This window comes from Podarcis vaucheri, assembly GCF_965113315.1.
Source record: "Podarcis vaucheri genome assembly, chromosome: 1".
Classification (NCBI taxonomy): Eukaryota; Metazoa; Chordata; class Lepidosauria; order Squamata; family Lacertidae; genus Podarcis; species Podarcis vaucheri.
Window position 1 is genome coordinate 110,131,643 of NC_138759.1, and position 138,777 is coordinate 110,270,419.

The 138,777-nt window shown below is 43.2% G+C and overlaps 2 protein-coding genes and 1 long non-coding RNA gene across 8 annotated transcripts; all 3 read left to right on the plus strand.

Moving 5' to 3' along the window:
- The first annotated feature begins 25,964 nt into the window (after positions 1-25,964).
- PSMD14 (proteasome 26S subunit, non-ATPase 14) lies at positions 25,965-87,159 on the plus strand. 6 transcript variants are annotated; one of them, XM_082199395.1, is made up of 13 exons: positions 25,965-26,280; positions 26,501-26,612; positions 30,545-30,639; positions 33,432-33,484; positions 50,182-50,253; positions 50,852-50,971; positions 53,819-53,889; positions 54,796-54,946; positions 75,087-75,194; positions 77,963-78,037; positions 80,379-80,504; positions 81,280-81,342; positions 85,466-87,159. In XM_082199395.1, exons 4-13 carry the CDS (start codon positions 33,437-33,439, stop codon positions 85,562-85,564), a joined length of 933 nt encoding a protein of 310 aa, XP_082055521.1. In that variant the 5' UTR covers positions 25,965-26,280; positions 26,501-26,612; positions 30,545-30,639; positions 33,432-33,436; the 3' UTR covers positions 85,565-87,159. The 6 variants fall into 6 exon arrangements, with proteins under 6 accessions (XP_082055521.1, XP_082055520.1, XP_082055522.1 ...); XM_082199394.1 differs by having other exon boundaries at positions 26,501-26,596; XM_082199392.1 differs by having other exon boundaries at positions 25,966-26,280; positions 30,545-30,628.
- A 7,395-nt stretch (positions 87,160-94,554) lies between these two features.
- TBR1 (T-box brain transcription factor 1) lies at positions 94,555-110,116 on the plus strand. The gene is made up of 6 exons (XM_082198182.1): positions 94,555-95,828; positions 97,085-97,239; positions 97,739-97,860; positions 98,523-98,681; positions 99,849-99,910; positions 105,167-110,116. Exons 1-6 carry the CDS (start codon positions 94,924-94,926, stop codon positions 106,122-106,124), a joined length of 2,361 nt encoding a protein of 786 aa, XP_082054308.1. The 5' UTR covers positions 94,555-94,923; the 3' UTR covers positions 106,125-110,116.
- Positions 103,071-104,198, plus strand: LOC309519210. The gene is made up of 3 exons (XR_014213755.1): positions 103,071-103,379; positions 103,451-103,594; positions 103,640-104,198. It is a non-coding gene; the product is annotated as an uncharacterized lncRNA (long non-coding RNA).
- Positions 110,117-138,777: the final 28,661 nt, after the last annotated feature.

The window sequence follows — 138,777 nt, forward strand, 5'->3', positions numbered from 1 at the left end:
ATTACATAACTTGATAGTTGAGTAATTTCCACCCTTTTTGGTTTCATTATAAGTGTTAACAGTCATATAATTTGTAGTAATTGCATTACATCTCCTTATTTATAATAGCATAAGCCATTTATGTAGAAACAACGTGGTGTCCTCAGGAATATTATCTTTTCAGGTAAGAAGTAAGCTATTAAATCACACTGAAAATGATCATTGTTGCAAACACTGTTAAGTGTCAACCCATTATGAAGGAGAATTATTCAACCCACCTGGTATATTGAAGTCAATCACATGGATAATTTGTACCTGTGTCTCTCTCCTTGGAGATACATCAACTTTATTTTCAAGGCAAGGAAGACCCTACTTACAGCTTCAAGAGCACCAACACTTAAGGAATACATATTGCAAGTCGTCAGTGTCAAAATATTTCCCAAAGATCTTTGTGATCTTTGCCCATATATGACTTGTTTATATAAATACATGGAAGGGATAACATTATCTCAGTGAGATATATTTAGCTCATGAGATACAACTTGCTCATTACTTCTTTGTTCCTTAATGATGTTTTCTGCTAGTGGGCTACAGTAGACTGTTCTTGATCATTTTGTGACTGAAATGATGTAATTCTATTAAAAGATTATCTAAATGAAGAAAGCTATTTTGGGAACTTCTCACAGACATCTAACCAGGGCCGTCATAGCTCAGTTAGCTTAGCTCTCCATTTTTCAGGATCAAATGTTTTATATTGTTTTATTTAGATTTACAGGAGCTCAACGCAAATCTTCAAGATTTAAATAGCTTCCACAGAGTTAATTTGGTAGCTTCTTTTTTCTCCAAATGACTTATTTTTAAGCTGTGCTCAGATATCTCCAATTGAATAGTATAAAAAGAAAGTCTTTCACAGGAAGTAGGGGGAAGAAGATGGCCTGCAATCGAGAGAGCTCCTTTAGAGGTCCTATTCCCACCTGGTGGGACATTTGACACACACATTGGAAGCTGCCTTTTGTACTCACCCGATTTCAAAAATGGTTTCCCATGTGGTGAAAGGGTATGTGGCCTTTTTTCTTTCTTTTGTAAGTCTTCATAATCAGTTTGTTCAGCCATTCTCTGACTTGTGACCAAGACTTTTAAGGCCGCCTAGTCCAACCCATAATGTGTTGCTTTTTTTTTTTAATCCTCATCTCAGATCCAGTCTTGCTTGACATATTTTCAATAACGTTCCTATCAGTTGCCTTAGGAGATTCTTCTCCTGTTGCCTTAAAAGAAACCATGCTAACTAGGCCTTGTTGCTTTATAACAGCTGAGTGTCTCCTATTTGGATGAGAGTGAAAAATAACAGCTACTACACAAGCAGCATCACTCAGCCTGAAAAAAGCAAGGAATTTCTGAACCTATCATTGACCTTTCACTCCTGACCCTCCCAGCCGCCATATTAGTGCGCTCCCACCAAAATACCAGCTTGTGTTTACAGTCTGATTTCTCCTGATGGTAAATGGGCGCATACTCACGAGCACTCGCTCTATGTGCACTCAATGGGATCGTGATCTGGAGAGCTGAAAACGTAAACACAAGCTGGTATTATGGTGTAACTAGCGGTTTATGGAGCTTTGTTTGAATATTTAAAAATGGGCACAGTGGGCAGAACAAAAGGAGGCGAAAAGCTGTGCTGCTACGCAGCGGAAACTTGGAAAGCTCCTGACATTCCTTCACAATTCAAGTCTGGAACTGGAGGATGGGGGGGGGTGAGGAGAGAAAGAGAGAGACGACTCAAATGTGCCTCCACGCTCCCTATTGTCAGTTGCATTGATAGCACCATCTTCTTATGAAACACAGAGTGCTCTTCCTAACACTTGGCTTTCAGTTTTGCATTTTCCCAGCCATCTTACTAGTCTGAAGTTCGCAAGTTGCAAGCATGGAGCGAGATCGTCGCCACCATCTCGTAGAACTCGTTTCTGAACATGACATGGATCTGGCAGCAACATTAGACCACTATGCGCACTTCATCAGCATAAGCCCTTGTGAAATAACAATGGTAGTTGGTGCTGGTAAAGTATTCCAACAATTGGAAGCCAAGGAGAAGTCTTGTTATTTGTAACTACCATGGCTCGGAACCTAGACTTGGACACTTCTGCATCAGAGGAGGAGCTATGAGACATCAAGGGTCATGGGAATGTGTGAGATCCCTTCTTTGGACCATCTCAGGAAGTAGCCACCAACATGAAGATTTCCATGGGTGAAGAACAAGGAGAACATGTTTCCTTGATACTGTGCTCCAAGGTGATGTTTCTTTACCAATATCATCAGCTGCCAATGTCTCCTTCCCGTAAGCTTGGTAGCCCCGTCCATCTTGGCCAAGCATAATAGCAAACTGATTTTTATACCCACCTGCTGCAAGTTCCAACATGGCTTACCATGTAGAGCAAAGATCTAGTGTTTTATTATGTTGCGTAGATCACTGGGCACTCAGCTGAACAATTCTACTTATGACAAAAACTTTTAAGTTCATACCATCCAGTCAACTTTTAAAGTAATCTAGTCTAGAGTGAGTGTGATATTGCAGTTAAAATATCCTTCTAGAATTGGAGAAGCTGATATTTAAATCCTCACTCAGTCATGAAGTGAGCTCAGAGCAGTCACTTTCTCTCCATCTAATCTACCTCACTAGAAAGATAAAATGAAGAAAGGAAACTTCCGCACCTTAGAAGAAAAGTCAGGTATAAATGTAATAAATATATGCATGCTGTGTTTTAATCCTATGCAGTTTATGAGAACATGCAACATAAACTGAATGTGGCTGCTTTAGAGAGGCAGTATTCTGTTCCAATGTGGCTTGGAAGTCACAAAGGAAGCGGAAGCAGTAAGACAGAGTCTTTTGGGGAAGGTTGTATCCAGCAAAGCCAGGTCAAGGCAAGGCAAGAGCAAGTCACACCACAATAAAGGCAGAAATCAGGACCATGGATAGTTCCTACTTGCTGAGCTATAGAGAGATGTTGTCTCAGCAGTAGCTCAAGAAACCTTACATTGACTGATAATGGCTTTTTAGTAGCAGGCTCCACCACCATGGAGGATCCGGCTCTGGTTTTTAAAGCACCCTTGCCTGATTCTGCATCTGTTGAATTCTTTGGGGTCAGGGAAATGGAGGTGCTGTTAGGCACTTGTCTGAGGTCAATGGTACGGCTAGCCGCCCTCCACCCCCAGTAGTGAGGGCATAGGATAAGATACCAAGGGTTGTCCCCTGGCTAGTGCAACCTGTACCTTGTCCACCTTTGAGTCTTCCTCAAGGTACTATGGGCCCCCACAACAGACAGGACTTAATATGCACAACTGCTCTGGTCTGAAGTCCTGGAGATTTGCTGCCAGACAACGTAGACAATATTGTGTGTGATGAACCAATGGTTTGATCTGGTATCCAGATTACATGCTCTTTGATCTAGAAGCTACTGGTTAGTCCTAGTTTTAGCCTTGTTTCCAGTTCAAACAGTCATGCTATCATTACACATTCCTTACTGCTGCTGGTCTGCAATACTTTACAATGCATCTACAGCTGGAATGATAGGCACTCCATAATGTTACCCATCTATCATAAGCAGATCAAAACTATTACTTATTTTAACAACAACAACAACAACAACAACACTAATACAACCAGCAACACTTTCCACATTAACTACTATTGCTTAATAAGAGGCAACAAATAAAACAATGAGTTAAAATGTAAAGGATAAACAAGGATGATTAGGCCTAATTATCACTGAGGTCTGGGCTCTCCTGCTTCACATTGCAACTTTGGACTTATATGAGTGAAAACTCATTTTAAAAAATCCACTGTGCACCATTCTAGACACCGTTGATTGATTGATTGATTGATTGAAGGTATTTACATATCATTTTTTATGTGAACATCTCAAAGCAGTATATATATTAATATTTTGTTCATCTATTTTATTTGATGATTTATATACCCTCAATTTCTATAAGCCACAAGGAGGTTTACAACAAGGCAAACAGATAAAAATACGTCAAAAATTACAATTACCAGCAGCAGCTGCAGTCAGATCTCTCCTCCTTAAAACACCCACCAAAAAAGATGTGTCTTAATTACTCACTTAAAACCTCAAAGGAATGGGCCCAGGCACCCCTCAGTAGCAATAAGCTTTAAACAATAAGTATTAAAAATGATATAATAAAACCAGGACTAAAGTAAAATGGCCTCCCAAAATTCTCTACTTTCTTTGTGTGTTCTAGCATGGGGGGGGGGGGATATTCTGATCAATATCCTTGAATGGGAGAAGTGAAACTCCTCAACCAGTTTTTTCCCCCTTTAAGAAAATACTCTTCTGAGGAAAATTCTGACATACTTTATGTTAACTGAAACTCTATTGGTTGCTTGTATTGGTCAATGACGGATGCAATGAGCTAAGAGAGGAAGACGGGAAGAAGCAGAGCTCAGCCCCATTGATAATAAATATTAAAATAATATGAAAGAATGCTAAATCTGGATCCACAGCTTTGGCCACAATTAATGGAAGGTTTTGAAAACCTGGGAAGGCCATTTCACTGAATATTCTGCAGGGGAAAACTGAAATTCTCCAGCTGCTCATGAATAGCTTATAGCAGCAGGAGGAGAAATGTACAAAAAATGGCCAGAAAGTTATTTTTGGGGTGGGCGGGGTGGTGGTGTCAGCTTTTTTTTTATTTAGAATGTTCCTCTCCTGGACCCATGAGAGAAGTTCCTCCAATAAAACAGCGGCAAATATTTTCCCCGGGATGGCTAATAAACTGATGGGGCGATAGTTCCTAGGGATGTTTGGCTGGCCGCCTTTGAAGATCGGAACTATTATAGCTTCTGTCCAGGAGTCGGGGATGTCTAGGGCGGAGGAGATAGCGGTGAATACAGGAGTCAGGTGTTCGTTCCACCAAAGTGGATCAGTCAGGAAAAGGTCCAACGGGACCATGTCTGGGCCAGGGGCCTTATTCCTTCGCATTGACATTATGATGTTGAAAATGCGAGTTGAGGTAAAGTTTATTGAGGAAGTGGGACTAAGAGAGCAGGAACAGAGGTCCGACGGGGACTGAGGGAGATCTGTAAGAAGATTTGAAGAAGCGAAACTGGTTGAATAATAGGCAATCCATTCATCAGCGGAAATCTGGGTAGCTGGATTGAATGGTGCCGAAGGTCTAACTAAGTGCCAGAAGGAGCGGTAGTCATGCCTCTCTACAGCCGAACGAAGAGTGGACCAAGCCTCAAGGATGTGCTGCTGTTTCTTGCGGTGAATCATGTTTCTGTATGTCCTTTTAATATCTATGAGCTTTGCACGAATTTGGGGGTCGTTGGAAGATTTGTCAGCTTTAAACGAAAAAGAAAAAGAACAAGTTATGGAGGGGGGGGCAAAACCACTTTTTGTAAGACTGATCTCCCCTTCCCTCAGAGCAAGATGGAGGGGGAGGGGAAGCTCATTTGGAACTCTAAAAACTAGATGATGGGCAACTTCCCATAATATTTTGTCTTACTTATGCATTAAGTGTGTGGGTGGCCAGGTGGGTGGGTTTTAGATTACTTTTTAGGCAAAGTTTCGTCTCAAAGCAGTTTAGAACTACACAGAAATATAAAATCCAACAGTAAATGCAGTTAAAAATACCCCATTCTGTCCCAGGAATAGACAAGACAGCATGCCATCAAAATAACATGTTTAGCATCCGATGAACTAGATTAGCCTCCAAAAGCCATGATGAAATTATGAGTTAGCAAGGGACGGAGTTCATCTGATCTCACTTGGAATTGGATTCCATAACCGGAGAGACCTTGCTGAAAAGGCTCTATTTTATATGTCCACCATAATAATCTTTTTAATAGGGGGAACATCTCAATTAGATCTTTAGGTACAGGCAGATTGTTCTGAGTCAGGGCAGTTCTAGAGGTAAACAGATCTAAAATCATTTAGGACTTAAAAGTAATAGCCAACACTTTTGACTGGGCCCAGGAATGCACTGACAACCAGTGCAAATGGTACAATATTGCTGCAATATGTTCTGACTACCCGGATCCAGCCAATAGCTTGGCAGCCAGTTGCACCAGCCCCAAGCAGAGGACATTACAGTAGCACAGCATGGAGGTCACTAGTTAGTAAATGACTGTAGCAAGGTCTATTCTCTCCAGATAAGGCTGCAGCTGGCATACCAAAGCTACGAAAGCACTAGAAAAGGTACTGCAGGTGCTACAGTATCTGGTCACATGCAGGTTATCTGTCCCAAAACCTGGGATCCTAGCCAAACTTTAATTTCTCAAAAACGAGAAATGGCCATTGCATAATCCTAGGTGTGTAACCTAATATTGGTAGAGCCTGGGGAGAGGGGTGTTGCCTTTTTCAGCCTGCAATCACCATTTTGGAACTGAGTCCACAAGCTGACTCCATCATACGACTTCCTAATTAATGTGCCTTGGGGGGGGGGACCAACCCTTTGTTTCCTTGCCCCCTTTTCTGTTTAACATCTTAGCTGTTGAAGAGTTCTGATGAACTCCAATGTTTTTGTAACATTGTTATTACTCCCAATAAAGGTACTTCCCAACGGTAGATCTTGGAGTGTTTCTTCCCTTTATAGAGCCCAGAAATACCAGACTCATGAACATCCCTAGTGATCACTTGCTTCTCATGAATGTACCACAAAGCTACTGGCACACTAGAATGCAGCATGAAATGCTCAAGAGCTTCCTGATAAAGGGACACATCTTGAATGAAGCCATTAAGCCCTTTAGGGGCACACTGAACATAAAGACCATGAACCATTTTCACAGTGGGCTTTTTTGTTGTTGTTGCCCTATTGCTCCAAAAAGGCTAAAAACATGGGCTTAGTCTGAATTACAGGAACTCTATGATACGATAATTATGTGATATAGAGGATGTTGATATATGCAAAGCTGTCTGCAGGCAGCTTGAAAATTGAATACTGCATCCTCAATAAAAGGCCGTATTTCTAAATCATTTGCGCTGGATTACTTACAGGCGAGTGCTTTCAAGATCTTGCCCTCTCAACACTCAGATTGTGTGTAACTTTCCTGTTTTCATTGCCTCCCCTCCCACCCTCTTTGCAGCATAACTTATTATTATTATTTATGACATGTTCAATGGTTTCTACAGACTGCACAAGTGTAGCTGCCGTTATAAGGTAGAACATACTGCCTCTTCGTAATACATTATTCTATGTACAAACCCTTACAAAGACAGCTTGTGAGCGTTTCACAAATTATAATAATGGAACCACCTACATGTATAGCAGTGCTGACAGTTCTGGATCATCTTATTTTCACCTGCGGTAAGTTCACACTCAGCCGGAAAACTAAATTATACAATGAACAGCTCTGCTACAGGAATATGCATGGTTTTATCTTCCACTAACGTTCTGAGAATATATAGATATGCGTGCAGCTTCGTACAAACATTGAATAGCAACAGCTTTGTCAGATGCTTTTAATCCAGATGAATTTCAAGGTGCATATAATAAATGCAACAGAAGCATGTTAGCATGAAGCAGCAAAGCAATCAAGAGGGCTTTGAACGACTTGAACGACTAACAAGCTTAGGGTGAACCCTTGTAGGCAATCACTTGTTTTCCATCACACGTGAATGGCTCAGCCTAAATATACTGAAATCCATATTGCTATGGTCCTTAAACAATTCTGTAGTATCGACACTGGTTGATACAGGCCTGCATTCCCTGCAGATTCTTTTCTACATTTGGCGTACTCATTAATGTCAGGGATAATTGATAATACTAGGAGCAGGTTGATAGCTTAGCTAGTTTCCAGTTGTGTCCCCATTGCTCTCCCAAGCCACAAGGGACAGAACAAGTGCTTTTCTTCTTCTTCCTCAGGGGGTATTCAAGGGTATGCAGAACCAACACCTCCTTTAAAAAAAGAGGAAAGTGTGGCACTTACTGTAACAAGGGTACCAGTACCTATTTTTCTATTTAAAAAGCACTGGACAGAACTATTATGTAAGCCGATACAGGCAACAGTTTTGAAGGTGATATGGTAAATTATTGCCTGTGGGATGTGCTGCTATGACTACTGTCCTGAGTCCTGTGGAAGTGCCTTGGAAGGAGTGGGAAAATCAGAAGGAGGGATGGGAAAAGCTCGAAGAGCTAGAACCAGACGACTCCTAGAGGGTTTGAGCAGGTGTTGTCAGAGCCCCAGGAGACAGGAGGAGGAGGTCAGTGGGCAAGGGAGCAAGGAGACGGGTCCTGGAGAGGGCCAATCCTCCAACATTTCTCCGATGAAAATAGGGACGTCCCATTCCATAGTGATAATTTTACTATTTATACCCCACACATCTTATTGAGTTGCTCCAGCACTCTGGGCAGCTTCCAACATATATAAAAACATTCAACATTATAAAAATTGTGCTGTTTGTAAGGAACTGGGTGGCTAAAAGAATGGTTTACATCTAGCAAAGATTTTAAGTGGGTTTTAAGAAAAAACGAAGTGGGGACAACAGGAGGAAATAGACATATGTTTGTAACGGAAGCAGGAAACCTGGTGTTTTTTTTAAAGCTATTAAATTATAATAATTTGGTTTAATTTGTAGCAATTCAGAAAATCAATAAAAAAAATAGCAACAACAACAAAAAACACATTAAACATTTTTTAAAAAAAACAACCTTCCCTATACAGGATTGCCTTCAGGCAGCTCACATTTCTCCAATGAAAATAGGGATATCCTAAGGAAAAGCGGGACATTCCATGATCAAATCAAAAACTGGGACAGCTTCTCTAAATCAAGGACGTCCCTGGAAAATAGGCACAACTGGAGGGCCTGGGGGGGGGGGTTGAGTGGGTTATCAGGGAAATATTGTATTCCTGTGTTACCAGATGCCGCTAGAGAGGCCTCTCCAACTTTGAAACTGCCTACGGTGCCTCCTCCTACCAGTGAGTCTTCTCCCTCAGAGGAGGTGCCTGATGCCAAGATGGAAGCCAAGCAGTCATTGACTCCCCCAGAACTGGCATGAGCAGACCTCTCAGGCCCAATCCACTCATAGAGGGCCAAATAGCTTGCCGAGTCCCAGGACTCCAAGTACCTTGTTTGTTTGTTTAGAGGCCCGTAACTAAAGTGAGAGAACCGCACTTGACCCTGATTAAAATAGGTTAGAAAATAAGAGAGAGTGCAGTATGGCTCCTCTTCATCACATACGCAGCCCCAGTGGCGTAGCGTGGGTTGTCAGCACCCGGGGCAAGGCAAGTAATTTGCGCCCCCTAACCCATGGATTTGCGCCCCCTAACCCATGGATTTGCGCCCCCTAACCCGTGGATTTGCGCCCCCTAACCCTAACCTCCAGATGTTGCGCCCGGTGCGGCCGGCCCCCCCTGCACCCCCCCACGCTACGCCACTGCGCAGCCCAACAAGACAACGACAAGAATCCACCAACAGCATATGAATCAATATGGTTAACCTGATTCAAAAACACTCACCCACCCCACTCACACACGAAAACAAAGTTCAACATAGCCAATCACAAACAAGCAACCGCACCCTAGGCCAACCACAATTTCTCTAACCCCCAATGGAACACAAGCAAATAGCAAAGAGAACCTGCACAAATGATGCTGACACAAAAACCCACACATACATTAAGAAAATAGAAATATTGCCTCCCCCACCCCCACCCACCATGGCCCCCTCCACCTCTCCCCCCCCCCTGTTTTCTTCCTAATGTAACCCTAATGTCTCAACAAATGAAACTGACCTATGGAAAATGTAACTTCAAAAAAGAGACACTGCACATACCTTTGTAAACCAAGAAAACTTTAATAAAATGTTTAAAATAAAATAAAATAAGAGAGAGTGGTAAATTGCATAAAGATTGCCTTCCTGGATCAGATTTAGAATGTTTTTGTCTTCCTTTCAAGAGCAATGAGCAAAACGCCTCACAAAAAAAGTGTCAAAGCCACAACCATTCCATTTGTCTCCAACATTGCAATAATATTCAGCGATAAATTAACTTAATCCTTTGTCGTGGCTAATATTTATTTAGCTGCTACTTTTTATCCCAGCTTTCCTCCACAGAGCTCAGGGCAGCCTTCATGCCCCATCATCATTTTGTCCTTGCAACAACCCTGTGCGGAAGGTTAGAGGCTCTCAGCCCAAGGTCAGTCAGCAAGCTTCACAGCAGAGCAAGCGCGTTAATTCTGGCCTCTCTGGTCTGCAGCAGCAGCAAAACTGTTACTCTTGATAAATCTGTCATCTGTGAGTTGGTATCAACAGTGCCACCTGACAAAAGAAACTCTGGTGAAGCACTGAACAACTTGTGACCCACAAATCTGAACTCAGTCCAGCCTGGCAATGTACAGTGCTTGCCAAACACATGTTTGTAGGCAGGGAAAATGAGGAGAACTATATCAAGCCCCTGGTGGGCCACCCCATGTCTCTGGCGACCTGTTTTCAGCTTGGTGGAACACATATAGGAGCAGATAAATTCACGGGGGAGAAGGCTGTCAGTGGCCAGCACCTAACAGTCACGACAGCTATGTAATCTGTATGCCTCTGAATAACAGATACTGGAGAACACAAGTGTGGAGTGTGCTGTTGTGCTCATGTTTTCTCATAGGCATCTGGCTGGCCCCTATAGGGATGTAAAATTGGACGAGATGGGTATTTGTCCTGATCCAGCTGGGTTTTTCTTGGGTATGTGTACCCTTACACAAGGTCTGACTATTTGTTCATCTAGCTCAGGGGTCAGCAAACTTTTTCAGCAGGGGGCCGGTCCACTGTCCCTCAGACCTTGTGGGGGGCCAGATTATATTTTTTGGGGGGAAATGAACAAATTCCTATGCCCCACAAATAACCCAGAGATGCATTTTAAATAAAAGGACACATTCTACTCATGTAAAAACATGCTGATTTAGAAGGCAATCGGGCCAGATCCGGCCCCCGGGCCTTTGCCTACCCATGATCTAGCTGACAGTTCATTTCTGTACCCAATTCAAGGTAGTCATGTTGGTATTTGCAGCCCTGAGCTACTTAGGCCCAAATATCTGAGAGACCACCTCCTTCACCACAGACCCTCCCAGGTGTTAAGATCAGCAGAGGGTGCCCTCTTGGTGGTTCCCTGACCTTTAGCACCTGAGATGCAAGTTTTCAGGACCCAATTTATTATTGTGAAAGAAATATGTTTTCAATTCTGCATTTAAAGTTGTTGCAAGCTGCCCTGAGACCTACTGGTGAAGAGGGGTAATAAATCTGACTGATGCTCAGGGTCTTGGGTAGAAAAGGGACTTTCTCTCCCATCTGACCCTTTTAACTTGAGAATTGGCAAAGACTGAGTCTGAGGGAGCCTTCTGAATGCTAGACATGTGCTCTTGTCCCTCTCCTATGGAAACACATCTCCTTAGAAGAACAAAAGCGTACAATTGCTATTATTCCAGCAAAACAGAACAAGTGGCGAGCCCTATTCCGTTTGCAAAAGTAATATCACTTGGGTCACTCAGATATGAGCAGCTTATCTAATTTGAAAGTGGCGGTGGAAATATTCACGGTAGGCATACTCCTGAGTGGAACAAAGAAAGTGTGAAGCAAAATAAACAAAATATTCATAGGGAAAAAGGAAATCGTGGGGCAGAGTTGAAATAAGTGATAAATTCAAATGGAAAGGTCTAAACATTGTTTTGCACGGCGCCTAGGCAAAAAGTCTAGGCAAATATTGCCAGCAAACGGTACCCAGGTTTTCCACAATAATGAAAGGAATGTGGCTATCTGAGAGAGAAGCACCCTTCCTTCTCACTTTCTCATCCTCCCACCGGCTTCTTTCCCAGACCTCAATATGGGGAGGCCTAATTCACAGATGCTACCACCACCCACCTGGGTGGGCCCCAGGAGGAAGTTGCGGCTCATGGTACGCCATTTGTGCGCAGTGGCTCCCCGTGCAGTTTCAATGCAGTTTCATCGCACCACCATAAATCAGGGCGTTGTGGAAAGTGTCGTGAACACGTAGGGAGCCACTTCACACAAAACAGAGCAGGCTCGTTGTGCATATGTGTTTTTTAGGTGGCCATCCCTATGGGTGGCTGGATGTGTGAATCGGTTTAGGTAAGTATGGCAGCAATGGGGAAAGGCAGCAAAAGTACATATGGCATCTTTGAATCATAAGAACATTTGAACAACTTGGTTGGATTAGAACAAAGCGCCATTTCATCTGGAATGCTGTTCCCATAGTGGCCAACCAAACACCCAGGGGATGACCATCACTGCTGTCTATATAGAGCAAAATTCATAGTTCAGCTATGCACTATGTACTGTGATGAAACCATTCTTTTTGTCTGTCCTGCATGTTCTAATGTTCAGGTATGTTGGACAGCCTCAGACTCTAGAAAAACCTCTTTTTAAATACTTTCTCCATACTATGCATCCCCCTCCAACTCATGTTCGCCTTTTTCTAATATGAAGACATAATCTTTCTCCATGGGAAAGTTTCTGCAACTTCAGGATCATTTCAATCACTCTTTTCTAACTCCCCCCCCCTCAGTTTCATGGCCAGTGGAGTAGAGTGGGAGGGGGGCCACGAGGGTGGTAGCCCCCTGTCACAAAATTGTTAGGGGCACAAAATTTCAACACCTGGTGCTGTCTCAATACAGCTGCTGGCTTGAGTCACTGGGCTCCATTGAAAATGGCTTCTCCGTGAGAACTGGGAAGTGACAATGGTGCAACTCTTCATTTCTTATCTCTGTGGCTATGATCTCCTGGGTGCTGTAGACACTGTTAGGCAGTTGAATGCTCATGCCTACTCTGTCCATCTCCCTATTGGGAGCATCTACCGCTTCATTGGGATGAGATGGAAAAAAGAGATAGAACTGGGCGTCATCAAGATTATGGGGTGATAGATGTACTGGTAACTCTCTCACCTGGCCTGGTGGCACAGCATATAAACTATCTTAGAGTCTTCTGCCAAGCTCACAGTTTGAGAGGTCTGCCAATAGCAATTTACTAAACAACTTTTAAGACCAGCATCTTGAGCATCCATATGTACTTCAAGGAACATGTTTCTGCCATAATTCAAGGTGCTGGTTTTAACCTCTAAAGCTCAACCTGCTTTGAGGCCTGAGTACCTGAAGGGCCACTTTCTCCCATTCAAACCTGCTCAGCTACTATCACCCTAATAGACCCTTTCCCAAGTGTCCCACAGCACCAAATTGGCTGGGATTATTTTGAAGGCTCTAGCTGTGATATTTATTCACAGGCTGCTTTCTGAGGGAAGCTTCATCTTAAAGCTTAGTACTGCACGAAGCATTAGTTTTCATGCAATTAATGGTCTTGTAAATGACACAGATGGCCTGCTTAACAATCATTTGCATACTGTTTCTTATTTTATGCTCCAACCAATGAAAAAAATATATTCTATCAATGACTGCAAAATCAGTATCTGAAGGTGATCATAGGACCTTTTATAATTAACCTTTAATTTTATCTAGTTTTGGAGTAACAGTAACTCTTCTAACCTACCTCAGAGAGGTAGCCCCATTTGCCTCTTCCAGTGTCTTTAAAGTCTAACAAATTTATTGTGGCATAAGAAAAATACTTAAGCTGCAATAAGTGTTAAATTTCCAAAAGGCTTCCTATTGGGTTTTTATGCTGTGACATAATAGGTTTGCTGCAATGAAATTCCTAAGCTTTGTCTAAGTGACACATGACAAATTTGAAATGCTATTCTTTACAGGCAGGCAAAAAGACCCATAAGAATGGTTCTGCTATGTCAAAAATAGGCAACAAAGCCTTGTAAAAAATGGGGAATGGTATCATTAGGAATAGCTGTTATTGCATGAAGCAGTAACGTCAAGCTAGCATGTGTGCAATGAACTTGCCAATGGGGTTCACATTCCTAATGTTCATCACTAGACAACAGCATCAAGAGATGACTTGTATGTGTGAAACACAAACAGAACTTTAACTCAAAATCTCCGTACTTTCCAATGGTGACATCCACATGCTCAGGCAAGAGTCACCAAGTACCAAATAATCAACTGATGACAAATCAAATAATGCCTATGTGAGCTGACTCTGAAAAATAACTAATAAGTCATTCAATAATTAGCAAACATGTACAAGAATGCAGCATTCTTGAGTATAATAAGTGGTAGCTAGCATGTCAAAACTGTCTTCTATTACATTGAGAAGATCACATGGTATAAGATCCCCGAAGACCCTCTGAAGATCTTATTAAATAATTTGCATAGAGCACTTGAAGAGATTAATTTGAATATGGTAAGTAATTTACTATTTACAGCTTACTATAGTTTATTATGGGGGGAAGCCTTTTTCCTCTCACATAAGGTTAATAATAATAATAATAATAATAATAATAATAATAATAATAAATTATACCCCGCCCATCTGGCTGGGTTTCCCCAGCCACTCTGGGCAACTCCCAACAGAATATTAAAAACACAATAAAGCATCAAACATTTAAAATTTCCATAAACAGGGCTGCCTTCAGGTCTCTTCCGAAAGTCAGATAGTTCTTTATTTCCTTGACATCTGATGGGAGGGCGTTCCACAGGGCGGGCGCGACTACTGAGAAGGCCCTCTGCCTGGTTCATAGAATTTAGGACACCCTAATATATAAACACATATATTATATACAAATATGGAGCTAGTTTCAAATGAAACACGTGCTTATTTATGGATGAACACAGTTTGTATTGTTTTGGAATGATAACTTCTAGGATGAGATCAAATTATATACATTCCGCATACCCTGCCAAACTGTTTAGGACTTTAAAAGTAATCACCAGCATTTTGAATTATAGTAGTAGTGCACATCTTCTCTGTACCATCTGGAAAACTTCGCAAAAGTTCAAAGTGCCATTTCCTCACCCTTGAGAATGGCAGATGGCATGTAAGACCAGGATATAAACTTTTGGTGTGATCATCTGCATATCGTGGTTGTAAACAATAGAAAAATTATTCCCAGAGAAAGTTGTCTGCTGTTCTTAATAGAGACAAGTGTGCCATTTCTGGCAGGATCCACACAATGCCATTGGCATCAAAAGCTCACCCCATATTTACCCCCATTTCGGTATTCTGTGGGGAAGTGGTGGCCACCCAAAAAAAGGTGTGGTGTTGAGGTTTTACAGTGCCCCACATGAACTTAGTGCAGACCTCAGAACATGCTCTGCCATGCACATTGCATAAGCACATGGCTGATGCACAGGGGACCCCGACAGACAAATTAGTGTGGGAAGCAGGTAGAAACATACTAGCCAGCTTTTCAAGGCAATGTTCAGCAATCAAATACTGAAGTAATGCATCATTGGGTTTCAAATATAGGCTGCAAACATTTGGAGAATATTACAAATGCATTTGGGCCACATCTGGAAAATATTTGATCCCAAAAATTCACACACACCCCCCCAAAAAAACAGATTTTGGGGGAGTAAACGTGATTCAGCCTGTGACACTTTGAAAATCCCAATTGTTTTTGAAAAATAAACCTCAGGATTGAAAACTACAGAGCATAGCCCATTCCCCTCAAGATAACTGAAGAGCACTTTTCTACTTCATTCCCCAGTATATTCCAACTCAAAGAGCTGCAACTGGCTTCCTACCCTATTCTTGCTATGTTAGTCCATATGTACCCTAATAAGAGGCTGGGAAGGATTCAAAGGTATACTGCCAGTGTGAAGTGTAAGTATGAAGAATCAACAATTGAGTTTAGTTTTCACCAGTCTTGTGGGGAGAGCATGATACAAGAAGTCTGAATAGTACATTGGTTTTCCAAATGAGGCATTAGTAAGCCTGTTGTTGCTCACTGTTACTCTCTTCCTTCCAGTGCCATATGCAAGAATCGCTTTGATTTGATTGTCATTTATAACTTCCATCTAATTAGTCTATCTGCCTTCTCACAATTCAGACTCACGTCACCAAGCTTTATTTTGTAGCTGCAACATTTCTTGTGTTTCAGAAGTGTGTTTTGGAAACACGCACCAGTGACGCCCTTGCATGGACCAAATTGTTCTTAGAACATTTGAGCATCTCTTCCCAGTCATTCTCAGTTCTATATTAGTAGATAACAAACAATAAATGGAAGCATCCTTGCATATGACAGTGTGAAGGATTTCAACCTTCCCAATTCCAATTCCATTTTCTCCAGTGTTCTACAAACTTCGCCTTCAGTCAGATAGATGCAGAAGGCTTGATTTGATTCATCTTTACGGAGCTTGATTCACTTCTCACATCATATAAAATGTGATACACATGAATATTGTCCTGGTTTTCATTTCCTGTCACCAATGGGGAAGAGAGAGGGGAAATCAACTGCAGAGAGGTATTGTTGGTCTTGTAGGCCATATCTCTTCCTTTAGTCATGGTAATTTAGAAGCAACCCCACCCCAAAACATGCCTTGCCCCTTCTCAATTTTCTTAAAAATGAAAGTACTTCTGTGCATGTACGGATCACCTCTCTTACTACTGAACAAACTGAAGACTTTCCCCACGCACACACAATTAAGGTGAAATACAGTAGTACCTTGGGTTAAGAACTTAATTCGTTCTGGAGGTCCGTTCTTAATCTGAAACTATTCTTAACCTGAAGCACCACTTTAGCTAATGGGGCCTCCTGCTGCTGCCGCGCCGCCGGAGCACGATTTCTGTTCTCATCCTGAAGCGAAGTTCTTAACCTGAAGCACTATTTCTGGGTTAGCGGAGTCTGTAACCTGAAGTGTATGTAACCCGAGGTACCACTGTAGTCTACTTCACTATATTAGAGTGCACATATATTATAACGACAGAATCGTGTTGGGATAATTTTTATAACCATCTGAATACATGGATGTCTATGTTTATGGATGTTACTACCATCCCTGCGTTCGATTTGTGAAGATTTATTATACAGGTGGCAAGCATTTTGGGTGCTTCCAGTTGATGCTGACACGCAGGTCCTTTTGAACCCAGAAGAGGGCAGAACAGGGAGTAATGCACATGGGGGCCAAGGACAAAAACCCCATGCGAAATGGTTGCCGCCTATAATCGCATGACAAGGCTGAGAAGCTATTCAAACCCCCCCCTTTTTTTTGAAATGACATTTTGTTTTTGACAAGAGTCACAAAGGGTGTTTTAGCCACGAGACTTAGCGCATTTCCAGATGACCTGTTTATTGAGCATTGATCCTGATTTCCTTACAGGGGATTTGATGGCATTGGCTATTTAGTGAGCATTTACTCTGATTTGTTTGATGACGTTGCACCAAAGCAAGGGTTACCCCACACTTCCCAGTGCATTTCATCATTCACCTTCCTGACTGCAAAAAGTCCAGAGGTTTTGTTGTGCAACACTTCCCAGTCAGCTATAATTGCGCAAGCTGCATTTGCTTTTATCGCGTTCACCGTTAATATTGAGAAACCAACAACTACCATGAGACTTCAGCCTAGAAGACATGCATAGCCTCATCAGTGAAACTTCCCTTGGTCCTTCCCCCATTAACACTTCATGGGCCTTTCTGTTTTTAGAGACATAAGTCAGACACGAAAAATAATTATGTGGCACCTTTACAATGAAAACTAACCAATAATTGCAGAAATGGGGTAGATGTATTTTAGACACTTCCAGATTGTCACTTATTATGAGGAGCAATCAAGAACCTCACCTCCCCATGGTCTCATCCAGCATGTCAAATATGTGTCATGCCGGATGCGACCATAGTAGAATGAGGCCCCTCGTAATAAATGATGATTTGGAAGTGTTTAACAACATATGGTCTCTTTTCCTTGACATATATGATTAAGAATATATATATTTAACATCAAAATATAAAATACCATCTGTCAGAAGTAACAACTTGGATATTGGTTTTACATATGCAATTAATTCACTGTACTTCCTAATGTAAATATTTCTCTTGTTTCCTCTCTTTTCTTGTTCTGAATAGATATTTATATTATGATATTACGATATTCGTATCGTTCATGAGAAAACAATACGATGACTTGATATATCATTAAGAATAACAGTGAAAGTCTGTTGTCACTTTATATTCTAAAATGCCAGTACTGGATCTACAGGTTTAGCAAAGCTAAATTCAAATCAGCATCAGGGGAGATGTAGCATTTTTGCTTCCAAGGACCCCACCACTGGTGCATTTTTCTGAGGTGTATTCTGCAACATGTCACTGATGTGGCACTTGTGTATGAGTGGTGGTTTAGACGGAACCATCCACACACCATTCCCCTTTACTACTTATTCAGTGAAGCTCTCCCAATGTAATCCCAATATTGTCATCTGGAGAGGCGCTTGTGCCATAGGTGTCAACCTTTCCTTTTTTTTGCGGGAAATTCCCTTATTCCAGTGCCGTTTCCCGCTGCTTCCCGCTGCTATCCCGGATTGTTAGATATCCCGTAGATTGTCCCTGGGACAGGTGAGGCTGCTGATCCCTTATTTTCGAGGCTACTGATCCCTTATTTTCAAATCTGAAAGTTGACAGCTATGGCTTGTGCACCACAGCACAGGAAAAGCGTGACAATACACCCACCCTCCCCAAAACATTTGTGGCATAAAAAGTAACAGAATTTCAGCAAGAGGTTACAGAGCATATACTAACTGGAAATGAAGCAGGGGCTGCCAATCCTGAAACTTCTGCAGGAACAAACTGTATTGAAAGTTGAATTATGAATCACTGCCCTGGCACCATAATCAATGACGTAGCATGGGAGAGGAGCCACACAGGTGGTTGCCCCCTGCAGACAAAATTGGTAGGGGTGCAAAATTTCAACACCTGGTGCTGCCTCAATACAGGTGTGTGCTTCCATCACTGGGCTGTGTTGAAAATGGTTTCTCCACGTGAACCTGGAAGTGAACTCTCCAGACAGTGGAGCAACTTTTCTTTTCTTATCTCTGTGGCTGCAATGTTCTGGGTCACATGGATGCCATTAGGCCGTTGATTGTGCATGCATACAATCTGTTTCCCTCCCTCCCACCAGCTCCCTCTGTGCAGCCCCGGGCACTGACAACCCATGCTACACCACTGAACACACGGAATACATACTGCAATGAATGCCCACTAGAAAGAGATTTTGGAGAGGCCCATGTCGGGTTTGATGACTCATAAAACCAGCAGTAGACGTGTGCTCATGGACTGCAGCTGCCTGTGACTCCAAAAGGCTATTTCAGAGGGTAAGGTGCTTGCTGTAGTATAGGGTTGAAGATGATAAACATTTATTTGGCATAATGCTCTTGTTTGCTGTCTACCTGTGACAGCAAAAACTGAGGCTTTCAAGCATGTTGCAGGTCACAGCACACATGGCTTTGTAAGTCATAGTTAAATCTGATTTAGGTTGTGCCAAAATTTCTAATGTTCTCCTCCCTCTCGTGGCAAGCATGCAGCAATCCTGTTTTGTAGAGATGAGTGATCACCGAATCACAGTGCATTCACTATGCCGTTCAGTTAAAGTCTGGGTGCCACAGTTAAATATATCTCCAGAATGTACACGTTATGAGATACAGTGGAGTCTGTTAATATGTGTTAAAATTTCATGCAAGTTCTGTAAAATCCTGCAGGGCAGAGACAGTGCATTTTAATGGTTATTTCTTCAGGAATGTAATACTCATTTGAGACTCAAAGGTACCTCTGCCATGCGCATACCTGCTGTTAACTCTTTGTTTATGAGAGCAAATTGACATCAGAAAAGACCGAATGCCACAACAGAGGCTGAAAAACACCCTGAATACATATTTGATTTATCCACACAGCTTCTTTTAGTTTGGATTAACCTGTGCAACTTCTCTTTCTGTTGGATTCTTATACTGTACCTCTGAAAAGCCCTAGAAAACAGAAACCAAGCATCTTGGACGTGCAAAATTCTGGTCAGAACCCCGTCATATTATGCGTTTTTATCTTAATTCCTGCCACTGTTTTCACAATGTGATTATCTTTATTTTATTAACCTGTTCATGTAAAAAGAACTGAGTGATATTATACTACCTTTCTAAGCATCTGCACACTACTAAGGGTGGCTCACAACATTTTAAAATCATAGTATCGTATAAAACAAGGCACTCAATAAAAAGACAAAAAAAATACAAGAGAGGAATCGCATTTTTAATTGAATTTTTTGTTTTGATTGTAAAGTGTTTGTAAGCTGCCCTGAATAGTGTACATAGCAACAATATGAAATACCAGAGGTCCTTAATTCATTCTTTTTTATCTGGGAGAAGCAAACCCTGTTTGTGTGACGAGTAAATCCCAAGCAGATTTGCTGTTTTCAGGTGATTTGGGGGATACTGCATACTACAGAGGATTCTTAATTCCACTTCCACTGTTCCAATTGAAATCACAACTGTGTTATTGTTTATATGGATACTTACACTGAAATGAAATGGAGATGAGTTGAGAAGACCTAATTATCTAGGGCTTCCCCCTCACTTCCAGCTCACTTTGGCCTCTGATTAAATCTGTGAACATGTAAACAAATTAGAGATGGAAGCTAGTTAAGGTGTTGATAACTTGGGAAAATGGATCGCATAAACAAATTCTATATTTTGGGCTCAGCTCTGAAGATGGTGGTGGGGAGGAAGATGCCTCATGACTACATAAAATCCCTGAAGCGATATTGTAAAGTAAGCATCATGGAAAAAAATATTCAGATAGTACTGTATACTGAGTTCTCTATAAAAATAGATTTAAGATTAAAATAAGGTAAATTTCTAAAGGCATTTTAAATAATGGTTGATAAAAAGGTTTTTAATATTATGTCATACTGGGTTACAAATCTAAAAAATATATGTCAAAAGGGCTGGTTATGATACAGTTGCATTAAAAGGGCAGTAGGTTTAAGAATTAAAGATGGGACAGTCGAAATGCAAACTTAAAATGTGAAATTATTTTATTTACTCAGAAATTATTTGTCATGAGGAAGAAGAAAAAATACTGTAGTATGAAACAAGCACAAAATGAGGTGTGGAAGTAGAATGGAATTTTGCAAAGTCCAAGGACATTGGTTTTATTTTGACTGTTGGGCATCCATAGATGCTTATCAGACCCAACTCTAAGCCCTTTAAAGTCCAGTCCAGTTTATAGTACACTAATCCTGATTTTGGACAGTGCTGTCACCACCTAGAGGCTGCGGTGTAGTGTGGTGACATCTCTACCACCTGCAAAACCTGCAGGTCTGAAAGCCAGATACATGAGGTACACTAGTCATGCAAAGCATTCAAGGATTGCTGAAGTTTCACCAGTCCATCCCTTTTCCCTGCTGGCAAAAGGAAGTAAAATCAAGTACTATGGAAAAAAACAGGACTGCAGTACATGGTAATATGTTAGTTTGTTTTGTGTTTTTCAGAGGATTTTCTGTCCTCCCTTCATTGAAATAGCCCCCACTACCTTAACATCCCTACGCAAAGACAGCCATTTCCAGCCTTAGAGCGCTGCTTTGTCTCTTAATTTCTCAAATGCTTTTTTCATCTGGGCACATCCACAGCATATTTAAAACACATGGCTCCCTCCCCCAAAAATTCTGGAAATTGTAGTTCACCCCTTACAGATGTTGATTTTCTCCCCTGATATTTATTCCTATTTTGTATTTAGTATATCTCGTGTAAACTGCTTAGAGATTGTATAATATTAAGCTGCATATAAATTGTATGTTTTCATAAAACCAACACATAAATGGGGACCTCAGCAGGGTCTCTGTCCTAGTATGTCCTGATAAATATTATCAGCTCACATTAAAGCTTAAAGGATTAGTTTGAACCTAGTTTAGACCTGGGATTCACCTTCCACATTATCTTGGAATTTGTTTATTTCACTTTCCCTCCATTTCATTTTGCTGTGATAGCTGTTAATATAGTTATTTGAACACTCCAATGTTAAGTATGAACTTTTGCCAGGATGAAATCATTCTATTGCCCTAGTCTTACCTGAGATTTAGTCCCATTCTACACATACAGGATTGCTCTGTAGATTTGGTTGCCTGAAGGGGGAAGGGATGCAGTATTTTCCTAAAAAGCTTGTTTTACTTCATGTTGTGAGAAATGTGTTCTTGCTGGTGCAAGCAAAGAAGAGGGAAAGATGGCCTGAACATTCATGTCCAGGGAAGCACACACACTCGTTTATGTGCTTGGAACTGCTTTGGCAGTTGAATTGAATAAGAAATCTCTTGTTTGAGTCCAGATTCTTGCACCTGCAAGGAACTGTTGCATCAAAATGATTACCTCGTGAAACGCTGGAATCCTGTAATAGCATTGCGTGAGTTACAAATTGTCTCTTCAATAAAGGGAAATATTGGCTTGGTTCCCAGTCAATCCAATCCATATATAATGGACACAAAGCAGGCTATTTTGCAATGAAAGGCAAGCAACTCAATCCACCTTGTTATGAATGGCATAAACTGAGGTCACACATTCAAGATTATTTAATTCTGTTCCTCCCGTCCGCCACATTCTTAATAAACTTTCTGCACATTTCGCAGTTACATAAGAAAAGGAAAATGCTATAAAAGGCTTGGGGGATCAGCTCTGGAAAGAGGAAAAAGGAAAGTTCTACTTGTTGATAGGCAAAAATATTTACCGTATTTTTTGCTCTATAAGACTCACTTTTCCCCTCCTAAAAAGTAAGGGGAAATGTGTGTGCGTCTTATGAAGCGAATGCAGGCTGTGCAGCTATCCCTGAAGCCAGAACAGCAAGAGGGATCGCTGCTTTCGCTGCGCAGCGATCCCTCTTGCTGTTCTGGCTTCTGGGATTCAGAATATTTTTTTCTTGTTTTCCTTCTCCAAAAACTAGGTGCATCTTATGGTCTGGTGCGTCTTACAGAGTGAAAAATACGGTATATCATTAATACTATGATGGTAGGCATTCCATTTCATGAAGTCTGAAAAGTCTTTATGAGACTAGCAAAACTTGGGTACAAACTTGCTTTTTCCGACACTAAGACTTTCTTGTTTGCATCACAGCTGCTTTTATATTTCCTAAATTAAGTTCTTGAATGATCACATTCACCAAAATGTGTTCCTTGTGAAGCAAGAAACCTCCATCCAAAGACATCTTCACTGACAGTATGTTGATTTCCCTACAGTAACACTTTCCTTACAAGTGCCGCATTTCTGATGCATTAAATCCAGGTCTAAATCACTACATGTGACCAATGCATATGAGTTGCAGATGCATATGCCTGGAAAATGCAAGTGGCTTTGATGTTTGGACAGGCTTCACTTTTTTTTTAACCCTACAAAATTTATTATGTGGAATAAAAGGTCACATGAAATGACCTGAGTAATGCTGTATCCTTAAGAGACAATTGTGTTTCTGCTGTCCTTGGTGGAGTTTGCTGTTGTAAACATATGCAACCTGTCTGTATGTGTCATTTCAGCAGGATTTGCTCCTGGATAAATTGTTTTTAGGATACCATCCATAACCTGCAGGGCAGGGATGGGGAACCTGCGGCCCTCCAGATGTTGTTGGACTCCAACTTCCAACAGTCCCAGCCAGTATGGTCAGATCAGGTGTGATGGGAGAGCTAGAAGTTTGCCATCCCTACTGTAAAGAGATCAAAACTGTGCAGTAGTAGTTAAGCATATCAGACTTGGGAAGCTTATTGTGGACTTGATACTGCTCCGATTTGTGCAGGGTCCACACAATGCTCTCATCAAAATGCTGGTATATATCCCCTCCCTTCAACCTATTAAAGAAAAAACATATCTGATTTTTTGTTGAAATGGGGGATATGGCCCAGCTTTTCGGTGATGGTATCATGTGGCACAAAACTTGCATGCATGAGCAACACCCAGCCAGTGCCGGATTTATGGTATGTATAGGCTAAGTAGGCTGAAGCCTAAGGCCTCTAAATCTAGGGGGCCTCACCAGCCTGCCCTCTCCCCAGTGCCGCAGTCTCCCCTCTCCCCAAATTGCAAACCCATGCAAGGGCAGGGCAACAGGCCCAGCAACTATGAGACTCAGAGCTAGCCAGTGGGGCCCAATTTGAAGCAGTGGGGGGCAACTTGATTTTTTTTTTTTGTAGGGCCCCAGTTCACAGCCAAAGTCTGCAAAATCTTATAGATATAAATAAAATCCATCTAGATTACCCTGGTGCAGGGGCCCCCTTAGGAGCTCAGCCTTTGCACTGTTGACTGAACAGCCCCTGCTGTGCAGATAATGGGGAAAGCTCATAAAATGTATCCCTTCTGGCATCCTGGCCAACTCTATTACGCCGGTGTAAACCTTGGTGAAGCAGAAGCACAGAATAGCAGGAAATAAAATCTGCTCATAAATCAGTGACTGATAAGACTTGTCAACCAGTTCTTCCAAAGTCTTCCTAAATTATAAAGCTCCAAAATACAGGCCAAAAGAGAGCAGGTCTGGGGAGAGTGAGGCATACAATGGGCACCACCAGTGAAAAGGCCCTGCTCCGTGTAACTCCTACTCTGTCATTTGATAGAGTGCCAACTTGTCCTCCTTCTTGACATGGAATGCTCTCTATTGGAGTCTCCAGGTCCAGTACAAAGACTATAAGAAGGGAGAACAGGGACCTTGAAGTCCCCAACAGCTGTTAATCAAGCAAGCAAGCACACAGGTCACCTTTGTCACAGTCAGGATGCCTATGTCCTGGCCAGGCCTGCCTCCAATCTTGTTTTTGTACAATCTTGTTTGTCTTCAGTAACCAAAATTATATTATCAACATATACAAGCAGAAAAGTTGTTTTCCTTCATTTGCAAGGAATTGTACAAAACAAAGTGGCACTAATAAAGAAATGTTCCAGGGCAGCAACAGAAAGCAAACTAAAAATGCTTTTGCAGTTCATCAAAACTATCCAGCAATATCAAGTTATAGGAAAACTGGTGCTATTAACAGTAATCCTTCTAGTTGGTTAATTGGTTCGGCAACTTCCATACACATGACGTGTGATGTTAATTATTTTCCCCAAGAGTTAATGATAACTAATCACAGGCAGCTACAGGAGAGCTATGAGATTCAGGTGAGGGTCAGATGCCTTGTCAATCCCAGCAGGTATATAAGAGGACGACCCGTTCTGCCCAGGCCCATTCGCTCTCTCTCAGCGTAAGACACTGCCATGACAATAAAATTGGGTGTGGTGGTGAGAGGGGCCATAGACCAGCGGTGAAGCTTATACTTGTATGCAGAAGATCCCAGGTTCAATCTAATGGAAGAACTGGGAGACATCCCTGGAAAACTGCTGCCAGTTGATGTTGACAATACTGATGGTCTGACAATTGAAGCACATTGCTTTCCCCCAAGGAATCCTGGGAACTGTAGTTTCCTTTAGGTCCCAGGCAAAAATGTTCCTCTTTAATGAAGCCTTTGATTGACAGACATCCAATGCCCTTTTAAAATGTGTTAGGGGGCATTATTGGGTTGTTTTTATGGTATATATTTTGTGTTTTTATATTATGATTTTATCTTGTAAACCGCCCTGTGACCTGCTGGTATAGAGCAGTATGCAAATTAAATGAATGAATGAATGAATGAATGCAGTGCTTTTTTCCTAAAAAAAAAAATGTTTAGGGGTACTCTCATTTTGACTCAAGAAAAACCAGCATTTTATAGTTCAAATCGGGGAAAATAAAGTAAATGGACAGAAGTACAAAGATTCGCAAAATGTTTAGGGGTATGCATCCCCCTAGAAAAAAAGCACTGAATGAATGATTGATTAAATAAATAAATAAATAAATAAATAAAACTCCTCACAGAGCTTAAGAAACTACAGTTCCCAGGATTATCTGGAGAGGGAAGAGCCATGTGCGCTGAACGTGCGGATAGATAGATAGATAGATAGATAGATAGATAGATAGATAGATAGATAGATAAAGACGGGAGTGAGTCTCATAACAACAGCAACTATGAAACAGGCACGCGCTGGGTATGGTGGCCAATCAGGGCCCCGCGCGTACCAACACACGGTCAAACGCGCTTACGTCGTATGCCGTAGGCGGGTTTTGGGGGGGGGCATGTAGGGAACAACAGGGCTGAGGCCACGAAGCTCCGGGCAACCCAGGAGGCGGGGCGTAGCCGGAGAAGCAGCAGAAGCGGCGAAAGGGAGTCATGGTAGGCGGGACGTTCCGTCGCCATGGCTCCGAGTTCGGTCGTGCTATTGGTCACCGCCGTGGAACGGAAGCCGAAGACGGGCGTCGCCCTTTGGCCTCCGGAAGTGTTCGGGGGAAGGCTGTCTGAGAGTGCAAGGCGTGAGGGGGAAGGCCTGGGACGGTGCGCCGGCTTTGAATGAATCGGGCTGATTCATCGCGGCCCGGCTGAGCGGAAGGCGGCGGCGAGCGCGGCTGTCGGCGACACGGAAGGGCTCGAGCGGCCAGGTAGGCCTCGGGCCCGCGCGCGCGTGTGAGGGCGGCCTGTGACGCGGGAGTAGCCGGCGTGGTTGCCCTCCGGGCTTCGTTGGGTTCACGAACCCCCCTGCCAGGATGACCCGATAGCTGCGGGGTGAGGGGCAGCGCCATGGGAGTTGTAGGCGAGCCAAGAGGCAAGGGGCGCTGGCCGCTTCGTCAAGTTTACTTCGCTTTTTATCTTGATCTCCAGGATCTAAAACAGCCAGAGGCGGCTGCGAAAGACGCAGTTCAGAACCAAGGGGCGGCGTGCTTCTCTGACCCATCGGGACTCGGGTTTCTAATTTCGGTGGGAGAGATATACTGTATGTTGTTGTTAATGATTGTTTAAAAACTGGTCTAATGCAGGCCTCCCCAAATATATACACTACGTGTGTGTATAATTTATTATTTATTAATTGTGGCCTGCATTAGAAAATATATATTTGGGGTGGTCTACACACACACACACATATACATATTCATATGTATATTCATAGTCATATGTATGTATGTATGTATGCACACACATGAATACATACATGAAAACATACACACACACCTCCTGCCCACCGTTGGTTTAGCAGCATCATGAGGGTCACGTTTTCCCCAGCCCTGCTTATACAAATTCTCCATCGCTGACTTACTCTGTTTGAAAGTGTAGGGCTTGGTTATGCCATCATAATCTCTGACTACTGTCTCTTTCTTTCTTCATCTTGATCTAAAGCTGTTGCCAAGAGAAGGACGGAAAGAAAGGTCGTCAAACTTTTGATTTTTCTCTGCCACGGATAGTATTAGGAGAAAAGGGATTAAAACCCTGAGGTGAGGTGAAATTTTGCACTCAGGTAAACTGGGAGTAAGTCCTGTTAACTTAGAGGGCTGTCAGCCTCCCGAGTTCAAAATGCTGCTTTCAACTTGTGGAGTGTTTCCATAATTTCAGGTCCTTTTCAAAAACATGTGCGATATTGTAGAAACAGGTGAAGTTTTACTGAGGGGTGCTGTTAAAAAGCACCTGAACTGAGGATGCAGTCCATCTCTTGCTGCCTCTGATAAGAACTCTGAACCCAATAACTGCCTGTGGTGGTAGTAGTCCCATCTTTTAAAAGAAAAACCTAGCTATTTTTAACTGCTCCACCACTGTAGCTGTGAAGTTGTGTACCAAAGATTTTGTTTGCTATATCTTACTGTCTTTGTTTTTTATTGACAAGAAAGCATAGTAGTTTATACATTTTGTAAGGGCTTTATAATTTGTGTAATCTCTCTTGATTCCCCTATTTAGATATGTTTGTGTGAGACCCTATTTCTTTCTAATGCAAGTTATTCCTTTATACTAGAGGCCTATACAGTCGTTCACATGTCAAGATGAGCCAGTCATTGCAATAATTTTGTATTGTTCTTATGATATGTTTTATTGTGGTTTCCCATCTGCAGAGTAATAAAATTCATGTAGTAGCTTAGTGATTGTTAGCCAGTGTTACATTCTTTGACTTTAGTATATTAACTACAACAAACTACTTTTTTGTTTTGTTTGCATTTTTAATTATAAAATGTTCATGCTTAGCGTCTTCTGTTAAAAAGTAAGAGAAGAAGAAATAAGATGGAAAAAGCAAGACAAAAATTTAACAACAAAATTAGCCCAAACTAGCTAATTGCCTTATGTGTAGCATTGGATCTTGTAATCAACAATTTTGTTTTTACAAGTAACTCAGTTATGCTGCATATTTATCAAGGAGCTAGTCCTGCTGCAGTATTTGGAAATGCCTTGGCAGTTCATGTCAGGAAAAAGCTCAAGGTGCCTTCTCTTGTCTAGCAGCTGAGTTCAAATCAAGAGAAATCTGAGTACCAGGTGGGAGGCCCCCTGTCTCTTTCTGTTGTACATAATTGATAGCTTTCTCTTGTCATCCCAGAATGTCTGGGTAGAGAATGCTCATATACACATGTGGTAGGTGTTGAAGTTAATTGAAAAATGGGTTTGTGGATCTTGTAGCCTATTAAAGAATGTATAACTAGCTATTAATAGAATGTTTGACAAAACCAATAGTAGAATGTTTACATTGTTTTCTTGGCAACGCTTCCCCCAAGCTTAAAATTCTAAGTAGCATTTTTGCATTGGAATAGTTATTAAAACAATACTGCATTATGCATAAATATTTGCAAATACAAATATTTATGATAATTGGAGATCCTGTTGCATTTGTGCAGAACTCCTGGTGTACTTGTTCATTAACTATTATTTTTTGGCACCTCAGCAGCATCCATCTGCAAAAAACTTGCCCATATGAAAATGTGAAAAATGCTTTTTCAGCTTTCATGAAATGTTTAACTACTGTAAATGGCTAATAAAGGCTTGCATCCAACATTTTATTGGGACTGGCGCAGACTTACAATTAACTTGGATTTAGGGATTGATCTGAAAAGCCTGCAAATCTTCCCCTCTACCTTTCACCTTACATCTGGTAAACACCGCTTGGAAAATGTTACCATTTTATTTAAGTTATTTATATACCACTTAATCGTTAATAAAATAAAACGGGTTCTGCATTGTGTGACTGTTGCCAACCAAGATTAAAATGAGCTACGGGGTGCTCCTAAACATGCTTTGAGGACAATAATAAAACTAGTTTTTTGAAGTGGATTTAGGAGATTCCTTAAGGGTTGGCAGCACTTGTATGCAACACTGGATCTGTGTGGAGGGCAGAAGGATAAAGTTTACTATTCCTTCAATCAGTCCATTTTTCACTTCTGGGGCCTCAATTTTAAATACAGTAGTGTGGCAGCCTCAAAGTCCATTATATAATTGTTGATATGTTTTAACAATGGCTACTCTGTGTTGCTAAATAGACAATTTTAATTTGGCAAGTTGAATCAAATTGGTATTTAGCACCTATAAATGTGATAATAAGAGATAAGGTTACATGATTCAAGTGGACAATAGGAAGAGTTTTCATGGGTAATATAGCAGTTAGCTTGTGCTTGGAGAGTTACTCCAGGATTTATTAGCTAATTCTGTTTTTTTATTAGCTTAAAAATATTTCAGCACACAGTTCTTCATTAAACTGATGTGCATATCAAGAAATAAAGCTTGAAAAAAAGAGACATTACACATACTTTTGTAAACCAAGAAATCTTTCATAAAAATAGGTTTTAAAAAATTAAAAATAAAGCTGAGTATATTGGAACATCATTTGTTGTTCTAAATACAATATGCATCTTTCTCTTAGCATTGCAAAATTACAATTTCAAAGGTAGTTCTTTAATCATAAAACCCTTTCCTACTGAGCACGCACAAAATTGTCGCCACCTGTGCTTTAAAAATAAACACTGCAGTTGCCCAGGGTTTGAAATTAGCCAAGCGCCAGGTGCATTTTGCGACCGGGGATTAGCAGATTGTGAGCACTTTAAGAAGCCTTGGCACCATGTGTGGCGACTGAGACACAGGAAAATTGCTGCCACCGACCACTGAGGTTGCAGGAGAAATGCCTCCCCACCCTGCACACAAGTTAGATCGCTGGTGCTTGTGCAGGGAAGTGTCGGTCACCCCACCAGGTTGGCGCTGACAGCTGCTGCCACTGCGGGCATGACATTGGGCCGCTTTGCCTCTCCTGCCCCCCCAAGTGAGATCACTGGCTGACCTTCCCTTTGTCTCTCCCGTGTGTGTGTGTGTGAAAAATATGCCAGTATTTGTAAATATTAATTAATTCAAATAACATGGTTTAAGCCACTATTGCAGGGGCCGAGCCCCATTTATGTTTGTGTTGTCCAATTAAGAATTGCTTTTAAAAATATGAATAAGAATGGGTCACTGATGTGAACTGTGTATTAGTTCATGTGTTTCAAAAAAATAAATAGAAAGTGTAACTGAATTGGGAAAAAATGTGGCTAGACATTCTGTTGTGGGGCCCATAACCTAGGTTTCAGGAGTCATGTGGCAAATGGCTTTTCTGTCCTAGTTTCTAACACTGCTATTGACTACAGTGGTACCTCTGGTTACATACTTAATTCGTTCCGGAGGTCCATTCTTAACCTGAAGCACCATTTTAGCTAATGGGGCCTCCCACTGCTGCCGCGCCGCTGCCACATGATTTCTGTTCTCATCCTGAAGCAAAGTTATTAAACCAAGGTATTATTTCTGGGTTAGTGGAGTCTGTAACCTGAAGCGTATGTAACCCGAGGAACCACTGTATATGTATGAGCACTGAATGCTTAAAGCAGTGGAAATGCTCTCTTACTCTAAATAATTGTTGTTCCTTCTGTTTAGGTTGGAATTAAGCTTTACCTACACTAGAATTTGGACAGCCAACTGAGTTCAGGAAGAGAGTTGTTTAAAAGAACAGAAAACCGGGTGAGTACAAGGTAAACATAGAATAGATTCAGTTATTCCTTTAGATCAGGCATGGCCAAACTTGGCCCTCTAAATGTTTTGGGACTGCAACTCCCATCATCCCTAGCTAACAGGACCAGTGGTCAGGGATGATGGGAATTGTAGTCCCAAAACATCTGGAGGGCCCAGTTTGGCCATGCCTGCTTTAGATGTTTGGCTGTGTGTTACTTAAATTGTTTAGGAACCCAATTCTGTTATCTAGAGCAGCAGTGAGATACTTCTGGCCCACGGGTATAATTAAGCCATTTTGGCCAAGCCATACCCACCTGTCTACAGCTAATCTAGGACAGGTATGGAGCAGGTAAACTTGCAGCAGGGCCAAAAGAGGGCTTGCAGGCACCATCAGTCACCTGCGCCCACCGCTTTTCAAGTATCAATAATCAGTTGATTATTGAGTATTTCAGAGAACATTTGTCTGCATTAGAAAGCTAGTTCCATGCTGCACCTATGGTTTATGTGACTTTGAAAGCCAAGGGTCTTTTACTGCTAGTTCTTTTCTCACTAAGACTTTTGAACAAAATTATTAAATCTTAGAAACTTTTCTCGTCATAAAAGTTTAGTTAAATGAGTTAAATATTGGATGTAATATTGAAGTTTGTTGGCTTGCTCCAAAGCCTCCATCATGGAGCTTTTGTGTCAGTATAGTCAATCTGGAACTACAGTGGTGGTGGTGGGGAGCTTCATTCATGTGCAGATGGTGGTGTTTAGAGCTGCCCTGATACTGAAGTTTTTGAAAGGCCACATTTGCATATGTGGGAACTTTATGTACATGTTGGAACTCACATGTGCATAAAGAACCCCTTGACTGTAATTGTCTACTCATTCAGAAATTAATAGGAACCAGACTGAAAGGTAGCTTAGCACTTTGGGCAAATTGCATATTACATTCTTACCAACTATGTAGACACCTGAATAAGAAGAAGAGAGAAGTTGTAGCAATCAGTAGATGAAGTATTGAAGGATCCCTTTCTCTTAAATCCCATCACAGTCAGGTAGATCTAGAGCAAGCATATCTAGAGAGAGGTTCTTAGTTCAACCTCCCTTTCTCCTCCACCCCACCCCATGCTATTATCTAAGCCTGCTTGAAGTTATATGCCAAGGTAGGGAACTAGATTGGAGCAAGACCGTCCACCTGTCAATCAGCTGATTGTTAGTTAGAGCAAACCTCCTTTGAATGTGTGTGCTGATTGACATTCCTAGTGCACCTTCTAAGAGGCTCCCTTTAACTTGTCACCAGCTGATTGTCTGTTAGAGGGAGCCCCTTTGACACCTTTCTTTCCAAATTTCTAACCACAGCTCACTGGAGCACTAACATTCATTAATTTAAGTGCTGGACAAAGCAATTTGCAAAGTCTCTTATTCAAGCTGCTCTTCAGCAGACATCATATATGATGTCAGGTGTAGGGCAGGTGGGTGTGGCTTGACTGCAGCTGTCTCGCGGACCAAATAGGGAAGCCTAGTGGGCCAGATTAGGCCTGCACGCCAGAGGTTACCCACCCCTGTTGCATGCCTTCTGCCCTGGAAGCCTTTACCACTCATCTTGGGAATGTGGACTCTATTGATAGTGGTGAGAGAGACGTTCTGGCTCTTTTAAGTTCTGGTTCTAGAGCCTGTTGAGCCTTGGCTCAGGAAGTTTAGCTATTCTGAGGTCCAGCGCCGAGGGCCTTCTGGCGGTTCCCTCATTGCGAGAAGCAAAGCTACAGGGAACCAGGCAGAGGGCCTTCTCGGTAGTGGCACCCGCCCTGTGGAACGCCCTTCCAGCAGATGTCAAAGCGATAAACAACTACCTGACATTCAGGAGACATCTTAAGGCAGCCCTGTTCAGGGAAGTTTTTAACGTGTGATATTTTATTGTATTTCTGGTTTTTATGGAAGCCGCCCAGAGTGGCTGGGGAGGCCCAGCCAGATGGGCAGGGTATAAATAATAAATTATTATTATTATTATTATTATTATTATTATTATTATTATTATTATTATTTATTATTATTAAATGCATGCTTGCTTGTGCTTTAAGATATTCAAGATTTCAGAACCTAGTAATGACATGTTGTACCTGGAGGTGTGTTAGGACTAGATCAATATAACAAATGGTAGAATGCTGGTGGTTTAATCCCTTTCCGCATTTAACAAGATTGGAAATGTACAGAACTATAGCCCTTAGTATTTTAACTAAAGGCATTTAATGTTTACAGCATTCTTTTGGTGTAATGAGTTCATTAAGAAAAGCTTTTGATGCTAATTCAGAAATCTATAATTTGTTCAGCGTCTTTCACATGTAGTTTTGATGCTAACTGACAAGCTGTAAGTTAATTAGCACAGAACTTACTAATGAGGATGTTAAAAAATTTCACTTTTGAATTATTTTTATATTGATGCGTTCTGGACAAATTGAAGGGAATTCTATTATACTGGTGATGAGTTTTGTTTACTTTGCTATGCAGATGCTTTTTCAGGTAAGTGAGGTGAGGAGAATGTCAATGATTTTTGCAAAAGCTATATATATATAAAAAACCAAGAAATGCTTGTCTTTTTCAAATCCAGGGATAACCCAAAACCAATGCAGTTAAAGTAAGGTTGTTAATTAGTATGGAAGACAGGTTCTTGAATTAATATGTGGTGTTAATTAACAGGAAGTCTGATGTTGTGTTGTAATTACTACCAATATTTTTGACATACTGAGTGACTGAAGGTGAATTATATGGAGAACAATTTAGTAAACAGATCAGAATCTAGGTATCCTTTCTTTTTGTTTCTTTTCTTTAGAAAACATGGATAGACTTCTACGTCTTGGAGGAGGAATGCCTGGTCTGGGACAGGTTAGTATACAGTATGTTAATTACATTTTAAAAAGTTTTAATTACAGTTCCTAAAGTCTTACTTTTAATCATCAAAACAAAAAGCCCAATCTGATCAAACTTCCACAGGCAGTTGAAATACGGTAAGTGCAAGGAAGAGGGTGCAATGTTGCATGATTTTGGGTGAACATTACTGTATATGAATTATTGAAGGGGAGCTGTGTATGTTTCTTGCAGCAAAAGCAGCAACAAGGTTTCTTGTGTCAACGTGAAAGCATGTTTATTGTGGCTTGAACTTTCATACACAAAAGCCTGCTTTGTCTGATACATCAGTGTAAATTATTGCACTGTCTTAACTTTCCAAATATAATTTGTCTGTGTGCAATGTGTGAAGTTATAGGATATTTTTGTTAGTCATGTGGGATCATATGTTCACAGATGATGAATTGGCAAAATCTGATCCAGCAGGCAGTGGAAAACACAAACAAGTTGCAAATAAAACCTTCCTGGCTTAGTGATGATAGTTGAGTTTTCATTCATATGATGCAATGTAAACGTGAACAGACCTAGTTTACACAGACCTCATGGTTATCACCATAACCATAGTACAAATTAAAAACATTGAAAACTAACTGCTGTGTGTAAGGAAATAGATCTGTAGTAGTGCTTGTTTTTTCATGCTTGTTTTTGGGTACAGGAAGATGGTTATTTTAAAGAACAGCTCCTCCAAGAAAGCCTCCAACACCTTCCACCCAATGTAATCTTTATTCTCTTTCACAACAAAATGCCATACCTTAAAAAGTCCTGAGGTCTTTTTTGGCAATGATTTCCATGTTTGTTTCTATCACTGATGCCTACTGGCATGTTGATTACCAAGTCCGTAGCAGTTTCTTTTCAAGCCTATCTTAATTTAAAGTAAGCTTGAAAGTCCATCACTTTAGAATTCCCAACAGATGTGCATTTAGGCATAATCTATAATAATTTCTCCTTGGAGTGAAACGGAGAAGGTTAGAGGCTTTGTAACTATTGTAATGGTCCTTCTCTCACCAAATCAGGGAAAAGAACACATTTAAACTTAATTCCTGTGGCTCAGTTTATTATAAAATTGCACTGCAATTTTTTGTTCTGTTTCGGTGACCTGTTTTGTAATGCAATTTCATGATGAAAAAGGCAAATAAGCAAAACTGTTGTTAGCAATAGTTCTCCATTAGAGGGAGAGATAATGACAGCAGAATACCTCTGTTTGAAAAATTATGCATGATATTTTCATGGGATGCTTGAGAGTGGGGTGTCCTGGCTTGAGGTCGGTCTGAACTCTCCAGGTAGGCATGTAAATGGAGAGGAGTGATAAATGAGGATGCATTCAAGGTAGGAAAATACCGTATTTTTTGCCCTATAGGACGCACTTTTCCCCTCCAAAAATGAAGGGGAAATCTGGGTGCGTCCTATGGGGCGAATGCAGGCTTTCGCTGAAGCTTGGAGAGCGAGAGGGGTCGGTGCGCACTGACCCCTCTCGCTCTCCAGGCTTCAGGAAGACATCCGCAGCCTAAGCAGCCCTGCGGGAGTTCCCGCAGGGCTGTCTAGGCTGCGGATAGTAGTCTGTTTCCCGGAGTGCCGGGCGCGCTGAAAACAGAGCACCCGGCACTTTGGGAACACATCCGCAGCCTAGGCAGCCCTGCGGGAGGTCCCGCAGGGCTGTCTAGGCTGCGGATAGCAGCCTGCTTCCCGGAGCGTCGGGCGCCCTGAAAGCAGAGCGCCCGGTGCTTCGGGAACACCTCCGCAGCCTAAGCAGCCCTGCAGGAGTTCCCTGCAGGGCTCCCCACGCTGCGGATAGCAGCCTGCCGCCCGGCAGGCGGGGCGCCCTGAAGCAGAGCGCCCCTCGTGCCGGGCAGACATCGGCCAGCCCCACAAGCTCGGGGGACAGCAGGGAGGCGCAGTGCCGCCATCCCGCTGTTCCTCGACCTGGTTCAGTTTCCCCGACCTGCTTTTGGGGGGGAAATAAAGGGGAAATTTTTTTCCTTTATTTCCCCCCCCCCAAAAAAAAAACTAGGCGCGTCCTATGGGACGGAGCGTCCTATGGGACAATAAATACGGTAACTGTGGTATAGGACCTCCACAGGTTTAAAAGCCCTTCTAACCACTGTGGCCCTTTGACTTGTGGAAGGGCTTTTAAACCTGTGGCGGTCCTCACTAACAAAAGCGTAAAGGTAAAGTTACCCCTGACCATTAGGTCCAGTCGCAGATGACTCTCGGGTTGCGCGCTCATCTCGCAATGGGAATATTATTTCTGTCAATTGCATTGTGAGTGTGTAGCAGATATAAAAAGGGCAAGTTCATTAGGAAATGAATGGAAAATAAAATTGCTGATACCATAATGCTGTTGTACAAATCTATGGTGAGACCACATTTTGAATGCTGTCTACAGTTCTGGTTACATCAGCTCACAAAGGACATTGTGGAGTTGGTGAAAGGTTACAACATTTGGTACTGTTCAGTTTTGAGAAAAGTTGGAATAAGAGCTAACATGATTGAAGTTTATAAGATTATGAATGGCATGGATAAAGTTGATAGAGAAACGTTATTCTCTTTGGGCAGCTGTGCTGTTCCATATGATTCCTCAATTCTCTAGAGCGTATTTTTTGGGTGTGTGTGTGGGGGGGGGTATTCAAATTGAAATGGGAGCTGTGTTCGGTGTCTGATGTTGGCTATCAATACTATAGCAATGATTCTTCTGACAAGTTGAGAGACAAATGTTGCAATTAGTGATTACTTCATAAAACTCAGAGCAGTGGTTCCCAACTGGTGGTGCATGGACCCCAGGCAGTCCACGTAACCCACACAGGAGGTCCGTGGCACTATTCACACAACAAAACTACTTTAGAGATATCAAAATTTCCAAAGGTAGGGACTCCACGCCTTGGCCATTGAAAAACGGGATCCACCATATGTAGCTAATTGGGAATCACTGGCTTAGAGCAGAACTTTCCAAACTGTTCGTGTTGGTGGCACTTTTTAGGCATGCATCATTTAGCGGCACAGTAATTCAGTTTTACTAGTAAACAAGATATTTAACCCCTTGCCAGACCTGGGAGGAGTGAGGGGAGCGTTCGCGTGACACACCTACACACTGCAGCAGGCACACTAAAGCAGTGATTTTCAACCAGTGTACCATGGCACCCTGGGGTGCCTTGAATGATGGTCGGGGTGCTGCAGGCAACACTGGCCTCTGTTGCTCTTTCCTTCCATCCCACCCCTGATGCCCTCTTGCATCTCTGCCTCCTAAAGGCTTACCCAGCTATTTGTTGCAGCAGCCCTGGTTAGGAGCTCCCCAGATGAATAGTGCCTTTGAATCTGGCCAGGGGGTGCTTCCCAGGCCTCTGTGAGGAAGTGTAAGGAGGCACCTCTCTTTGGGGCAAGGGAGGCAGCTCAGAGACCAGGAAGGGCAGTTGCGGCGCTGTCCAGAGGACTCCCAAGGAGAGGGGAGAAGAGAGGAGCTGAGGAACGCTCCACAAGGGTGTGTTCGAAAAGGACTGAGGGGCTGCTGGCTCTGCAGGCAAGGGGTGGCATAACTGGGTTCCACTGGGGTGCCACAGAAAGAGCTGTGGACTCAAAAACATTGAAAACCTCTGCACTAAGGTGCTGCAACAAAGTTTGGAAAGCTCTGGCTTAGAGGATTGGATGTAAGTAGAGATAAACCTTGGACTTGCATACTCTCCTCAAATCATAGCTTCTTTGCAAACTAAGATCACCAACAACTGGTCTTTGGGTAGTAGTCTGAATGTGGCCATTATCTGTCTCCTTGGGGAAAGAAGGGGCTTTTCACCTCTGAAAGCAGGAGGGGGGGGCAACCTTTTTCACGCCAAGGGCCTCCTTCTCTTTTGGCAAATCCTCCAGTGATCACACACCAGGGGAGGGTGGGGCCAGAAGCAACAGTGAATGGGGCAATTATTGTAAATTTTACATTAAGGCACTAAACTAGTTTCTGCACTCATCCTCGGTCCAGGGAAGCAAGAAACACCAGAGTTCAATAGCACAGTCCAGCCAGGCAAAAGCACGAAGTTGCAAAGTAAGAGCTTGTAGGTAACGTGGCTAAGGGGAGTCATCCCCAGTCCTGATATTGCCTATTTTTACTTTAAAGTAATTCAGACTGCCTCTGATGACCCTATTTTAAGGAGATACCTTGAGTGTATAGGGGAGGTACAATAGTATAAATAAGCGTTGGAGCAGATCTCCCCTTAAATAGCTTCTTCCTTTGAAAGTGTAATAAATGCAACATTTTCTGCCTTGGATATTTTTCTTTTAACAATCGCATGCAGAAGATCATCATTTTTGTTTGGCCAGGCCTTTGGCAGGGAATTGGTGCATTTAGGCGCTGTCATTGTTACAATGGTCATTTTAATTATTGGGTGTTTACTTATCAGTTTCATAAAATTTATATGCTGCTTGATTGTAAAAGCAAAAAACCTCATGCAGTATCACTGGATCTTACATTAGCTGCCCTGAGCAGTATTTGGAAGGAAGAGTAGGATATAAATTTAATGAATAAAAATTTTCCTGCTTTGCAAAAGGTGGAATTGTGGCTGCGAACCTGGGCCTGGCTCATAGCCATTCTTTCCAGTGAGCAGTATGGGGACTGCTCAAATAAGACTGATGGCTTTTATAATGAAAGATTTGTGTTGTCAAGAGCCATGTTTGCTCATGTCTTTTGTGTACAGGGCAGATAAGGAGGGATTTCTCCAGTGGGTTGCAGCAGGAGTGGGCATGATTTAGGCTTGGTTTTTTTCTACTTTGTTTTTTCTAGAACCCCAAGATCTACTAACAGGAGCCGTGTACAATAGACGCACAATGAGGATTTAAAAAATGATTCTGCTTCTGAGTGCATTCAGAGCCTAGTAATGTGTTTTCAGTACCTGTAGTGAATTGAGCTGAGTTCCCGTCACACCAAAATGCACCCCTGATCTGCTTTCTTAATATCAGCAGCCTAATTTAGATGGAAAAGGACTTTTTTGTTTTGTTTTTGCTGCTGTTCCAACAATTTGGAGCCAGAGCCCCTTGCTGTTCTGTTGCTAACCACCTAGACATCTACCAGTAAATGCCTATCTCCCTTTTGCCTACACCTGGGCTATAGGGGGTAACTGTACAATTACCTTTCGTTGACTAAGGATTTGGAATTTACTGATATAATTTATTAATGTAAATTAAACATTTCTTCTCACTGCATTTCCTTTTCTGAATTCTGAAATGTCATTTCTAGTGCACAATAGCACTGACAGCTGGTGACATGATGATGCGGGTGGGTGGGTAAATAACCCAGAGTAACACTGTATACAGCCCTCAAAAAGAGTAACTGCAACGCCAGCTAAGTCTGTCCTTGAATGCAGTACATAGCATCTTGCCATATTTGCTTATTGCAATTTTGGCTAGATGCTTTTAAGTGGTGTCTTCTGGGAATACATGTAAAGGTGGACCACTTCTTTTAGAAAGGAGCAGGGGGGGGGAGGGGTGACCTGTCTCTTAGCCGCGTTAGCACTTCAACTGGAAATAAAGAAGCAAGAATTGCAAATAGCTATTTTGTTTGAATAATGGGCTTGCCAATTAGGCATCAAGTGCTTCCATCTGTGAAATTGTTGATCAGATGGGTTAGCTGGGACACTTCCAGATTAGGGCATTGTACATGGCACTTGAAAACTGTCACTTTGAAAGAGGTTTCAAGTGCTGCACTGCTTGATTCTGTAGAAACTCTTTCCTTTTTTTAAAAAAAAGAACTCATTGATAAAACCTGTAGCACCTAAGAGACCTGCCACTGATCTAAAAATCCTATTGTGCATGCTGATCTAATGTATGTAGAAGTTGAACTCACAGGCACTGTTTCCTTTTGTGTGTTTTACAATGACAGATGAACGATCTGTTGAAAAATCTGAAGGCAAGCATTCTTCTAACTTGTCTTGAACCATAAACGTGTTAGGCCTTTCTTACAGTTCAGGAACTTGCATCCTGGCATTGTGATTACCAGGCATATATTTTTAAAAGTTTCTTTTTACTGTTCTATTGTTTGATTTCACAAAAAAAAAAGGGTTTCAGGAGTGTCGTTAATTTCCTGTTAAGCTCTGCTGCTAGTGCAGCAGAAGAGTACGGCAGAAGTGATGTTAATAAACAATGTTTTCGGTCATCCATACCCATTCAGACATGGCTTGCAATCCTATGCTGATTCTAATTTAATTTAATGTGGCATGTTCCTCAGTCAGTGGGACTGACTCTTGAGTCAATGTGTGCATGGTCAGGTTCTAAAGCATTAATGAAAACCCCAGAGGAGAGGTGTGCAGAAGTATGTTGGCCCACCTCTTCCCTCAAGTAACCTCTTTAAAAAGCCAAGATATATGAGGAAGGGCATAAAGAAAAACTTTAAGCAGTATCTGTTCCCATGCTGGGAACTCTGCATTCCTGAACTGGGCTTAGTAGTGATCATCAGGAAACCTTGGGGGTCAGATGATTTCTATTGTCTCCTTTTCTAACAGGCTATCACATCAGCAAGAACACTGGGTACCTTACCTCAGTCATTGAATCAGTTCAAGATTCTGAAAAAATAAATGCCTCTAAGCAGCCTATTGTATTGATACCCCTTTAGTGGGAAAGGGCAGGAAAACAAGTTGTTTCCTCCTCTACATTTCCTACGCCCCAAAAATTTGCAGAGGATTTCAACCTTTTGGAAGATTGAGGAAGGCAGGAAAGTGAGTGCTTGGCTCCTAACCTGCCTGCTTCTTGCTATGTTTTGAGCCAAGCCAGCAGATCCTATGCGTGCAGAGCCTTTCTCACACAGAGGGAGGAAGGGGTGAATATTCATCTCCCCTTCAGCTTGAGATACAGCAGGATGTGGGATGAGTCCCTCCCACCCACTCCTATGGTAAAATGGCTTCTGTGTGTTCTCAGTGAAATAGCTGAGCTAAATGTCATGGAAGGTTGGGGGCAGTACTGGCTTTGTCCCCTGCAGTGGAAATCACAAAGCTTCCATAAATATTGAAAATATCCAAGCAACAAAAGTCTACAAGTATCAGGTTATTGGGGTTTTTAAAGACAAGGATTCAGACACACATGACCTCCAGTAGACTTTTGAAAGCACAGGCAATATTTTTCATACATTTTGTTGAGTTCCCTGTATCAAGCTGTATGCATTCTCCCATTCGTAAAGTTTTACTTCTTTGCAGGTTCATATTAATTGTCCATTCTCATGGGATATTTTAACTAAGATTTTAAGCTTTATAACATCCAGTTTTGTAGAATGTACACATGAACAGTATTCCAGGATCTCTGACTTAATCATATGTTTTTTAGAGCAACAAAGAATCTCATATATACATGTATACATAATTTTGACAAAATTGCTTCTAATGGACTGGGGAAGATTTTTTTTTAGAACATTCTAGTATTTCTAGAAATAATACATTGATGCTATATACTCTTCCTTGTTTCCTTTTTCTGTAAATTTTAACAGTGCTTACTAAGCATGTTTTCAATCAGTCAGTGCTCCGTACGGTCTCCTTATAAATGTTTCAGAAAGTAAATTCTCTTCATATGACTGTCCAGTAATCTCTACAGATGGCATCTAAACATTTGTCTCATGAAAAAACAAATGGACTTAAGTTCTTTCCTCTGAGCCAAATAGTGGGACTAGTCATTTTAAGTGTGTTGCATAGTGTGGAATGGCATTTTGATGCTTGAAAACTCTTGGAGAATTGCCCTTTTTAGATTTCTTTGGTACATTAAACATGACTTGTCTGCTGCTTATCACTGGGATGTGTTGGCTTCCTCTAGTGCGCTAATGTAGATATCCTTAGCTCTGAAGGACAACAAAAATGGACATTTCTAGCAAGATGTAGAGCATCTCATTTCAGAAAACATTTTTGTAAAGCATTAATTGAAAAGAGTGTCTGAGCACATCTTACTGCTATGTTCTGTGTGTAGGTAATAATTACAGGGGTTTTTTGGACAATACTATTTTTTGTGGTAGGTAGAGGTTCTTTGTCCTTTAGCTCACCCTTCCACCAAGAAGTTAGTGTGATGTGCACTCCATCGTCTCCTTGCAACAATGCTGTCAAGAGAGTTTGGGCACCAAGATAGCAACTGGCCCAACCTCATCCACTAAGCCTCATGTCTGAGCAGGAATCTGAGCTAAACCTAGTCTCACACACTGGCTGCATATGGTATTGCTTAGATGTGTGTACTGTACTTTGAACACCTCCTATTCCAATCCAGCATGGTCTTTAAGATCAGCCATTGAAGCCCATCTGATGGTCCCTGTCCAGCACAGGGTCAGCAGTGCAAGGACCCATAGTAGGGCTTTATCAGTGGTGGCTTGAAACATTGGAATGTTCTTCCCATTGAGATGTGTTTCACCTCACCGTTACACTCTTTTAGGAGGAATGTAAAGATATACCTTTTTGCCAGGCTTTTGGAGGTGAAGTGTAACTTGTTTGAGGGCAGTTTGTATTGCACCCATTGCTGTTTCATGATTTTCTCATTTTAGTTTATGCTGCGTCTACTTTGTATTGATGTTTTAATTGGCTTTAGAAATATGTAGAGGTGTGTTTTAATATGCTGCACGTTGCCCTGTGACCATATGGTGATGGTGGTCTAGAAATATCTAAATACGTGAACACCCAAATTTTCCCTGCTTTGCAAATATAAAACATGAGCAGAGATAAAACCATAGGCGTGTACAGATGATTTTAACAACTATTGATGGGATTAAACACAAATTTTACCTTGGGATTTTAGCATTATTTAACCTTTGTTAAGAAAAACCACTTGTCTTACACTCTTTCCCCCCCCCAAGTATACAGATTGCAATGCCCGTGTGTGTGTGTGTATTTCTGAAACTGCATATAGGGAGGTATGCATGAATGCTTTAAAAACCCTTTAAACTTATTTATATTTTTTAATGAATAAGTTCCATGAATAATAAAATATAAATTACACACGATCTAGAGGGGTTCTTCTTTAGAGGCGAGTGGTTTAACACACACTCTCAATTGTCTGTAGGTGTAACAGCTGAAAATCTGCACTCCAAGAGTTAAGTCAGCATGAAAGAATTCATTTCCACTTTAATGACCTAGCCTTGCTGGGTTAGGACGATGGGGAACATGCTTCTGACTTGCACTCCTATTGCCAATTAACACCTCCTATAACAGGTTGTCTCAGCTAGTCATTGAAGCAGAGGCAGTAGAAATAGTTTACATGCATCTTGTTTTTCACACTAGTTGTTTAATACTCACAAAATTAAGTATTAAAAGGTTCCCTTTTTTACTTTGCTGGGTAAGAATAAACATGACAGTGTTGGATAGTTGTACATTTGCTTGTGTCTGTTTTGTTGTGTTTATTTTTTGAAGGGGTTTTAATTGTGAAAATAAAGGTTGGGGTTGGTTCTGATCTCACCCTCTCTCATATAAGAATTTAGTTTAGCTGCGGAGAGCTCATTTGTACTGATTTCGGCATCGACTGGATTTTTTTTTTTTATTGTCCCATTTTTAAAAATGTTTATGGGCTTTTAAAAAAAAAGAATTTTTAAAAGTACTCTGGAGTAAGACAATACTCAGAGTTGAAGTATCAGTTTTCTCTCTCTAGGTTAATGGTGTTCATTTTTGTAGCTTTGTCAGTTGTTTGAGCTTGCTTCTCCTGTATTTAAGAGAAGAAATGCATGATGCAAGTGAAGGGCAGTGTTCTAAAGTGACTCATGATTAATCAGCAGGTATTCTAATAACATAATAAAACTGGCTAAATAATTGATACCAGTTCACACTAAGAGAAAGGTGGAGTAATATACCTAAAAGTGTTAACAAATTTGCTAAAAGGCCTGAGTAGGTAACACTCTGAGGCGCTAGTTTTATGCTGTTATAATGGCAAATGCCTTTTTTTAACACTTAGTCAACAAGGGCTGCCCAAGGAAAAGTCACAGTTTTTATAACTGGATCATATCTGAATGCTCCTGAAGGAAAGTAGTGTCTCATGTTAACCCCATTTGATTGATTTGTGAGCTGATTATGTTATCTTTGCTCGTTTGGGCTTTTGGAGGCATTTTATGTTGCTAAATGTTGATAAAAGAAATGAATTTTAATAGCGTGAGTCTACCTTAAATCCTCCATTCTCTAATAAGCGAGGGCTTAAAAGAAATGATTGATACGGCTTACGACTGATATGATTGCCCTGCAGGCAGGTCAGTTCACTGACTAACACTTGGTAGACAGTTTAGTCAGGAAGAAGCATCTGTTTCTCCTCTTAAAAGTATAATCGGGATTGATTTCCCCCCTTTGCTTTGTAATGCATTGGGTACAAAAGAACTTTAATGTTGGGTTTTTTAAAATAAAGTTCTGTTTTTTTAATGGCTTATTTTAGTTAAAAGTAAAGGACCAAATTAAAGGCTTGCTTCAGTTTCAGTCCTTGGTGGTGGTGTTAGCACATTGAATCTCAGGGGAATTTGATGCATCTGGTATATCGGAGAAAAGTATATTTACTTTTTGTCACCTTTGTAGATTACTGGTTGGAATGGGAAATGACTGGCAGATGAGGGTTGATGTGTAATCTAACAATTCAGTGTTCAGGCTGCATGCACCTTCATTAACATTGCTGGAAGGTAAAAGGGGGGGGCAGCATGAGTCCCCCTGACAGTTTGGGGTTTATAGATATATTTTGTTAACATATTAACAAGCTTACAGATATGCACAGTAGCGTGCAAAGGAATTGGTTATGGTATGGATTTAAGAAGGTTCAGTGTTCCTTTGCAACTTTCAGAGGGCATTCTGTAGACACCATTCTTCAGTATAAATTAAATAATCAGCTTCTATGTTTAGCTTCTTCCCCTTTTTTTGAAGGAAGTTTGCTGTGTTACTGCTTTTCTTCATGAGGCTGAACATTTTAAGACTAGCTGTCATTGGGAGAAGGTTTTCTTTAAATTCATCTGATTTTAAAATACTGGTTTAAATACTTGTCCAGATTTCTGGTATTTTGTATCAGAACAGAAACACAACCAACTGTGTCTTTGCTATAGGTTTTCAGGCTACAGTGGTACCTTGGTTTGCATACGTCTTGGTTTGCATATGTTTTGGATTACAAACACGTCAAACCCGGTAGTGCGTGTCCTAGTTTGCAACCTTTTTTGGGATTACAACCCCCTTTTATTTTATTACGAACTAATTTTTTTTTTTTGAGGCCCCCATTGGCGAAAGCGCGCCTTGGGTTACAACCTGTTTTGGTTTACAAACAGACCTCCAGAACAGATTATGGTTGTAAACCAAAGTACCACTGTATTTAGTACAGGCATGTCCAAAGTCTGTTTCGGAGGCCTAATTTGGCCCGCCGGTTGGTTTAATTTGGCTCCTGTGGCAGTTTATTTTCTGGGTTAAAATTGTAAATAAACCTTAAAAAAACCTCCACAACTTCAACAACTTTGGGGTAAAATCCTAAAAAAAACCCTCAAGAACTTCAATCCTTAAAAAAGGTCAATAACTTTGGTCGGAATTAGGCAGCCTTTTAAAGAAGTCCACAGCAGCTACAGTGGTACCTTGGTTTAAGAACAGCTTAGTTTATGAACAACTTGGATTAAGAATGCTGCCAACCCGGAAGTAGGTGTTTTGGTTTGTGAACTTTGTCTTGGAAGCAGAACATGTTGAGTGTCTTCCATTTGTAAATTGAGCCCCCTGCTGCTATGGGAAAGCACACCTTGGTTTAAGGATGCTTTGGTTTAAGAACAGACTTCTGCAACGGATTAAGTTTGTAAACCAAGGTACCACTGTACTAGCCTGCAGTGTGCTGTCAGAAGAGGACCAGAAACTTTGTCTCTTCTGCAGCCACCCACTGCACTTCCCTGCTCAGCAATTCCTTGCATCTCTGGCTATAAGCTTGTCCTTAAATACAAGACTGCACTTGGGATTGCAATCATATGTCCATATACAGTGGTACCTCGGGTTACAGACACTTCAGGTTACAAACTCTGCTAACCAGGAAGTGGTTGCTCCAGGTTAAGAACTTTGCCCCAGGATAAGAACGGAAATTGCGTGCCAGCGGTGCAACGGCAGCGGGAGGCCCCATTAGCGAAAGGTTAAGAACCGTTTCAGGTTAAGAACATACCTCTGGAATGAATTAAGTTCTTAACCCAAGGTACCACTGTACAGTTGAATGTGTTTTGTTTTTAAAGTAAATGTGAAAATGTATCCACATTGGCAACATTTAAGGGTAGCCACACTAAGCAAACTTTAGAAGTATAATTGATATATAGTAAAAATAAAAAAATTCCTTCCAGTTGCACATATCTGCAACTGATATATAGTAGTTCACTATCAATTAGAATATTTCAGAGTAGGATGTATCGAGTCTGTATTTTGACTGATTGAGTACATTGCACTTTTGCTGTGTAAAGTACCTTAGGGATATTATCTTTAGCAGTTCTAACAAAGTAGAGGCGGGGTAGTGTGTTCATGCATATTGACAACTTGTGGCTAAATTAAGGGACGTTGTGAACACCACTGAGGGCAAAGCAGCAATGTGTGAAGGCCTAGAGGGTAGAAAGTGTCGTTCCACTTCAGGTAAAAATATGAAATACTTGAACGACTCACATTCTAGTATTAGCTGACTGCAGCAATAGCATTGGCCATAAACAGGCATTATAGTTGAATTTTTAAAAAGTAGCACTCTTAACTAAGTTGCTATAAACATCAATAGTACTATGTAGTATAAGTATTAGTTGAGAGATTGATTAAATCAGAATATTTAGCAGGTATTCTGAGCTTTTTCAAGAGGCTATAGAAATAACTATTGCAGTTTTACCCCAAAAAGGTTTGGGATTATCTGATGAACATTGGTTGCCCAAAATCATGGACAATGGTGTGGTGTGATAGAGGTCTCTGTAGGTCAGGGGTGCACATCCTGCTGCCCTGCAGGTGTTTCTGGACTACAACTCCCATCAGCCCCAACCAGCATATGGGATGATGGGAGGTGTAGTCCAACAACATCTGGAGGGCCTCAGGTTGTGCACTCCTGCTATAGGCCATTGGCAAGAAGTTACAATTCCCTTTCCCTACTTCTGTGCTATTGCCCCCTAGATCTCATATTACAAATAGTTTCTGTCCTTGCGGAAAATGTTCTACCAAATCCCATTATACTCCTTTGCCCCTTTTTCAGTTTCCAGTGCCTCTTTTTATACACACACAAACACATACATCTTTTGCTCAAGTTTCTTACTCCAAATTATCTTCAGCATGTTGGTTTTCCACAGGTTGTATCCAGTTAAGTCATCTGGTTAGTGCCATGACTTCTGCCTAGGGACTTGGCCTTCCTCTTTCTGTACCCCACCCCAATCTGTCGTGGAGCAGATTTGGAGGGGCACAAGGCCAGTTGTGAAAGTGGAAGTCCTTGCACTGAAACAAAGACTTTGTTGGATGCAACCCAGTGGTGGTAAGCACTAGTCATAAATTAAAAGTTGCCAATCCTTGCCTTCAAGTTCCTAGTCTAATAGATAGGATAACAAAAGGAAAAAATTATCTCATCCCCCTTGGACTGCAGATCTTAAAGGGCAGTGCATGCTGGCCTCTGCTATAGGTTGGGGACCAAAGGTCTCTGGGAGGCTGCACTCCCATCCCATCAGCCAGAGAAGGAGGAGGAACTTTGCTTCCCAGGACACTGCTGGAAAGAATACTGAGCTCCAGGTGCTGTGGGGCTGCAGAAGCATCGGGGAAGGTCCCATTCATCAGCCAAAGAGCCACCAACTGCTGTTCAAGCAAGAACACCATCAAGGTCTGGCCAGAAATGGATAGCAATGCCTTCTCACGGTTGCTGATTCATGCTGGCCTTAAGGAACTGGTGACCTCCTCTACCTTTTCACTCCATTCCCCTTTCCATGTGTGACTTTGTCTTCTTAGCTAATAAGGATTTTTTTGCTGCACATTTTGGTTTTGAAATTTATTATATCTTTCATTGTCACCTGATAATTTAAAGCCAGTCCAAAACAATATATACAGAATTTTTTTTTTAAAAATGCATAAATCTCTGCTACCTTATAGGGCAAACAAAAAGCAAATGAACCATTAACCTGCAGACACTTTAGTAACTCAAAAAGAGAGTGAAAAACCACGACCATTTTAATACATACCCTATGAAATAAATTTTCTCCAATTTTTCTCCCTACTTATTCCTTAAATAATAAGTCAGTTTTGCCATTGCCAGCATATGTGGAAAACCTTTTCATAGCCATTTAGTTGCAGATGGAATGGATGACTGCCTCCACGTTGGCATATATATAATCGTAGCAGCATTATCATATATGATATCAATACTTTGTTGCAGTCTTACTGGACCCTTCACATAGTTTAGCAAGAACATAAGTGGTTGGCAAGGAACTTTGTACCCAAAGATTTTGATTATTTGAATACTGATCTTTTCACAAACTTTTTTTTTTGCCAGTTCCCACTTCCACCACACATGATAAAAAAGTCTCCCAATTATATTCCACATTTCAGACATTTCAGTGAATAGTTTTTATTGATTTTTTAAAATTCCAATGTGTTGTATGCCACCTGCGGTACCCATCATTTCCCCCCGCAATTTTCTCTTACCTTCATATTCAGTGAAAATTTATGTCCAGCTTGTAAGCTTGACAGCCGCCCTCAATTGATGTGAGCTACTGTGGAAGAAAATACTGTCTGAAGTGGTATTGAAATGTGGCAAATAAGTAGGAATGGGAAGGGAGAGGAAAGCAAGCATTGGAGCAGCTTCTCATTCACTGGCGGATGGGCAGGGGCCAAGTTGCCAGGATGCTATTCCAGGGAGGCAGGGGTTGCCGTCTTCTAGTGGCTGTTGGTTCCCTGGTTAGTGGTGGAGTTCAGGATATGCCTCCCCTAAGTCTCTGCAGTCCCAAAGAATTCTGATGATTATTTTCATAGTGCCTTTCAGGAAGCCTCTATTAATGCAGAGTTGCACAGCCCATTGACATCAGCTGAGAGTTACTGTTGTAAGTTGCAGCTCTTACAGTGATGTTATTTGCAGGGACTTTGGGCTGGTCCTTGTCCACTAAGACCCCACTTCATTGGAATTCCCTTCCCAGAGAAGTAAATACTCATTTTTGCTGTCATTGGAAGGCATGTAAAAAGCCTTTTCCTGTTTACACCAACTTCTCCCCTCCCACACCAAAAAATCCCCCATTAATGTACACTACTTCTACACTTTTTGTTTTATTTCCTATTTTTATGGATTTTTTGCTGCTTCAAATATAATTAAAAGAAGTGAGACAACACTATAAAATAAAAGTATCACTGATTTTTTCATTATCCTTGATAATCAATATGCACAAGCTATTCTCCGTGGAGTTTATTCTAGGCTTACCAGTCACATTTAGAAAAAGATTTAGTACCACTGTCATCATTCACAGGAAGCACCTTGCTTCCCAGGAAGGGCATTTTCCCCCTCTCAAATGCTAGTTGGCATTCTCTACTTGAGCAATACACAGCACTGGCCTCGGCCATCATTCACACCTTGGACAATTGTGCTAATTTTTTATTAGCTACTCATGAAGCAAAGAGCACAGTATTTTGTTCACAGCTTTTCCACCTAGGGATTGGAGGTCCATTTTTCTCTCACTGCACCAGTGGATCTGCAAAGTGCTCCCATAGCCTTTTTCTTCAGGTCCTCTTTAGCTGAAAACTGATGAAGCAAAGGGAAAGCAAAGGAAATTGTGTTTGTGTTGGTGCCAGTTAATCATGCTAGCCCAGCAGCATTTATATTCACACCACTGTAAGAAACATGCAGTTAATTGGTGAATTGGAGATATATATATATCTATATCTGCGGAGACTTCCTGCAAGATTTAATTCACTAATAGAACTTCATTGGAGTCCAAGCCTGTATCATTGATAAGATTTTCACTAAGCACAGTATTTTTGATTTTTAAATACTGAGTAGATAGATGATCAAAGAAACACAATTGCCTTCTCTTAGACTAAAACACTAGTTTATATAGGGAAGTGCTCTTTATCAACTTTGGCCAGGATCCAGAGACACGTGTCTGTGTACATGCACATGCACATGCTAATCCAATAAGAATACTTAGCATTTGTATGATACTTTAAAGCAGCCTTCAACCTTGGGTCCCCAAATGTTTTTGGACTGCAACTCCCATCATCCCTGGCGATTGTCTAAGCTGTCTTAGAGAGGCTGTACTCCCAACAGCATATGGGAACCAAAGGTTCCAAAGGCTACTATAAAGTGTTGAGAGCATTTCACAATATTCTTCTGTATTCCATTCAACAACCCCGTAAGACTGGTCAGTTTTATCCTCATAGCTCAGATGCTGGGCTGAGACCAAGAGAGTGGCATGCCAAGGGCTACATACTGAGTTTGTGACAGTGGCAAGGTGGGAAGTATAGACTTCTGATTCATAGCTCGATGTATTAACAACAAAGGAGGGTGGTTTGTTAGGTTTTCTTCCTCCAGCTTGTAGCCCTTGGCCCTTCAGGTGCTTCCCCTGCTATTCAGCTGAATCTTTTAGGGAGACCAGTTGGGGACTGATGGGCAGAAGAGGGAGATGGAAGATACTATAGTATCGGGCTCTGGATTCCTCTTCTCTTGTACGTCAAATGCTGTAATTGATAGGACGGAATGTGTGCATGTGTTGCCTTTCTAGAATAAAACCTTTTATACATGAATCTGAAGGCATGGTGATGTGTTTCTTCTTTACCTAGGGGCCTCCTACTGACGCTCCTGCAGTTGACACTGCTGAACAGGTTTACATCTCTTCCCTTGCGCTTTTGAAGGTAAGTATTTGTGTTTTGTTGGATGATATTTCACAAAGCCCTGCATATATCTGTCTCCACTATGAACAAGTGAGACACTTCTGTAATCCTTGAATGTCAACAATATAATAATAATGATGATGATGATTTTTATTCTTGGGCAACATTTATTTATTTATTTTTATTATTTATTCAATTTATATCCTGCCTGCCCTTCATCTGAACATCGCAGCATAAGTTGTAATGTTACTATTTTTTAACATTTTCATACCTTGACTTCTCAAATCCAAACAAGGTGTCTTACTGTCCCATTGTCTTTTGAATTCAAACTATTGAATTTCTGTCTGTTATTGTGGCATGTGCCCTTGGGGAAGGGGGTATTTTAAGTGGTTTGTATAGCATGGAGAAGTTTCAGCTGTTTCGAGAAAATAAGACCTTATAATTAAATAAAGCCAATTATAGTACTAAAGAAGTGAATATTAATACGTAATAACTTCATACCTTTGGTGTTACATGGATATTTCAAGTGCATTTTATTACATTAAAAGCAGGGACTGGGGAATAAGAGTCAAATGTATCCCTTGAATAGTCTTTCAGTAGAATTTGATCTTCTTTCCAGATGTTGAAGCATGGTCGAGCTGGTGTTCCCATGGAAGTTATGGGGCTGATGCTTGGAGAATTTGTTGATGACTATACTGTCAGAGTGATTGATGTGTTTGCTATGCCACAGTCGGGAACGGTAAGTGCTCTTCAGTGGGTGAATGTGTTATGTCCAGTTGTACCCCAAGATCCTTTCCTTCCCTACATGTGTGATGGTTCTGAAAAGAATACTGATACTTGTCGTATGTCTATCAGGGCTGGAAGAAATGTAGTGGTCTGTTAGGACTGGACAATGTCAGTTATTAGCTTTATATACCTGGGTGCCTCAGTGGTGTAGTGCTCTCAGTTTCATAGCTTGTTGTTATTTAATCGTTTAGTCGTGTCCGACTCTTCGTGACCCCATGGACCAGAGCACGCCAGGCACTTCTGTCTTCCACTGCTTCCCGCAGTTTAGTCAAACTCATGCTGGTAGCTTCGAGAACACTATCCAACCATCTCGTCCTCTGTCGTCCCCTTCTCCTTGTGCCCCCCATTTTTCCCAACATCAGGGTCTTTTCCAGGGAGTCTTCTCTTCTCATGAGGTGGCCAAAGTATTGGAGTCTCAGCTTCAGGTTTCATAGCTAGATCTGTTCAATAGCAGAAAGTATCAAGCTTTATTGTTTACAGCACAGAAAGTGGGATTTAAAATATATTTGTGCTTTAACCATAATAGTACTTCTGAACCTATTTATCAGATTCGTTTTGAGTGTGGCTCAGCTTATGTTTCAGATATTTCTATTACATTTGGGGGTTGCTCTGTAACTTGGTACTAATGGAACTTGAGTCTGTAGCTCATAGTTGTTTGAAGGCACAGACTACTGTGTGCTGGTTTACAAGTTACAAGGATGTGCTCCCAAATTCTATGGGATGCTGCTCCCATCTTACCTGTATATATGTATTGTGAATTTATAAGCTGCCCTTGAGCATTAAGGTTTACAGGATTTTAAAGAAATAATAATAAAATATATAAACTTGGAGATAGTAGAATCACAAAAGCAGCAGGCAAAAGCCAAACTAGAAACCACATAAGAAGAGGCATCAAAATAAAATCATGTTGTCAATATTTTCTAATTCCTGGAATTTTTAAAAAAGATTTTAACACTGAAATTACATCACCATTAGTGTCTGGCGAGCTTCTCTGGGAAGAGCATGCCAAACACGAGTCACCATAATTTCTCCAGTCATTTTTATGGGGCCACAGCTCAGGGCTTTATGGGTTATGAATTGTGTCCGCAAACAGTGTGGCTGTTTTTAAGTACTTCTGATATGTTTCCCAAAAACAGCCCTAATTGGTAACCTGGTAGATGTGCTTTGTACTAAAAGATGTTTCTGATAAGTCTTCAAAGGCAGTACATTGCACTAGTAGAATGTTGGCAAGGCATGGATAACTATGGCTAAACACTCTATTCAGGATTGCATCTGCTGCCACCATCATCTCCAGTGCCTCACCTGTATCCAGTGAGAAGGAGAAATAGAGTTGGGTGGCAGATGTTCAGAAGTACAAGGGATCCCATTGAGCAGTAGTCTCCCATCCAAGGAATTGTTCATCCAGGGAGGAGTGGAACTGCTGAAGTACGCTGCTCCGATTCCCAAATCACCCAGCATATCTAGTACAATTCCATGGTTGATTTTACTGAAAGCTGCTACTGTTGAGATGTCCAAGTAACCAAGGCAGTTTCTGTGCCTTAAATCAGCTGTCATGGATCTGGATAATTTTCACCTAAGAATCACTGAAGTTGTACAAGAACCACCCATTCAAACACTTTACAGTTCTTGGTATCTAAGGATGTTTTCTGTTGTGGCTGCCTCTCAAGTACTGTATCTCCAAGGTGGCCAGGACTGGTTCTTCTTGCAAAGAAGTATGATTATGAGAGAGCATAATCGGGCAACCAGCTGGTCAACCACACGCCCCACCAAACAACTTGTTGTGGCCCAAAGGTGTAACCAACTAAAACGTGTCCTACAGAATCAGTAGAACAAGTTGTACACCTCTGTTGTCCAAGTCAAAGTGGATGTGAGCAGCTATGTCCTCTTTAGTGCTTCGCTAATAAGTCACCATGGGCTACTGTGGGTTCCCTCACATTGCCCTTATTTCACAAATCATTTGGGGAAAGTTCCATTGAATGAAACTGCAAGATGGTGGAGAATCATAGATCACTATGGGTCCCCGAGGGTCATCTGGCCAACCCCCTGCTGTGCAGGAATCTTCTTGCCCAATGGACGCGAACCCACAACCCTGAAATTGAGAGTCTCATTCTCTACCAACTGAGCTATTTTTTCCTGCTGATGTATGCACTACTGGCTGATGGAGGATGTTTTGTCACCAGCAGTAAATCTGAAACCAAGCAGCAGACATGAATACTCAGGAGGACAAAGAAAATGAGTATTGACTTCTGAATATTGACAGTGGGCTTGCCCAGAAGCCTTTTGTAAACAGAGACTACAAAATGAACACCTAAGAGGTGTACAAATTGTTCTTGGGTTTTATAAAAATATGCAAATAGTTAACATTTTATACATTTGAACAATTAAATCATCACATATGAAAATTAGGTTTGCTAGCAAGTACAATGCAGAAGCTATTGTCTGTTCATTTTGGATATGGGAGGACTAAAGTTAAATTTCTGCTCGTTTATGAAGTTCACTGGGTGGCCTTGTACAAATTGTTCATAGCCTACATTCGTTCATAGCCTACATTCAGTTCACAGGGATGTTGTGAGGTTGATACTGCTCTGAGCTCCTAGAGAAGAAGGGGGAGATTAGATATGATATGTCCTGTAAAATTCTTAGAATTCTTCAAAGGTGACTTCTAAAATACCGTGTAACCTTTATATACAGGAGCAGATTGTTACTATCATGAACCATTTGTGTGTGCGCAAGAAAAGTCTTTTCATAAATACCTGTAAACTAGATTATTTTTATGCTGTTAATCTGTCTCCAAATCCAGGGGGTCAGCGTAGAGGCGGTTGATCCTGTGTTTCAAGCCAAAATGTTGGATATGCTAAAGCAGACTGGAAGGTAAAGAATTTCTCAATTCGTTTTTTAAAAAGGAATACATCATGCATGTCCTAGTTTCCTCTTGGCTCATTTACTAGTACTGCAGCAGAAGCAATTGGTTTAGTCTTGTACAACTAATACAACATGTTACAAAAGCCTAATCATGGGCTTGCTATCTTGTGAGAATACACACAGTAATATTGCATCCAACTGTGCTTTTGGTTGGGACTATTGCATACATTGAATTAATATTCAGCTGACAGCTTCCACTCGTACAAAATAGACTGTTACCACCCCAACTCTGATTTTTCAGCTACAGTGGTCTGTACACCACAGTAAAGGTTACCTGATAAAAAGGCATCCAAATATTTAAACAAATTTTGTTACTTCACTTGGGGTCTCTCAACAGTTGTCATCTGCTTGCTCAAATTCTTATACTGCAGCAGAAACTTCAAAATTACTGTTAACAAAAGATTCAACAGCTGAGCAGAACAGTGCAAATTGCTTTTTGACTGAGTTCCTAGTTCTACTGCTGGTTTAATTGATATTTAATCTTTTCCCACCGCTTTTTCCTGTCGTCCATGTCTGAAATGGACATTCTGCTGTGAAAAGCCAACTTTTGGTGGCAGTGAGTTCGCAAAGGTATTTGCTGAAGTGCTGAAAGGGTAAAAACTGCATTGGGAGATGTGGTAGGAGGGTGAAAAAGTGAGAGCCTGATGCTACCAATGATAATATACAATCCCTTAATTGATTGCACTTCTTTGTCACATTTTAACGTTTTCACCACAATCTAGTGAGCAGCGATTTAAATGTTTCTAATGGTGCCTTTTCACATCTCAGGGTTTCATTTCCTACTGAAAAATCCATATTTCATTGCAGCTTTTCATATTTTGTGACGATAATCTCCAAATGCCTTCTTTGTTACAGACCTGAAATGGTTGTTGGCTGGTATCACAGTCACCCTGGCTTTGGCTGCTGGTTGTCTGGTGTAGATATCAATACTCAGCAGAGTTTTGAAGCCCTGTCCGAAAGAGCTGTAGCTGTAGTGGTGGATCCCATTCAAAGTGTGAAAGGAAAGGTATGTATTAGTTTCTGTTGCATACAGAGGTATGGATGTGACAATGTTAATAATATCTCATTAATGAGAATCCAGAATGCCTCTATGGGATTTTAAGTTAAAAATCCCATAGAGGCATTCTGGATTCTCATTAATGAGATATTATTAATATTGTCACATCCATACTTCTGTAGATGGAAATAGCTCAACCTGGTTCTGTAATTGCTGTCTCTTTTTTTCTTTCCCTCTTTGCTCTTGAGGAGCCCTTCTGTGCTTGCTTACGTCGTTTATGAATCGCTTCCCATAAAAGATTTGACAATAAAGACATACATAAATACAATTTCAATCCAACACAGATGAAAAACTGGGATAAAAAATATCCAATTAAAAGCATTTTGGAATAGAAGTTTTCAGAAGGGACGGTAGAGACAATGCATTTCTGATATGTAAGGAGAGGGCATTCTAAAGGGAAGGTAAAGGGACCCCTGACCATTAGGTCCAGTCGTGACTGACTTGGGGGTTGCGGCGCTCATCTCGCTTTATTGGCCGAGAGAGCCGGCATACAGCTTCCGGGTCATGTGGCCAGAATGACTAAGCCGCTTCTGGTGAACCAGAGCAGCGCACGGAAATGCTGTTTACCTTCCCACTGGAGCGGTACCTATTTATCTACTTGCACTTTGACATGCTTTCGAACTGCTACGTGGGCAGGAGCAGGGACCGAGCAACGGGAGCTCACCCCATCGCGGAGATTCGAACCGCCGACCTTCTGATCAGCAAGTCCTAGGCTCTGGTACCATCACACTGAATTGTCCAATTCCTACATTGTGCAGACCGGACCTTCTGATAAGATGGCATCTGAAGGAGGCCCTTTCCTGCAGAGTACAGTGATCAGTTGGGTATATAAGGGGTGAGGCAATCTTCTAGGTATCCTATCTTGAGCTGAATAAGGCTTTCAGCACCAGTACCAGCACCTTGAACCTATCCCGTTAGCTAATTGACAGCCAGTGGAAGCTTTTAACAGCTGCGTAACATGGTGGTCAGATTCTGAACCCAGTGAGTAGTCGAGTTGCTGCATTTTGTTGATAGGTAACATCTCTTTTTTAAAAACGACACCCTAAGGCTATAATCTTAAATTAGAAATTTATATGAAATACATGAAGTGAAATTAGAAAGCGGGTCCCATTGAAACTGCAGAGTTTTTCTGAGTAAATGTGTTGAGAGTCAGATTAGCAGCTTGCCTGTGATGTAAGCATTTGCGATTTGCTATTTTAGCGGGGACTTTATTTAAGGGTTTTTCCTGTAACAATTGCTTACGTACATTTGTAAGCAGCCTTGCTCTTTTAAATTGAGGCAGAGCTTAATTTTTTAAAAGAAATAAATGAGTTCAAAGCCTGGCGACATAAATAATCTGCCCTATTAGATTGAGCTGGATTTGATCTTTCATGGATAGAAATAACACTCTTGCTTTATAGAGCAGGAACACAACACTTTGTGTGTTCCAAACGTTTCGGAATAAAAACTTTTCCCCAAAGACTTTGCAGCCATTCACGTTTTAGGGTAAGTTTGCAGATGAATGATTATGTGAAATCATTATGAAAAGAGATTAACTTGCAAAGCATATTGGGTTATAGTTTGTCCTTTGTTGAAATCTCTTTTGTTCTTGTTTGGTTCTTTCTTTTTTTTATTTCTTTCTAGCCCCATATGCCATTTTCCTATTTCCTGCCTCATGACAGCAGGGAGCAGCTCTATTATCACCTTCACAGAGCTGTCTGCAAATGTGAGAGGCAATTCGATTTTGCTCAGCCACAGGGAGAGTGGATTAGAAAAACTTCAGAACATACAGAAATTGGCTAGTTGGTTACTGCTTTAAAATACTGCTGAGGTGTTTTGTTTGAGCATGCTTTTCTATTGTATTGCAGAATAGTCATTAAATTAATAGTATGTATGGCATTTATACAGTTTTATAAATATTTTAGGTATTTAAGTCTTGTGTTAATGGTTTGGGGATGGTAATGCAGGTGAGCAGCTAATATTGCTGCTGTAGTTATGATGAGATGTCAACTTGCATGCGTATTATAACAACATATAATTGTTGTTTGTTGATAACTTTCATTTTTAAAAGCCAAGAATGTTGGTACATGTGTGTTGATTTAACAAAACAAAAAGGAATTTAAAAAAAATATATAAGACTCAAGCAAGTATCGAAGTGCAGGATATTATTCAGGCATATCTAGAGCTGAAATACTTTCAGAGATTCTAAGAAGGAGCACTTTGTGCATTATTTTTGGTGCTAGTCTTCAGTTTGCCTTCAAGATCTCTCATTTGATACAAAGTATTGTACCATTGTTTTTGTATTGTTTCAGAATATCTATAGCTTCCGTTATTATTTTAGCCCATTTAGTATCGCTTTCTGTAGTAAACATTGATAACATGTATAAAGAGTTACTTAGTCTGGTTCACCACATGTTTAATCAGCAACTTTGGAATGAATAGAAGAGGAAGTAGAGTTTCTTAATTCTAATAAATACCTACATAGCCCTTGGACATGATAGGTCTGTTAATGAAACTTTCCAGTTCTGAAGCTTTTCTGGCTGCTGCTAGGCATTATGAAGCCTCTAAACTGTATCCACAGCCATTTCCTTTCTTCCGCTAAATTTTTCACTTGTACTATCTCTGCTTAGACCTGTAAACCGCATCTCATCTTGCATTTGTTGTGGGGTGGGATTGAGAAATAGGGGCCTGCAATGAATCAAGCACAGAGCATGATGTTGGAATAAGCTCTTGTACTCCTTCATACCACTTACTGGAAATTTTGGGAGGGTAGAGTGGTGTTGCCTGATAGGGCTTCCTCAACCCTTCAACAGTCCTGGATTCTTTGGAAGATGGGGGAATTGATTCACAGGTCTTCTCACTGCCAAATCTCATAGGGAATTGCCTTAATACATTGCAGCAATTAGGAGATAGGGCTATCTCAAGTCTTCCTAGTCGCTAAGGTATGCATGAAAAAAAGAAAGTGGGATTAGTGCTCTACTCTTCCCACACTCTGCTCCCCTTATTTTGTTGAGCTAAACTTGTAACTGATCAAACGTGTGTCCAGATAAATGACCTGCTGTGCGCTGGTAGATCATTAAAAAATAGGTGGAACCAGATCTGGCCATGAAATGAGTCTTGTTAAAAACTCCAACATAACAGGTCAAAATCAATTAGGGAAAACTAACTTAGTTGATTTCACCACATAAAATGGTTATCTGAAGTGGACTTAATGTCTATACCTTCTCAGGGTTTTGTCTTTCGTTGTTTGTGAAGGGGCCATGGCTCGGTGGTAGAACATCTGCTTTGCATGCAGACGCTGCCAGATTCAATCCCTGACATCTCCAGGTGGGACTGGGAAAGATTGTATCTGAAACCTTGGAGAGCCACTGCTGGTCAAGGTAGACCGTGTTGAGCGACCTGGACCAGTGGCCTGGCTCTGTTTAAGGCAGCTACATGTGTCCTTATTATCTGCTTATCCACTCTGATGTAAGCAAGAGATTGATGGAGATGAAGCTTCACTTTATCTCTCTGTAGAAACTATTGTATTCATCCCAGGCCATAGCGAATCCACCTCCTAAGCAGTAGCTAATAGATGTAATTTGTTGGAAGCAAGCAATCTGCCAAAGAATAACTGCACCTACCTATGATGTAACACGGTGACAAAATGACACAATGAGTGTAAAACCCCATACAGGGGTGCTTGCCACAAGTTCAGGTGCCCCATTAACCTCAGTCTGCCATATCATTTTCTGTATGTTCTGTTTTCCACCCCAGCAGCTACTCTCACTTTAAAATCTGTAGTTCCTTTGTTCTTGGTTTGTTGTGAATTATTATAAAGAGAGAAAATTGGATACATTTGAAAATGCTTGTGCATGGCGAGGTATAGTAAGTAAAATTGCAACTTTCCTTTTGCAAATTGATGGTGGCTCCCCTCCGCTTGTTTTTCGTAGGGTACTTTGGAGAGGTGAGCACCATGAGACCAGTTTCCCCCCAGAGCATCTTATTTGCTTAAACCTCACATATATTTTTCCACACAATATGAGGCATCACATCTTTACTGTTCTTTTATTTTAATGTTGGTTTCTTCCTCCAGTTTTTATCTTCAGCTTGCTTTGTTCATTTGTGAGACATTTTCTTTAAAAAAAATACTGCATTAGGTGTCCTATTTCGTCAAAGAACCCAAAGGGATCATTTTTTAAATCATTTTTTAATGTGCACATTAAAACAACAATAAAAATTGAAACCCCAATGAAATGTTGCAATTGAACATCCCCATTCTTTCTTTCAATCACCAAATGTACACTAGTGAGCTAACATGCTTAACCCCAGCTTGAGCATGTTAGCTCACTGACAGAAAGTGCAGTGCTTTCATTCAGGACCGGTGGCACATGGTCTCATCAGGTTGCCCCACTTACCCAACCTAGCAGGTACATTCTGCACTAGCTGCTGTCTCCAGACCATCCACAAGTGCATTACAGTAGTCCAAGCAGAAGGTCACTGGAATGTGGACAGTTGCCAGACTATTCTAGTCCAGGAACTGCTGTAGCTGGCGAACCAGCCTAAGCTGGGCATAAGCACTCCTAGCCCCAGGAGCCACTTGAGACTCAAGTGATAGGTTAGAATCTAGGAGTACTCCTAGGCTTTGGATATGTTTTTTTCAGGGGGAGTGAAACCCCACCCCAGAAGAGGTCATCCACCTAATTCCCAGGCACAGGAACCTCCCACCCACACTGACCCTGTATTACCAGGATTCAGCTTTAGGTTTACTCACCCCCATCCAGCTTTCAGACACCAGTCCAACACTTGCATAGCCATTCCTGATTCAGAGGCAGTGGAGAGAGAGAGCTGTATGCCGCCATCATTACTGAATAGCAAGAGAAGGAATAGACCCTTGCAAAAGACCACAGCTCAAAAGCCACAGAGCCAAGCAACAGTCTACCAGTATTACTTTCTAGTAAGGGCCCTATGGATAGGAGCAGAACCATCCTAATACAGCATCTCCAGTAACCTCCCCCCCCCCAAGTAATACCAGAAGGTCAGTGGTGTCAAAAGCTGTTGGAGAAGTAACAGTCGCCCTGCCTCTCTCTATAGAGATCATCAGTCAGGTCAACCAGGGCTGTTTTGGTTATAAAACTTGGCCTGAAACCTGCAGTGGCTTCGTGATCACCTGGATGGTAGATTTCTGACTCACACAGGGACTTGTAACTGCCCACTTCATCCTCAGAAAACCAAGGAGCATTCAAGGTTCCCTTGGCCAGAGTGTGTGCTTACAAGTGACCATGTAAATATGGTTATCTGTTGTGCTCAGAGTGCAACTACCTGTATGCAAAGGGGTTGGATCACTTGTAGACAGCAAATATTATTATTATTATTATTATTATTATTATTATTTATTTATTTATTATTATTAATATACTTATACCCCCGCCCAACTGGCTGGGTTTCCCCGGCCACTGGGCAGCTCCCAACAGAATATTAAACAGAATAAAACATAAAACATTAAAAAGTTCCTTAAACAGGGCTGCCTTCAGATGTCTTCTAAAAGTCAGATAGTTTATTTACTTGACGTCTGATGGGAGGGTGTTCCACACGGCGGGCGCCACCACCGAGAAGGCCCTCTGCCTGGTTCCCTGTAACTTTGCTTCTCGCAGTGAGGGAACCACCAGAAGGCCCTCGGCGAAGGACCTCAGTGTCCGGGGCTGAACAATGCGGGTGGAGACGCTCCTTCAGGTATACTGGACTGAGGCCATTTAGGGCTTTAAAGGTCAGCACCAACACTTTGAATTGTGCTCAAAAGCATACTGGGAGCCAATGTAGGTCTTTCAGGACTGGTGTTATATGGTCTCGGCAGCCACTCCCAGTCACCAGTCTAGCTGCTGCATTCTGCATTGGTTGCAGTTTCTGGGTCACCTTCAAAGGTATTCCCACATAGAGTGCATTGCAGTAGTCCAAGTGGGAGATAACTAGAGCACGCACCACTCTGGCGAGACAGTCCTCAGGCAGGTAGGGTCTCAGCCTGCGTACCAGATGGAGCTGGTGGACAGCTGCCCTGGACACAGAAGGGATTGATCCACTTGTAGATAGCTTCAGCCTTCATTCCGAAACACCTCCCCATCTATTACTCAGTGAACCTTTCTATCCACAACTGGGTCATCCCGTTCAGAACCCAAATGCAATCCAGACTCACCCTGGTCTACCTTTACCTTCTATTGTTAAGGGGGTCTTTATCACATGGCAGGGGTCCAGACTCCCATGTAACACCCCCTCCCTGTGCCTCCCCTTCAGAATTACCCCACTAGACTGGCCCATTCCTTTCTTTATTTGTCCCAACCCAGATAGCAGTTGCTGGTAACTAGGACCAGGTGGTTCCCCTCGCCCCCAACAGACTCTTCTTTTTATTTCAAGCAGTCCAGCCAGCAATGGCTGCTTTGGGGGAGCAGAGATGGGAGTCGCTTGCAGCTGCCTCTCATTTGCCCCCCACATGCTCCCTGCTGTCCCCTCCTCCTGCAGCTTCAGACTGTTGGCCCCATATACATGATGCTGATACTGCACTTTGGGCCTTCATCCTTGATGTCCACTTAGCTATAGAGGTAATTGTACAAGACATAGAGACGGGTGAGGGAAAGACTTAATGGAATGGCAACATACAGAGAAACATTATTCTGGTGCTGTCGTAGGAAATGACACCTCCTTTTTTCATCCAAGTGCCGACTCATGGGCGAACCATGATTGAAAGCTGAATATGGGTGAGCCCTCCGAATCAAAATCCTGAGCTGAAGAACTAACAATGGCTGGCAAATCTTGTACTCTGTGGGAGGTTTGGACTCCCACCATAAATAGTTCCCTCCTCCGGTTGGTTGTCATGGAGTGATTTTGGTTCTGCATCTACTGCTAGCGCTGGCCAGGTATTCTTACAATGAGTTCCATCTGTTGAAAGGGCTGTGTCCTTGTGAGCTAGATAGGACCCGGCCACTGCAATCCATTCTGCTTTCAGTTTGTACAGATGGGGCAGCCCACCTCTTGCTTGGCAAGGCGACTAGGTGCACTTTATGTCACTGCTACAAAATTTGCATTGGTTCCCTAAATGTTGCCGTAGCAAAAGTCAAAGGGCAGATTCTAGTTTCAGAAAGCCATGAGCAGTGTGCTGTAGAAGCAAGAGCCCTTCCCCACAATTCCTGCCCTCTTCCCTGGCATCAACCTAGAGTTCCTTCAAAACACTGCCATCTTTGTGCCAAGTTCCAGTTTCAAAGGGTGCACAGGTAAGTGATCTTGTTTGCTGTTCCCTGGTTATGGAACTGACTGTCCCCTTGGAGACTTCCTGTAATTCAGTGCCTGAGGATCTTCCAGAAGTAGCTAAGGTTGTCTTTTGATGGCTACAATTCAGTCAGAGGGGTAAGCATTATCAGCTTCACTGTTATTTCTTGTAGCAGAACATAATTTACAGCACTGTTTGCCACAGTGCAGTAAGTTGTTCCTGTGTGGAGGCAGGGGAGAAGCAATAGTGGGTTTAGGAAAGTAGCCTTTCCAGGGGGCCTGTGCCAAGGCTTGAAGCGCAGAGCTATGGTGCTGCAGACAGTTTTGCCTGAAAGCAGCCATTGTGGGTCACCACTGTGCACTCTGAACCGTTCAACTAGTGCTGCCCCCTCTTTTATTTTTGCGTTTTGTGCTCCCCCCCACTGCTTCCTCTTTCCCACTGTTCCCTGTTAGTGGTTTCTGATCTTTTCAGTGCACTGTACCTGACCCTATGGTTGTTTCCTTTTGCTCTCAAATGATGCCGCAGGGCTGTCTTTCCCCTATCTCACAGTACATTTGCTAATACTTCTAAATCCTGCTTTCCTGTCATATTTTGTGCTTTTTCAGGTTCCAGTTTTTAAAAGAGTTTTTGTTTGTTTGTTTAAAATTTTGTCTGCTATATTGTAGCATGCAATAAGTTTCTTCATGATGTAATTTGTTTTGGTGAGATTGTTGTAGATTCATCCACAGTGCTTTCCTGTATGTAAATTGCTTCACAGTTTAGGAGTGTTTACATGCAGAGTGTTAATCTATACACTGAATAGTGCCCTTTCTTAAGCATTTTATTCTTACCTTTCTTCAGTCTAACTGGCTTATTTGGACAAATACGGAGAGCTTAGTGAATTGGTTGAGAGAAATGCCAACAAAATCAAGAAAACTTAATGTTGATTTCTCTGGCCTCTCTGCATTACTGTGGGCTGTGTGACTGACACATTCAGATCTTCTGTAATGCAAGAAGATGACTTTGGCACAGATCTTTGGCTGCTTCTAAATGCAACTTCAGTTCTGTCAAGTTGACAACTTGGATCTGAAGCCTAACTCGTAAGCTCTCTTTTCAGTCATATCACAAATCCTCAACTCTAGTACTGACTCCAGTGTCTCGCTTTTCCCCACCCTCCATTATATTTCAGAGTGTTTTTAAGGAAGGAGTACAAAGCTTGCCAAAGACATTAGTCTTTGTAATATCAGCATGCTAGACTACCATCTTTGAGCAGTTATATAGATTGTATGCTTAAGGCACATTTCTGAAATACATTAAAGCTAATTTCAGTAATACGGCAACTTACGTCTGAACATTTTTTTCTCTTAACCTCACAAATCTTAAACACAGGAGTAGGTAAAGGTAAAATTAATCCTTGGAAACACTTCCAGAAATGAGCAGTTGCTCTCACCAGATTGAATGGTTTTAATGCCACTCTGTTCTGCCATGGTCAGACCACACTTGGAGAACTGCGTCCAGTTCTGGGTGCCAGAGTTTAAGAAGGATGTTGACAAACTGGGACATGTGCAGAGGAGGGCAACAAAGATGATCAAGGGATTGGAAGCCTTATGAGGAATGCTTGAAGGATCTGGGTATGTTGAGCCTGGAAGAGAGGAGACAGAGGAGATATGATAGCCCTCTTCAAATATCTTAAGGGCTGCTGCCACATGGAAGATGGAGCAAGCTTATTTTCTCATGCTTAGGAGAGTAGGACCCAAACCAATGGATTCTGACTAAACTTCGGGAAGAACTTTCTGACAGTAAGAGCTGTTCGGCAGTGGAATAGTCTCCCTTGGGAGGTTGTGGACTCTCCTTCCTTGGAGGTTTTTAAGCAGAGGTTGGATGCCCATCTGTCATGGATGCTTTGGTCAGGATTCCTGCATTGCAGGGATTTGGACTAAATGACCTTCTAGGTCCCTTTCAACTCTACAGTTCTATGATTCTGTGGCATAGAAGCTGATGCAGGTTGCGATGCTAGTTCACTTTGCACATGAAACAATGCATATATATATATATAATTCACAATGCATATATATATATATATATATATATATATATATATATATAACAATGCATATATATATATATAAAATCTACGAAAGCATATATATATATATATATATATATGCAGGTTTTGGTGTCTTCGGGTGTCTTCCCGTGTAAGAGTCGGGGTGTCTGTGCGACATTTCGACGAGGTCTCACTTGTCATCTTCAGGCTGGTGCTTTCGGCTTCTTGTTACTGGAACAAGAAGCCGAAAGCACCAGCCTGAAGATGACGAGTGAGACCTCGTCGAAACGTCGCACAGACACCCCGACTCTTACACGGGAAGACACCCGAAGACACCAAAACCTGCATTCCTGTACCCGTGAAAATCTACGAAAGCATATATATATATATATATATATATATATATATATATATATATATATATAGAAATACACATGCACAAGTGACGTAACCTAAATGTTAGCTTTGACGAGATATTCTCAACTAGATTACTGTTTGTCTCAGAACTCCATTCAGGTGATCCATGGAAAGGATTTGGAACCGTCAGGAATTTCTGTCTCCAGCTCTGCACTTGATAGATTCTCTCCCCTGCCCCACAGATGATGGATAATCAAGACTGTTTTTATTAGGGCTGGATTATCGAACAGGCTAACAAGGCCCTAGCGTGGACCTAAGATTTTCATAATATGGTGTTGGTGCAGCCTATTAATTTTTCCCTTTGAAAAATCAGTTAAAGTGGCCTTTCTCAGCATCCTGGCTTAGGGCCTGTGGTTTTCATAATATGGCATTGGTATTGATACTGATACTGACACTGAAGAGATAAGCTCATTTTATTAAGCGGTCAGCAGAGACCCTAGCAATTTTAAAGTCGTCCATAGAGGGGGAAAATTAGAACTGCTGGCTTACGCCTTGTTAGAATGTGCCAACTTCACAAACCTTGTTTATGATAATAAACCTCAGACATGTACCAAGGGCATTTGCAAAATTTACAGAACTACATCTAACAAGTGGCTTAATTCAAGTGATCAAACCATAGTTTGGAGGATCACGAATAAGCCATGGATTCACACATAGGCTCCTCACCCCATCCCATATGACGTGTGGCTTTTTCCCCCTGTTTAGTGCAGTCCATATTTCTCCACGGTCTGAATATGCAAAGTTTGGGAATCAGTTTCAGAAATCTGTTGGTGTGTTTCTGATTCTCCTTTTGGAAGGCAAGCACTTATCAGTTAGCTAATTCAGACATCGTGACGAACTATGGTTAGTGCTAAGTAGGTAACGGAGGAAACCATACGTGAGTAGATTGGGAAAAGGGGAAGGGAAGTCTTGTGTTATTAGGAGGGGAATGAGAAAGTGCATGCAACTGGGGCTCATTTATGTTCCTCCAAACAGTGATTCCATGGTTTGGTCAATGATCTTAGTAGACTCAATGTGGGTTTCGTAAACTGACCATTAGAAGCAAATTGCAATCCAGCACCAGTTTTATCTTCTGTTCTGTTAACTTTAACGTATGTATAATGCACATCTAAGAATTTTTAAAGGTTTTTTTATTTCATCTTTTACTATGTGAAGATGAGATGTGTGTTTGTCTTCTAGGAGCTGAAAATGAAATATCTTACTTAACAAATGCAATTTTTATGTGCTGAATAGTTTTCTTTAATGCAGTGGCACTCAATTAGTACTATGCTTTAGATAAGCCAGTAGTGCTTGCTTACTTAAATTTGAAGGGTTATTTCAGTTTATTTCCCTGCCCTAAACCAAAAAGTTCCAAGTAGACTTTTTGTTTAAAAGTATTAATTTTTAAATGCCTTTTACCATGGTGGATGTAGAATAATCCATCTATCTTCATTAAGGCATATAGCCTTGAAACTTGCGGTTTTTCTGTTTGTGGCTTAGAGATGCATGCCTTTGCTTGTCAAGATAAATGTATTATTCTGTAGCTGTCTCCCCTTCCAGTATGGGTATTCAGGTTGCATAGTAGACCTGACCCAAAGCAAACAAATTCTCCAAGGATAAAGAAATAAAATGTGCATACTCCTAGGAATCTCTTTTCCAGAGCTAAAATTGACATTTTTATAAATAATTTCCATGTAGCAGACCTCAAACTCACAATCACAGCAATTCAGTGATATGCATTTGGCATGAGTCAGTTTCTGTTCTTAGTGCTTTTCATTGGAAATGGCATAAAAAGTAAGATTTCTCTGAATTTTTTATGCTGTGGGCTTACAGGGGACCAAAGATGTTCTTCAGTTGTGGTTGTCTGAGTGTGCATCGCAGCATAAATAACGAAGTGGTCATAAACCTCAGCTGCACTTCAAGGGTCATGTGTTCCATTTAATTTTTAAAGAATTTAGAAACCAACTAAGCAGTTGATAACAGGTCAGTTTCAGGTGATAAAAGAGATTTTAGAGGGGACATTACTTCTTCTGCACCTAGCATAGCTACATTATATCCTTTGCAAAGAATTTCTTATGCATTATTATGTTTCTTCATAAAACTATGGCATGAACAATAGCTAGATGACTGAATTGCAACACAATACATTTTTGAAAGAGCTTCTGTATGTCGTAGGGTTTAGTGGGGGGTTGTTGTTGTTTTTTGCTGGAAATATATGCCAGAAATAGCTTATTTTCTGAGTAACTGAACTGAATTAACTGATTGCAGTTAATCACCATAGATGTTAAATCTGTATTTGTAGCATGCCCTCCCCCTGAAATGTTGTTACCTCTGATTGTGTATGGATATTTAAAAAGGTTTTTTTATTTTTTAAAAAAATATTTTCAAGTATATAAACACTTGTAAAAGCTATAATTCCATTGGAAGGTCTTGGCTTCTTAAAAAAACAATATATTAGAAAATAGATTTTAAAAAGTAGTAAAAATATTCCCTTTTCTGGTCTATAATTAATCATATTGAAAGAACTTATTAGGGTGATAGCTTGTTAAATGAATTATTTCATGATTTGGATAAAATGTGTATAGATGGAAATTCAGTTGAATGCTAGATTTTGACAAAACGAGCAATATCATGGACCTTTGATCAGAGGACAGCTGTTGATACAAATATGGAATGTAGCTGTTTTTCAAACAGTTTTAAAACCAACACAGATGTATACATAGGTGCAGTTTTTAATTTGTATTGGCAGCTTCAAAATATTTAGTATCTATTTCTAAACATTGCAGTTACTAAACGTGGTACTGAATTCCATGCATCCCACAAACTAATTATATTTGCAAGGTCAGAATGAATACACATATTCAGAAAAAAATATAAGGTTATATAAATGTGTCTTCTACTTGGCTGTTATATCACAGTTTGTTGATCTGGAGTATAATGTGTACAATTCACAAATTTGTCTGATAACAGAAAGTGGTGTGTGATTGTGTTTATTTTACTAACCAGTATATTCACAGCAATCACTTCCAAATATCTCTCCAGTAAAGATGTGTTAATTACAAAACAGACAAGGTCTTCTATTATATTAAAGCTACTAACAAGAAGACAGCAGGAATCACACATGTAAATAGCATCATCAACCCCTATTTTAGTCCTCTGTTTTGATCTGTGAGTTGCGCATAGACCAAAGGTGCTATTAAAGACTCACTGTATGAAATAGGCAGCATTATATGAACAAAATTTATTCAACAAGAAAACAGACCTTTAACATGAATTTAACAAGCCTGAGAAATTATAAACTATCATATGCTGCAGATTCATGCAGTGATAATAAACAAAAAAAAGGAAAGGAAGAGGTTTCCTTAAGCTAGCCAAACCGCTAATGGTTTTGTTATAAGCTGTCTACTGTTGAAGTGACCTCTGCAAAGTCTCAAGGCACTTGCACTAGGCAGGATTAAATCGTCCAGTTGGTGAAAAGAATTGCTGTATAGGACAACATGTAATAACAAAAAGCCACCTTGATCTGTATACTTTTTTCCCCACTTTGCTGTTACACAGAGCTCTTTATTCCCCCTTCTTAGGGAGAGGTAATTGTCATGTAAGCCTTTAGGCTGCATTTTAATGCAATTATGCATTGTCATGGTCAGAAGAAATTTAGAGGTCTAAAGAACTCTCTCAAGTCCTTGCAAAAACGGAAGCGATATCAATTTATTTCCTCTTGAATTGACCCTTGTGAGATCGGCGTTCCAACTACTGTGTCCACAAAGTTTCCGCTGGTAAATATAAGGTGACTGCACTGCTGTCACCGCATCACAATGAAATTCAAAGTACACAAACCTAAAGAAGGCTTGAGCTACTGCATATATCGCAAGTGCTCACCAGGGCTTTATCCCTGAATCTTACTGTAGCATAATTAACACCTCCTTCATCCACTGCTCATTAGTGCACTGGACATTAATGAGCCTATTTATTTTGATACGATTATCTAAAGAAGGGACTCGTTTGTTCTTGCTGCGCAAAAAAAGCAATTATAAGATTGCATAGAAATCAAAATGTAGGGTGTGTTGCTGCATTTATGCTTTTTTATTGCATCCCAGATCTAATTTTAGGTTGCAGGTTGTTGAGCATGTTAGTTTTCCTTAAGACAGTTGCTATAGTGATCACAGTGAATTCCTTTAATCTTGGTGTAGTTAAAATATTCTTTTTCTCATTGGTTGTAATGATGCTGTTAAGTAGAAGCAAAATGTCACTCAAGTCATATTTTTGTCCAGTAGTTTATTAGAAATGACTCTTAATTCCAAATCAGATGCCCTTATGCATTTGCTGTCCCTAGGCATAAAAGCCAGTGCAGTGGTACCTCGGGTTAAGAACTTAATTCGTTCCGGAGGTCCTTTCTTAACCTGAAACTGTTCTTAACCTGAGGTGTGCTTTCGCTAATGGGGCCTCCTGCTGCTGCTGCGCCTCTGGCGCGCGATTTCTGTTCTTATCCTGGGGAAAGTTCTTAACCTGGAGCAACCACTTCCTGCTTAGCGGAGTTTGTAACCCGAAGCATCTTTAACCTGAAGCGTCTGTAACCCGAGGTACCACTGTATAATTTTCTCCAGGGACATATATCTGAGCACTGATTAACAGCACAAATAGACAGACCACTGGTGATTATCGGAGACATATAATTGCCTCTGTTTGAGGAGCAGCATGGAAATTGATTTGAAACAAAGCTATTGGATGAATGTCCAGGGTTCCCAAAGCGTTTGTGCTTGTATAGTTCCACCACAAACCACTAGATGGCTAAAGGCATTTCCATAAACGTTGCCCAAATATGACCTTGTAAAACTGGGCTGCTGTAATCATAACACAGTTGTAAAACCTGATGCTTGGCCATTGATTCAGCATCATTCGCAGCAAGTGATTTTGAAAAGTGCATATGGAGCTCAAATACAAGTAGAAGCAATTTTGTTAGAAAACGCCATTGCAGTCTTGGATGGCTTCCATGTTTTCTAGTGGAGCAGTCAGAATCCATTCTAGGAGTGTAAGTGTTAGTACTCTAAAATATGAAGCACCTTTTGAATCTGATACACTGCCAAGTAATTGTATCTTTATCCTTAGTGTAAAGTCTTTATTTGTGTTGTTTCCTATCAAGTAAGCCTCTAGAGGACTGCAGTGTAGAATATTTAGTTATGTTTTTACTTACTTTTTATTTATACTCCCTTTTTTGCTGTGGTTGGGCATTTGCAGGTGTTCCTAAATTAAAACATCTGGTTCAAATGCTGCTTCAAGAGTTTGGGAAACTGATAAGAAACCAACGTTACATAAAAAATACTAGATTTATAACTGAAATTTAAAAGCTGGCGTCGATCTCTAAAATACTAAGGTTTTTTTAGTTGCTGTAACCGTGTCAGACAGTTGCCTCAATCTGGGAAGGGAAATCTAGGCATGGGAATGACTTTTCACAGGGAGATCATCTTTCCAGGTTTCTACTGCATGCATAACAGGGCCAGGGGCACTAGCAACTGCTACACACACACACACACACACACACACACACACACACACACACACACACAATTTATCAGAGGGGTACATGGCTGATATCTCCGCAGTGTCAGCTGTGACTTTATTTTCTTCCTTGTCAGTTGATCAGCCCTGATAGTACAGGAGATAAGAGGTGGAAAAGGAATAGTGTCTGAGAAGCAACAGCCACAAGGCTGTTGCGGTGGTGATTTGTTTAATTTATGACCCATCCTTCACCATAAAACACAAGAGTGGGTTACAACCATTTAAAATACAGTGTTAAAAACAGTTTAAAACCATAAAAACAGTTTAAAACCATGCTGGTTTTAACCTTTAAAGCCCTATACGGCCTAGGACCCTCGTACCTACGGGACCGCCTCTCCTGGTATGTCCCACAGAAGAACTTATGGTCTGCAAATAAAAACATCCTGAAGATCCCAGGCCACAGAGAGGTTAGGCTGGCCTCAACTAGAGCCAGGGCTTTCTTGGCCGCGGCTCCAGTCTGGTAGAACGCTCTGTCACAAGAGACTGACATCTTTCCGCAGGGCCTGTAAGACAGAGCTGTTCCACCAGGCCTTTGGTCAGGGCGCAGCCTGACCCCCTCCTCTGGCAATCTGCACAGAATTTTGCTTAATGGTTGCCATCAATTTGATTTTAATTAATTTTTATAATGCAAGTTTTTTAGAATGCTGGATTCTTTTGATTGTTGTTAGCCGCCCTGAGCCCAGCTTCGGCTGGGGAGGGTGGGGTATAAATAAAAATTATTATTATTATTATTATTATTATTATTATTATTAGTCACAAGGATAGAGTGGGTCCTAAATATAAATATACAGTGGTACCTCGGGTTACATACGCTTCAGGTTACAGACTCCGCTAACCCAGAAATAGTACCTTGGGTGAAGAACTTTCCTTCAGGATGAGAACAGAAATCGTGCTCCGGCGGGGCAGTGGCAGCTGGAGGCCCCAATAGCTAAAGTGGTGCTTCAGGTTAAGAACATTTTCAGGTTAAGAACGGACGTCCGGAACGAATTAAGTACTTAACCTGAGGTACCACTGTATATATATATCTTGAGTGTCAAAGGCCAGGATAAGAGGTACATTTTTAGCATACATTGGAAACTATATAGTGAAATTGCCAGATGGACCTCTGTGGGGAGGGAGTTCCACAACTTAGGGGCTAATACTGAAAATACCCCCTCCTGGGCTGTTAAGCACCCAACCCCACCCCAGGTCCCAACCTCTTGGTACATATGCGCTTGGGGTTTTCTTATCAGGATTATACAAAGCATCAAGCCACCTCTTACATACTCTCATTTCTTTCTTCTCTTTTTAGTTGCTTCTGCTAGGAAGCACACAGTATATGCATATATTTGGATCTCACTGTCTGGGAATCTAAAGTAACTTTTTAAACCAGGTGGGGAACCCATCAAGTGAACGACAATGTTAGGTTAAAATTATGTATTTAATTAGGCCAGATAATCCTAAGGATAGAAGGAATATGCAGGTATTACCCCCCCCCCCAAGAAACCCCACCAAATATTTTTGCCTTCAGTTACATCTTACATTGGACAACTTCAGTTACTCTGTGGTACTAATGTGCAAATAATAGTTCTTTTTTGCAGGCTACCCAAAAGCAGTGGCATAGTGGTAACCTATTGGGCTTGGGGTGCAGGATAGTGCTAGCCCCTTTCAAGAAGCAGCAGGGGGCTGAGCATGGTGTAAATCTACCTACTAACTCCTGAGTTTTCATTCATTTAATGCAAGTTCTAAAAAAATGTAAGACACCTTTGTCCCATACTGTTTGGGGACTTTTTCTTATAGAACTAATTCCCCAAACTTTATACAGTGGTACCTCGCAAGACGAATGCCTCGCAAGACAAAAAACTCGCTAGACGAAAGGTTTTTCCGTTTTCGATTTGCCTCGCAAGACGAATTTCACCTATGGGCTTGCTTCGCAAGACGAAAACGTCTCGCGACTTTGTTTCCTTTGTCTAAAAACAAAGACATGTTTTGTTTATAAAGTTAATTTATTTTCCCTTCAATTTTTGAACTGCTCTTTACAGTATATGTGAAGCAGTTAATAAACTGTTAATAAACTGTTGTTGTACCAAATTTGGCTTTGTTTGGACTTTTTTTGACCATAGGTAAAGGTAAAGGTACCCCTGCCCGAACGGGCCAGTCTTGACAGACTCTGGGGTTTGTGCGCCCATCTCACATCTATTGGCCGGGGGCCAGCGCTGTCCGGAGACACTTCCGGGTCACGTGGCCAGCGTGACAACGCTGCTCTGGCGAGCCAGAGCCGCACACGGAACGCCGTTTACCTTCCCGCTGGTAAGCGGTACCTATTTATCTACTTGCCCCCGGGGGTGCTTTCGAACTGCTAGGTGGGCAGGCGCTGGGACCGAGCAGCGGGAGCGCACCCCGCCGCGGGGATTCGAACCGCCGACCTTTCGATCGGCAAGCCCTAGGCGCTGAGGCTTTAGCCCACAGCGCCACCCGCGTCCCATTTTTGACCATAGGAACGCATTAATTGATTTTCAATGCATTCCTATGGGATTTCGTGATTCACAAGACGAAAAATTCGCTAGACGACAAAACTTGCGGAACGAATTAATTTCGTCTTGCGGGGCACCACTGTACTTTTGATGGTTTGCTGTTTGTATAAGGACACAGGTAGTTGCCTAAATCTGAGTCACATCAAAGATCCATCTAATTTAATATTGTCTACACAGACCTGAAGTGGCCCAGGGTTTCAGGCAGTTTTTTCTAGTCTTACCTAGAGATGCCAAGGATTGAATCTGGGACCCTTTGCCTGCAAACTGGTGTTCTTGCCAGTGAGCTACAGATGTCCCTTTTTGAGTTAATATCAGCCAACAGGGTTGCCACCCTTTATACGTCCTCCAGCAACCACATTAAGCTATGCAGGTTGCGAGCTGAAATGTAGGAGAAGGGTTCTTCAGCTTCTCTTTTTCTCTAACTTCATGATGATGAGAGCTTTGTTAATTAGACAGGACTTAAACATTTGATGTGTCATTCATTAGCAAGTGCTTTAAAAAACTTTGGTTCAGGAGTACAATTTATGCTTTTAATTTTCTGAACAATAGAATCTATAGTTGATGCTTACAGTGCCGTAGGAAAATTCCTATTTGTAGCTGTGTTTGTTACTCATTGGCCTTATGGCAGTGCTTACAATGAAGAATGACTTGCATCACATAATATTCCAACAATATACTCTTGCATTTGTTATTTCTCTCTTCTGCCATGTAGACATAAAGGATATGTAATCACCCAAAAGTTGTTTGTTCCACCCTCTGATCCAAACGTTTTAAACTTTGTTTTCTGCCCTTTGGTACCCAGCTGAAAAGCAGAACCGAACAGCTTCTGTAGCTTAGGGATTGAAAGAAGATAACCTCTTGATTTGTTTTGCTAACCTCTGGATTTGTTTTTAGCTCTGCTTATTTCAGTTCTGTGGGGTCTCATTGGTAATTCTAACCTTTGAATCATTGATTCTCCTTGGTCTACGCAGCTTTCCTACATTTTGGGAGGCCTCTTAAGAATGAGTCCTGGCTGCCTCTCTCCTGTGCTCTTCACTTGGAGTCATAGTCTGATTCAAGCACTGCTTCCACGCAGAAAACATTTGCATTAGGAAGAAGCCTAAAAACTTTGAGTGGTTCCTCATCCCGTGCACATCTCATGCACATCCTATTTAACTTGCCACTGGCATTCCCCTAGTGGAGATGTGTGGTTGTGTGTTGATGCAATTGTCTGTTAGCATCATTTCCTAAGGCTCAGTGGAGATTTTTGCCATGCTATTCCTACAAAATTGTAAAGCTGCAATGTGTTCCTTTCCTTCAACAAGCTTTGCACATTCCTAGTAAGTAATCCTGCAAAATATGCTACTGTTACTATCCTCTTACTATGGATGGAGAGCTAAGAATGTAGCTGGTAGTTGAGGTGAAATAAACTGGGGGTTTTAGACTCTCAGCTCACACTACACTACACCGGCACTCTTTGCTTTGAGAAAAAGGAAAGTTGGATCACTGCTAAGCAAATCAGCTTGAAGGACTGAGGGCTAAATTGAAAAACAACTTGTCTCTAGCATTGTAGTCTTTTGTGTTGGTTGCCACACATCAGAATTTGCAGTGTCTGTTTTGTCTGTTTCTGAAGGCTCCATAGGCAAAACCAAGAGTCGCCTTTATGGCTATGGTTTGAGAGCGCTTCAGGGTTAATCAAAAATAAGTAAATAACAAAACAAAAACACCTTCCCGAAAGTTGCCCACCGTATATTTACAGTTGTAAGTGACCTTGATTTTTGTTCCCTTCCCTTTTTTGGTTTTGCTTGGTTTTGCTCCTGGCCATGACACTGACAAGGTCGTCATAATCCGTCCGACAGTTTATAGCCTCTTTCCTACTTGCAGGGAGTAAAAAGCATCTGACTAGAAGGGAATACATGGGGAAAGTTCCTTGCTGACTATAATTTTGTTGTCATTTCAAGTATTCCAGTGGTATAATTGATGTGACAGGACTGGGCTTTAAACATGGTCCCTTAGCTTGTGCTCACTTTCAGATTTAGTTTCCCTGTCATTCAATTTGACTAGGTAAGATGTAGGTGACAAACATGTTTTTAAAGTGTGTGTGTGTGTGTGTGTGTGTGTGTGTAAACTTAAGCCATCAAAATAAGAGTGTATAAAACTTAATTTATTTTTTCCCAACTGCCCCAAAAATGTAGTAATTGGTGTCACTTTACAATACTCAACCGAGTTGGTGTGCTGATGGCAGAGACAGCAGGTGGTTCTTTTTTATTAATATTATAATTAAATAATTTTCTGGAGAAAGGCCAAAAACAGATGTGAGTTGATCGTGACTTCTCCACTGTTACTTGGTGCAATCGCTTGCATTTTCTACAAAGAATTGACTTTGGCGTCTTGTTTTTACAGGTTGTTATTGATGCTTTCAGATTGATCAATGCTAATATGATGGTCTTGGGACATGAACCAAGACAAACAACTTCAAATCTGGGTCACTTAAACAAGCCATCTATCCAGGTAAATTCAGTATTTGGTATATATGTGTCTATATATATTATTTATAATACATATTATTAATATTTGCATGCACACACACTTTTTTTGTAAATGTAATCTTCATAACCCTATCTGATCACTGAGCTCATTAGACAAGGCCCTCTTAGGGGTACCACATGTTTCTCATATTTGTCCTATCGTTACTTGGAGCAGGGTATTTAACAATAAAACTCCATCTTTATGGAACGTTCTTCCTCCTGAAATTAGATAGGTACCAACTGCAGTTTGTTTTTGTTTATCCAGGCATTCCTAGGTTGTTAATATCAGCTTTGTAGGCCACCAGCCTTTGTGTAATATATTTCATTTTATAGTACACTGCTTTGAGCATTTTGAATATGAAATGGTTTATAAATACAATAAATGACATTTATAAAATACTGACTCTTACTATAGAGATGCAATATTACAGCCAAAGTTGTTAAGAGATTTCATTTTGCATAAAGATCTATAGTGACTCATTTTTACGACTGTCATGCCCCTTGTTTTTCCAGAGATCACATGCAGATTTATCAGATTTTTATAGGTGTGTGTTAGAATAAATTATGTCCACATTGTTTTGTTTTAAACACTGATGCTTCTTCTGTTCTCTCTTTCTGTTGGTCCTAGTTTTTCATATAAGTGCTGGGTTCATAAGGGCAGTTCCATTGAATCATCAAATTAATTGCTTGGAATATCTCTGCTGACTTCAGTAGCTCTGCTAAACAAATCTGTATTTATGGGGTTATAGCTTGCCTCCATTAGCACTTCAATCTTAGCTCCTCAGAAAATAGGCCTTTTTGGACATTTCCTCATAACCTGAGATTTTATTTGCAGTGTGATCCAAAATACAAGTTGTGGGTTTGCAGGCATCCTCCCATGTTCTCTTTAACCGTGTGTAGAAGATAAAGGGGATAATTCATTCTCTCCAAAGTTGTGCATGTAAAAAGCTTACTAGTCAAGCTACATGCAATTTTTATGTATCTTGGGTTTTTTGAATGAATTTTTTTACTGTCTACAGTAAACCAATTAGAGAACTTTTGTGGTCGTAAGGCATATAATTTTTTAAAATAAAAACAAACACCCTATATTATTTTATCTTGTATGAATAATCTGGCATTTAGGACTACAGTTCTTGGAGTTGGATATAAACAGAGCTCCATACAGGAAGCATCTTGTTTCTTAAACAAGCATTCCCTCATGAATGATTAATGTTTTGTCGCTATCATTCTCATGCTCTAATGACGATAATTTCAATATATATATATATATTATTTTTTTCTTTCAAAATGAAATTTAAAAGGCCCAGATAGTTGCCACAAAGAACCTTAATTATTTCTCCAAAGATTAATTACGGGAGCACCAATAGCAACATATGCTGTAAACACTGGACTTGCCTTGAAAACAGCATAGTACCACTGTTGGGTTGGAATCATAGCCTCCAGCATTTTCTCTCACCCTGGAGACTTCCTATCTAGTCATAGTCATAAACTCCTCAGACTTAAAACGTATATTGGTAGCATGAATGCAGTAGCTTAACAAAATATCAAGCAAACAAAAGAATGCTTGTTTAATAAGGTGGAAGTATATTACTCAATTTGAATCTGTGCAAACTGCAAACCATAATGAGTATGGAAGAACCCACTAATGTTTTTGATTGGGTGCAGGCAAGCCTGTGCTTGTCTGTTTCTAGAGAATATATTACTGGGCTTTTCAAGGCAGCATGTAATGACCTCTCCGGCAAGCCCCAAAGTGTCATGCTTCATTATTATTTTCTTTTAGAGAGTTTGGTAATACCTTGGTCTCAGATCAGCTGTTAAAAGCATTGCCAACCTTTGCAGGTTCTTTATTCCAAGCCCAAGCCTAACAATTTGTATATTCCAACATTCCTTCTAAATTACCATCCATTAATATGTGTCATTCCCTAGAAACAAGAATTCAAATAGTTATGTGTCTGCATGTGGAAGAACAGCTCTTGTCGTATAGGATTTTGTTGTAGCAGCTCCTACTGTCAAAGAGACAAGCTGCTGTTTGGCTTCTAAAAGCGATTCTATCTTTTTAGCGATAGAAACTGTGGCACCAGAACAGGCAGAAAACCCTTTGCCCTTCAAAAAAAGCAAATCTCAGTTGAGGCTGTGGCTCTCCCTTGTGCAGATCTGATATTACTTTGGATCCTGGCCAGAAACAGTTAAATGCATTTATTTAACTTCCATTTGAGACAAATACTCACATTAAAAGTTTAACTATTGTAGTGTGAAAATTGTCTGCTTTGCTTAAGGCCGTATTATGATTGTATTTTACATAACTGCACCAAAATTAAAATTTTGAGTGACAGAACAGGAGTTTTATCCAATGTTGGTCCTACTCAGGCTTGACTCATTGAAAATAATGAACATGTCTGCTTTGGGTCTATTAATTTCAGTAGGTCTGATCTGAGTATAACTTAGACAGATACATCCTTACTAAAAGGATTAATCATCTCCTATACCTAGTTATAGTCCACTACGTGTACCCTTTGGAAATGTGTGTTTCATTTTGGATGCATTTCTAGCAAGATATAAAGTACAGCAAAATATGTAATTGGTGGCTATATGTTTGGGCAGCTTTGGATATGGAAACCTAAACAACTTTCGGGAAAGTTTTTCAAATAAGCTTACAGCTCAAGTCCATGTTTCTAGTCTTTAATCAGATTCTTGCATGTATTTAGTAGAAATTACCGGGTACATTTTATTTATTGCTTTTAAATGTTCTAGGCGTTAATTCATGGATTAAATAGACATTACTACTCCATTACCATCAACTACAGGAAGAATGAACTAGAACAGAAGGTAAGTTTTGTTCCTAGCGTATTTTGAAATGTTTGGAGTATTATTTAAAAAAATTGCTTGCAAATGGCTTAAATTGACATACAGCATGCTGCAGTGTTGTGAGAAGAATTTTAATTTCTAATATCTTTTGTTGTCATTTATGTCACTCTCCCCCCCACTGCCTTTATGTCATATGGTGAAAGCATTGCCTTGCCCAAATGAACCTCAACCTGAACTTCATTGTGGAATTCTACATTTTTTCCAGAAGGCACCTGCATGCCTAACTAGTAAATGCTAAATAAGTTTTTGGTGAAAATCAGACTGTCTTAAGTCAATAATTTAGGAACATCTTTGTTTAAATTATGAAGGAAATGTGGCTATTTTTAAACCCACATATTTCTAAATGCTATTTTCCATTTCTTTGGTCCTGCATGTAGAGAATGAGGTATTCCCTAGGGTGTAGAACTTTTATAGATTACCACCAGTATCTTGAATTGTCTTTGAAAACAAGCAGACTGTGTAGTTGCTGCAGTACAGAATGAATATATTTATGCCTTCCACTACCTGTGAGTGGCATGGTATAACATTCTGCAGTGGCTGGATATTCCAAAGAAATTTTCAGGACAGTCATATGTAAACTCTATTCCAAAATCAGTCCTCAAGTTTACAAAGTCATGAATGATGATGTCAAGGTCCTTGTTTCATGAAAACATAAGTTTTGTATGATCCAATTGGAATTTTTCCTTAAACTTGCTGAGGTAATATTGAGAGGCACACTTAAGTCATTCAGAGTTGAACATAAGAATAACTGCTGGCAAGTTAATAATTTCTTGTTGTACAGCATACTCTTTTGTTGTTGTTATTTCATTACAACCAAAATCTTATCTGTGCTTCAAATGATAAAATAAAAAAGTTGTTCTAGAGTTCTATATACTGGTTTCTATATACTGCTAGTTTACTTTCTGCCTTACAAAGTCTACTAATTTTCCCCCAACTGCAGAATGTTATTGTATGGTATGGCAGCAATCATAGATTCCACTTGGCTTGTTCATCACTGGCTGTAAATGTTTTTTGGTGGAATCCAGTTGGTGCCCTTGCAGTCACAGAAGAGCTTTGATCCAATTGATGCTTTCACAAATAGAAGAGACTGGGATTTTTGCTGATTTGCCCTTCCACCAAGTTCTAGAGAGTCCCTCAGCTCTCTGGAGCCAATTTTCAGTGTAAGGGGGATGTTGAGAACTGCAGGAGGGAATGGTTTGTTTTGTTATTACAAGCATCTACTGGATCAAAAGCACCAGGGTGCCAACTGGATTCTGCCCTTTAAGACAGCCTCTCTCTATGTCAAGTAACTCCCATGCTAGTTATTGGAGGGTATAGAAATTAAATAAAGGCTGTATTCAAACATTACAGTTACATAGTTTTATTGACTTGCTTGGAACCACCTCATTAAAAGTGTGCAAGAACCAGATGACAAACTCTTTGCCAATTCAAAAAATTTAAAAAAGGAGAAATGAAATACTTTTGTGTTAGTGTTGGACCTTCTGTAATAGGCCTGTGCTTTCAAGACATTAAGAAACGTACAAATGAATGGTTCCTTTGGATCTTAGTTCCTGCAGAAAACCTTTTTTTTCTCTCTGCTCTACATTTTGGAGTCTAGGCCTTAGAACTAACCTGAGGAGATTGTATTTTTGTTCATTACACTGCGAGCACTTTTGTAAAGGCGAGAACAGTAATTGCCAAGTGTGACAAAGAAGAGATTTTAGGATTCAGGGCTATTTCCATTAACATGTGAAGTCTTCACCTAGTGTGCAGGCATCCATTTCAGTCCAGTGTCCTTCTCTGCACATTCATGACTTCATTCTCATGACTGGGAATCGGACCTCTGCAATTCTGACACCAATTATGTATTGGATGCTGATAGTCTGGCAGAATGCCTGAAACCACATGATCACAAACCATTTTTAGCACTCAATTGGGTCTTTATAAATCCCCCTGTGAGGGTGGGTTCAAGTTTTACAATTATCTTTTAGAGCAAACAATTTCTCTCTCATCAGATGATCTCCAATGGATACTCAGCTCTGGGGTGAGGAGTCAACTTACAAAACAGAAAAATGATCTGTGATAGCCCCAGTTAATTCAGACTTGGCAGCAGTGTTCTAAGCACTTTCCGTCACCAAAAACTTTCCTGTCTCTTGCCATGTGTTGCTTCAAATCCTGATGGACATAGAAAATCCTCATGATTCTTCACAGTTCAAAGTTTATTGCATAACTGAGGCCACAACTATTAATACCCAAACTCCTGCTCTCACTTAGAGTAAGCACTTCCACAATCAGTAATACTTGGTGTGACTTTCCTCACCAGATGTTGCTCAATTTGCATAAGAAGAGTTGGATGGAAGGTTTAACCCTTCAAGACTACAGTGAGCACTGCAAACTCAACGAGACAGTAGTGAAGGAAATGCTGGAATTAGCAAAGAACTACAACAAGGTACCACAGTATGCCTTTGCTTGAGCTGATGATAGTCTGTGGGTGCCCTAGACTCGTTTTTGCCTTTGGAATTCCAGATTCAGATATCCAGTCCACATGTACTGGTGGGATAGCTGTTCATCCTTTAAAAAACAAAGAATAAAAATCAGGGCACTTAGTACTGGAATTGGGGGCAAAAAAACCCCAAACTGAAATGGCATTGTTGAACATTAAAAGTGTCTAAGAAGTGAGCATACTATTGCCAGCCCTGCTGGCATCTGCTTTCTTGTTTAAAAAGCTAGGAAAGTGCACAACATAGACGGGCTTAGCCTTTATAATATATATAAATATGTTGCGAACCTAGTGAGAGAGAAGGGCTTATCCCATCAGAAGCAAGATCCAATGATACTTGCGTGTTCCTTGCTAGTTGTGCCACTTCCTTCCATCCTCCGGTTGTCGCCCCCTCTATCAGAAGTTCGGCCCCTGCCCTGAAGAGTGTTTCCTCTTTCATGTCAGTCTGTGAAGGGTGGTGTACATTGTTAGCACTACAGATATAAATGCTACACTTCACAGACCACTTACAGTGGCAATGAAAGCACTGTTATACAGGGTGGGGGGTGGGTGGAGATGTGGGCCTTGACTGTTTCCGTAGCATAGCTTCCTTTTTCATTGGGTATGTAGTGATTAAAATGATGCTGTCACTTCAGCTTCAGCCTTATAAAAGAACATTTAATTTTGGGGGGCTCCTGATTTAATAAGATCTCAAATGCTAACCTTTTCTGCATATCCTTCACAGGCTGTGGAGGAAGAAGATAAGATGACACCTGAACAGCTGGCAATAAAAAATGTTGGCAAGCAGGTGAGGTGTAATGAATTATACTGACGTGAAATAACATGTTTTGTGTATTTTTGTTTAGTCACATGCTGATGATTTTTCCTTTCTCCTTAACTCCTTACAAATGGTGCACTTATTTCCACTGAAACAAATTATTTGAAGTCTTTGACTTGAGATAGTCTCAACAGTGGGGCATAAAATTGTCATTTGGCATCTGCCACTGTTTCATTTCATTTGGTACATTTTTCTACCTAAATAAACCATCTGGCATCCTATCCTTAAAAACAGTGGGTTTTCCCTAGTATTCCTGCACTTGGGCACCAAAGCCACGAGAACAAGAATATCCATATAAAATTCTGTCATCAGCACAAAAATTCAGCCATTACCCATACTCAAAGCCCATAGACACTCTGGTTTTCCTTTGGATTTTAGGATGGTAAATTTGGATTGTTACTATGAAACCTAATCCTTGAATCCCAGAATACTACTTGACTTGTTCCTTGTGCTATAGAGAACTGGGAACGCCTTCTTTTTCAAATGACAATCCCCTGTGCCAAAGGGCATTCCAAGGAGGGGGGATCATTCATAATCTGTTTCCATTTACTTAGAAGTAAAATTGCCAGGTTGCCTGCCAAATAACCCCCCCGGGGGACCTGTAGGCCTTCTTCCATTGTACACCCCACCCACCTGCATCATGTGGCAAGCTAAAGTTATAATAGCATGATAACTAATATGGGGATGATTTAATATTGTCCTGCCTTACAAGGTAGTGGATGTAAGGGCAGCACTATTTGAATATTACCAGGTGCTATGCAAATACCCAATATTGAGTCTCATGGCAAGGACTTGGACATGAGTTTCAGTGAACAGTGTGCATATCCAGGCGTTTCTAGAAATGGCTGTGTAGGAAAGTCAGGCAGGGCTTTTTTTCAGCTGGAACTCACTGGAACTGAGTTCCGGCACCTCTTTGTTGCATTCCAGCACCTCATTGGTGCATTCCGGCAGCTGTGTAGTTTTGCAGTGCCATCCCCCTGCATGGTGCTCTGGGCGGCAGGGTGATTTTGGCAGTGAAGGTTTTTATGTTATCCCTATGGCGTTGGGTCGAGCGGGCAAACAAGGGGGGGACACACTCAACAACTCACCCCACTTAAAAAGGGGGAATTCCAGCACCTCTTTTTCTAGAAAAAAATCTTCATCAATCCAGTAGGGCATTTTTGTTGAAGGGAGGAAACAAACTATTCTGATACTCCAGAATGTGGGGGGTTGAAGCTTTTTACCAACCAACCAACCAATGCCTTTTGTTTGAAGAAAGAGACAGTACTGAGATTTACTATGGGTTGTACCCAGCACCGATCAAGCAGATTTCTGCTCAGAACGTCCCTTTCTTTTCCTCCACCCCGTACCCCCCAACAAACCTGATTTGGAGGGTCAAACCCTCTGGAGCAGATTTTGAAAAGACTACCAAGGGTGGAGCTACAGGCAGAGGAAAGGAAAGTTCTGCTGCACATGCGGAAATCTGTAACAATGGAACTGCAGCATTGCATGCAGCTATTTACTTATACATGATTATAGCCATTGAACAGAATGTGTTTGCTTATCTTGTCATTTAAAAATTGTGCTGCCTGAGCAAGTACATCTACATCTATAGCAGGTATGCAGGGTAGAAATGAAGTTTAGGAAGGATGAGCTAGTTATCTCAGCTACAGATCTTTTACTATCTGTCATCTTGCTTGGATCCAATTGCCTGGAATTTTGGTTACCTGAAGAATTGCCTTCTCCCATCCACACTTGCATTGATCTTGTTTGGAGGCCTTCAGATTCCCTCTCCTAATGAAGAGAGGCAGGCTAAAGAAGGTCTTTTCAGTGGTGATGCAGTGGAAGACTTGACAGGTGCCTATCCTGAGGTCTTTATAGCCTTGGGAGTAGGGGGCCTCTTAATTACAATCTAATAGGTGCTTCAGATATTGAATGCAGTTTCCTCTTGCTGGGTTTTATCCTGTTTTAAATTGTTTTGGCTGATTTTTATGCCAATTTTAAGTTGTGGGGGGTGGGGTTGCTAGGCTTTTTGCCTTTGTGATTTATTGTGTTTGGATTTAGTGGTTTTAATTGCAAATTGTAATTTGTGTTGTTGTTTTTAAATTAAACTACCCAGGGGACTTAGTTGGATGGGCAGTATACAAATGTAATAAATGTAAGTTGCAGCTTTGGACAACGGGAGAGAGGCTGAGAAGACAAAGTCTTGTTCTGGCTCTGTCATTGGGTTTGCTTATTAACCAGGTTCATCTTGGAAAGCATAACTAATCTTGGCAAAAGATAATCCTCCTTTGTCCAACTGTGCACTTTCTTAACGGAGGCACATGAAACAGTCAAAGAGTGGACAAAAATAATGTTTAATTCAGTGGCAAACTATGGATACGCTACTTGTTTGCAAATCAAAATTTTCTAAAAAGAGCATTTTAACATCAGGGTTTTCCCCCCACTTCACTATCCCCCACCCCCAATCTGTATTTTATGGTTTGTTTTCATTTATTTAATTGGAAAGCACTTTTGTTTTGAGTGAGGATATCTTAAAATAACATGGGATGGAGTCCCAGTTCCATTGGAAGCAAATGGCAAAGCTCCCATTGATGTCAATGGAGCCCAGAATTCATTAATGAACTTGATAAATGAATAAGAACAAGACAGTGTTATAATGGATTGTTGAAATTCACTATTAATTTTCAATGCAATGCACACCCAGATATTTAGATAAGTATCTTTTTCAACAGGGTGACATGTTTATGGTTTAATAACAACATTGCATTTTGCAGTGCGGTACTGTACATGCCTGCTCAGGAGTAAGTCCCATTGAGTTCAGTGGGGCTTACTCCAGGGTAAAGGGCTATGAGATTGTGATTGTGATCTGATGCAACCTGCTAGTGTTGCAGTTGGATTAAGGGTCAGACTACCTTTGACACGGCTCATCAGTTCTTTCCCCCAACAAACTGCACTATCATTCTCAGTAGCTACAAGAAGATGGGGTGGAGCATATGTGGGGCGCCTTTATCCTCGCGCTGCAGATGAGAAAGCACCTTGTTAGTGTGGCTTTCAACAGGCAAATTGTAGGAAGGATACTGTTGAGCAACCCATTATCCTCTAACCACTCTTCCTGCTCTTAATTGTAGCCTCTGAGGCTGTTTTGCACTTTAAAAAACAAAAAAACCTTGCTTATTTGGCTATGGTTATTTTCATTCTGATCTGTGGCAACTATTATTACTATGATTTATTTATTTATTTATTAAAATTGTATACTGCCCTATATCCAAAGGTCAACGAGCACAGTCAACATGGGGGAGCATAGTCTAGAATAGCAAATGTTGTCCTAGTAGGTCCCTATATAGTAACTCCCTGCCACTACCTCTTATTTAACTGCCCTAAAGCAACCACAAGGGGGAACTGCTGTGTTGGAACAGGTTTTGAATAGGTGCCCTTTAATATGAAAAAGCAGCACCATGCAGGGCCAAAGTCCTGTGTTTATGGGCAGTGTGGGTCTGATTCAAAACAGTTGCGGACAGTTAATGTTCACGCTTCTGGAGATCTCCCCTGACACTTCATGGTGGTAGGCAGGTCTGAAATTTAATAAGTGAAGAAGAAGATGATGATGATAATCCCCAGTCAAGAATCCTCTGCACATTCCAGTGTTGTCACAGAGCTTTCTGTGCAATGTAGTCCCCCCCCCCCCAATTCACCTGGATTGCACACAAGGAGCTGCCCAAGCTAGTACAATGTATAGGAAAGCTATTGCACATGTGGAGGGCTTCATTTACCCATCATTGTCCTTCCCTCCTATAGCCACAAGAATTGCCCATCAATGTCAGGATATTAAGGGGGAAAGAAGTATGTCTCTTATTGTTAGGTCCTCATTTGTTCAAAATACCACTTTCAGGACAATAACATGCTTAGTTTGTATGAACACTGTGCAGCCTTAATCTAACACTTAAGGTTTTTTAATTACAAACTACATCAAATAGCTTGCATAAGAGAACCCTGAGTTTTAATTGCTTATTGATGCCATCAGTTCTGCCATGGAATAGAAACACAGAACAAATAATTGCAAATGTGATGTTCCGATAAGGTCTACGAATAATATTTTCTACTTGTATTTTAGGACCCCAAACGTCACTTAGAAGAACATGTGGATGTGCTGATGACTTGCAACATTGTCCAGTGTTTAGCAGCTATGTTGGATACCGTTGTATTTAAATAATGACTTGCTTGTAAATGCTGTTTCCAGTCTCTGATCATCCATTGTTTCAAGCACTGAGACTAAGATATGTTTGGATGTCAAAGACATCATTTGCAGTCTAAGAGCATCTCTCTAACACCTTTTCATCTCAGTTTATGCAATTACTTTGGATATATTTTTATGTCAGGGTCTTTGCAAATTCCAGAGCAATTCTGGAACTGAGTTAAAAATGTGGTTGGGGTTTGGTTTGGTTTTTCATTTAATATTTGGAAGAAAATCAGCAGTATATATATATTGATTATTGCCATGTAGGTTTTTTTTAAATAACCGTAGTGTTCTGCTTGTGTTGTTCATAAATTGGGGAGGGTATATTGTTGACAATATTGTACAAAGTTCAACAAGCAAAGAAATATATTTCAGTAAGCTGATGGGACATGGAGACCTGTGGCATGTGGTCATTTGTTGTTGCGGCACATATCTCTTCTATGCATAGGCAGCACTAGTGCGGTCTTATTGCTTTAGGTGTGAGGGAGGACTGAACTGCAGAACTTTACAAGAGCTTGTCAGTCTTGAAATATATACCCAAAGCAATACTAGGGCACTTCTAAGCTCTTATCAGCACTGAGTTTGCTTCTGTCCTTTCCCACTTCTGTCTGTAATTATAACTTTTCAGGTCAGAGGAGTGTGGCTTCCAAGCAGACATGAGCCTGTATATGTGGCATTTGACCACTGGGCAGGGCAGTTCACCTTATTAGGGAATGACTTCTTAAATTTGTTCAAGATACAATGGTATTGAAGAGAATTTGGATTGCCTAGCTTGACGAATGGCCTCTGCAATGTGCTGATTAAAAACCTTGAAAGTGGAGGCAGGTTTTTTTGAGAATGTATATGGTGGCCCAGTTAATTTGAGCTATCATTTTGAGCAAACAGGAGAGGGGCAATTTTACAGCAGCTAACCCGGACACCTTTATGGGATGTGTGCTGGAAAGGGGCAGCGGGAATGCAAGATATTGAAAGAAGCATGCGAAACCATCAAATGCTGCACAAAACAACTAATCTTCTAAAACCCTTGTGAGCTAATCATGAAACTGGCTCAAGCTTCCTGGCATAGCTGCTGTAAGCGATGGTGAGCGTCTTATTTCACTACAGCTCTGTAAAGTACAGAATTCAGTATCTCAAAAACTTTCATTTTCAGTCACTTTCCCCCCTCCCAACTTTTTTTCCTTGCTCTTGGGACTGCAAAGAGCCTTGAAAGTGTATGTGAATTCAGAAAAAGGGTAGTGTACGCAATGCCAGAGTAACAAACCTGTTAAAAACAAACTTGCCATAAAATACAATAATTCTTTGTCAACAACTTCTGCGAAACACCAAATCAAAAGCATGCCTTCACAAATTCTTTTTGGGTTAAATCTTTTATTATTATTATTTGTAAAAAAGAAACTGAAAAATACACATTTAATCAAACAAGTATTTGCACATTAAAAACCATAAGAAAAGATGGAACCATCAAGACTCGTTCAAGAGAGATTTTTAACCTCTGAAAATAGTTTTGTAACCAATCTCTTTCTGATAGATTCGAAGGTGAATAAAGGAAGACAAATTTACCAATAAAACAACCCCAATTTGTCTGTTTTCTTTCACTCTTAGATAATGTTTAAGTTCAGTCACTGCAGAGGAAGTCCACATCTTTGCTGTCCACTTTTAAAAAATGTGCTTGCTTCCAGTATCCGGTGCATAAAGTTCTGGTAACTACTCTCATTCATGCTGTCTTTGTATTCGCTCTTGAATATGCATTGGCAAAAGACAGCCAACATATAAACTGTAATAGAATAACAGTAACTTCCCTGTCCCCTAGAATTGTTAGCTTTCTGTTTGAATAAAAAAATTATTTTATTTTGTAGTCAGAATGCAAGCCATTCGAGCACTACAGTTTTTACACCTCACCTAAAGTAGTAGAATCAGAATAAATGAATGTGAAACAAGCAATATTCAAACTTGATGCAGATTGCAAAACTTTGGCTATCTAGGCATAAGATGTGGGTTTTTTGTTTTTTGTTTTAAAAGCAATACACACAGCCTTGAAGATGTAAAGGATTTTTAATTAAATTGAAGACTGCAGCTGAAGAGGACTGTTTTAATTGATTGGGAGATAAAAAATATATACTGTACAAGCATTATAAGGAACAGCTGAGCGAGTTGGGTATGTTTAGCCAGGAAAAGAGGAGATTGAGAGGAGATACGGCAGTCATCTTCAAATATCATCTAAAGGGCTATCACACGGAAGATGCAGCAAGCTTGTTTTCTCCTGCTCTGAAGGGTAGGACCCAAACCAATGGATTCAAGTTGCAAGAAAGGAGATTCCGACTAAACATCAGAAGACCTTTCTGACAGTAAGAGCTGTTTGACAGCGGAACAGACTGCCTTGGGAGGTTGTGGACTCTCCGTCCTTGGAGGTTTTTAAGCAGAGGTTGGATGACCATCTGTCATGGATGCTTTGGTCAGGATTCCTGCATTGCAGGGAAATGGGACTAGATTACCCTCGAGGTCTCTTCCAACTCTACAGTTCTAGGATTCTAATACTTGGGAGATGAATGCACCTGATGCATGGCTTCAACATCCCTCTCCCAAATCACTGTGATTTACCTTGGAAAATAATTCACTGTGATTAGAAGCTAAAATTGTCCATCAAAACAAAAGAACTACCACTTCCCTCTTCAGCCTGGGCCATTTTCTCCCATCAGCTTAGTTTCATTTCTCAGAAAAGGTAGGGGGAAGGCTTGCGCATTTAACTTGAAGGTGGGGAACCTCAGGTGCGGGAGGCAAACGCAGTCCTCCAGCTCTCTTCATCTGATGCTCGAGACATTCCCAGGCTGCAGTCTTCAGTGCTGCCCTGTGGCTTCCTCAAGTGCCTGGCTGGAATGTTCCCTGGAACTGTCACAATGCCTTTGCTTGCCAGGATGGAGAGCCCCATCTACCACTGGCATATGCAGGGATGCCAAGAGGATTTCCTGCACCCAGTACACTGCATGTGTATTGTTCCCCCTGCTAGTCTGCTATACCTTACAAGTTGGGTAGAACTGCTTTTTAAGTACACATGTTTACTCGGTCAAGCTCACCACACGAGGTTGCCGCTAAAATGTTATTCACAGATCACACAAAAATAAGCATGCCTAAGGTCTGAAGAAGAGCCTCCTTGCTTTAACTGCAAAATTTCCAGAGTCCTGATATTTACAGCAAAATACAAAAACAAAATCAAAGTTTGCCAACCCTGATGAACAACGAGCAAGAATAAGAATCTATAAGTATGCACGGTCTTACAGGTTTTAAGTGTCTGAGCTACCAACTCTCGGTCTAGCCTATCACACTGGACTGTTGTGAAGATAAAAATAGGGAGCGGGAGAAGAAAACTGTGTACACAGCCCTGAGCTCCTGGAAGGAAAAGCAAGGTACATATATGCAATGGCAAGCAACTAATACTGTAAGCATGTGACATTTCACCACTTGGAAAACTTCTTAAACTTGATAATTCCCCTGCCTCTTCTAAAGTATAGCCTATTAGAATTTAAATTGTGGCAGCTGCAAGGTATTTGATGATCCTGGGTTATATTTTCTGGTTAAGTTTGTATTTTCTATTATAATTACTATATATTAATAAACAGCAATGGTGACATGCAGACCAGTGATGACTGGGGTGGGGGGTAGAGAGAGACATGGAATAATGGAGGGGAGGGGGCAGTTTCAAGGGAGTAGCTTCCAAATCATGCCAGAAACAGCCAGTTGTGTTTTATAGTATAAAGATAGCTCACAGGGAGTGGACACAGAGGAAAGTGCTTAAACAAACATGCCAGTACACATACAATCTTCCATCTGGCTAGCAGCAACAATAATGAGCTGCTCCTGTTTCTTCTGTTCTTGGAGGCCTCCCTCCCTACTCCCAGGTGAGGGTGGTGAGCAGTCCCTCCTCTCTTTGCTTAGCAACAGCAATTAAGTTGTGTAAGCAAGCTTAGCAACAGCAGCTTCTCTGTATCTGGCTGATGGAACCTTTGAAATTTGCCTCCACTCTTTGCTTTCTAACTTTCTTCCTAGCTATCTGCTTGACTGCTCCTTTTCTAAATGAAAGTGAAATGGTTCCCCCACTCCCAATAGCTTCCATCCTTGTGCATGTGTGCCCCCTGTGAACAGCCCTGAACATACAATCCCAGAAGGTTTCTTATGAGGGAATGTGGCCCTCTGTCAAAAAAGAAAAGTCCCCCACCCCTGTTTAAATGTTTGGAAAGACCAAGGCCTCAGAGCAACTTGGAAGCTTAAGAATGTCCCTGATCATCTTTGAGACACTGATGCATAAATGTGAGATCATGATCCAAATCACATGCTTCATTCAGTTATTTCAGATATGCACAGACCGGATATACACCACATCCACACACAAATGCACACATGGCAAAGCCTAGCAATTTGTTCTCAGACAGCTGGGGGCAAGGTGAATCTTCTTTCCTCCAAGCTCAGGATAGTCACATGTGCCCACCAGATTTGGGTGGACTACACCTTCTTACCTCTTACCACTGGCAATAGTTGCTGGGGATAGTACAAGTTACAGTCAGTTCCCACATTCCACTGCAATCAATGGACCAAGGTTGCATTACTTTAATAAGGATGTAAGGCTGCAAACCTACAACCCATTTCCTGGGACTAAGGCCCACTGAAACCAGCAGGAGTTACCTTTAAGTAGACATGTGTAGGATATAACTCATGGTGTCTCCGCCTACAAGAACTGGGCAGCAGGAAGAGAAAATTAGAATTTGTTGCCCCTAGCTCCTTGTACTATTGGTATCCTTGCCGTTAGGCACCAGCCTCAACTTCCAGTGTTACACTTGTCAAAACTTTGCTTTTACTAATGTTATAAGCATACAGGTTTCTGTTTAGATCTTACACCTTCTTTCTTCTTCTACACCGCTCTAAAGGATCATTCTGGCACTCAGCTTAGATCCTAGCCCCACTTAGCTGGGAACAGGTCTCACTGAATTCAATAGGACTTATTTTTGAGTAGATATGGTCAGGATTACACTGTAAACCTAGTGTAGGTCATAACTCATCAGTCAGCTAAGAATGTGCTGTTTAAGCTCATTCAATTTTGCTACAATATTTCAAGCCACTGACCCTCAGCATATGACTTGCTGCTTCCTGAATGCAACTCCTTGCAATGCAGGAATCCCAACTATATCATACATGACAGCCCTCCAACCTCTGCTTAAAAATCTCCAGGGAATGAGAGTCCACCACCTCTGGTAGGAGTCTGTCTCACTGTCAAACAGGTCCCACCATCAGAAAGCTCTTGATGTTTAGTCAGAATCTCCCTTCTTGTAACTTGAACCCATTGGTTCATGTCCTAGCCTCCAGAACAGGAGAAAGCAAGCTTGTTCCATCCTCCATGTCACATGCCTTTAGATATTTGTAGATGGCTATCATATCTCCACTCAGTCTCCTCTTTATCAGGCTCTACCAGGATAAGCATACCAATACTCCCTCAACTGTTCCTCGTAAGACTTGGGTTCCTAACCCTTTATAATCTTGGTTACATACCTCTACACACATTCCAGCTTGTCAATATCCCTTTTTAATTGTGGTGCCCAGAAATGGACACAGTTCTCTATGTGTGGTTTGACCAAGGCAGAATAGAGTAGGACTGTTGCTTCTCTTCACCACATGAGCATAGCCAGGATTTTTGTTGGAGGGGAGCAGGCCTTTTGTTGGAGGGGGGCAGAACCTCAGCTATGGATTTTTATTGATTTGGGGGGCAGCTGCCCCTCCCTGACCTCCCCCACTCCCCCTTGGCTACACCTAGGCTTGACTGGGACACTATATTTCTGTTAATGCAGCCTAGAATAGCATTTGCAAACATTGGGTCTGGTAAGTTTTCCAGGAGTTCCTTCCCCTTTACCCTTTGATTCTCAATATTATTGGACAATGGATGTGGCCATTTGCTGCTTGACTGTTGTCCCAAGAGAATCTTCATGATGGCCTCTCAAGCAAGACTCTCCATATGTCTCAAACTTGCATTTTCCTTCATGGAAATGATAAAATGCATGTAAATGTTCTTAGCTGAAAAATGTACAGCATGAGCAGCAGAGATCTGTGTTAAGGTATCTATCTCTGTCCTGTGCAGTGTGAGAGAGTTCTTCCCTTATACTTTAAATGGTTTTCTGTACTGAGATAACCAGCTAGGCCCTGTAGTGTTGGAAGTTCCACACAATAAATTTCTGCTATGCAGTAAGAGACTTGCACCACCTTAAAGGCTAACACAACTCTATTGGGGCATCAGCTTTTGCTGAAACAAACTAACAGGACTGCCCCTCAGGGAATGTACTAATGAATGGCAACTTAGCAGCATCATGCTGGAATTTCCCACTGAAACTTGTTGTTGTTTTTTAAATTGCATTAAAGGGCCACAACAGAAGGTTGCATTAAGTGATAATCATGGAGTGGAGCCACTCACACCATCAGACATGACTTAGGGCCATTGATTTCAAGGAGAACTTAATGGGATACAGCTTAGGATGTTTTGGGAAACTGAAATTACCACCTTTCTCGCCTGGTTTGTACCCTTTGGATACTAGTCTCTGTAAAGGGCAGATAAGCCCATAGACACTCTTTTCTTAATGCATGCATTGCAAGAGGATGGATGCCTCAAGTTTATGTGTACTGGGATTTTTATGTTTTAGTTAATGGAATTGATTGGACCACCAGTTTTTAAAAGCCTTCTGCCTAACCTAAGGACTGACTCCATTGTACTCTATAAAGTTTTAAGGTTCTCTCTTCCCCGCCCCCCTTCCCACCTGCCCCACTTTTAGTCCAGCATTGCAGAATATAAACAAGTTATGGTAATGTGGAACTAAATTGCATATAGAGTAAGATCAGCTAGGACATTTAAAGGATGCACACACACAACCTTAAGGACTTTGAACCTCAACATTTCTATTATAGCAGGACTGGTTTCTTTTAATGACTGTCCTCCCACATTTTTCTCTGCGTTGGAACCTGCTGAGCAGAACTTCCCGATTTTGGGAGAGGAGCTAAAAATAAAACTTGAACCCTGTCGAAATTCAGAGGGACGATATAGTTAAATAATACAGATGTGGTTGGAATTAATGTCAGGTCACCATGTGGAATGCCAGCTTCCCAGTTACACCAAAGTCTTATTCGGACTTGGATGCTTGAAAAAAGGAAGAGAAAAAGGTGTTTATGGGAGGAGGCAATGCGCTGAGCTTTTCCTGCAGTGGGTTTCAGCTTTTAAAATAGGAATAGAGGAAGCTGATCACCTATAAAATATGGTCCGGTCTTCAATCCTCCCAGACTGCTGTCCTGCGATTGGTGGGATGGCGAGCCAATCGGGGACTGTCCAAAGCATAACACTGTAGATATGCTGTGCTATTGAAGAAAGTTATTTATTCGCACCCTGTCTAAGGAGTGTGTTACTCCCTTTAGAATTAAAGAATTGTAAGGTTGGGTGGGACCACGACTTTCATCTAGCCCAACCCCCTGCTAGGCAGCTCTTACTTTGCCTCAGTGGCATATTATCCCCTTAAATCTATATTTTAAAAAATTATTTGCTGTGTTTTTCATTTAATTGGTGACAGCCATTTTCAAGCTGGTATTCTAACCATATTCTGGTCTAGGGCTTTGCCCTTGAGCCGCAAGGAGCAGGATCGCGCTGCATTGACTGAAAGGCAAACCTCTCCTGTTGAAACCAATGGCCTTCAAAGTGTTTAACTAAGACTGGATTTTTACAATCCGTCTCTCTCTCGCTCTCTTTTCAAATAAAAAACAAAAGTGTGTTTTAGAACATCTTTCCTCTGATTCTAGCAGCATGTTAATTTATTCCTACGAAATCCAGGTAATTACTTGTGACAACCGTCTTATTATCACAGGAGAGAGCTCCGTGTGAAAGAAAAATATTCAAAAATACCGAAGGAACACAAGCCTGAAGAAAGCGACGGTGCAGGGAAGAGAGAGGTTGAGGTGGGGGCTTTGGAGAATGTCGCTCTGACTGGAGATGGATGCCTCGTGCGCGGCTTGTCTCTGATAATCTCCCCCGCATGCACTGCGTGCAGATAAAATATTTATTTACCAAAGAGCCCGTAAACATCAAGGCAAATACATTAAGGCACTTCAAGCTTATGATTATTTCAAAACTGAAAGGAAATAATACTTTGGATGAATATGGATGGAGAAAAAGAGAAGGGGTGTTGTTTCCCCCGTTCCCTTTCTACCCCCCAGGGTTGTAGTTACTTTTCTATGCTGGGAGCTGGTGTTTGTTTTGGACACGGGAGGGGCAGGGAGGGGGAGGAGGGAATTAGAGGGAAATAATAATAACAACTATTATTATTATTTCCACGAGGACAGTCCGGGATGAAGCTGACCCTGACGCGTCCTGATATCATCGCGTATTGTATTTTAGTGGCCGGCAGCGGCGCTTTTCTCGCGTGGTCAATTCGTGTTAATAGTTGAGAGTGAAGGAGGGTGGCCTGTCCAATCCCTGCGCCTGAAGAGGTGGGGCCTCTGGCCAGCCTCATCCTAAGCTCTGGGCTCTGGGTCGCCTGCTTCGGATGCCAAAAAAGGGAGCCGAAACCTGCGGTGGAAACACATTGTTAGGAGTCAGGACATCGCGGGTGGGCGATTGGACCCCTGGCCTGTATGGCGTCAGGTGGGGACTGATCCTAAAGCCCAAATTCTCTCCCTCTCTCGCTCTCTCCTCCTTAAGGTGCTCTTGAGTGTCTTCTCCTCCTCCTCCCCCCAACAAAAAAGGTCACACAGTTATGACAAACACAAACAACCTCTCAGCACAGCCTTCCTATCCTCTTCCCACCCCCGCAATCATATTAATAATATTTATTTTATTTTTAAAAGTCTCTCTCCATCCATTTGCCTTGCTCGTCGCGACCGGGAGCCAGGTGATTATCCTAATTAATGTCTATCTAATTAAATTACAGTCAGCGGTGAACCAATGGCAGGAGCCGTTTCATGCGCTCCGCAAGCAGGGAGATCAAAAGTGTGGCTTGGCTGATTGCTGCGCGGTGTCAATTGGCCAATCTCTCCTCCCGGGGAGAAATCCGGGAGAAGGAGAAGAAGAAGGAGAAGAGGAAGAAGGAGGGAGCGTGGTGGTGGTGGGGGCCCCGAGAAAAGAGACTGCAATCGTGGCTTCAGTTTGGGACCAGCCTTGGGTGGTGGGAGAAGCGTCTCTGGATACCTCGCCGAGGAGGGGCCCCAGGATGAGGGCCCGGCGGTACTGGCCTTAAGAAAGCAAAGAAAAAACCCAAGCACCACCGCCAGGGCTTGCTTTGGGGGGGGGGCGGGCAGGCAAATCGAGAGCGCGGGCTGGAGCGATGCAGCTGGAGCATTGTCTGTCGCCTCCGTCGATGATGCTCTCCAAGAAATTTCTCCATGTGAGCGGCGGCGGCGGCGGCGCTTACGCGTCGGGCGGATCCGAGCTTGCCTTGCACGAGCATCCTCACCATCACCATCCGCACCACCACCATCCCGCCGCCGCCGCCGCCATCCTGTCGTCGAGCGCTGACAACCTGGAGAGGAGTTCACCTCTGAAAAAACTCGCCAGGGGGGGGATGACGAATCAGGCCGAGGCAGACAATTTCTCTGACTCCAAAGACCCGCCAGGGGACGCGCAACAGCAGCCACCGCCACAGCAGCCTCAGCCTCCGCAGCAGCAGCAACAGCGCGCCAAACTCTCGCCCGTCGTCTTGGACGGCGGCGGCGGCGGCGGTGGCGCCGCGGAGCAGTTGCGCCCCTCCTTCGATGGAGCGGCCGCGGCTGCGGCAGCGGCAGCAGCAGCAGCAGCAGCGGCGGCGGCGGCCGCGGCCGATCGCTACCTGCTCTCGTCGCCCGCGGCCGCAGCCGCGTCCAGCGCGCCTCCGGCCGCCGCGTCGGTTCCCCCGACGGCCGCCAGCATGTTCCCCTACCCGGGCCAGCACAACCCGCACGCGGCCGCCTTCTCCATCGCCAGCCCCAGCCGATACATGGCGCACCACCCGGTCATCGCCAACGGAGCCTACAACAGCCTGCTGTCCAACTCGGCCCCGCAGGGCTACCCGGCCGCCGGCTACCCTTACCCTCAGCAGTACGGCCCCTCGTACCAGGGCTCTCCCTTCTATCAGTTCCCCTCGGCGCAAGCCGGGCTTGTCCCGGGAAAGGCGCAGGTCTACCTATGCAACAGGCCGCTCTGGCTGAAGTTCCACCGGCACCAGACCGAGATGATCATAACCAAGCAAGGGAGGTAAGCGGCGGCGCCCGGAGGAGCGCGGGAGCGGCGGGATGGGGTGGCGAGGGCGGGAAAGAAACGCCAGCGAGGCGCCGGGCAAAGGCGGCGGGGAGGGTGGAAGGTGGAATAAAAGACGCAAAGGCAAAAACCAAAGCAAGCCCTGCGAACTCCAAGAACCTTTCCGCTGGAAGAGCTTCCTTAGCTCCAACCGACTTTCCTTCCTTCTTTGAGGTTTGCTCAAAACTTTTCTTCTTCTTCTTTACGCACACGCCTTCTCCGTTTTTCTTTCCTTTTGGACGACGCACCGAATACCAGGAATTCGTCGAGGAGTTCACACCGGCAGCTTTTTCTTTTTTTTCTTTTTAAGGCCGAAAACAAAAAACAAAAAAGAAGTGACCTCCTTCTTACTTTCTTTCTTTTTTTACCTTCGGGGCGCTTCTTATTTTAGTACGCACCTTTTATCGTGCAGACGTCAATTGTTTTCTCCCTCGCTACAAAATTTTATTATGATTATTATTATTAATTATGTGAGTCTTCATTCTACTTAATTTTTTAGCGGGCGCTGCGCTCCGCTGCCGCTCGTTTCCTCGATTTCCTCTGGCGACCCCGAGAAGCGGCTTGTGCCAGAGAGCGGCTTCTGCCTTTAGGGAGCCCGGGAGCCCGGTGGCCAGCAGTTTAGGACAGGAGCAGGACATTTTGCAACCGGGATCGCACTCCACCGGTTGCATATTTTCCCCGCGCTGCGTCCGGATCAGAAACAGTACCGCCTGAAAGTAAGCTCCACTGAAATCACCGGGATTTGTTTCCGAGCAAATCTATTTCGAAACAAGGGTAGCTACTATTTATTCAAGCCATCGCGGTTCGGACCAGAGTCTGACTGCCTGGTGGAAACCCTGTTTCCTCGGAAGGAGCTCTCGTCCATTTCAGCCGGCTTTACTTGGAAGCGTGCGCTTTAGCCTTGTGGCTTAAGGAGAAATACGCAGGAAGCTGTTATTGCCTTGGGCGCACGATCCGAGAGAGGGAGAGAGAAAAGATGGCAAATGTGCTCATTCAAAACTGAGGTTCCGTCCCGGTCCGATGAGGTCCGTTTAGCCGCTATGAGGAAACTACAGTCTGCAACTCCCTAAAGCGGAGAGCAAGATCGACGCTGGCTTGGAAGAAATCTAGTGAGAGGTGTGCGTGCTAGGGCATCCAAATGTATTTTTAAAATATTGTTATTGTGATTATTTTTCCTCCATGTAAAATCTCTTTCCTCCCCCTCTTCCAAACAGGCGAATGTTCCCTTTCTTAAGTTTTAACATATCTGGTCTGGATCCCACGGCTCACTACAATATTTTTGTGGATGTCATCCTGGCCGATCCAAACCACTGGAGATTTCAAGGCGGCAAATGGGTGCCTTGCGGCAAAGCGGACACCAATGTACAAGGCGAGTCCTTCCCCAATTAACACGTTCGCTCCCCCCGTCTCTCTCTTCTCCCTCTCCGCATCCACACGCGCGCACGTCGCTTAGGTGAGAAGGCTTAATTGGAGCCTGGCTGAACTGCCTTAGACCGAGGAAGCGACGCCAAGGAGGGCGGGTGGGGTGGGGGACCTGGGAAGCCTGGTGAGGAAAGACAGAGTGGATTTATTCTCTCTCGTGTGTGTGTGTGTGTGTGTGTGTGTGTGTGTGTGTGTGTGTGTGTAGAATGGCTATTTTAATCCTTCCCCGCGTTGAGATTTTTAAAATCAAATAAAGATGAAGCGAAGGGGAGTCGCCGCGGCTCCTGAGCGCTGTCAATTTCCACTGGGGAATTGAATGGAGCCATCTGTGAAGGGCTTGGGGAGGGGGCGCAGGAAAGAGGCGCACCTCGTGTCTTGCTTTCCAAAGTGGTCTCTCTCTCTCTTGTTGTTTTGTTTTCAAACGTGTCCCTTCTGCCTGCCTTCAGGAAATCGAGTTTATATGCACCCAGACTCCCCCAACACAGGAGCCCACTGGATGCGCCAGGAAATCTCCTTCGGGAAGCTGAAATTGACTAACAATAAAGGCGCCTCGAACAACAACGGGCAGGTCAGTCGTTGCGCCCGAGAGCCAGAGAAAAGGAGGAGGAGGAGGAAAGAGGGACTTTGATTTCTTTTATCCCTTTGCAACCTCGCCCCATGCCGAACTGCAGTTCTGACTTGGGACTGCCTTAGAACCCGATCGACTTCTCGCTTGTGGATCCTAAGGGATCCCCGCCGCCACCTTCGTTCGCTTTCCAATTGAGCCACCTTAAGGGCGGCGGATCATAGCATCCCCGCACCTTCGCCCAATTTCCCCGCTTTTGTAACAGAAGCCGAGTAAGAGCTGATCTGGTTTCAGTTTCAAAAGAACTGAGCGGATCCACCGAGCCACCGCGAGGGAAAGGAAAAGGCAAATAGGCGGGATCAGGGAGAACAAAGAGGGGTATTGGGAAAGGCGAAGGAATCCGCGGTCGATCTCCGAAGGTGAGCTGGTTAGGTGCGCGAAATTACTAGTGCGATTGAGGGGGGGGGGTGAGCGGGAAAGAACGATTTCGGATCAAAGCTTGCTCCTACACTGCTGGCTCCCAGACGCTGCAAGAAGGCTATCGATCCCCGGTGGATCTTTCTTCCCCTTTCTTGTTCCTCTTAAAAACAACCGCGGTCAAGCCTGGGCTCTTGTCTCCCGCACCCACCCGCTCCAACCCATCCTTTCTCTCTCTCCGCCCGCAGATGGTGGTCTTGCAATCCCTCCACAAGTACCAGCCCCGCTTGCACGTGGTGGAGGTGAACGAGGACGGCACGGAGGATACCAGCCAGCCCGGCAGGGTGCAAACCTTCACCTTCCCGGAGACGCAGTTTATCGCCGTCACCGCCTACCAGAACACCGATGTAAAGAGCTTTTTGTCTGTTCGCTCCGAATCCCGCTCTGAATTCGGGACAGAGGCCCGCGGCGGAGGCGTTGGCAGGAAGACAGGGATCTCGGAGGGCGAAGTGGTGGCGTGGGTTCTCCTTAGCTGAGCTCAGATATTGTGTCCCTAACTCTGAAGAGCATCTTCAGAGATCGCAGGGCAGCCAGTTCCGCGATTTTCAAATATATATAATATTTTAAAACGCTAAAAATCTTCCCTCATCCCAAAGTAGGGAGAATAATTAGATGTTCCAAGGAAGTAAAACAAACAAACACCAGCTTCAGGAGACTAAAAACAGCTTTCAGCGTTTGTCACCCTGCATTGGCCACTTGATAAGTATTATGGCAATTCTTGTATGTACAGTTTTAAGACACAAACACACATTTGAACTGGCTTTGCCCGTGTCTGTGTAAGAGAAAGCGGTAGGTATCGTGTTGCTGGGGCGCTTTAGTAAACAGCTTTCTTTAGGCTGCAGTCCAACCCCCACTTCCTTGGGATGAAGCCCCATTGTACTCAATGGGACTTGCTTCTGAGTAGACGCGGCTAGGAGGCCGTTGTTCGCGCGCCTACCAGCTCTGCTTGAGTGGCTCGGGTTTTTGCTTTCATTTACATCTCGTGCCAGCCTGTTGGGACCTGGCGCTGTAAATAAAGCACGTGGCTCGAAGTGAGCTGCCTTTGCAGCCCGATCCTGAGCCGAGTTTACTGGGAAGTCGGTCCCCCTGAGTTCAGCGGGGCCCTTCTTGAAGTGAGGGAGCCCCCACCCGAGCGCGAAGATAAGTCGTTTGAACGGTTGGATCACACCGGTTGAAAAAAAGGAAAGTGCAGCGTGTCTAGGTTGAGTTGCAAAATTAACTGCATTTGAAAGTTAATTTAGAACATTTTAGCCCATCAGGGTAATGAAATTCATCGGTGGGAGGATATGTACGCGTGTTGGCGTGTTCTGTAGTGCTGCTGATACTATATTATTGCTATGACCATTATTCCTTTCCTGTTAGCGTGGCAATCCCAAAATGAAACAACGGAATATCCGCTTTAAATGATGGTGGTGTTGAGTGGGATTTATATTTATTAGTAGTACTAATCCTCAAGTGTGAAATGTGCTATCCAAGGAAGCACCTCTGACTCTTGCTTTCCCTCCCCTCCACAGATCACACAGCTGAAAATAGATCACAACCCTTTTGCAAAAGGCTTCCGAGATAACTATGACACGTAAGTCAACTGTGGACTTGAGTCTTTTTATCCTCTGCTGGCTAGTAGTAGGAAAATGTTTAGATCGGGGTAGCTTTCTTCACCTCCCTTGAAAAGAACGGCTCCGTTAAATGTTCGTTGCCTTTTTCCGGCCTCCCCAAAGAGGAACTGACCCTGGGCTCCTGCAATCCACTCCGTCTCTCTCCCCCACCCCCTTTGGCGAGGCTGCTGTATAACTAGGACTTTGGGAGTCTTCCGCACCGTTAGCAGGCGCTGGCAGAGTAGGTCGTGCGAATGATGCTCCCAGAAGTGCGCGCAGGTGGGCACACGCAATTTGGTCGTCCAGCTCACATTTTGGTGCATGACGAAGCGGGTGGGGGGGGGAGAGGAGTAGGGAGTGCAGGCTCATCTCCTTTGCTTACCCGATTCCCAATTGTAACAGTTGCACTTTGGAAGGCGTGACTTCAGTTCTGTGGGTTTACTCGCAGGAGGGTGCGCCCTGCCTATTGACACCAGACTTGTGAAAGAAGGGGCAGGTTACTTGTGCGAAGAAATGGCCCTTTAAACGACCCCGAGTTATTTGTGTTAGAAATAAATATTGACCTAACTACCTTCGTATCCCGCTCTTCCTCCAATCACACAACACCCCTGTGAGGCAAGTTAGGCAAGGAGATCACGATCTTAGGGAATTCACCGGCTCTGCGTGATCCTAAAGTTTAACTTGAGCCAAATGCAGTGATCGCAAGCTTCCTTTCTAGAGAATAAGTCAATCAAATGGGACTTACTTAGAATCGAAGTAAACGCGCTTGCAGACGCGCTTTTAAAACCCGAAAAGTTATCACCTGTCTTTAAAACAACAACACCCCCATCCTCTGACACTCCTTGGATTTTGCTGTCTAAAACAGCTGACTGTAGTCATTGCTTTGAGATTTGACTGATAGCGGAGTGCCCCTTAGACAAATTGATCAGGTGTGCCACGTATTCATTTCCAAACAAATGGAGAGGATAAGGAAAGTTCGGCGGACCCAGTACTAGAATTTTATCTAATCAGAAGTTTGCCAAGCAAGACGGTCCCTACTCCCCCCACCCCCACCTAACTACAAGTCAAAGGAAAAGGAGTTTTAGCAAAAGCGATAGAAGAATGGCTACAAAATAGGTGATGCGCTTAGCCAGGTTTTCGAGTTATCCAGAATTTCTCAGCCGGCGGCCCTGAAGAATAGCTTTAGAGTTCGCCTGTTCCCATAGGGACAAAGGCTGCCCCCGGGAGAAGACCTTCGGCTGATGTTTGCTTGTCTCTCTTCCTAGAGCCACCAATTATCCCCAGTTTTGCCTCAAATTGTGAGATGTGCTTTTTCAGACTTTTCGCAAAACTGTCGGTGATTTCCCAGGCGCCCTGATTTCACCTCTAGGCTTCGCATCAGCGAAATCGATTTTAGAAACAACCTGACTCTTTGCTGCTTCCTGTGACCCCCTCCTCCCCTCTCCAAAAACAGCACCCCCCTTCCTCAAGATCCTGACTCATCCTCGACCTTCCTCCTCTGTCGGGAAGACACCAACCACACGCAGATCTGTGGACTGGTGTTGGTTGCGAGAGGGGCTGCCATTGCCATTAGACCCTTGGGAAAGGAAAAGCACCATCTGTGCTGGGAGAAGGCCGTCTGGGGCTGATGCTGGAGACCCAAGAGGACCCCGTAAGGCCAGCAGCGCAGCCCCATGTGTGTGTGCGCGCGCGTGTTACTCGGGAGTAATTCCCGCTGTGCGCAGTGGGGTTTCTCCCAGGTAAACGTGCAGCGGATGGCAGGCTGATGGAGGCTAGTCACCAGGTGGCCCCGAGGTCCTCAGGGCTGTAGAGGAAAAAGTATGCTGACCCTGCCTGTGTTCCTTGGGCCTGGCTTTTGGAAAGGTTTACCCAGCCTTCCAGACACGTGTTGGAGAAACGTGCCTTGCCTGGGGCCTGAAGGGACCCTTTCCTCGGCTTCTTCGTCCTGCTTCAGTGGCGATTTAGAAGCAACCTTTTTAGGTCGCAATCCATAAACAGCTTCCAAGAGGGAGTGCAAATCCGGGTGGGTAAAGTCAATGGGGGAGCTAGCACAGTGCAAGCAACACTGAAGTCACTCTCCAAGGTACTGAAATTTGTTGGAAACAGATGCTGCATCGCTCCTTTCTGAGCGGAGCAGGAAGTTCCCGAAAGCCCAAATCTGACCTAGAATGTACAAACAGTTCCCTACATATGGTGAAGGGTATTTGCCACTAAAGGCTTTATTTCCCCTTTCTCCAGGCGCGCAATAGCAATTTCCCGCAGCGGCAGGGAACAACTATCCCTTAACACGCTCCAACCACCCCGCTCTCTCCTCTCCTCCAGCTTACAATGCAGGATTTATTTCGAAAGTTCCTAGAGATTTAAATCCATGCGTAATGTAAATAGCTTCGACCGCAAGGTCATCCAAAGAAACAGGTGGCAAGTTAGCAAGAGTTAATCAGTGCGGGCCCTTCCCTCAATTGCGGCGACAGAGTCGTGCACAAAGCAGCGCGCGGAACTCGGTTCTTGCTGGCTTCCCGCGCTATAGATCTCCTCGTTTTCCGTTGCGCGGCGATCCACCGTTTCTTATTAGCAACCTCGGGAAGAGAATAAAAGGGTGTGATCGTGTGCCTGCCCCCTCAGATGATCGGAGCGGTTGCAATTGAACGCCGCCTGGCTGGTCTCTGCTCGCACAGCCGCTGGCGCTTAGCTCGTTAAGCAGCCTATTCAGGGAACCGCTCAGAGGCTGCCTCGCCTGCTGTTTGCTACAAATGGCCCCGGAGTACCTGTTGCGTGTATTTGGGCCTGCGTAGATTTACCCCACTGGCAGGCTTATTCTTGCAGGACGGGTGGGGTGCCTTGTTTAAAATAAAATGAAAAACCAGTCTTAACCTTTTGCACGCTGTTGGTTCCCTTTTTATGGTAATAAATAAATCTGGCCAGGGGGAAAAAAAGCCCAGTCTAGTTCTCCCCACCCCACCCGCCCTCTTTAAAAAAGGACGCCTTTTAAAACAAAAGTAGTACGTGTACTTTAGTGAATCTGACGTAATCCAATGTTTCCTTGTCTGGGTTAGTTATCAAGCAGACGAGGACTCAGTTGATTGGATTCTGGGCTCCAAGCCAGGCAGCGATCCTCTTCCTCTCTGGATCTCCAGGTGCGCTGCCTTGTCTGAAGCTCTAGGCTTCTCCTTATCCACGGGGCTCCGTTGATTTAAGGGGTTAGGAATGCTGCCTTTTCGTGGGGTGGTTGCAGGTTACTTTAAGGGTTCTGGGTCCCTTGGGTTTTGTTTAGTTTCTTGGATCCAAGGGGCAGAAATGTAGACTTCCCTTGTGCTAGTTTCTCTCCGCGAAATAACCCCACTGGATCCCCCCTCCCAAGCATTTTACTGTTCAGTGAAGTTGCAGGGACGTCCTGAAATACCGTTTTCTGGAAAGGGAGATTCCTTGCACTGTATAAAATTGTGTTTTGAAGTTTTTTTAAAAATGCCCATCGTGATTTGAAGCTTGTAGCTGTTTCGAATGAGAATTGTGATTATCTAGAGTAAGCAGCCCAGCCCCCTTAAGAGTAATCTGGTCACGTCACTTATCTAGTCCGATCTGACCCTGCAGTTTTCAGCACTGACTCTTCCTGGGCTCGTCTGTCCAGCTGTTGCTTACTGCAATCTTCAGACCTAAGTCCCGTTGAGGTCAATGGGGACTTGTTTCTCCACTACCCATGTTTAGGATTGCAGCTTCAGGTTCTCGAATTAAAGGTTTTTGGATTGTTCATTTCATGGGTCCTCTGTATTATGACTATAATAGAATAGAATAGAAAACCAGGTGCTTTCTTAGAGCTCGTGTAGTCGATTCCTCCTTACTCTAATTTCCCGGACCTCCCAAGAATCTAGCTCTACCCCAGGCGAATGGTTATAGAACTACTGACCCTGGATACCTCCTGAGGTTTAATCTCTGGTCTCCTTGATTCCCAAGGACATGTGTTTTGTTCTGCCACTACCTCGCTCAGAGCCTTAGACTTGTCAAGAGTCTAGAGACAAGAAGCCCTAGAGAGGCCCTTGTCCAAGGTCCTGAAGACATTGCAGTCTTACTCTCCCTTATTTGTGGTCCTTATTTGCTTAGGACAGCCACTTCCAGATGCTTGGGACTACAACTCTCATCAGCCCTAGGTTGAGGAAGGCTGCCCTAGAAATTATAGCGGAGAACTCCGCCATTCTTCCCAAGATCCTCCTATTATCTCCAGCCCAAGCATCATTTACAGCAAATTTGGGAAGTGGGGACCCAATCATTCCAAGATCTGTCGGTTCTTAACTGGCCCGAATTCTTCATTTTAGAGCAGAGTCTGGTGTTTGACTTTTTATAACTTAAGAAGGCTCCTGAGCTGCAGCCACACATATTTTTTTTTTCCTTTTTAAGCCAGATGAGAAGAAATGAGCGTTACTCCCATTTATTGCTGTGGGACGGAGGTTGATTGTCCTCCCCTTGTTAAAAGGGAGGAGAGTGGCAACCCTAGCACAAAGCCCGCCTGGGAAGTCAGGTTGTCACCTAGCTGCTCTTCTCCTTTATGTGCGTGGTGGGGGTGTGGCTGCAGAGAAACATGACGCATGCTCAGATGCCTCGACGACTTGATTTACGAGATTAACTTAATCCAGGAACTGGAAACCTGTGACCCCCCCCCCCAATTTTTCATCAGTGCTGACCAATGGCCACAGTGGCTGGGACTGATAGGAATTGGGGGTCTTGGAGCACTTGAAGGGCTGCTACCTCCCTAACTACAGGAGGGACACTAGAATCCCATAGGTTGAACACTAGTCATGCACACTATACTGATCATTAAGACTTCAGAGAGGCGTGCAAACGTCCCCCCTTTAACCACCACAATCCCGTGAGTAGGCCTGAGGTGCCACGACAGGTATAGGAGTCAACTCCTAGGAGCTGAGGGGTTTTCACCCCCCAAAAAAAAATTGAGGGGGCCACTTCCCCAAAATTGATGGACATTGCCATTTAAACGCTGTGCATGCACCATGTTCACATGGTCGATTATGCAGGGCCCTCAATATTTTATTCAAGTTGGTACCCCTGACGACAGTGACGCCCAGTGAGTTGAGCAAGGATTTGAGCCCCGAAGCGGCTCTCTTGACGTTGTTTTTTGGGGGAGGGCGGCGGTTAAAGGGCGGCCACGTTGCTCTGCGTCCTCTCTCCCGCCGACTGACCCGTCACCCACATGTCTCCCTTCCTCCTTCCCGCTCTCCCCTTCCCCTCAGGATCTACACGGGTTGCGACATGGACCGCCTGACCCCGTCGCCCAACGACTCCCCTCGCTCGCAGATCGTGCCGGGCGCCCGCTACGCCATGGCAGCCGCGGCGGCAGGCTCTTTCCTGCAGGACCAGTTCGTCAGCAACTACGCCAAGTCCCGCGGCTTCCACCACCACCATCACCACCCGGGGGCCGGCGCGGGAGCCGGCGTGGGCCCCGGAGGGCCGGTTCCGGAGCGGGGGGTGCCTCACCCCAACGGGCTGCTGTCCCCTCAGCAAGCCGAGGAGCCCGGCGCTCCCTCCCCTCAGCGCTGGTTCGTCACGCCCGCCAACAACAGGCTGGACTTCGCCGCCGCAGCGGCAGCCTCGGCCTACGACCCGGCGGGCGATTTGGCGGGAAACGCCGCCACCCTGTTGTCCTACGCGGCGGCCGGAGTCAAGGCGCTCCCGCTGCAGGCCGCCGGCTGCACTGCGCGGCCCCTCAGCTACTACCCGGACCCGTCGGGCTGGGGAGCGCGCAGCCCGCCTCAGTATTGCGCCAAGGCCTTGTCGTGCTGGCCCAACGGCGGCGGAGGGAGCAGCTCCCGCGCGGGGGGCAACCCCTATTTGCCCACAGGGGCCGGCGGCGGCGGCGAGGAGCCTGACAGCCTGGCTCCCCCCGAGCGCTCCCCCTTGGTGGCGCCTCCGCCGCCTCCCCCCTCGGCCGGGCAGCCCCCCGAGGACTCGAAGCCCCCGAAGGACTTGTCCGACTCGAGCTGGATCGAGACGCCGTCGTCCATCAAGTCCATCGACTCGACCGACTCTGGGATTTACGAGCAGGCCAAACGCCGGCGGCTCTCCCCGGCGGGCACGCCGGCCTCCGAGAGCTCCTCGCCGCTCAAGAGCGAGCCCGCCCTGGCGCCCAGGGACTGCGACAAGACCTGCGCCAAGGACATCGGCTACTACGGCTTCTACTCGCACAGCTAGAGAGGCGGCCCTTTACCCCCCCCCCACACACACGCCCCACCACACATACATACCCCTCCCCCTCCCCTCAACGGTTCTCCCTTCCCGCCAATTCCTTCCCGCCAAGCTTCGGCGCCTGCGCGAGAGGCCGGGCGCTTAGTTAGGCGCGTCACTCGAGCGCCTCTCTTTCTCCGGGAACCTGCGCACGCGCAGTCAAGCACCCTCTCTTTCGCTCTCCTTCCGCTTTTTCTTCACTCACGCAGGCGCGTTAGGGCGCGAGCGGCACATCGGCGCACGGAACCCACTTTAGCTTCGCAGTCGGGGGGGGGGGGGATCGGCACCCGCGACGAGAAATTGTTGTTTCTCTCTCTCTCCATCTCTCTTTCCCATCTGAAGTGGTGATTTTAATCGCTTCGCCCCCTGGAAAAAGCAAAAGGAACATAGGGAACGCTCCCCAGCTCCCTCCCCCCCCATGTTGTTTGTACCCAGGTCCCCAAACTCCTGCAGGGAGAAGTCAGACGTTTCCTTGACCCGTATTAAGTCACTCCACTTAAGGGGTAACCCATTCGGATCAAGGCAACGAAAATCGTGACCCCGTTTAGCTGTCTCAACTGGTCCTTGCAGTAAAGATGGTTAAAGGCTGAGAGTGCGGATCCTAACCTTCATCCTAAAACTGCAGTCCTATGCATACAGCTTTGTTTGGGAGGAAACCGGTTCCTCGCCGCTCAAGCCTAGGACTATTTTGTTTGGAAGTCAGTACGCTGTGCTCATTTGGCTTACTCCCAAGTGACTGCGAACTGGTCTGCATCCTGAGTTAGGATCGCACTGGCAGTGGTTTGGATACCAACCCGCCCAGGTAACAGTTATTCTGCGGAGCACAATGGGACCTTTTCAGCGCCGTGAAAGCTAACTTCTGTTAGGGTTCGCACAGCGCCCTTCAGTTGCTTATCCAAATTTAATGCTGTTAAGGCTGCAATCCTAAGCGTCCTTACTAAGGGTCCTGGTACTTTACCCGGCAAAAGCGGCTGAAAAGACAGACTTGCCGATGGTTTTGAGTCTGCAGACTAAGCCCACCAGTTTAGCCTATTTCGTAACGTTATTTCGCGCTCGCTCACTTTGAAAGAAAAAGAAAAGGGACTCAAAACTTTCTAGAAGGATGTTAGTGGATTTAGTGGGAAACTTCTTGTCCTTAGTTGAGACATAAATATGCGCATACTTGCCTGTATTTAATATCCTGACAAATTTATTTTTTAATATTAAAAAGTCATCTTCCTCTTTTCTAATGTGAGCTGGAAGCGGATTCCCAAAACAGTGTTAAGGGAATTAAACTACAACAATGAAATGAACACAACTAGTCATTAATTAAAGTTAATATGAATGGATCCAGAAATTCAATTAACACTTCTGTGGAAGTAAGTTTCGCAGAAAAGGAAAGGACTCGTCGCCTATTACACTTGCATAAGAATGGTGTGTGAATTCCACTTACCTCCGTCTTTCTGGATTGTGGATTGGTGGTTTAATTGGCACCTTAGTCTCAAAGGGGTTAAGAAATTGAGTCCTTTGCGCATGATCCATACTAAAGTTAAACACTTTTAATGCCCTGCATGAGATCGTTAAGCGAATATTTCGCACATTCGCAGTGAAATGAAGGGGGGAGTGTAGTGTGTAATTTTGCATGCACTGCCATTTTAGGGGAATTTGAATTCAAGTATACGTGGCTAATTGCTACAATTTCGCAGCTGAGAAGTTATGTGACGATCGACCGTATGCTTATTTAGAAGCAGAGCCTACTGTGAATTTGCAGTGGGACCCTATCGAATTTATAGGACTGCAATATTGGTGGGAGATGCATAATAACTTCTTTGGGAGCGATCTAGTCACGTTTACAGCGCAATCCTAGTTATACTTACTCGGGTGTAAATTTCACTCTCCCCCCCCTTATGGAGGTGCATAGGCTGCAAAGAATAATTCGCTTAAATCCCTCTAATTGAAATCAATGGGGCTCTTTAGTTCGCGATCCTATGTGCACTTACTTGGAAGTAAGAGCCATTGAATTTAGCGATATTTCCTTTCGTGTAACTACGCATAGGATGTGGATGGATAGATCTAAAGTGTGCCTACAACCTATCTATTCTCTGTTGTAGAAGTTGCACTCGGATCATGAACAGGTTGACTAGTAAATCCCACCGATTTCCAAAGAGTTTTTTTCCCGATTCTGTATCACTAGGATCGCAGTTTGCAAAGCGTTATGTACACAGGTGGCCAAATCACCACAATACCAACCACCACCAAATGTCTAATACTAATTATAAAAAGTATCAGTGGGGCTTCCTTTCACATAGTGAGTGCAGTCTCGAAACAATTGTTAGGTGCTTTCAAGCCTCGTTTAATAAATCAATGGGTCTAACAACAGCCAGAGCCTATACTCTATTCCTTAGAAAGCAACAGTGCAGTCTTATACGGTGCCTATCCAGAAATAAGTCCCAAGGAGGCCAATGAAACCTACTTCCGGGCAAGTGTGTATGTATAGGATTATAGCCGGCAAATTCCTCTTCAGTCCAAAGCATTCTAACTCCGTAATAAGCATGTTTAGGATTGCAGCATTTATAAACAGCCCCGGATTTCAATCTTGAGCGCGCTTCTCCCCGAATTTCCTTCGCTGGGCATGTTTAGGACAAGGGTACTGGAAATAAAGATTAAGAACACGATTCAGCTCAAGGCTATTGTTTTGCGCACCCTTACACGGGAGCAAATGTTTATTTGAAATCGGTGGGATTTCTGCCTTGTAGCGATGGATATGAGTGTGCTGTAAATTAAACCAACTGTTTAACATCCAGTTGATTCTAATGCGCGGGGAGGGGCGAGTTAAGCATGTGATTACTGGCTAAGCATGTGCTTAACTCTGTCAGTGAAATCTTTGGGATCTACGGCGTAATCCAACGCCTGGACATAAACCCTATTAAGATTTTAGTTTGTTTAGGCAGCGCTTTATAAGTGTGAGCACTCCTTCAAGAAAAGTTAGCTCAGATTAAGACCGATCTAAATGCCCACTTTTCAAGCAGACAATCAGTGAATGAATAGGGGGATTGGTTGCAAACTTATCCCACTGATCCTCTTGATTTTAATCCATATTTACATGCACAACTATTCTTTTCTCCGTCTGCCTCCTCTGCCTGCTCTTCCTCCCGAGTCCATTGCTGGTTCGCCTAGAGAGGCCATTCAATTTCTCTCTCTCCCTTTCTCTCTCCATTCTCGTCCTCCCCTCAACCCGCTTCAGTTGATTTCTATTGCTGTAAATCTTTGTAATGAACAAGCTACAACCGATAATAGACGACTGATTTGTTGGTACCCATAGTGTAGTCCAGTGAAGATGACTTCGTGAGCTGTACATTTTAAAATTGCATTTAGTTTGGATTTTTTTTAAATTTTAATTTAATTTATATTTTTAATGGAAAAGTAAGTACCTGAAAACAGCCTTCCTGGGGAATAATAGACTAGGTGGTGCCAGTTAAGAGTGGTTTTCTTTTATTTTAAAAGAAAAAATCCTGTTAATTCGAGCATTTAATACCTGACCGAGTCCCACCCACCCACCTAAGACCCTTGTTGATGTAGAGTAGCCAGTCTTCGAATTTTGTGTAGGAAATCTATACCTTTTTTTTAAATATGGGGGTGGGAAGGGAAAGAACCTTGAAATATGCATCAGGCAAAATTATGTACTTTAGATTTCAATCGACAGAGGGGCGGGAAAAGTTCCCAAATAGAAATTCAGGGTTTTAACCGTGTGTATATTTTTTTGCTCTTCTGTAAATGATTGTTGTGATTTTTTTTTTAAAAAACAAGCAAACAAAAAAAGGAAAGAAAACAAAAACAATATTTGTTCCTGTTATGTCTGTGCACTTGAATACTTATTTCTACAAGTTGCGAACTCCACTGGAAAAAAAATGTTTTGGTTTTTCGCCCGTTTGTATTGTCTGTGTATACAACAAGTATAATAAAACCTGGCAAAACGTTAAGACGGTCTTTGAACACAACACGCTGCCCTTTTAGGAAATTTTGGCCAGTCGAGCAGGGAAAGGTGTAGTAGAGGCGTCCGATCTCTGCTCCCCTCAAGTTGTTTCCTATCCCACCTCCGGCCTCTTTTTCGACATCGAAAATTAACTTGTTTTTGTCCTTCTCACTTCTACAGTCTCAGTTTTACGTGCTGCTACTTGGGCAAATAGCTTGGTTTCCTGTCCCGCCGCGCAAGTAATTTTCCCTGCAGTTAGGTAAAGAGTGGTGGGGTTTCATATGAATCAGGAAGTCAGTGACTTTTAGGGGAAAGTATGATTTTGATGTTGCTGCTGGATGTTTTGTTTTCGTGTCTTTAAATAGAATGCCAGGAGCCATTGAACTCAGTTGCCATTGGCTCCATCCAGCAGGATGCAGATTTTGTTGGTGGGGTAACGCTGCTTGGATAAGAGAGCGTGGTGCAAAGGTTGTTAGTGAGCAATCTGTCTCGGTTTTCCCTTCTATATCCCACTGCTTGGAAGCAGTTTCGTTCGTTTAGACTAGAGTCGTCTTCTTCCACCCTTTTCCTATGTTAGAGACACGGCCGACTCCTCTGGCTCAAAAGTCTCTCCTGCCAAGGCTCTAAGAAGGCAAAAGGTGTGTCTGTTTATTTCTATGCAGATTTTTGAACCACACTCGTAGAGCATCTGAAAAGGCCCGGATCCGTCTCCTTCCTTCCATTGCGCATCCCCTTCCGAGAATTATAAATATCCTCAACAACTTGAGGCTATCATGCTGCTTCACCGATTAGCAAACATACCTGGTTTCCTAGATTTCAGGCCACCTGAATACTCCCAGGAACAATTTGTCTTATATAAACCAGAAAACTCTAACATTTGAGGAAATATATATAATCAAAGATGTAAACAGAACCTCGAGCGAGTCAGACTCCGGCTGCTGAGAAGTTTCCAGCGATGCTACGACTGGCCACTAGGCGGCTCTGCATGGTTAATATAGCTAGTTTGTCACGAAGCGCAGGATGTTGTTACTGTTAATGAAAGGCCATATTTAAATAGAGGAACAGTGGAACACTCTCCCCACACTCTGCTTAAAAATGTGCTACATTATTTACCAGAGACCAGGTATTCTAAACCGTCACGGATATTTCAGGAAAGTATTTTCTGCAGTCCAGAAGCGACAGAAAACAGGGAGCGCCACAGCTGTTTAGAATTATACCGTTGCAGTTGTTACATTATTAACAATAATTATATTCAGCAATTCGCTTAACTGCTATTATTGATACTTATTCTGTGGTCGTCTAGCCATCTCTCAAGGGCTAAGGACAGTTTGTGATAGGATCTCTCTCACACAGCATTCTTAAATTGCACATCGCTTGAACTTAATAGTAAATCCTATTGCAGCAGGTGACTCATGGTGCGCAAAAGCACTACGAGGCTTTATCTTGTATGCCCTTACGATGAAGTAAGTGACCTTTGTTCCACTTTGTCAATAAGCACAGAGGAAGTGGCTTTTATAAAATGCGCCTCGAACTTCCAGGTCTGAAGCGCTTGTCGGAATCCAGTCTCACTCTTGTTCAAACACTCCGGCTCTCCAAATTGCAGGCCACACGCTGGAAGAGGTGGTGGTGGTGGTGGTGGTGGTGGTGAGGTGGCTGCCTGCTTTGTTAGTGACGCTGGCATTGCGGGGAGCATTAAGGAGGAAAAGCAGGAGCCTTTGGGGTTCTGATTTGTTGTTGTTAAAAAAAATCCAAACTAACAAGATGCACTTATTTAGTGCAACAGATGTTCTGACTCAAATCAGACGTGTTTGTGGTAGTATATGGTAGCCTGTTGCAGCAAATGTGCCTAACGTGTTGCCATTTGCTGCTTGGACAGTAATACCCAAATGAAATTCATACCTTGAGGGAGGCACAAAAGAGAGAATAGTTCTAGTTACAGGTAGGTAGCCGTGTTGGTCTGCCGTAATCGAAACAAAATAAAAAAATAAAAAATTCTTTCTGGTAGCACCTTAGAGACCAACTAAGTTTGTTACTGGTATGAGCTTTTGTGTACATGCACACGAAAGCTCATACCAATAACAAACTTAGTTAGTCTCTAAAGTGCTACTGGAAGGAAATTTTTTATTTTTTGTTTCAAGAGAGAATAGGTTCACCTTTAAGAATGAGTACATGATTGTTATATAACAAATGTTTATCTTTGTTAATGAGTAAAATAATTGCTACAATGAATGGTTGCACAGCATCGTGAAATCCATTTTCGTCTGAGACTTGGTGTTTTTCGTTGTTTTCTTGTTACTGTTTTTAAAATGAAAGGAGTGGGGCTTCGAAGGCGGGCGCAGTCAGTTCTCCTGCTCCTCCTTTTTCTTAGCTATAGACCTGAATCCAAAGCAAATTGCCCTTAACTGGCTTTTCTCTGAATAAGAGCTCTGTGCTCTGGGCAGAGAAGAGTGCTTAAAAATAAATAAACGGGGGGCGGTGGCGGCCGTTTATTTCACGGAGTTGTGCGGATTCAGATCAGGAAGGACCAGCAAATAAGAACAGGGAGAGGAGGGCAAAGAGAGAGAGTTGCCTGCTTTTTGCGTGTGCTCCAAAATGTCTGGCTAGGCGGAATCTTCCCAAGGCAAATAATATGGGGTTGAGGGAGATGTCTTTTCGCTGCGGCAAGATAAAGAGCCGCAGACCCGATATTTCCCTCTTCTTGAAATGTTGCTCTCCTAAACTTCCGGGGGAGGATGGCAGCTGTCTTGCGAAATATGCACCACAGTGCAGGCTGTAGGGCAACAATTGGAAAGGGTCCTTGGCCTCCTGCTACACACAGGCCTAGAGGGTGTTGTGCTGATCCACCTGGCTTGTCCTTTCCCCCGGGCAAATGTCCTTTCCTCGCCCCAGTTCAGCTGGAGGTAGTTGGATTTTTGTTGTTGTTGTTGCTCAGTTGGGTTGTATATATCACAGGAACCTTTGAATTAGAAGGTACCCCAGATTCCCTATACACCTAACATCGGTTAAACCAGTGCTTCTCCGACTATCTGACGTGGTGGCGATTTCCCACCCCCCAGTGTGCCTGGGCCGCTACTGTATTTGGTACCTGAAGCGTCCCTGCTGTGGTGGAATCGCCAAGGACAGCGGGGAAAGTTCATAAACCGGTACTGATCCGCAGACCAGCATTTCGAGTAAGCATTGCGTCAAACTATATATTAACCTTAGACAACCAGCTGCTCTCTCAAGGACAGAATTTGTGCCCTTGTGCATTGCCGACTTTGCACAGGCCAAAAAGGGTCTATTCTTTGCCTTAAGAAGAATTTCAGGACCCGGGACAGCGCCAGTGCCAGACGCAATGGGTGTTAAAACAGCTAGGCGAAATTAGTGCACCGCTCCGCCAGTCTCTTTAGACCAGTAACCCGTTTCAGTGGCGTAGCGTGGGGGGTGCAGGGGGGGCCGGCCGCACCGGGCGCAACATCTGGGGGTTAGGGTTAGGGGGCGCAAATCCACGGGTTAGGGGGCGCAAATTACTTGCCTTGCCCCGGGTGCTGACAACCTACGCTATGCCACTGACCCGTTTAACTGTGTTTTAGAAGCAATTCCACCCCTTCCTTTTCGTTTCGAAGCCAGAGAAGTATCCTGCCAAGTTCCCGCAGATCCTAGAGGCTTCACGGCAATTTCTATCTGGGAAGGGACGATTCTTAACTTTCTGGTCTGTTACTAGGCGGACAGAAAGGGCTGAAGTGTTGGGTCACGGGATATCCAGGGCCTCACTGGGCACATGGTCAGTACAATAACGCCAGGGCCCACTGCATGGGCGAGCTTACCTTGCCCCTGATGCGGTCCTCAACTTTGTAGGCTTCTTACTTTCCCTCTTTTCCGCCCTAGGACAATGTAAAGCTCCCATATGCGCTTGAAGGTTGGAGATACTGTAGGTAGGTGGAACTGGCATGGGCAAGAATTAAACAACATAAACGCAGGGGGGTGGCGATCTTCCCAGCAATAAAGGTCCTACCAACTTTTTTATACAGTATATAAAAAAATCCAATGTTACAATAATAAGCTTTGTAAATCTGTAGAACATCCCTATGTCAGAAAAGAAGTATTTTGAGTATGTAATCAGTCCACTGGCGTATAGCCCTCTCATATCCAATCTCTTGTTAAACAGAACCTAAATCGGGGTTTCTGCCTTTTCAAAACAAAAACTCACCCCGAGTCAAGCAGCCTTTCCGCTTTCAGCAAAAGAGCAAGACTGTTTACGGGGAATGGCTGAAAGAGACACCAGCATACTAGAAAGAATTGCTGGGTAAGTAAATTACGCCTAATGAGTTGGCAGCAGCTGCTGGGCTAGGAGAGTTTATAGACTTCTGTTTAGATTGTCGATTTGTGTGTGACCTTAATTGTACAGGTGTACAAAACTGTACATTGGCAATTGTCAAATGCTTGGATTATTTTTATTTTCCACTACTTTTTATGCACACCTATTATTTCCTGATAACAACTGCGGCTGCAATCCTATACACACCTCGGAATGAACTCAGTCGGACTTATTTCTCGGTAGTGGCTTAGAGGATTGTAGTGCAGGGCGGCGATCCTATGCACATTAACCTGAAAGCCTCCACCCCCAAATAGATTTTAATGGCACTGCCTCCTTAGTAAATGTGCAGGGGCTTGCAACTCGAGTATGAGTAGTTTTCAAATTTACTTATTCCTGCACTTAGTCCATTCATATCCCGAATGCTCGGTCCCAATGAGTATTAAAATATATAGACGTGGCTATGCCTGCTTGGTGAATGCAAAGCATGAGATGTGTCCGGAATTTCCGAGGCAAGAAACAGATCCCTTGGATTTTGCCTAAAACTGCCTGAACAGAACTCAATCCGGGCTCAGTTTGATTTACTGTCCAACTGTTCCGGGGTAGGGGGTGCGTGGGTGGGGTGATGTTCAACACCCCCCAACAGGACTAAAATAAACTAAAGCAGAGACACCGCCTGAAACTGACAAGGCCCCCTCGCAAAACAAACAGCTGCAAATAGTGACGGGCTGCCTGGAGATCTCATTTCACGTGAATAATGCTCTTACAAGTCTAAGGCTCACACACACACCGGCCCTTGTGCGTCTTGGAGAAGAACCCGCATATTTTTGGAAGGCTTTTTGAATCACCGATGAAAGAGGCGAAGTGATGCTCTTGAATGTCGGCGTCTTGGGTGGGAGAGGAGGAGGGGCAGGAGGCTACGTTTGACAGACCATTGACATCTACCGGTGAAGGGGCGGTGACTGCTGGTAGCAAGGAGCCTGGTGTGGGGGAGAGAAAGATATATTTGGCACTGTTTAAAGCAGCCCTTTTTGTCCCCTGCCCCCGCCGCCCCTTCCGTCAGCCTTGCCACGGATTATGCGCTTCCTACCCAGCCCTGTTCTCTCGATCCTTCTGATGCGATTCCTCATAGAATCTGTAAATCAGATGCGAAGTTATCTAGGGAAGAAGAACGAGAGTGACCTTTGAGTCGTGCTCCTGTTATCGATACGGGCCTCTTTCTTTGCATTTAAAATGGGAGCCCCATTTCCTGCGCCTTTAACAGCAAAGTATATAGACAAAAGACATTGGCCGTATTTTTGGGGGTGGGGTGGGGGAGAGTGATGTAGTTAAGAGAGAGAAAGAAGGAAGGAAGGAAGGAAGGGAGGGTTGAAGGTATACCGTTTGGCATTACTCTATTGGCTTGTGGTCCACTGGGCTACTCAAATGACACAGCCTGAGGTGCAGCGAGCAGGGTCCGCACCACAGGCAACGATGCCCAGTATGTTTGCTTATACACTTACTTAAAGAATTTGCTTCCCACCCCTTACCCAAAAAGGCTCCCAGAGATTTACAGCCCTTAAGGCCCACAATCTAAAACAACATGACACAGAAGGGAAAAGGTTCGGGAGGGAGGAGGAGGCAAGAAAGCTCAAGCCCCAGTTAAGTTAGAAGAAATTCAGATATTATCATGACACCTCCAGCTCTCTGAAATTAGGAGAGTCTTAGCTCTGGAGGAAGTTGAATAGATGCTTTTCTAGCTTGGCGTCGGAAATAGGTCTTCTCTCGTTCCTAATAATTCTCGTTCCTAATAATTAATTAATAATAATTAATCAACAATTACCTGCACCCCAGTCCTATGGATATTTGTTCGGGAGTAGGCCCCGCGGTGTAAGGCCTTGAACACCTTTCTTCCCCTATCCACCCCTTTTCAGGGTCCTTCTTATCACATCTCCACTCAACTCCTGGTGCAGGATGATTGACATGAAGGAGATTTATAGCTCGAGCCAGGTAAGGCCAGTTGCATTTTGTAGTGCCTACCCGCAAGTGATTGTGGCTATGCTTGCAGCCTTAATTTCCAGGAAAACAGGATTTAGAGGAGGATTAACTACCACATTGTGGGATCACCGGGATATTCATGGGGATATTCCCACCTCTCAGGGTAAAATTGTCACGGAATAATTCGCACCCTCAAATAGGGCTAGTGGGGCAATGCTATGCTTAGGAATAAGTCCCATTAAACTGGGGGGGGGGGACTCCGTAAATAGGCTCAGGAGCTGGTCACAGCTACAGCAGCACATGGCCTGGATTAAAGAAGAACGTAAAGTACGCGGTAGGAATCGTTGAGCAAATGGACAGGACTTCTGCCAGTCGCCCCTTCCGCATAATCAGCGCGCTGGACGAAATGTTAGGCTTGTCTGTCTGTCTGGCGAGTCTGTCCCGCGAGGCGCGGATTGCCATTTCTGAAAGCATACGCCACGCTTCGTCGTTTCACGCTGTGCAAAATTTTAGGCTGATCGCAGAACGAGCATTTCTCGGAGTAGCAAAACTCTTCAATGCCTGGAGGAGTCTAAGAGCAGGTTCGCACGTGCGTCGCTCCTAGACGGGAGCATCAAATTACGACTTGCACGTGTGAACGCGCCATCAATGATTAAGCTGCTGCAAATTCAATTTTTATATTTCCTCACTCCTATCACAATCCTAGTAACGGCAGGTCTCAATGGCGCTTTCCACCGATCAAATGCTGAATAGCCTGGTTCTAATATGCTATAAAATGCAATTTTATACGTACTTACTCAGAAGCAAGTCCACTGAGTTCTAGGGCCTTTACTCCCAGGTAAACGAGTACAGTATTGTAGCCACAGACCCCAGTCTCCAGTGACCCATATACGCTACTTCAGTTATAGGAAGTGGTTAAAAATATATATATTCTTAGTGAATGTTTTTCAATCTCTTAACCAGGAAAGTTTAAAATATGTATAACAGGGATATTCCAGACTAACTTGACCTCCATCTCCTGGGAACTCAAGCCAGCCCAGAAGATTGGGGTGTTGGGTAGCACTCAACTGATGACTGCCTCCTTCTGTTTGTTGACCTACAAACGTGGCAGGGACAGGAATGGCTCTGACCATCACTCCACAGGCTGCCATGAAGAAATATACTTCAGATTCTGTAATGACCAAGTCAACTTGGCTGTGGGGCCCCTCACTGTTTGATAAGGAGAGAGAAAGAAAGAGATGCCGTTACAGCAGGGATGGAGAAGCTCTTCCAACTAGAGGCCCACATTCCTTTCTGGGGGCCACCTGTCAGTGGTGGGCGGTCCCAGAGGCAAAAATGGGTGGAGCAACAAAGGTAGAATTTTGCCTTTGTTCAGTAGGCTAGTTTCTACACAGACTCACACACTCTCTATCCTCGCATCAGTCAAGCAAGAGGCATAATCAGACTTCTAGGACACATTCCAGCCAGACAAAAGCATTTCTGGTGTAAAACAGAATCAGTGAGCAGTGTGGCCAGGGGAGAATCCCAAGGGCCAGATAGAGATCACTAAGTAGAGAGGCTCCCAGGTCTAGTTCTCTACCTCTAGATTACAGGATATGGGCTAATGTCCCTTTGCACCCCCAATAAAATATTTGAGCCCCCCCCCAGTTGACAGGCATTGTCATTCAAATGGTGTGTGTGCGTGCCACATTTTGTGGTTGATTATGTGGGGCAGGGCTTACTTGCTCCCCCCCCCAATATTTTATTCAAGTTGGTACCCTTGGGGGCTAAAGCGAAATGTATGTATTTGGGGTGAGAAACAGGGTTGAAACTTTGCTGAATATCCAGCATAGTCAAAAGGTTAATTTCAGATGCTCTAGATGAAGGCAACCCCCATATTAGCAAAACACACAGGATGCTGGAGACAGGCCTATTTCAGTGTGTGTGATGCATTTCCAGAAATCTTTTGAGAAAACTGACAGGAGGAGTGCTTTCTATCAAAGTCAAGTGGATCCCAGTCCAGTGGAGAATACTGTATGGGTGTGCTGAATTTACATTGTTTTGCATCCAAGGACTTGCCGATCGCATGGTTGGCGGTTTGAATCCCCGCGGCGGGGTGCGCTCCCGCTGCTCGGTCCCAGCGCCTGCCAACCTAGCAGTTCGAAAGCACCCCCGGGTGCAATTAGATAAATAGGGACCGCTTAATAGCGGGAAGGTAAACGGCGTTTCCGTGTGCTGCTCTGGCTCACCAGAGCAGCTTGGTCATGCTGGCCACGTGACCCGGAAGTGTCTTCGGACAGCGCTGGCTCCCGGCCTTTAGAGTGAGATGAGCGCACAACCCTAGAGTCTGTCAAGACTGGCCCGTACGGGCAGGGGTACCTTTGTTGTTGTTTAGTCGTTTAGTCGTGTCCGACTCTTCGTGACCCCATGGACCAGAGCACGCCAGGCACTTCTGTCCTCCACTGCCTCCCGCAGTTTGATCAAACTCATGCTAGCAGCTTCAAGAACACCATCCAACCATCTCATTCTCTGTCGTCCCCTTCTCCTTGTGCCCTCCATCTTTCCCAACATCAGGGTCTTTTCCAGGGAGTCTTCTCTTCTCATGAGGTGGCCAAAGTATTGGAGCCTCAGCTTCAGGATCTGTCCTTCCAGTGAGCGCTCAGGGCTGATTTCCTTCAGAATGGAGAGGTTTGATCTTCTTGCAGTCCATGGGACTCTCAAGAGTCTCCTCCAGCACCATAATTCAAAAGCATCAATTCTTCGGCGATCAGCCTTCTTTATGGTCCAGCTCTCACTTCCATACATCACTACTGGGAAAACCATGGCTTTTACTATACGGACCTTTGTTGGCAAGGTGATGTCTCTGCTTTTTAAGATGTTGTCTAGGTTTGCCATCGCCTTTCTCCCAAGGAGCAGGCGTCTTTTAATTTTGTGACTGCTGTCACCATCTGCACTGATCATGGAGCCCAAGAAAGTAAAATCTCTCACTGCCTCCATTTCTTCCCCATCTATTTGCCAGGAGGTGATGGGCCCAGTGGCCATGATCTTCGTTTACCTTACCTTTAATTACACCACACACACACACACACAATGTCCAATACATTGCAGACATATTATCCAATGGTTATGTAATCTGGACCTATATTGTTATTATACAGTGGTACCTCGGGTCACATATGCTTCAGGTTACATACACTTCAGGTTACAGACTCCGCTAACCCAGAAATAGTACCTCGGGTTAAGAACTTTGCTTCAGGATGAGAAAAGAAATTGTGTTCCGGCGGCGTGGCGGCAGCGGGAGGCCCCATTAGCTAAAGTGGTGCTTCAGGTTAAAAACAGTTTCAGGTTAAGAATGGACCTCCGGAATGAATTAAGTTCTTAACCCGAGGTACCAATGTACCCATTTTGCAGATGGGTAGGCTGAGCCCAAGAGAATTTGGGCTTGCCTAAGGCCATCTAATGAGTTCATGGCTGAGGTGAGATTTGAACTGTTATATTCCATCTCATAGCTTATATTAACAAATACACTTCACCAACCTTGGGCTTCAGTTTTCTCTTCTCATTAACACTCATGGAGGAAGGTGCTGTGTTCTTAATGTTAATGTTTTAATTTAATTTCTTGGGAGCAATTTGCTATTAATTACATGTGTGTAGGTAACATTGAATTCACTTGGATTTATGCATGAGTAACTGCAATCTGCATTTCAGCCTTAAATGGTTCTTGCCATTTACAGTACTTTTGATGCAGTGATGATAAGGAGGCTGTATGGTAACAATTAAAGCGGATCTTAGCAATCCTTTTTCATGTTAATCACATGAGATTTCAATGCATTTTTCTTTTTCTTTTTTAAAAAAGCTCATTAATAAAGACAAATAGCTGTTTTGTCAGGTCTTCCTGTGTCCCGTGTCTTATGGTACTCTGAATCTGAAGAATAAGGTGGAACAGACATTAAAGTAAGTCACACATCTCTAAGGTCTGTGATGAGCAGTGTGAGCTATGGAGCAGGAAGTCCCTGAATTCTGCCATAGACTTTTCAACCGAGACCTCACTAAGAGACCTCAAGCAGGTACAGTCCCAATACAACCCTTACTGGCACTTCTGGTATTTGCTTGAAATCCTATGAAATCGAACTATTTGCTACTCTAATAACACATGCAAGGCATATAGGACTTTCAGCCATAGAGATATAGAGACAGGAGCTCAGAATGTAATGGCAAATGGTAGCTCTCAGTTTAATACAGCGCTGCTCATTCAGGTTGGGTGGGACTGCAGTCCTTTAAAATTTTCATGGGTGTCCTTAGACAAACCTTATATTTGGCCCCCTGCTTCTACAATGTGGGGATGACAGTACTGAGTTTCCATAAGAATGACTTAGATAACGCATGCACGTTGCTGCACATACTCTATTTGCTTCAGTGCAAGACAGTTGTTCCCCAGGACCACCCCTTTGTTGGGTGATAATGCCTAGGCCTGGTGCCTCCTCCCAACACAGCACCCCCCAGGATTCATCACTCAGGTCTACCCTCACGCTGATGCGGCCCATATCACCTCCAGGCTTGACTACTGTAATTCGCTCTACGCAGGGCTGCCCTTGAAGCTGCCCCAGAAACTCCAGCGGGTGCAGAATGCTGCAGCAAGGCTCTTCATGGGGTCTCTGCCATGGGAGCATATTCACCCAGCGCTTTTCCAGCTGCACTGGCTCCCGGTGGAGTACAGGGTCAGATTCAAGGTGCTGGTTTTGACCTTTAAAGCCCTTCAAGGCCTAGGACCCTCGTACCTACGGGACCGCCTCTCCCGGTATGCCCCATGGAGGATCTTAAGGTCCATAAATAGCAGCACTCTAGAGGTCCCAGGCCCTAAGGAAGTTAGATTAGCCTCAACCAGAGCCAGGGCCTTCTCAACACTGGCTCCGGCCTGGTGGAATGCTCTGTCTCATGAGACCAGGGCCCTGCAGGATCTGATTTCTTTCTGCAGGGCCTGTAAGACAGAGTTGTTCCACCTGGCCTTTGGCTTAGAATCAGTTTGATTCCCTCCCCCTCTTTCTTTTTCCTTTCTCCTGTGAAGAGGCTGCATTTTAATTGTTTTAATGTTGTATTTTCATCTTGTTTTTAAGTTGTATTCATTCAACTCATTTTTATTATTGATTGTTAGCTGCACTGAGGGCAGGGGAGGGCAGGGTATAAATAATTTATTATTATTATTATTATTATTATTATTATTATTATTATTATTATTATCATCATCATCCAGGAACATGAGCACACGACAGGCAGAGTTCAAAGCAGAAGCTCAGCCTTGAGGAGTAACGTCTGAGCCTAATTTATTGCAAATGAAATCAAACGTAACAGAACAAAGAAAACATGGTTCCTTTCTCTTTCTTTCTTCCTCGGAGAGAGGCTGCAAAAGCAAAAGCTATACAGAGCGGAAACAGCGTATCTCAATTTCGTCTCACAAGACTCCAGCAATCAGTGCTGGAATGTAAACAGACATGTGACATGTAACAATCCCACACATCTGTCTGCAGCATGGGAGGAATGGAATTCCCAACACCCTTATTTTGCCCTCACTCCTGATCCGTACAACTAGTCCTCTGTAATGGGCCCAGAGACTTGTAGCCAGTAGGAGAAAAGTGGCGGCAGCAGCAGCAGCACATGACTCAAGTCGCTTCCAAATCATTGTTATATAGCCTATGGAGAAGTGGAGGGTGGTCCATTAGGACTGCCCTCTGCCAGTCTTACTTGTCTGCCTTCATACAACCAGTCCAGAAGGGGGAGACTGGCTGTCTGCTTCCTCCTCTTCAAGCATCAAAGATGCCTTTGTGGAACTAAGCAGGGAGAAGGAAGATGGGGACAAAACTAGACCTATCTGGCTCTGCCTGGCATTGGTATTGGCTCTGCCTTTCACCAGTCACAATGGGCACCAGCCAGTGCTGCTATGGAGGATAAGGCTATTGATGGTTAATAGCCACAGTGCCTAAGCTCCACCTCCACCTTGGAGTCTGCTTCTGAAGACCAGTTGCTGGGAGCTACAGGTGTCAAAAATGCCCTTGTGCTTGGGTGCTGCTTGGGCGCCTCCCATAGGCATCTGGTTAGAACAGGGTGCTGGACTAGATGGGCTTTTGATCCAATCCAGCTGGGCATTTCTTATGTTCGTAGGCCACCAACAAAGGAGCTTTGATGTCAGGGACAGGCACTGAGGATGAAGAGTGGTGGGAGAAGCCTGCCCAAGAATCCCCCAGGGATGATACAGAGGAAGGAGACTTAGACCCAGGACAGTGGTGGTGGGACACGGAGGAATGGTCTGTGGAAGGGACAAGCTGGCAGGTGATAGAAGCAGGAGGTTTGAGTGGACACTGGGAGTCTGAAGTAGAAAGCTATTCCAGGATAGGACTGTGTGCCAAGGGTCACATTGTGAATGCAGACTCTGTCAGAGGTGTTCTGGGGATGATTAGGGAGGCAGGAGAGGATATATTATTTAATGATATTCTTCCTAACTTGCGCTAGCAAATTCCATATCCCCTTTTTAAATTACACAGTGGTTAGCTTGTTGCTGCCTCTTTTGAGCCTCACTACTTAAGATTCCTGGCAAGATCCCTTTTCTATCCCTCCTTAAGGAATAGACATGACCATCTGATTAATGTTAACATAAAACTAGTTTACTTACAATCATCCAGTTCACAATAAGATCCCTGAAGGCAGGCTTAGGTTACATAACTAGATATCTACATGAACTGTCGCATAAGAGAATTAGTCCCAAGTGACTGCGACTGAGCAGTTACGTCTCCTAACACCCAGGAACACAAAATGGAGAACAAGAAGAGCAGAACATGGAGGCCATGTGCTCCTCTGTCCAAGAACAGGCCACACCCACATTAAGTCACATGCAAAGGAAGTTTGTACCAGCTCAGGAGGAACTATCAAGTTTTCTCCTGAGTGATACAAAGCATTCCCCAGCATGTGCATTGTAGGAATGTTGTATTTGACTGCAATCCCACAGGTTACTTCATTTGCCCAGCAGCAGGACAGCCTCTCTTCAGCTAGCTCTCCTCCTCCACTAACACCCAGATCACGAAGAGCCTTGCATGTCAGAATTCACGGCTTCTTGGGAGGAGTCCAGAGAGAGGGAAGGAGGGGCCAGACGTCAGTCCCAGCAACGTCTTCGACTAGGGCAGATTAGCCTAGATGAACTCTGTTGTGTTTTATTTACTATTGTGAATAAAAATCGATTGTACTTCATGTCTTGAGTCCTCTTACTGACCTGAGGATGAATCTGTATTCCTGACAGCCCCTTGAAACTTGGTTAGGCTTTTCCTTCCAGTGGGGCACACAGCCTGACCCAGAAGTGTGGAAATCTGTCTGGGGCTCTAGACAAGGAGGCACCTTGTGAAAAAGTGAGAACACAGCTGAGGGTCCCCTTGTGATACACATGCCATTTAAAAGTGCCCTGGTCCACCAAGGTCTGAAGTGGGAAGGACTTTACCTGGCATCATTATCATCAGTTTGTTGTATCTTTGCCATCATGACTACAAGAGGTTGGGCGAAGTTGCGATGAGTGACCCCCCCTAACTCTCTATGAAGCAAGCAGACAGTCCTGTTGCTTAGAATTCAGTGATTTCTATGAGCACAGTGACCAGAATAGTGGTGTGGATGGCTACACATATGCCCGGGTAATTTTAATAGAAAGTTTCAGAGCCTCAAATCCAGTGACTCAGTGTGCAGGAGGAAGCTGCCTAAGACAGCTCAGCATCAGTGGTGGGAGTCTTTGTGCCAAAAGGCTAAGGGCACCACATGCTTGGGAAGGTCTCCTAAGAAAGCCTACTTCCCACAGCTGTCTCCCTCAGGACTGCAGAACCCATGGCTCTGGAAAGGACTCCAGCTTCCATCAGACCCAGCCAGTCAAGGATGATGGGAGTTGTTGTCCAGTAACACCTGCAGGGTCAAGATTCCCCATCCTTGGTCTGCCTTACCTGGGTGCTTCTTGGTTTGTCTCTGCTCTGATTTTTATGATATATCCCATGCCTCATCTAGCACAGTCCTAGGAAGCCTTCTGCTGCCATAACAGCTGCATCTTCCCAAGGCTCAAGGACAAATACAACTGGCATTTATGGTGCAACTCATGACGACAGTCATTAAGCTTGTTTACACATTACACTGAAGGTTGACATGAGCTGTCTCGGCACAGGTACTAGTATCTGCATGGAAGAGTCTACATGTGTCAGAATTTTCAGGCTGTACACTCTTTGCATCTTACATGTGAGTAATTGTATGAAGGTGCATCCCAGTGGTTTCTGTACACAGATCCATAGACTGTACACTCTTTGGAACAACAACAACAACAGCAACAACAACAATCATTTATATCCTGAACATAATGTGTGAACATCCATATCATCATGGCTGCACCGGTGAGGGATGACTGTTGTGGTCCTGATATTACATTACACAGTTAAGGAAGGGGACAGGGCAATTGGCAGCTTTGTAACAATCAAATGAGGCATAACCTTTGTTGTTTTTCCCCATATAGAGGGAAGGGCAAGCAAAAACTACCTCAGGGTTTGCTCCAGCTGGACTAACCACCCAGCTTCCCCACTCCGGGGATTGTGGGAAGGAAGCTTGTGACTTTTTATATTTTCATATTATATATTGTCGTGTTTATTTGTTTGTTTGAAGTCAGTTTATTGCTTCTTCTCAGTTACCTTGGAAATATTTCTATCTTGAAAGGTGAGATATAAATAAGTGTAATAAACACATAAAGTAAGACTGTAAGGGTTGAAGAGCAAAGGTTTTGATTTGCTGAATGAACAGAGAGCTATTATTACTACTGATTAAATTTATTAGTTATTTGTTACCAGGCTCTCTAAGTGACTTACATTTAAAAACATAAACATACTGTAAATACAACTGCATCTGAATTTCTCATTCTCCGGTACTAAAGCATTTTGGGATAATATTGTCCATCTACCTTCCTGAACTAGCAAATGATACACAAGCCATCTCACATTTTTCACTTTCCTCTGATGCTGCAAAATGTGCATTATCACAGTCTGAGCATGTGGTCCTTACCCCACAAAACGGATTCCTTGCTGAACATAATGGAAGCTCCTTCTATCATAACCCAACAGCCCCAATAATATTGATCCAATCCACAAATCTAGTTGCATCCCTTAGTTTTTACACGGTGAGGCTTGGAACTGCAATATAAGCAGAAAAGTGTTAAGTTGCTAAGAATTATTTTTAAAGCCTCAACTCCCCCCTTTTTTAAATTAAGGAAATCATTCTTCATATTTACTTTAAAATGCTAATAAACTATTAAATGAACAAGTAACACAATATGCAACAATTTTTGCACCATCCCTCTAGTGCCTAAAAATTGCAGGATAAAGTTGGTGTATACTTGATAACAATTTACATGTTTATTTTACCATCTGGTAAATGTGTAAATGATATTTTGGGAAGCACATTTCAAATTCACTTTAACAACTTCTCCTCGACAATATGTATCCTATCTTATGTATCGACTGGTAGATTATTTTTTTTTAGGGGGGTTATACATAAGGGAAAAAAATATCTATCTAGAAACATGAACTCAGTAGGAGATGGGGGTGTGCAGGGAAGACTGATATGGAAAGATTAATTTATCTGTTGTTGTTTTTTTAGTGTGTGGTTAAGCCTCATTCAAAATGGATGGATTTTCTGTGGTGTTGCAAGTATTCTAACCATTCAATCAGTTTGCCTGTCTTAGAGCATTTCTGTGTATCATGGTTCAGAGATGAACATATCAAGTTTCCTATGGACAACAAGGGGGGACTTCTAGGTTCCAACAAAGCGGCAGGCAGCGTCATGTGTGATGTTCTGCAGCTCTATCACATTCTTTCCGAGGGGTTTGAATTTGCCGTCCAATGTGTCTAAATATGGGAGGCTCATTATTGGATGTGTTACAGCAAACCTCAAGTGGATTTGCTTGCATTATGTACTTCAACAGCATTTTGACCCTTTATCTGTCTGACTCCCTTCCACCCCCACCCCCTGCTTCCATTCCAGTTTACTGGTCTCACGAGAGTAGATCACAAGCAGTTTTCATGATTGTTACAAATGAGGGGTCTGACTTAAAAAAAACCTCCAAACCCAAATCTTATTTACCCTTTCCTAACTGGCAACAATCTCCTTTGGTAAAATGCAACCTGTCCTCTAAGGAAAGATGCGCAGAGTACACCTCCACAGTAATTGCCATCTGGCTGATTTGCAAATTAAGTTTGGGAACACATTTCCAATGTAGACTTTAAACTAAAGCAGCTTTACATTATACCAGCCCTTCCTAACCTGCTGTATCCAGGCAGCCGTGATGCTTTTCTTTCAAGCCTGGAAGTCCTGGTTAACAAAGGACATCCCATTTGCACGGTGATGGTGTAGTGTAGCACCTCAAGGAGCTTCCAGACTGCCACTCTTTTTGGATGTGATTCAATCACACACTAGAAAATTCAGGTTTTGCAATTACTGTTCATTGAGGGGTCTTGCACAGCAAACCTGCTCCGCCAAAATATTAAACTGTTTGCAGTAATGAAAGTGATGGGGAAAATGCACTAGAAAGTGTGAGCTGCATGCACTAGAAATTATGGGAGAGCTAGGGTGGGGTAGTGGTTAAGAGTGCTGGACTAGCACTGGGGAGACTAGGGTTCAAATCCCCACTGAGCCATGAAGCCTACTGGGTGATTTTGAGCCTGTTACTGTATCTCAGCCTAACCTACCCCACAGAGTTGTTGTGAGGAAAAAAGGAGAGGGGGAAAAGCATGTACACTGCCTTGAATTCCTTTGAGAAAAGTATAATCATCATCATAATGATAACGACACACTTGCTCAATGCAACATCATGTAATCTCCCACCAACAAATCTGGACGAATGAACAATAAGCAGGTTGTCTCAAAGTATCCTCAGTGAATCTAGAGTTAACCCATCAAATTTTGTTCCTATCACTTTCATCCAGTGCTTCATGTGCACCACAAAGCATGCATGGATCTCTTCTCTGCTTAGGCTTTCCCAGTCACTTAAGATGGACAGGAAGAGCATCACTTTCTAGATAAATAATAGCTTAAACTTTTATCCCCAAACAGTATAATACTAAGCATACATACCTATGACCCACCCACTTGTATAAAAGTTATTATGGAGAGATGGTGATATACCATTTATGCCAGAGAAGTATGCCTAGGTTTCCATTTTTGCTGTTGTGATTAATTCTACTATCCCATAACGGGGCTATTCCAATTAAGGGAGAACACCCCATTAGCAAGATTCACCTATCAAATAATTAGTATCCGATGTTTCCTGATCAATTGCTTTCCTATTTGAATTAACGGAAGGCCACCCCTCTAAATGTGTTCTATGTGCTGGTTCAGGTTTCGCTGAAATGACCCTTTCCTTCCTCATGTGATCACCCACTGGAGTGCATGTAGACTTGCAACCTGATCAAAATTTCATGAAGTCGTACCTCTCCCTCCTTATGCTGGTCTACGACCATAATAAAGTGTTGATTGATTGATTTTATGAAGATGACTGTATCAACTGATCAACTTCCACGGCTTTTGTGCTTCACATATTAATGGTGGTCATTACCACAAATCATAGTGGTCATGAGTATATGTTCCTCCCTCTGGAGGTGCAACTTCAAAGGACAATTGAGAATCTGAATTGAGACTCATAAGGAGAATGAAGAAAAATCTCAAGTGAACCAATAATTACTTGGATAAATCAAAAGTAGTCTGCAAACTCCTTGATAATCAGATAATTCAACAACATAATCAATGGATTGTGCTTCAAACTTACAACTCATTATTTATAAAACAACTACCAGAATTTAAGCCCAATAGGTTTCAGAACAGTGAAGCTCATACCATAATTTTCAGATCACTATAACCCTGCTAGAATTTGAATCTATTTGTGTTCAACATTTTATTTTATATAATACAGTGGTACCTTGGGTTAAGTACTTAATTTGTTCCGGAGGTCCATTCTTAACCTGAAACTGTTCTTAACCTGAAGCACCACTTTAGCTAATGGGGCCTCCTGCTGCTGCCGCGCCGCCGGAGCACGATTTCTGTTCTCATCCTGAAACAAAGTTCTTAACCCGAGGTAATATTTCTGGGTTAGCAGAGTCTGTAACCTGAAGCATATGTGACCTGAAGTGTATGTAACCCGAGGTACCACTGTAGTGACAGGGCAGTTTATGACACATTTCCTTAAGAGTGTAGTGGCTGAGGCTGATGTGAGCTGCTGTCTAAAATATCTGAAGGGCACCTTAAGGTCAAGCATTCCATGAATTTGGTAATCAAATAATAAATCTTCATCCACATCATAATTGTGTTTGAAATTCCTAAACCCTCCATGCAGATCTTTGAAAGAATTTTTTTTTAAAGTACAGTAGTGGTGAGGAAACCTGTGGCCTTCCAGGTGTTAAATGAAAAAACTCATAATCCATGTTCATTGGCCATAGTGGCTAAGGCTGATGGAAATTAGAGCCAAAGAACATCTGAAGAAACATAGGTTCCTCACCCTCAGTTTAAAACTATAGAGGTACTTCATTTGCACCGCAGTTTTATACACTAGATAGATAGATAGATAAATAAATAAATAAATAGATGATAGATAGATGATGATAGATAGATAGATAGATAGATAGATAGATCGATATAGATAGATGATAGATGATAGATAGATAGATAGATAGATAGATAGAGATAGATATAGATAGATATAGATAGATAGATAGATAGATAGATAGATAGATAGATAGATAGAGAGTTGATGGGTGGATAGACAGATGATATAGACACACACACACACACACACACACACACACACACACACGAAGACTTGCCAGTTCAAAATGAATGGATCCTTTGGTGCTGATTCCTGGCAGAAGGCTAGTTTGGTCTCTAATTGCTTTGTTTTTTCCTTCAGCCATGGTACTGCATTCGGATCTACTTCTCAAATTAAGGGTGTTGAGACAGGAGACAGCCAAGTAAATATTTCTATGTATGCAGCTGATGTTATGTTACTCTTCGAACCAACTTGAGAAATCTGTTTGTTTCAGTTATGCTTGGAGGCAGCAGTTCTTCTGAACACCAGTTTCTGGAGGCCACAGGAGGGGAGAGTGCTCTTCTGCTCTGGTCCTGCATGTGAGTTCCTCCCATGCATCTGTTTAGCCACCGTGAGAACGGGAAGTTGGACAGGATGGGTCCTTGGCCTGATCCAGCAGGTTCTTCATAGTGAGTTCTTATTAGAAGAATTTCACTTTGTTTCTGGATACAAAGGTAAATACGAATTACCTGATTTGTATATATACTAATTGCACAGATCATTTAACAATTCAGTCTTACAAGTTCTAGAAAACTAATCAGATATCTTGGAATTAGTCTGGTTTGGGCCCAGTGTTTCATACATTTTGCATCTTAAAAATCACCACTTGATATAATCACTGAGTTGCTGGTAGACCAACCAGTGCCACCTCTTGGATCTATTCCCACCCACCCATTCTTTCTTGAATCATACATTCACTGTAAATCTAATAAGTAGCAATACTGTAGAAGTAACACTATCTCTTCCACCCCTCTCTCACACACATATGCACACACACACACACACACACACACACACACACACAGGGCCGCCTTAAGCATATCTGGCGCCATGGTGCAAAGATCCCTCCAGTGCCCCCCGCCTGTCTCCCAGAGTTGTCAACCTTTTTTAAAAGGAGGGAACACCAGCAGAGGTGGAGGAAGCCTCTTGGGATGGGACGGCGCTGCCAGTGACGCACCCAGCTTTGTGGGGCTGGAGTGTCGGGATCTCAGCTCGGCCAAGCTGATAAAGCTCATCTTCCTCCAGCCGAGTCCTTCGGAATCGCCTCCTGACGATAATTAACGACCTGAGCCTTTGATGCTCAGAGGCACATCCCATTCAGCAGAGAATCCAAAACAGCATGCGGAAGTGATGAGATTTATGGCTACATGCTATGCTTTATTTCTTACTAGGCAGACAGCAAAGAAATATACATCCTCTCTCTATGAAAGCAGAGAGCAACTGCACAACACAGTAACAAAGGAACAGGAAACCACTAACGTCACATCCGTCTCCCGTGAGACTTCCAACAGCCTGGACTGTCTCTGGAATGTAAACAGAGTCCTGTGACTCTAAGCAGCTGCACAGTGGCAAACAGAAACTAACATGGAGGAGGTGGGCATTGGCTGGAGGGCGGCTCCTCTGGCGGGGAAGGGGTGGAGTTTGGACGCGCCGCCTCCCGGCTCAGCTGGCTGCCTCGTACCACGGTGGCCACGGCAGGGGAGGCTCTGGGCACGGCACTGCTTCGGTGTGGCATGGCGGAGGCGGGTGAGGGCAGCAAGTGGGCCGGGGGAGCCGGCCCCATGGAGATCCGCAGCGCTGGGTTCGAAGATGAAGATGGCTAGCAGGAGGGGCGCTATGCACGCCTGTGCCTCAACCCGTTGGGCGAGCGAGCACACCGAGCAAGCAGGCCTTCTCCGAGTGCGTGAGGGCATATGCGCCACTCCCGCCAGGCATCGGCTTGGTTTTTCCCCTTTTAGCCTTCTGGCACCCCGCAGAATTCGGTGTCTGCAGGCTAAAAGGGAAAAAACCGAGCCAACGCTTGGCGGGAGTGGCGCACACACCCTTACTCACTCAGTGCGCTTGTTCGGTTTCCCCCGAACTCTCGCCTGGTGCCCTCCAGAACTTGGCGCCCCGGCGCCCCGCACCACTAACGTCTATGGGTAAGATGGCCCTACACACACACACACACACACACACACACACTCATGAAAGAACAGGCCCTTCCATTTAGCTATCCATCTTCCAGTTATCTGCCACTTCCCCCATTCATTCTGAGCTCTTAGACATTTTAATTAAAGCATTTCCATTCCCTGCCCCCCTCATTCCTCTTCATTCAGTTTGTTCGGTTGTAATTTTTGTTGGCAACACTCAGCAATTCTTCTTGCCTATCTTCTCTGGTCTAATCAGGAAGCCTTTTAACTTTGCCTTTGAGCTACTCGTGGGATGAGATGCAGTGACCACTCAGGTCCTTCCATTAACCTTTCAGTAGATCATCAGATTCTTTCTTGGAGGAAATACTGATATTATATTCCATGCAGTATGCCTGTGCATGCAGCACTTTTATTTTTTAGATACAAGTTTTCTGATATACCAGACTTGCCCAAACTGCAGGTTATAAAAGAATATATATATGTGTGTGTGTTACACCCAGCTCCACCAGTATTCCACCAATTAAAGAAAGGTATGTGCAGATAGATGGCACCCAGAAAAAGATCATTAATCCCCCATCTCACACAGTGCACTTTAGTATGTTCACAGATTGATAACATATGCTCAGGGGTGTAGCATGGGGTGTGTGTGGGAGGGCTACAGCCTTCGGTGCATGATTTTGAGGGGGCGCGAGCCAAGTGCCCTCACACAGGGAACAGTGCCCTGCCTGCTGCTGGGGGGTCTCTGGGCCCCAGAGCCCAGCCTGGCCTTGCCACCATGCCCCTGGCCCCCTCGCTGAATGACCTCCTGGACAGTGCTGGGGGGAGGGATACGCCTGCTAAGGGACATGTCAGCCGGATGGGCCCCCAAATGCATGGGTAGGGTGGGAAGGCAGCGAACCACAGCATGGCTGCAGGAATCCTCCATGCCCCGTGTCTGTCTGGCGGTGACGAGGGCTGGATTTTCAGGGCAGGTCTTGTTTACCCTTCACAGCCATAGGTGTGCATATGTAACACCCCAGGCACTGTCAAAGGATGCAACACTGCTGCATGTGTTTTTAAGATGGATTTTCCAGCCCTTATAGTATTATCCATGGATCAGGAAAATCCTATCACATCATGTGGATCAGGAAAATCCACAGCATCATGTGGACAACACGAAAAAGCATGCATACTTGGGGTGTCTGCATGTTTGTAAACAATCCATAATCTGTATGCAATAAGAAAACAATCCATATTCTATATACGATGAGCAAACAATCAAACATTGCATAGCAACCTTCAACTGTCAGCAACTCATGCAGGCCAAGAAACCATTTTTTACTTCCTGTCTTAAGAACCATATAATCAAGAAGAGATTTGGTGGGTGCGATTCTGTATTAATAAACTTTGAACGGAGGGAACTTTCCCTTGGTTTGGTGGGTATGGTGGATGGTCTGGGACTTGAAAGACATTGTTTTATGCCAAAGTTATACAGTGGTACCTCGGGTTAAGTACTTAATTCGTTCTGGAGGTCCGTCCTTAACCTGAAACTGTTCTTAACCTGAAGACCACTTTAGCTAATGGGGCCTCCTGCTGCTGCCGCGCCGCCGAAGCACAATTTCTGTTCTCATCCTGAAGCAAAGTTCTTAACCCGAGGTACTATTTCTGTGTTAGCAGAGTCTGTAACCTGAAGCGTATGTAACCCGAGGTACCACTGTATAGAACTTCATTTGATTCACATTTCATAAAAGGTAAACGGCAACACAGGTTCCTGCTTAAGTAGCTTACGGACTAGATGAGGGGCTGCCAATGTGGTACCCTCATGCACTGCCAGAGGAAGGGGTGTGTGGTCTGCCCCAGGTATCATACTCGGGGGGGGGTGGCATCGTCGCATTGCTCCCCTGGGACACTCGCCATGGGCGGTACACCCCTGGGACGCTATCCCCGCCCCCAGGTGCACAGCATGTGTGCCACTCCAGGTGCTGGAGCAGCTAACTCTGCCTCCGCTTTCAGGATGTTGTTGGCTGGAGCTGATGGGAGTCAGTGTCCAACAACATCTGGATGGCCATGACTTCTCCTGTTTTAAACAGTCTAGGATCAGGCTTTCTAAAAGTTCACATGTTCTCACATGAATCTGATTACTGAGGCTACCATCTTAGGCTCTAATGTGCGTTCTGCCTTCTTTAGAGGGTAGGTGAATGGCCTGGAAGAACAGATCTTTTTCCGTGGTGGCCCCATGACTCTGCCAGACCCCCTTCCAGGAAGATCTATCAGGCACCCACTCTCCACTCCTTCAAGAAACAATAAATAAAAAAATTGTTTTCCAAGGTTCTTTCAAAGGGGATAGGATCTGCAAATTGTTGTGCTGTTGTGGGGTATGTGTCTTTATTTATTTACTTAATGTCATGCAGTTTTTCTCTAGAACTCAAAGCAGTTTATGTAGGGTTCCTAGGCAACCTCCCAACTGAGCACTGACAAGACTCAGAGCTGCCTAGCTTCAGCAAGGTGGCTGAATCTTGGCAAGATCTTGGCACCATGCCTTTCTTGGTGATGTGTTTGGGCTCATCCACAGTGCCATTTAATGTGGATGGGAAGCTTCCTTTACCTCCATTCATTCTCTGTTGTCATTCTGGTGCTTTCTTCCACATCACTGTCTTCCCACAAATTTCCCTCCCTCAAACCAGATTTTCTCATACCAGAGATACTTCAAAAAGGGGAGAGTATGAGAAAATCAGGACCGAGGGAGGCAAAAGTGTGGGAAGGCAATGATGTGGAGGAGAATGTCATATGGACAATGCAGAATGAATGGAGATACAGGAAGCTTGCAATCCACATTAAGCAACAGTATGGGTGAGTCCTGTGCCTCTTATGGTGATGATGAGTGTGTGTGTGTGTGTGTGTGTGTGTGTCCATCCATAAAATTTATATCACACATTCTTACTAAGTGGATCAAGAAGCCATACAGGGGGGTTGGATGTGGGTTTGCATGGAACTCCATGAACCAGATGTTCCTACAGGTGGCAGGATGAGGCAAGTTTTGTAGATTCCTCTCCCCTCTGCAGCCCTACCTGCAGTGGCAGATTTAGGGCAGCGTGACTGGTTCAGCCACACTGGACATTAAGCCTAGGGGGTGCTGCAAGGCATCACAACTATGGTGTAGGGAAATGAGCAGAATGGAAGGAAGGAGGCTGGGGTTGGACGCTAAATTTTGGCCTTGCACAGGGCACCACTGAAATTTGAAAGACCAAAATCTGCCCTGCCACCAGGCCTTGAAGATCTGGCCCAGAGACTTGTGGGACCTTCTAGAATAGGTTGAGAGGTGGTGCTGAAGGGAAACTTGGAGAAAATGACCTAATCCCCTTTCACCCCCAGGAGGTCCTCCTCGTGGAGTGAGAGTCTCCACTTGATCTGACTAACTTCTGCTAATGGAAGGAGCTCTTATGTCTATTGGAACAGCAGATCCAATGCAGGATTCTTCTCATTTACCCTTTCTTGCTGGTTTCACAATCTTTGGATTTGTTTCTCTATATTTATGGATTGTTAGCCATCTCAAATGCTTCTTCGTGTCTTCCAAAGACTGAATGGTGTGGTACTGATGTTTTCAATGATTAAAATCCAAATAAACAAGGCAGAACCAAAAAATACAGTGCAGCAGCGTGCAAGAGGAGAATTCCAAATGCATGCAGGAGGTACAAAAGAGTATTGAGCGGAAAGCTGGAAGATGGAACCTGAGGCCTCATGACAAGAAGGGAATCTGCACAGAGTCATGTTGAATAGATGGAAAGATCCCTTTGCTGCATGCGAGCTGAAAGGGAGGCAGCCCCATGCAATGGCAGGAGCCCAGGCAAAACTGCAAGTGCGCAGTCTCTGGGGATGGAAGTAGGCTAATTAGTGTAGGAGGCATAAGGGTTACAGAGAGCACTAGGTGTAAGAATGACATGGCAGAGTGGGAAGCTAGCAGCTGAGGGCAGATGGTAAAGTGATGTGACCTTCTGGAAAAGAGGCTCTTAAAATAAACGAGAACAAATTCATTTCCTGAAGATGGGGAAAAAAGCAACAGCGATGGCTGATTTCCTCCTTAATTATGCATTTTCAAACATTAAGATAAGCATTGTTTCACTGCAGGAGTAGAATTTTGTTTGGGGAAATGGGTCACCACAAAACAGCATTAAAGAATTCTCTCCCCCCGCCCCATGTTCTTCCACTCCTTGTAGCTATGGGACGTGCCAGGGGATGGGCAACTCAAGTTGTGCTGGATCAGGCTGCAATGGCTGAATTCCTAAGAAGCATCCTAACCCCATTTGTTAACTTTTGTGACCCACAGCTGTAGTTCACGACGTGGCTAAGTTCTGCCAGGGACAGGGCACTGTCAAATAGGAGTACATATTCCAACAAAAGCTACTGCATCTGAGCAATGTCATGCTGGTGCAACAGAGTAGGTCTGCTCTGTGCAAGAGCTTTAGGCACTAACACCACTAGACGAGGCAGAAAGGTGTGTGGAGCACCTGTGATGCATTCTAAAGGCATTTTGGAAACCACAGTGGGAGCTGTTCACCTGATCCATAGTTCTGCTCTGAAAGAATGGATTTGCTTCACTTCCTTTACACAGCTTGCCAACGCAGCTTTGTCGGCGGACGCCCCCCCTTAGCACCATTGTGACACACCCCTGTTAGGATAAGTGTGTGACAGAATGGTCATCTTGGGATAACTGACCCACAGCTAAATAATAATAATGTTAAAGCTGAGTCAGTGCCTGTTGCTCCCCCAAATCCTACTGAGAATCTATGGGAGTTGGGTGCTGTTTGTCGGGTTTCTTTGAAAGCATGGCAGCATCGGGGCCAGACCTGTTCAGACATGGGAGATCTGTGATTGTGTATCCTGAAGTCTTTTTATATGTTTAAAATCACCTCTTTTTAACAAGTGGGGAGGATTGGTCAGGGTCACAGCCCTGTGGGAGGGGGACTGTAACTATTTCCTGTGCGCAGTGTCCCCAATTAGAAACGTTTTCCCCAAAGCGACTATTAACATCAGAGGCATAAAAACAAAGGTTCCTGTATCTTCCCCATCTTTCCTCCACTTTGTGGCTGGCAATGGCTTTGGAGAGCAGGTGCATGCGATTCTAATTTGGGGGTGGGGGTGGGAAGCACAGGTGGAGAGAGTTAAATCTCTTCACCAGCAGCTGGATCCCGTTTGACTTCCATTACCAGCACCTGCTTTTAAACCTGGGGTGGGGGATCTGGAAGCAGAGAGTTAAAGGTAAAGGGACCCCCTGACCATTAGGTCTAGTTGTGACCGACTCTGGGGTTGTGGCGCTCATCTCGCTTTATTGGCCGAGGGAGCTGGCGTACAGCTTCCGGGTCATGTGGCCAGCATGACTAAGCTGCTTCTGGCGAACCAGAGCAGCACACGGAAATGCTGTTTACCTTCCCGCCAGAGCGGTACCTATTTATCTACTTGCACTTTGACGTGCTTTCGAACTGCTAGGTTGGCAGGAGCAGGGACCAAGCAACGGGAGCTCACCCCGTCACGGGAATTCGAACTGCCACTAAGCAGAGAGTTACATGGGCCTAATTTGATGCAGCCCTTACATCATTCAGCATTCTGGATTCTGGCAGACTTACCTTGGCCCTATTGTTCCTCTTGGAATCATATCCTCTTGGGGTGGGGGTTCTGCATCACACCATTATGGGGGCCACTGTAGGAACGGGGAGCCTTGCAACCCAGGGTGCTGTGCGGAAAGGGAGCCATTGGAAACCTTTTCTGTACGTAATCTATCCCAGCTCATGAGCATGTAAGACAATGACTGCCAATCTTGTTGTTTCCTGAGCATTGCTAATTAGGAATTCAGTTTTCGAACCCATATTAGGGCAGATAAAATATTCTTACTGGGGTGTGTGTGAGTCACCAGCAATCTTCCTCCCCACTCTCTCTGTGATGTCAAAGTAGGGAATCAGGAATCGTGGAAGCCAATGTCAACCTATGAAGAATAAATCACTGCTTTTTTCTTATCATATTACAGTTCCCTGTTATTACTCTCATGTAGCACAGCAGCCTGCCCTCTGGTGGACCAAGTTATCTTTAATATTTTTTTATTTCAGGATCAAGGCAATCTAACAGAAGCTTTATAAAACAAAAGTTGACAGTTTAGCATGTTTTAATGTTTATCAAAGGTTTCCTAGTATATACTGCAAATGTATGCATCAGTCTTTCAATCCATGGGCAGAAAGTTTCCTCTGACTTGTGGTACATTCCTGCCCCTTGCCCCCCAACGTCAGATATTATGACTGCATCAAGCAAGCCTGTTCTAGGAAGTACATAAGTACATAAGTGCAGGTAGCCAAATTGGCCCATAAGAAAGATACCAAAATCCATATTGGAGCAATACCTTTATTTGGATTCCCAAAAATCTCCCTTACAGACACCTCTCTCTATTCTGCATCCAGACATGAGGCATTATCAGAGATTAAGGACACCACAATGCAGCTCCTTCCAATGCCAGGCTGCTCTGGTTTCTGGGAGAAGCAACCCCTGAATGGGATCAACCTGCACCCCTGGTTCCCTTCAGGTGATATTGTACTCCAGACATTATCAAAACTGTGCAGGGAGCACAATCCCAGGCCACCAAAGCAGTACCAGTCCAAGACATTTAGATGCTTGAAGGGGAAGCCTAAACAACACCTTCAACTCTGCTAAAAGTCACATTGTACCATTCAGATCCCCCTTTTTTGCCTTCATCTATCCCCCAGTGATGAGCACGCCTCCATGCTGTGTAGCAGTGTCACCCAGAGTGTTGCAGTGGTTAGGCTAGGCTCTGGAAGACTATGATTCAGATCCCCACTGGTTCATGAAGCTCACTCTGTGACCTTGGGCCAATAACCTTCTCTCAGACCAACTGGGAAAAGTTGGGAGTAGGATAACCACGTAGAAAACCCTGAGTTCTATGGAGGGAAGGTGGGAATCATCTTAAAATAAGTATCATCTCAGAAGGGGTCCAAGGTATGCACATCTATAGAGAGATGTATCTGAAACTCTTTCTCCACTGAGAATTGAATGATGTGAGTGCATTGCAAGGAAACTCCAATGCCTGAAAATGATGATCAACGAAGCGATTCTCGTACTCTATGCCAATGTAGTGGCCTGCAGATGTTGCTGGACTACTGTTCCTATGGTCCCTGGCCATCAGTCATCCTGGCAGAGACTGATGGGACTTGTAGTACAACAATTTGGGAAGGCTACCACACTGGCCAGCTCTGTAGTCTTGAGTCTAAAACCAGAGTTGAAAGGACAGGCAAAAAAAGAAAGAAAAGAAAAGGTGTGTATTACGCATAAAAACTGAAGCAACTCATCTGCTGTGTCCTTTTTCTTGGGAAGGTTTCAAGAAGTTCCTTCTAGACCCTTGGCCCTTCTTCTCCGTCACCTAGAGGCCTAGGAAAGAACCCATGGTGGCAATGGATCCCCATCGGGAGCCCAGCTGGCTCCATTTTGTGCTTTCCTGCTACCTCCGCCTCTCCACCCAAAAGCGACTTCTTCTGTCAACCCTTTCCAACTGGATACAGATTTCTCTTTGTTTGAGTGCACGCCGACCCTCGGTGACCTGAGTGAGCTGAAACAGTTGCCAGTGCATATTAATAGCAGTCAAATTCATTCAGTGCTAGTAAAAGAACCTCATGCGT

Excerpts from the sequence above, each read along its gene's own strand:
- TBR1 (XM_082198182.1), top strand. The coding sequence starts at position 94,924 with ATGCAGCTGGAGCATTGTCTGTCGCCTCCGTCGATGATGCTCTCCAAG. Across the intron at positions 95,829-97,084 it reads ATCATAACCAAGCAAGGGAG|GCGAATGTTCCCTTTCTTAA; the intron begins GTAAGCGGCGGC and ends TCTTCCAAACAG. Across the intron at positions 99,911-105,166 it reads TTCCGAGATAACTATGACAC|GATCTACACGGGTTGCGACA; the intron begins GTAAGTCAACTG and ends CCTTCCCCTCAG.
- PSMD14 (XM_082199395.1), top strand. The coding sequence starts at position 33,437 with ATGGATAGACTTCTACGTCTTGGAGGAGGAATGCCTGGTCTGGGACAG. Across the intron at positions 53,890-54,795 it reads ATGCTAAAGCAGACTGGAAG|ACCTGAAATGGTTGTTGGCT; the intron begins GTAAAGAATTTC and ends TCTTTGTTACAG. Across the intron at positions 81,343-85,465 it reads TAAAAAATGTTGGCAAGCAG|GACCCCAAACGTCACTTAGA; the intron begins GTGAGGTGTAAT and ends CTTGTATTTTAG.